Source organism: Orycteropus afer, unplaced genomic scaffold, assembly GCF_000298275.1.
Source record: "Orycteropus afer afer isolate SDZICR_OR568_19922 unplaced genomic scaffold, OryAfe1.0 scaffold00006, whole genome shotgun sequence".
Lineage (NCBI taxonomy): Eukaryota > Metazoa > Chordata > Mammalia > Tubulidentata > Orycteropodidae > Orycteropus > Orycteropus afer.
In genome coordinates, this window is record NW_006921593.1 from 10,035,380 (window position 1) to 10,150,119 (window position 114,740).

General features: G+C 48.5%; 1 protein-coding gene across 1 annotated transcript; it reads right to left on the reverse strand.

Annotated features, from left to right (window-relative positions):
• Nucleotides 1–12,974: 12,974 nt before the first annotated feature.
• Nucleotides 12,975–77,182, reverse strand: LOC103197055 (myosin-16). Its single transcript, XM_007940903.1, has 42 exons — nt 76,973–77,182; nt 72,799–72,942; nt 69,567–69,723; nt 67,793–67,820; nt 67,378–67,474; nt 65,910–66,002; nt 64,343–64,406; nt 63,184–63,282; nt 61,140–61,243; nt 59,422–59,560; nt 58,339–58,607; nt 58,015–58,185; nt 56,241–56,420; nt 54,463–54,589; nt 52,801–52,859; nt 51,811–51,898; nt 51,312–51,429; nt 50,388–50,508; nt 47,305–47,441; nt 45,749–45,830; nt 43,452–43,625; nt 41,499–41,726; nt 40,551–40,655; nt 37,801–37,887; nt 37,437–37,582; nt 35,594–35,684; nt 34,980–35,036; nt 34,163–34,249; nt 33,669–33,914; nt 31,778–31,895; nt 29,346–29,473; nt 28,838–29,034; nt 27,448–27,580; nt 25,562–25,778; nt 24,912–25,048; nt 24,715–24,818; nt 20,894–21,086; nt 19,820–20,023; nt 18,362–18,487; nt 16,789–16,959; nt 15,600–15,800; nt 12,975–13,175 (listed from the first exon to the last, which is right to left on the reverse strand). The coding sequence occupies exons 1-42, from the start codon at nt 77,180–77,182 to the stop codon at nt 12,975–12,977; spliced, it is 5,838 nt and encodes a 1,945-aa protein (XP_007939094.1).
• Between the last annotated feature and the right edge of the window lie 37,558 nt (nt 77,183–114,740).

Here is a 114,740-nt window from a genome sequence, read left to right on the forward strand (position 1 = left end):
TTTTTTTTTTCCAATTCCTTCAGTGCAGCTTCAATGTCTAACTTCAGTATCATTGGTTCTTGATCATATGTCACCTCCTGAAATGGATGAACATCAACCAATTCTTTTTGGTACAGTGACTCTGTGTATTCCTTCCATCTTCTTTTGATGTTTCCTGCTTCGTTCAATGTATTGCCCATAGAATCTTTCAATATTGCAACTCGAGGCTTGATTCTTTTCCCTCAGTTCTTCCAGCTTGAGAAATGCTGAGTGTGTTCTTCCCCTTGGTTTTCTAACTCCAGGTCTTTGCACATTTCATTATATAATTGACTTTGTCTTCTTAAGCTGCTCTTTGAAATCTTCTGTTCAGGTCTTTTATCTTGTCATTTCTTCCATTTGTTTTAGCTACTCTTCATTCAGAGTCTCTTCTGGCATCCATTTTGGTCTTTTCTTCCTTTCCTATTTTTTTAATGACTTAATTGCTTTCTTCATGGATATTCTTGATGTCATCTCACAATTCCTCTGGTTTCAGTCATTGGTGTTCAATGCATCAAATCCATTCTTTAGATGGTCTGTGAATTCAGGAGGGATATTTATCAAGGTCATATTTGGCTCTTGTGGACTTCTTTCAATTATCTTCAGCTTCAACTTGAACTTGTATATGAGCAATTGATGGTTTGTTCCACAATTAGCTCCTGGCCTTGTTCTGGCTGAAGATACTGAGCTTCTCCATTGCCTCTTGCCGCAGATGTAGTAAATCTGATTCCTGTGTACTCCATATAGTGAAGTCCAAGTGTATAGCTGCTATTTATGTTGTTGAGAAAAGGTATTTGCAATGAATAATTCATTGGTCCTGCAAAATTCTGTCATATGATCTCCAGTGTTATTTCTATCACCAAGGTCAAATTTTCCAATCACCAGTGATAATCAGCACATCTTGATTGCATGTTCAGTCAATTTCAGACTGCAGAAGTTGGTAAATATCTTCAATTTCCTCATCTTTGGGTTTGGCAGTTGGTGTGTAAATTTGAATAGTACTAGTATTAACTGGCTTTCCTTGTAGGCGTATGGATATCATCCTATCACTGACAACATTGTACTTCAGGATAGATCTTGATACATTCTTTGTGATGATGAATGCCATGCCATTCTTCTTCAGTTTGTCATTCCTGACATATTAAAGCATATGATAGTCTGATTCAAAATGGCCAAAACTGGTCCATTTCAGCTCACTAATGCCTAGGATATCAATGTGTTCTATTTAATTTTTGACACCTTCCAATTTTCCTAGATTCATACTTCACACATTCCATGTTATGATTATCAATGGATGTTTGCAGCTGTTTCTTCTCATATTGAGTCATGCCACATCAGCAAACAGAGGTCCCGATAGCTCTACTCTATCCACATCATTAAGGTCTGCTCTACTCTGAGGAGGCAGCTCTTTCCCAGTCATATTTTGAGTGCCTTCCAACCTGAGGGCCTCATCTTCTGGCACTGTATCTGACAATGTTTCAGGGGTATTCATAAAGTTTTCCAGTAATATATCAGCGTTTCACTGCTATTCATAAAGTTTTCACTGGCCATTTTTTTTGCAAAGTGGATGGCCTCTTTCTTCTTCTTAGTCTGTCTTAGTCTGGAAGCTCCAGTGAAACCTGTCTACCATGGGTAACGCTGTTGGCGTTTGAAACACCGGTGGCATAGCCTCCAGCCTCACAGCAACATGTAGGCCACCATAGTATGACAAACTGACAGACAAGTTCATTTCCCTTCAGCATCATAGCAACATGTGATCCAGCACTGACAGATGGTAGTGGCTTCATGTGAGGTGCCCTGGAAGGGAACCCAACCTGAGCCTCCCACGTGGAAGTCGAAAATTCTACCACTGAACCATCAATACCTGTCTCAGCCCTCAGATCAGCCATTTCTCCAAGGAGTTCTGGTTCCTTTCATTAGAGAATGGTGTTAGAATTCTGGGTACCAAGAGTATCTTTTTTAAATTACATTTTCTAACTATTTTTTACCGGGTTTGGAGAGATGCAATCGATTGATTTTTGAATTGCTAAACCTATTTATTAATGTTAACACTAGACCTGCATTTCCTTTGGATTTCCATGTACATAGTCTTACCACTTGTAAATGATTGTTTCATTGATTTGTTTCCAATCCTTGCATTTTGCTTATTTATTTTTTTGCCTTGTTGCACTGACTAGGACCTTCAGTATGATGCTGAGTAGAAATGGTGATGCAGATGTCTTTGTCTTGTTTCCAGTGTCAAAGGTGAAACTCAGCATTTCATCATTAAAGACAATGGTAGGTGTGTTTTACTATGTCTTTTATCATATTGAAGAGGCGTGTTTGTTTGCTAACTTAAAAAAAAAGTCATGAATGGTTGTAAAATTTTCTCAAGCACATTTTATGCGTAAATTCAGATGGTTATTTGATTTTTCTTCTTTATTCTGTTAATGTGTCAGATCATATGGACTGATTTTCAAATGTTTAATCAGCCTTGCATCCCATTCCTGGGATAAGCAATGTGGTCATGATATAAAACGCAGCAGCATCTGGTTTGCTAATATTTTGATTAGGATCATTACATTTATGTTCAAAGTTTTGTTGGGCTACTTCTCTCTTTCTCAGTGTTGAGTTCTAGTTTGAAGGTTATAAAATGAGTTTTTCTAGTCTTGTGAAGAGTTTATCTAAGACTGATGTTACTTTCTTTCTTAAATGCTTGGTGAAGACACCTGGGCCTAGCTTTCATTCTGAGAAAGTTCTAATTGCGCGTTCGATTTGTTGAGTTATGAGACCATTTAGATCTTCTGTTTTCTTCTTGTGTTGGCTTTCATTAATTACATTTTTCTTGGGATGTGTCTATTATATTTACATTTTCAAATGTGTTGACATACATTTGTTTAAATAGATTGTCTTTTCAAGATTTGCAGGGTCTGTAGGATGTTTCATTTTCCATTCCAAGCATTGGTTCTTTGCTTCTTCTCTTTTTTCTTATTGATGATTCTCATCAGATGCTTGTCAGTTCTGGTACTCATTTCTGTGAATTAGTTTGCAGCTTTGTGATCTTCTCTATAGAATATTTATTTTCTATTTCATTAATTTCTAATCTTATTTCATTTCTTCTCCTTTTTGGGTTTAATTTGCTATTTCTGATGTTATTTGATTTCATCTCCTTTTGGGCTTACTTCCCCCCCCCCATCTTCTTGATATGGCCCCTCACTTTATGCATTTCCAGCCTTTTTTCCTTTTGTAATATATGTGTTTAGACAATTACCTTCTAAGTACTGGTTTAGCTGTATCTCGTTTTTGTTTTTCAATGTTCTAAAAAATATTGATACTACAAAATTTGCCAATTCAACGTTTTTGCATGCACAGTTCAGTGACCCCATTTACATTCATCACGTTGTGCAGCCATCACCCATATCCATGGCCAAGTTTCCATCAGCAGAAACAGGCACTCAGTGCTTCCTAAACAATGACTCTCCTCCCCCTCCCTTCCTACTCTTGTTGTTGTTATGTGCCATCGAGTCGGCCCCGACTCATAGCAACCCCTCCTTGGGTTTCCGAGGCAGTATCACTACGGAAGTAGGATTGCCCAACCTTCCTTCCTACTCTTAGTAGCCACTAATCAACTTTGGTCTCTATGCATTTGCCTATCATAGATATTGCATAGAAGTGGGACCATGCAATATTTGTCCTTTTGTGATTGACTTATTTCACTCAGCATGTTTTCAAGGTTCACCTATATTGTGGCCTGTATCAGGACTTCATTTCTCTTGTGGCTCAGTAGTATTCCATTGTATGGATATGCCACATTTTTCAGTCTGTTTGCCTGTTGATGGACATTTAGGTTGTTTCCACCTCTGGCTATTGTGAATAATGCTGCAGTGGGTATTGGTGGACATGTATCTGTTTGCATTACTGTTGTCAAGTCTTTGGGGGATATACCTGCGAGTGGAATTGCTGAGTGTATGGTGGTCCTGTATTCAACTTTTTGAGGAACTATAACAATGTTTTTCACAGTGGCTGTATCATTTTACAGGGAGCTCTGGTTGTGTAGTGCCTAAGGAATTTTGACTACTAACCAGAAGGCTGGAGGTTCAAATCCACCAGCCACTCCTTGGAAGGAGCATTGGGCAATCTACTTCTTTAGTGATACCACCTTAGAAACTCAAAGAGGGGTCGCTATGAGTCAGATCTGACTCAACAGCAGTGAGTTTTGTTTTTTTTTGGTATCATTTTACATTCCTGCCAGCAATGGATAAAGGTTCCAATTTCCCCACATCCTTGTCAACATTTGTTGTTTTATTTATTTTTTTAATCTTAGCACCCTGGTGGGGGTGAAGTGGTATCTCATAGTCTCAAGTTTTGATATACAATATTTTTATGATATTTCAGTTAAAAATATTTACTAATTTCCACGCTGCGTATGTGATTTTGATGGATTGGTTATTTATTGAGTGTATTTCTTAATTTTTAAGTATGGGAGGTTTAAGTTATATTTTTATTACTGACTTTTAACGTAAGTGCATAATTTCTAGTTAATTACTGATATGTTTTTGTTTGTTTATTCTTGCTTAGTAAGTAATAACTTACTAAAAATGTGTTAATATCTCCCAAATGGCTTATCTGTTGCTCTTCTAATTCTGTCATTTTTTTTTCTTTTGAGGCTACATTATAAATATAAAATAATGGCCCTATTGGACTGAGTAGAACTGCCCCATAAGGTTTCCAAGGTTGTGCATCTTTACGGAAGCAGATTGCCATGTCTTTCTCCTGTGGAGCAGCTGGTGGGCTTGAACCATCATCCTTTTGGTTAGCAGCTGAGTTCTTAATTACTGTATCATGTGGGGTCCTTATATTACCTGTAGAAACCAAAACTAAACCCACTGCCATCAAGTAGATTCTGACTCATAGCATCCCTATAGGACAGAGTAGGACTGCTGTGTAGGGTTTGTAAGGCTGTAAATCTTTACAGAAGTAGACTGCCTCATCTTTCTCCTGCAGAACACCTAATGGGTTCAAACCTCTGACCTGGTTAGCAGCCAAGTGCTTTAACCACTGCACCACCAGAGTGCCTATATTATCTATATACCAAACTAAACCAAACTCACTGCCATAGAGTCAATTCTGACTCATAGCGACCCCCATTGGGTTTCCGAGGCAGTAAATCTTTACCGAAGTAGATTGCCCCGCCTTCCTTCCACATATTGTCTGTATAGGCTATCTTATTCTAGGTTATAGAGTTGTTATGTCTTCTGATGAACTGAACATTTTATTTTTGAACACTGTGAAGTATTTATTTCTAATAGTGCTTTTTGCCCCAATACCTATTTCTCTGATATTAGTACAGCCATACCAACTTTCTTTTACGTGATGTTTGCCCCGTATATATTTTTCTCTCCTTTTACTTCCAACTTTTCTGTGACCTTATGTTTTTATATGTGTTGCTCATAAACATATGGTTGCATTTTATTTTATAGTATGTTTGTCTTTCAATCGGAATATTCAGACTACTTACATTTAAGGTCATTCCTGATGAGTTTAACTCTGCCATCTCACTATCTGCTTACTGTTTGTTCTGCCTGTTCTATGTTTCTTTTCCTCCCCTTTGGACTGATTATTTCATATGATTTCATTTTCAAGGTCTAATTCAGAGGGGTACTGGAGCCAGCTTGCAGTGGCTTGGTGGAGTTGATGGTGCTTGTCACTTCCCAACTCCATGTTCAGTGGCCTTACATTGGTAGCTTGAAATTGGCCATGGTGGCAGCATTCACACCACAGGAAGCAGCAGGACTTCAAACTGATTTAACTAGTTTGAAGTGAAACTGGGATGGATCGGAATTTGCAAAATATGGGTGCCTGGAACGATAATTGGAATGGGAGAAATTATGGGTCAAAGCCCTAAAATGGGAGACTCAGAATAGGTGTGGTGTGCTCTTTCAGGAGCCTGATGAAGGAGATTGGATTATTGCCAGGACTTTTGAGAGTGACACATGTTCAAAGAGGTGTGTTTTGCTGCCATATTTGAGCCAGGCACCTTTGTTTCTGACTCTGTCATGCAAGACATTTGGCTGCTATCCAAACTCACTACTGCTGAGTCAATTCGACCCATAGTGACCCCTCCTTGGGTTTCCGAGGCGGTGTCTCTACAGAAGTAGATTGCCCCCAGTCTTCCTTCTGAGGAGTGGCTGGTGGGTTTGAACTGCCAGCCTTCTGGTTAGCAGTCAAATGCCTTAGGCACTCTGCCACCAGAGTTCCCTTGGTTGTTATACAACACACATATGCCCTTGTTTTCTAAAGGGGAGATTAAGTTTCTAGCAGGGTGTTGAGTCTTAATTTTGCCCCTTCTGGTGTTTTTCCAGGCACCCACATTTTGCAAATTCCAGTCTATCTGGCTGTACTTTGTCAGCCATGACTGAACTGGGAAGAAACGGTTTGAAGCCCTGGAAAGCAGGAGAGGTACAAACCAGGGCTTTATCTCCCAGAGAGCGGGTTGTTAAACATTTACTAGCACACTGATGATTCTTCTCTCTTTCTGGATAATATCAAGGTCTCAGAATACCATAAGAAGCCCAGGTGGCATGATGGTTGGGCAGTTTGAACCCACCTAGCGGCTCCACAGGAACAAGACCTGGTGATCTGCTTTCACAAAGATTGTTGTTGTTGTTATGTGCTGTCGAGTCGGACCTGACTCATAGCGATTACTGCCTGGAAAATTGTATGGGGCAGTGCTGCTCTGCCACATGGGGTTGGTATGAGTTGAAATCAACTCGACAGCACCCAATAACAACACAGTACCTTACCTCCATTCTTCTACCAAGTTACAGGCTATCCTCTTTTCAAACAATTTATTGTGGTGAAAATATACATATGAAAATATTTGCCGACACAACAATCCCTGTCATGTATTTTATGAATATTGCCTGTCTCGCGTTTTCTGGACGTACTGTGGGAGCCTCATGTTGTTTTAACTGGTTTTCATCTAGTTGTCTTGTCTGCTCATGTGTTTAACACTGTTGGGTCTGACATTTTTTTTTTTTCAATTGTATTCCAGGAATAACTTGAGAGCTAAGATGATGTTATCTTTGCCCAGATGCCTAAGGCTGTTGGCGAACTGGGATCACCTGCATCTGATTTTGGGCTTTGAGATTTTCTGGGCCATCCAGATGACTCAACAGTTGGCTCTCGTCCTTAGGAAGTTCAGCTTCTAATTCACTCTTACTCCTAAGATGTAACACTTTGGGGCCACAGCCTAAAGCACAGGGAGGTACCAGGGCCCCCATCCTTGGAGGGTCCTGGACTCGAACTGTCGTCTCCATGGTCCTGAGGGGCTATCAGAAGTACTGCTCAGGGTCTTAGCCACCTGTTCTGGAACCAGCAAATAGATAGCCCTTGGGGAAAAGAAATACCAGATGACTTTCTCTTTTCTCTTGGATATTGGCCTCGTAATTACTTACTATTGTTAGCTTTCTCTTTAAGTAGATGTTTCATGCATCTGTTGCGTTTCCTACAAGGACCCAGGCTTGGTTCATGTGTGGACGAAAGGAGGAATATAATCAATGGTGCAAAATTTAGTAGCTTTGAAAACTAGCTCAAGACATTTAGCAAAACCTTGTACATAGTCTTTGGTCCATTTCTTCTACAGAATGTGGTCTCAGTGCCCTGGTTTTGATCATTATGGATACTAATTGCAGTAATATTGTTATTTTGCAAGATCATGTGTACTTTAGGGTTCTTCAAACCATTCTGAAATTACATGTCCTTAGGCAAAAAGCTGGACAATGAATAAAGAAGACTGGAGAAGAATTGAATTACAGTGTTGGTGAATAATATTGAATATACCACGGAGTTCCAGGAGAATGAACAAATCTGTCTTGAAAGAAGTGTAGCTGGAATGCTCCTTAGAAGCAAGGATGGCAAAACTTTGTCTCTCATATTTGGTCATGTTATCAGGACGGACCGGTCCCTGGAGAAAGACATCACGTCTGATAAAGTAGAGGCTCAGTGAAAAGAGGAAGCCCCTCAACAGTATGGGTTGACACAGTGGCTGCAACAATGAGCTCAAATGTAGCAACGATTGTGAGGATGGTACAGCACCAGGCAGTGTTTCATTCTGTTGCGCATGGGGTTGCATAAGTCAGAACTGACTCAACGGTACCGAACAACAGCAACAGGCGAAGAGAGCGTGTGTGGCTGAGTGAAGTCCAATTTCATGTTAAGTGCTGTGTCAGAAACCTCGCCTCATCTCATGCTACAAGGAATTTCTAACTCTGCCATTCACTGAGTGCTCCAGGGCAAGTCATTGGGCCAATCTGCATCTGGAAGGAAGGGCTGCTCTGAAATTCTCCAAGTGTGCGAGATCACAGGCGGGGTGGACTGTCCTCCAGGAAAATGAGGAGCGCTTCCAGCCTGATGCAGTGCCCCCCCTTCTTCAGAGAGGCTTGCTGCTGTCATCTGCTAGACTGACAGGCCCAGCCAAGCTCCCTGGGGAGGACTGAGTGTTGAAGTCCCACGGAATGCCCGGAGAAGCTTGGCAAGTTCTAATTGTCATGCACAGTAGGCTCTGTGCCAAGTTGTCTTGTTTAAACCTCACATCCCTACGAGGCAGATGCTGTTAGGATTCCTCATTTAATAGTTGAGGAAACAGAACGTTGGATAGGTTACGTTGCCCTGCTGGGAAAGTGGAGGCCATATCTGTCTGGTTTCAGACTGCAGTGATTAGACTTGCTTTCTGTAATCACAGAAGAGAAGGCTGGAGCAAAATGAGGCAGACGTGTCCTGGTTCAGTATTAGATGGCGTGTTTTGACTGTGAACATCAGTCAAATCTGAAATGGGCTGCCTTGTTCAGGTAGTAAGGTTCTCAACAGAGTGCCTGGGTGGCACAAATGTTAACCTGTTAACGTGCTCCTCTATGAACTGAAAGGTTGATGGTTTGAGTGTGCCCAGAGGTGCCGTGGAAGCAAGTCCTGGTGATCTACTTCTGAGAAATCAGCCATTGAAAACCCTGGGAACCCAGTTCTAATCTGACACAAATGGTATTGCCATGGGTTGGAATCCACTAGATGGTAACTGTGTTTTTTTTTGTTTAAGATTCTCTTCCCTGGAAGGGTTTGAGTAGATGTTGGATTACCATCTGTTCCATGATGGTTATGGAGAGGAATCCCAAACTGGCTGACACTTGGACTATATATCCTCTAAATGTGCTGTCCAGCCCCCAAATTCTAATATAATTCAAAGATTCTGATTTGGTGTCGCCAGGAAATTCATGTACACACACACACACACAGAGCAGTTGGAGACCCTGACACCAGGGGGCAGTGTCTCCACATTTGGTCTAGCTGCACGGAAGAACAAAACAGGTTTCCCTTACCTATTGGTCTAAGGCACTTGACTGCTCACCAGAAGGCTGGCGGTTCAAACCCACCAGCCACTCCTTGGAAGGAAGGTTGGGCAATCCTACTTCTGTAATGATACTGCCTCGGAAACCCAAGGAGGGGTCGCTATGAGTCGGGGCCGACTCGACGGCAAACAACAACAACAACAACAACTGGTTGGAGAGTGCCAAGGTTAAAACCATCCCAGGGATGATGGAGGCCCTGTGATAAGATGGAGAAGTATCTATATCTACCAAAGAGATATTAGTATCCACCACACCCCAAATAATGGACCCTTCTTGGTTTCTGTTTGCCAGTGGGTTGGAGAAGAGTCAACTTGCTGAAAGGGAAAGGTAAGTCATGCCATTTCCAGAGAGCTAGGAAAGGGTGTGCTCTGAGGGCTACAGTGACCTGGGCAAGAAGCCCCTGCTCACTGCACTGTCCCCACCCACCAAGATGCTCCTAAAACCAGGAAAATGAGGAGAGGAACAGGACTGGGGAGAGTTAGAAGGTGGAAATGGAGACACTGTCACACACAGGGTCTGAAGGGAGGGCTGAAGGACCCAGGAATGTTCAGCCTGGAGGAGAGGAACTGTGGAGGAGGTCACGTGAACTGTCTTCCATTAAGGTAGTTCTCCTGGGCCCTGGGTATCAAAACCGGGGCCAGCAAGTCAACACCACCAGGGGGCAGCTCTGAGCTTGCTTTATGGAAGAACTTCCTGTGAAAGCCAGGAAGGACCACTTTGGGAGGTAGAACATTCTGCATCATTCATTGGCTCTCTCTAGGAGCTAAACTCTCTCTGTTCAGCAGTGAACAGAACAACAAATCTGCCTGCCTTCGCAGAGCAGATGTGCTCATGTCTGAGCATCCTGGGAGATGCTGAGGCAGACCATGTTGGGCCACGTAAGACATTAGCCTGCTGAGACAGGGCCTAGCATCCCTTCTGACCTGAGAGTCTATGATTCCGTACCTCTTTCTCAGCTCTAAGAAAGAGGGTGTCTTCACTTCTCTGGTAGACCCTGTTATGGACTGAATGGTGGGTGTCCACCAAAAGATATGTTGAATACCTGTGAATGCGGATCTTTGAAGATGTTATCAATTACATTATCATGAGGCCCTATAGGAGTGGGCTGGGTCCTAATCCCACCTGAGTGGTATCCTTATAAAGAAGAGACACAGGGAGACATAGGGAGGAAATGACCATATGAAGAAGCATCTACAAAGCAAAGAATGATGCAGCTACAAACTGAAGAATGCCAAGAGGCGTCTGGGGTTACCAGAAGCCAGGAGAGCCCTAGAGCTGCCAACACCCTGAATTTGGACTCCCAGCTCCAGACTGCAAAAAATAGCTTTCTGTATTTTGTTATGTCAGCCTGAGGAAACTAATACTGACTCTTTCAAAAGTTGGAAAGAACCTCACCAATACTGCATAGTTCCCCTAGTTTCTGATAGAAACATGTACTGTGATTTAGGATGTAGGGACACAAAGAAAGTCTGATATAATTATGAAAATTGCCTTTGGATTTGGAAGTCTCAGAAAAATAAAATTCTGCAGTTAAAAAACAAACTCAATTTGCGAGCAAGTCTATTTTTCATGTTATTTTTATTTTCTTTCCATGGGGACAAGACATTAAATAGTGCACATGAGGAATTCTTTCTAGAGAACAGCCAGGTCCCACAGACATCACATATTCCGTCCTTGACATGAATATGTAAGAGCTCAGCTAAAACAGACCCATTGCTACTGCCATCCAAACGCATGCACAGCTCGACACCACCTCAATGGCTGGGCAGTTATACCCCAAGATTCATCTTCCCCTATAGCAATCTTCCTTCCTCGTGCCTGTCTCTTTCTGTCTCGCACTCTCCTTGGCGTAGTGAACATTCTCACGATAGACCTGGTTTTCCGTTTTCCTGTTTCCTTCCTCTCAATGGGCTGCTGTTGAGGTCTATGGCACCTTGGGGGGAGAGTCAGATAGAAGCGAGAGAAAAAAGTAAATGCATGTGGGCAAGAGCTGAGATTTTTTTTTTTAATTAAAAAAATTATATTGTGGTGAAAATATACACAACAAAATGCACGCCAGTGTGACAATTCCTACATGTATGATCCGGTGACATTGATTACATTCTTCAGGTTGTGGCACCATTCAAGAACTGAGATTTCTGACACCTTTGCCCCCTTCTTTCTGCAAAGGCAGCTCCCTCCTGAGTCTGAACAGACTTCTGTCCTCATAATGAACACCTTTAAGTCATACCTGGTTCACTCTGCATGAGGTTGTGAGGGTCCTGAAACTCCTTGTTTGGGGTTGACACGTCTGAGTAGGCTGACTCGACACTAGTTGTCCAGGAGGCCAAAGTGTAACCTGATGACGCAGTGCTCGCCATGAGCCCGCCTATGTCATCTCATGAGGAACAAAGACACTTGCCTTGCTATGGGGATGTGAGCCTCTTCCCAAGAAAAACTAGAGCTCATCACACCCGTAGATTAAAAAAAATAAATAACAAGATTTCTTTATGGAGATTTGTGGAATTCTTGCACCCAGTAGACAGCCTTACCTTTACACAGCCTCACCCCCTGCTGACCCCGCTCACCCCTTCTCCCTCTCTGTCTAGCTGTCCTGCCTCACCTGGAGCCCCTGTGCTCCAATCATGCTGAACCCTGTGCACATCCCACCTCTGCGCTTTGCATGTGTCTGGAATTCCCTTCTGTCCTTCTCTGCCTGGTGAGGGATCTGCTTTATTCATTCTTCACAATTTCCAATCTATAGGAAACTCGCACTTTGGTAAAATATACCAGTGATGCACTTGGATGGTAGCTGCCATCATTATTACCAGTTAGAAAAGAAATGCAACCAAAATGTTCCTTAGCAGCTAGGATGACGCAACTTCAGCTTGCTGACTTTGATCGTATCATCAGGAAGGACCAGTCGCTAGAGGAGCACATCGTGTTTGGTAATACAGAAGGTCAGCAGAATCAAGGGGATCCCTCAGGGGAATGGAGCGTCACAGGAACTATAACAATGGGTCAGATCCACCAATGATCGGGAGGGCGGAGCAGGACCCAGCAGCGTTTTGTTCTGTTATAAAGTCGCCCTGAGTCAGAGCAGGCTTGAGAGCAGCCAACAACAACAATGGTAGAAACGTAAAGTCGACTACTGTTAATGGAATCCTCAATGAATAATGAGGTTGTGGGGGATATGAAAGATGCACGCACACACTGTCTATGGGCTTTTCCATGTCCCTGTAATTCCTCAATGGAAAAATGCATGCACTAAGCACCTGTCTGCCAGGCCTAGTGTTGGGGTATAGGGCAGTCTAGAAGTATCAGGCATGGAACCTGCCTTAAGAGAGCTCTCAATCAGATGGGAGAACATCACGTCCCCCAGCACCTGTGATGCGGATGAACAGCATCACGCCTGAGAGCTGTGAGAATCCACAGAGGGCGTGTGGCAGCTGAGCAGACAAGGGAAGCTTCGGGGTTCCCACTGCAGGAGATCAGGGCGGCGAAGCGGGAAGGAGCAAGGCAGGTGTAGGGAAGGTGAGCTTGGAGTGTGGGCGAAGTGAGTGGAGTCCACCTACCAGCTGTGGTGGGGGACACGCGGCCTCACTCCTCAGAAAGTGTTTTGGAGGAGCCTGTCTTGGACACCTGGATGATCTCCACAGAGGTGATGCCTTTGCTGGCCACGCGGTGTCTGGTGCGCAGCTTGTTCAGGGCGGTCTCCGCCATGCCGGCCCGCTCCTCGGCGTCATCCAGCTCGTGCACCGTCTTCCTGTATCGAGCCAGGGTCTGGTTGGCCTGCTCCTCCTGCGAGAAGGGTGTGGTGGAAAATGGGCGAAACCTGGTTGGCTATTTTTAAGGTCACACATGAATGTATGAAGAGTCCAACATGGCTTGTTACAAAACACAAGCAGTTGGAGAAACCATGTCCAGGGAGGAGAGGGAAGTATGTGGCAACACTGTGTACTTTCTGTGCGTTTTTCTGTAAACTCAGACTGCTCTAAACAAAACAAGAGCCGTGACATGAAAAGATGTACACACACCCATGTTCATCGCAGCACTATTCACAACAACAAAAAGATGGAAACCCCCTAAATGCCCATCAATGGAGGAATGGGTCAACAAACTATGGTACATACACATAACGGATTGCTGTGCAACGTTAAAGAACAGTGATGAATCTGCAAAACATCTCATAACACAGATGAACTTAGAGCCCATTCTCCTGAGTGAGGTTAGTCAATCAAAAAGACAAATATTGGATGAGACCACTATTATAAAAAGTCAAGAAAAGGGTTTCACAAAAAAAAAGACATTTTTCGATGGTTTTCAGGGGTGGGTGGGGAAGGGAGGGTAAAGCACTTAAAAAAAAGAAAAAGAAACAAAAAGCTGTTCTCAAAGGAAGTCTATATTAAAAAAAAATTAAACACACAAACACAGAAGTCCTGGGGAAGCATCTCCCTGCGCCCTGGGAACAGCTGCTGTCGACACCTTGAGCTGATTCTTTGTGGCCGTGACATCCATGTTTCTAAGTAAAAGACCTCTCTGTTGCTGCACCTGGGCCATGTGGTTTTGAGCATTATCTGTTGGTGCCCCACCATGGAAGATTAAGATTTGGGGCCCCCTGACACCCACCACCCAATTCGCATCCTCTCAATTTACCATCGATGTTCATTATTCACGGATTTCATACTTACAAATTCGTTTATTCACTATAATTGATCTGCAATCCCAAAAGCAATATTTGCCATGCTTTCGCATCATTCATAGGCATGGTGAAAAATGTGTCTCTGGCTGCGTGTTCCCAGCTGAGGTTGGACAAGGTGATGCTCTGCCTTCTTGTATCATCAGTTCACACGGAAAACAAGTATCCATTTCATAATCTATTTAAAATAGTGTCTGTTTTTCACAGTTTTGTGCTTTTTGTGATTTTGATTTTAAGATGATCCCCAAGTATACTGCTAAAGTGCTGTGTACTGTTCCTAAGTCCAAGAAAGCTGTGATGTGCCTTACGGAGAAAATATGTGTGTTAAATACGCTTTTTATAGGCATGAGTACTGTTGGCCATGAGTTTGGTATTAATGAATCAACCGTAGGTATTAAATAAGGTTTCATTAAATAGACACACATGTAGAAATGTGACCAGAGGCTTGCAGGAACCTACTTTGTGTTTCTTGTAGGAGCAGTGGTTTAGTATTTGCTAATTCAATGTTTGTGGCGACTTTATAGAACATAAGTACTAGGAATCATGAGAATCAACTGTAGTTGGAGTGTAATTTTGGTTAGAGCAATATTTACTGCAAGCCTGGCCTTCAGTGACCTTTTGGGAAGGGTGTTGGGTGCTTGAGTGGCCTGTGGATTTAGTGTAGTGGTTCCAGAACCAGCAGCAAATGATGGCAGAGTCAACTATCAAAGTCCTGGGGGGTAGGTGGACCTGAGGGTGTAGGGTTGAGACTTGAAACTGCCCTTTACTAACAATCTGACTTTGACTTTGACATCTACTTCCATAACCTAGCAGTACCCCACTCTGTGGAATGGATTAGTAATATCAACCTTCCTGCCCCAGAGTTGGGAAGGTCAAACAAGTGAAGACCCTTGATAAAGGCACAGCCAGGAAGGAGAGACTGTCCCTGTCATGGGTCATGAAAGTCGGTGAAACAGGACAGAGGCCACAGAGACCTCCTCTGGAGGTTGGATCATACCCTGCAGTCGTGACTTCAGTTAGCGTGGGCGATCTCAGGGGAGAGTTTGGTTTTTCACATGTTCTTATCTCCAGTGTGGAATGTCTGGCCTACCTCCCATACTCATGCCGTTGTTGTTGTTGTTACGTGCCGTTGAGTCAGACCCCACTCATAGCGACCCCTCTTTGGGTTTCTAAGGCAGTATCACTACTGAAGTAGATTGCCCAACCTTCTTTCTGAGGAGTGACTGGTGGGTTTGAACCGCCAGCCCTCTGGTTAGCAGTCAAGTGCCTTAGCCACTACACCACCAGAGCTCCTCCATACTCATGCAGCACGGGCAAAGTGCCATGGACACCACTCTCACAGGAGTCACATATTGGCCAATGCTTGATTTCCTCCCCTACAGTTAATCCTATAGGGTCGCTGTGAGTCTAAATGGATTCGATGGCAGTGGGTTGGGTTTTGGTTTAGTTAATCCTAATCACGTTGCACATCCTGGCCTGGGAAGCAAACAGAAGAGGGAAAGAAGGGGCTGGCGGCAAGCACCCACCGCCTCTTCGATCTGCCGCTTGTAGACTTTGAGCTTATTCTGCAGCTTTTCCACCAGCTCCTGCATGCGCTGGTTGGTCTTGTGGTCCTCCTCCGTCTGGAAGACCAGCTCCTTGAGGCGGCGCTCATTCTTGCGCAGCGTCTTGACCGTCTCCATGTGCTGTTTCTGCTCCCCGTCCAGCTCTGTCTCTAATTCCTTGATCTGAGGGTGGGAGAGGGAAACATAGCTCATGGTTTTGAATTTGCAAGCACAGGGGCTTGGATGAGGGTGTATGGCCACAGTGTCTGCCTCCTACCCAGGAGTGAGTGAGCCCTGGATGGGCTCTGTCTTTAACAGGCCTACTTCGGTTGTCAGATAGTCAGTCATTTGCCCCTGAGTCTTAAGCTTCCACCTCTGGGAAATGAGGAGAGGCAGCAGGTTGGACTGGGTGACAGAACCTTCTGGAAACTTCCTGCTCTGACATTCTATGATGTAATGACTAAGGCTTATTTTCCTTAAGTGAATAATAACACAGAGGAAAGGAGCTCTGGTAGCATAGTGCCTAAGGCATTTGACTGCTAACCAGAAGGTTGGTGGTTCAAAACCCACCAGCCACTCCTCGGAATGAAGATGGGGCAATCTACTTCTGTAGTGATACTGCCTCGGAAACCCAAAGAGGGGTAGCTAGGAGTCAGGTCTGACTTGATGGCACATAACAATAACAACAACAGCAACACAGAGGAATAATATTAGCTACAGAGACATATGTACTGAATGATAGAGGCCACTGCTCTGCTTTGGACATCCTGGGGAGAAAGGTGACAGGGTGAGAAAGAGCAGGAGAGACCTTAGGATAAATAAAGTAGAGCTGTTTTTTAATTTCTTTTTATTTCCTGCCATCTATATAAACCAAGGAGCTCTGGTGGCATAGTGCCTAAGGCATCTGACTGCTAACCAGAAGGCTGGCGGTTCAAACCCACCACCCTCTCTTGGAAGGAAGATTGGGCAATCTACTTCCGTAGAGATACCACCTCGGAAACCCAAGGAGGGGGTCACCATGAGTTGGATCTGTCTCTATGGCAGTGAGTTTTATGTAACCCAAGCCCTCATCAAACTCAGGGCATTTTTTTTTTTTTTTTTTTGGTGAAACCACACAGCCCCAGCCTGCCCTCCATTTCTCTTCCACAGCTTAGCTCAGCTCTGCCCTCACCCTGGCCTCCAGCTTCATGATTGTACGCTTCCCTCCTTTCAGAGCCAGCTGCTCGGCCTCCTCCATCTTGGCCTGCAAGTCTTTGATGTTGGCCTCATAGTTCTTCTTGATTTTCTCCAGGTGCATGCAGTGGTCCTGCTCTTGGCGGAGTTCCTCTGCCATGCGGGCGGCCTGGGGGAGGAAGGGGCATGAGTTGCAGTTGGGTACTTGTTAACGTTGATTTGTGTCTCCCCCAGAAAGATATGCTTAGGTCCTAACCCTGGTACCTGTGAAAATGATCCTATTTGGAACAGGATCTTCACAGATGTAGTTACTTAATAGAGGGTTACAGGGGAGTAGGTGGGCCCTAATCCAATATGAATGGTGTCTTTATAAGAAGAGGAGTGGACAGAGAGAGACAGCACACAGGGGAAGGTGACTATGTAAAGACAGAGGCAGAGGCTGGAGTGATGCTGCTACAAGCCAAGGAACGCCTGGGGCCACCGGGAGCTGGAAGAGACATGGAAGGATCCTCCCCTAGAGCCGTTGGCAGGAGCATAGCCCTGCTAGCACACTGAATTCCAGCTGCTAGCCTCCAGAACTGTGAGGGAATAAGTTGCTGTTGTTTTATGTACATAGGTTGTGGTACCTTGTTACTGTCACCCTAGCAAACTAATACAGAAACTAATAATAATCCAGGCTTGTGATACCTTACAGGGAGGAGGGACCTGGTCTCCCCAGTTTCTGGGAAACCACGTTGTTCATGAGAGACCCCTCAGCTGACATTGCTGGGGTCTGATGGAGGTGGCCATGCTGTTATTCTGTGTCCCTCACAGTGAAAGAGGAGGGGGCTCATGCACTTACAACCTGGCTTCCCAATGCCATGGCCTCCCACCAGCCTGTCCCACTCAAGCCAAGCCCTTTGTTGACATCTCCATGAGGGACGCAACACAGAGTGTGGGAAAAACCCAGGATCTGGAGTTGAAGGATCTAGATCCGCATCTAGCACCTGTGTGACCTTCGGTGAGTCGTTTATTCCCTCTGAACCCCATGATTCTTCCATTCTTTCAACAAATGTTCATGGAGAGGCTACTGTGTACCAAGTACGGGTCTACGTTCTTGGGACGTAGCACTGAATAAGTGTGACAGTGTTCCCATCCAATCAAATAGAAGGAACTGGAAATAAAAATCATATTCCCTCATTTTCAAAGTGGGGATAAATAGTGTCTACCATCCAAGGCTGATGTGACAATTCAAAGGGATGTTGGAGCCTTTGGGCCTGCTTTCCAGCCTCTTTTCACTAACCTCTCCCCTATAGGCTGGTTTAATTCATACTTGCCAAAAAGCTGCCTAGACAGGCTCACATGGATGGCTCCTTTGATCTGTCCCGTGGCCTCATGCCCTTAGCTCTTCCTTGATCCTGTAGAACTTGAATCATTCCCTACTTGCTTGTGTTTGACAGGGTACCACTATTCCAAATGACTTATTACTGGAGGGGGTGGCAGTCCCTGTCTTGGATGGCCTGGTCCTTGGCAGGCATCCTGACCCAGCATGCCAGGTCCCTCGCCCCTACAGCAGCAAAGTCCAAACTTACGTCTGTCATGGCTTTCTTGGCCCTCTCATCAGCCGAGCGGAACTCACTGATGAGCTCCTCATGCTCGTTGGAGATGCGTTGGACGTCAGACTCCAGCTTGCGCTTGACCACAAGGAGGCTCTGGTTCTGGAGAAGGAAACAAAGGGACCTCTGTGAGCCAGAAGTCTTCCAGGAAGGAAAATGACCACCATCTCCCAGACATGCTTCCCAGACTCCACCCCCCCCCAATGGGAAATGGCCCTAGACCCTCTGCTTGGGGTGAGGGTCTCGCGCCTGCATTCCTCTCTGGGTTTTAGAGCAGAGCTTGGACCATGAGTGGCCCAGGAATATCACTCAGGCCTGGGGTGGGTGGCCGCTGTGGAACAATCCAGAATTCAGAGCTGGGAAAACCCGGGCTCAATCTCTGACACGTCTACCTGCTCAGATTAATCCCTTACTCTGCTGGCTTTGGTCTTCTTATCCATAATGTGGGGTTGTAATCCCTGTATCTCTCATGCATATTTTTTCTTTTGGTGAATTCACATAAGTTGATAAGCAAGAAAGGGTTTGGGAAACCAGGCTGGTGAAGGACTGCACTGGAAATAGTAAGAAATCCTTGTGTCATCTCTGCCAGCAGACATGAGTCCCAGACTGTGGCCATGGATAAGCTTCCCACTCTCAGGGCCACACTTTTTCATTTGTAAAACCAGTGTCAGACTATGGAATGTTCCAGTTCCCTTCCAGTTCTAAAGTTCTATCATTGGCTATGCTGGGCTTCAAAGTGGTTGTCAAAATTGGCTACACCATCAGAATCTCCTGTGGAGCTTGTGAAAATTCCGATGTCTGGGCCCTTACCATAACCCCACTGGATGGGACTCCCTAGGGGAGGGCCTGGGACTCTGTTAAAGAATCTGTAGGGGAACAGCATTTCAAACTCTCATGGAATCTAGACTTTCTGGAGCCAGGGAGGCTGGATGGACCCCCTGAAATCATGTTTAGGCCTTAAACCAAAAATACCCCCTGAAGTTATCTTAACATCAAATAATAGATTAGCTTAACTAGTCAAGAATGTCTCCCTTGAGCACTGTGCTTTTTTAAGAACTGTCTACATGGGACCAAATTGATGATAGCAACTTGAAAGATGAGACGGGAACCTTTAGGGGGCAGTGAGGTTATATGAACGGGGAAGGAACAACTCGGAAGGAAGATGAGAAAGGTTGCCAACGTGAACAATGTAATCAGTAGCACTGAGTTGTACATGTAGAAACAGTTGAGTTGGTGTAAGTTTTGCTGTGCATATTCTCAATGACAACAACAACAACAACAACTAAAAATCCTCTGCAGGTGAGTCCTGAGGACTTGTCAGGTGCGGAGGGGGCACTGCCTGCCACTGAGTTTTGAAGGGGACCATCCTGGCCTCTCCCCAGCCCCCTCAGGTGGGAGCCCACGTGTCACCTGCCGAGGTTCCCGCCGTCCTACCTGGATGTTGACCTCGTTGTGCCGCTCAGTGAGCTCCACCACCTCCTGCTCCAGCAGCTTGCGGGAGCGTTCGCTGCCCTCCAGGGCCGAGCGCACCTCCTCCAGCTCCGTCTGCAGCAGGCTCAGGCGCCGCTCCTGCAGGTTGTACTGCTCCCTCAGCTCCTCGTGCTGCCGGGCGTCCTCGGCCATCTGGACCTGCAGGTCCTGGGGGCAGGGAGGCAGGAGGGCCCAGCTGAGCAGGTCGCCCAGGGGCTGGCCAGGCCTGAGGGAGCGCTGAGCATGGTAGGCCAGGCTCTGCAGGGAGCTGGGAGGAAGAGTTCATGGACTGGCTGGGGCTTGGCTAGGCCAGGGCCCGGCAGTCCAGAGGACTTGGCCAATGGGCAGGCAGCGCGAGACCAAAGCTTTCGTGATGGTGGAATGCCTGACGTTTCCAGAAGGGCCTTCTCAAGGAGTGACCTCCGACAGTCACTCACTGCCTCCTTCCCCTGCCCTCTTCTTTCTCTGTAACACTTAGCACCAATTTTAATACTACAGTTTTGGCTATTTGTTGCTTATTGTCTAGCTGCAGGGATGTTTGTCTGTTTTGTCCACTCTAGCACCAGTGTCTGGGCAGGGCGGGCCATCCACAACCATGTGCCAAATGCCTGAATCTCACTATGCTTTACAGACAGTGCAACGACATGGGGCACAAAGCAGACATCACCTCTTCTTGTGTTTATTTCTTGGGGTGTGTGGTGGCTACATGGGTGTTTGCTCTGTCCTCTGTTTTGTATGTCCGAAATAGTTTAAAAGAAATTTAAAAATGGCTTTCAAAAATCAAGACAGGTCCAGCTGTCTGTTTGCCTTCTTTCTTCCTTCTTTCCAGGAGTCCAGGACAAGCACTTTGGGGACTAGGCACCCTCATTTCTACACTACCCAGATTTCCTGCTCCGTGGAACTCTGAGCCATCTCCTCCTATCACTCTCTCATTCCCTCACTCCTGTTGAAGACGTGTCTGAAAGCAGGTCCCTTGACACCTGTAGGCTCAGGGATGGCTGGCTCTGCGGTTCATCCCTCTTGCTCCCAGGTGGCTACCTTGATTTGCTGCTGCAGCCTTTTCAGGGTCTTCACCAGCTCGCTGTTGTTCTTGTTGGCGTGGTCCAGCTGGATCTCCATCTCATTCAGATCTGTCTCCATCTTCTTCTTGAGCCGTAGTGCCTCTGCCCGGCCCTTGGCCTCGGCCTCTAGGCTGGCCTGCAAGGACTCGATTGCCCGCTGGTGGTTTTTCCTACAAGTCAGAGCAGAGAAGACTGTGGCACCCCAGACCAGCTGTTCAGTCTGTGCTGAACTCATCTAGATTAGAGGCCTTGGGGGATCAGTGTGGGTCCTGTCACCATGTTATGAAATTAAACCCTTAACTGGGGTCAGTGGGGCACATCATGCTTTGGAGAAAGGAAGGAAAGGTCATATTTATTGAATATTTATTTACCATGTGTCTTTTGTGATCGCAATTCACGTAACATGCAAAACAGCCCTGCAAGAACACTGAGGCTCCAGATGCTAAAACATGGGCCATAGGTCACCCATGTAGCCCACATTGGAGACAGGATTTAAACTCAGTGATGTAGGCCCCTGTTTTTTCCACTGTCCAATGTGGGCTTTGTTCATACAACCCAGGTTTGTTTCTCTTTTCAAAACAATGGGAGATATTCAATATATAATAATTATGTTGTAGTCAATATAATAAATATTTCCATAAAAGCCTCATATGAGCTATATTAACCTCATTCTATAGAATGGGACCAGAAGAGGTAATTGAGGTGTTCAGTAAATGCTTGTTGAATTGAGGCATGAATTGTTTTGCACGGTGAAGATTTTGTCCTTCCGGAAATTCTCAGCTCTAAACTCAAAATCATAAAAAGACCAGGCTTACTGTCTGACAGAGACTGGTGGGATCCCTGAGACTTTGGCCTAGTCACCCTTCAGACCTGGAATTGAACTCACTTCTGTGGCTTAACTTGCAGCCAAACAATAGACAAGTGAGGTGAATAATTACACCAGGTAGGTACACTCCCTAGAAAAATCAACCACAGGAGATCAATCGGAAGGGCAGTATTTACAGAGAGATTGCTCAGAGGGCAGGAATGCATAGGAAGGACACGGGAAAAAGTAACCACAGGCAGGAAATGGGAAGAGAGATGTCGGATTGAGGAGACTGCAATCATGTCATGAAACAAAATGTGTATGAATTGTTGAATGGAAAATGAATTAGCTCTGCAAACTGTCACCTGAATCACAAGAAAACAAAAAAGAAAAAGAACTCCCCAGCCCTAACTGTGTGCACCTCAGCTCAACCTGAGTGCCCTCCACATGCAGGGATGGTGCCTGGTTTGCAGTACCCTGCAATGGATTAAATCCCCAGATGTGGGAGAAGATACCATGGCATTTTCATAGGTAGATGGAATTATGATTCACCGTGGTGGAAAAAAGAAATACAAGCAAAAACCGCAAAAAGTTTTTGAAAGAAATTAAAGATCTTAATAAATGGAAAGATTTCTCGTATTCATGAATTGGAAGGCTTAATATTTGCTAAGATGGCACTGCTCCCCAAATTGATCTACAAATTATACACATTCCCTACCCAAATCCCCTCTGGCTTCATTGCAGACATTGGCAAGTTGATCCTAAAATTCATACGGAAATACAAGGGACCCTAACAACCTTTAAAAAGATAAAATCAGAGGACTGCCGCTTCCTCCCTTCCCAGTATCAAAGCTTACAACAAAGCTACAGTCATTAAGTTGGTGTGAACTGGCATAAGGAGAGAATGCAGAACAAGGAGGTGGAGTTGAGCACCCACAAATAACACTCACAGTTATGGTCAATTGATAAACATTGTGACCTTGGATTGGGCAATGGTTTCTTAGATGTGACAGCTAAAGCACAAACAACTAAAGGAAAACAGGTTAAGTTGGACTTCTTCAACGATGAAAACCTTTGTGCTTCAAAACACCGTAAAGGCAGTAGAGAGACAGCCCACAGAATGGGAGGCAATGTTGTCAACTCATTTATCTGATAAGGGTCTAGTATCCAGAATACATACAGAACTCTTACAACTCAACAAAAAGACAAACAATCCAATTTTTAAAAAAACAGGTGAAGGACTTGAATAGATACTTCTCCAAAGAAGATATGCATGTGGCCAATAAAAGATGCTTGGCATCACTAGCTGTCAGGGATAGCTGTTACTGAAAAGGCAGATAATAAGTATCAGATTGTTGTTGTTGTTATTTGCCGTCGAGTCGGCCCCAACTCATAGCGACCCCTCCTTGGGTTTCTGAGGCAGTATCACTACGGAAGTAGGATTGCCCAACCTTCCTTCCGAGGAGTGGCTGGTGGGTTTGAACCGCCAGCCTTCTGGTTAGCAGTCAAGTGCCTTAGGCACTATGCTACCAGAGTATCAGATAGGAGGTGGAAAAAGTGGAGCTGGAGAAACTGGAACCCTCATATGCCCTGGTGAGAATACAATGGTGCAACCACTTTGAAAGACAATCTGGAAGTTTCTCAAAAGTGAGACATAGAGTTACCATATGACCCAGAAATTCTACTCCTAGGTATCGATCCAATGGAAATGAAAACACATGTTCACACAAGAACTTGTATACGCATGCACGTAGCAGTGTTATTCATAACAGCCCCAAAGTGGAAACAACCCAAATGTACATCAGCTGACGAATGGCTAAACAAAATGTGCCATACAACAGAATATTATTCAGCTGTAAAAAGGAATGAAATACTGACACATGCTACAATGTGGATGAACCTTGAAAACATGATGCTGAGTAAAAGAAGCCATTCCCAAAAGACCGTGTGTTGTGTGATTCTATTTCTATGAAATGTCCAGTATAGGCGAATCCATGAGACAGAAAGGAGATTAGTGGTTGCCTAGGGCTGGGGTGATGGAAGGGATAGGAAGAGCCTGCTTTTGGGGTGATGCCACTGTTCTAACACTCCTTGTGGTGATGGTGGCATATACTTAAAACTATTGAACTGTCCCCTTAAAATACATGCATTGCATGGTATGTGATTTATATCTCAATAAAGCTGTTACAAAAATAAGACAAAACACCCTCCCCCTAGCCACATACTGATATAGCTAGAAATTTAGGGTGAGGGCCAGGGTTAGCCCTTGATGTGAGTCATTGGACTTCCCCTCCCAGTGGTTCTGCCTACAGCCCTCTTAAAGGAGGGTTTGTGGGGACGTTATAAAATCAAGAAGTGACAGGATTCCAGGAAGGTCCTTTGCTGCCAGTAGGCAGGTTAGGCAGGACGCCAGTGTGGACAGTTCCAAATGTGTCGGTCTGCTCAGAATCACAATAAATCCTATTTCTGTAAACTAAAACCTAGCAGGAGTTTGAAATTTTCTTGAAAGCTGAAAAGCAGCAGCATTGGTCAAATCCAGCACCGCTTAGCACTGCAAAAATCAGTTCTGTCCCGTGAAGTGTGGAGATGTTTTCTAAGTGGTTGTTAACGTCAGTGGTAATATCTCCACATGACTTTTCAGGCTACAGCATGCTTTCCTGTCTACAATCTCATTTAATCTTTACCATGTTCTGTAGAGGACATGAGGAAACTGTCATCTTTCCCATCTGTTGGATGGGATCATTGTACCTATGTCATGGGGTTTTGTGACTATTCAGTGAAATACTAAAATTCAGTGTTTGTAAACCATAGACTGCCTCATCAGTGTAAGGTGCTGTCATTGTTCCCATTCACAGAAGAGGACACCGAGCTTTGGAGACGGTCACCTAAATTGCCCAAGGTCACATGACTAGTAAGTGGCAGACAACCGGGTTTCCTGACTCCACTCCACCATGTTGCCTAAAAGTCAGCCCTTATCCCATCAGTACCCATACCTCGTAGCCTCAAATTCCTCTTCTTTCTCATGGATTCTCCGGTCGATGTCAGCTTTCACTTGAGCCAGTTCCAGCTGAATTCTAATCACTTTACTCTCTTCAACCTGCCAGGTACATAAGCATCAGTCTTTCTGGCCAAGGAGGTCCATGGTTCCTGGTCAAGGGTCCAGCCCCCAAGACAATGAGCGGGTGGTTACCTCCAGGGAAGACTCAGCTTCCTCCAGGGCCACCTGGAGCTCTTCCTTCTCAATCTCCAGTTTTTTCTTCAGCTTCTGCAGTTCATGCACACTCCGTCCTCCCTCACCCAGCTGATCTATTAGGTCCTTTATCTCCTCTGAGGAAGGAGTGTTCTGGTTAATAAGGCCCACAAGGACTACCACCTTTCCAGAGTCATGGCTTATGGCCCAAACGTGCCTCAGTAGGGGTCTGACCCTCCAGCCTTGTATCAAAGAGGAAGCAATTTACTTTAAACCATAGACTCAGGGACTTTCAGGGTGTGGACACTGGAGAACACTGGATTCAAGCTCCTCTTTTTATAGAGGAGGGGTTACTCCCTAGAGAAGAGGGAGCAAGCACCCAGTGGCTTTGGGGCCAGTGTCTAGGACTCTCCTTTTCCAGAGAGTCCAGGGGCTCAAACCACCTCCATAAGAACATCATTGGGGAACACGTGGAGCCTGATCTCCTGTGTTGCTCACCTGGAAGGACCCCCCAGGCACCGCAGGCTCTTGGAGCCAGTATAAATCTCAGGCTACAACCATGGTGTCTGAGCAATGCAAGTGTTTTGCTTTGTCCATGTGTCCATGGCCAAACTCAACCTCTACACGAGGCCTCCTGCCCACAGCCTCACCTTGCAGGGTCTTGTTCTCCTTCTTCACCGACTCCAGGTGCTCCAGGGACTCCTCGTAGGCAGTCTTGATCTTGAAGCTCTCGGTCATGTACATGCGACACTCCTTCTGCGAGTTGTCCAGCTCCACCTGCAGCTCCTCGCACTTCTGCTGCCACTCGGCCAGCATCTTGTCAAAGACCCGCTGCTTCTTGTCCAGAGCGGCTGCTGCAGCATTGGCCTGGGGCGAGGTGGAGAGGGTCTCCAGGGTCTGCTTTCCTGTCCCCCCCACCTCCCTCACCTCCCTCTCCCACAGGCTTCCTTCCTCCCTCCCACTGTGGCCTAACTCCAGTGGTTTTACGTATACACCGCCATCACCACAAGCAGTGTTAGAACACTGGCATCACCCCCAAAAGCAGGCTCTTTCTAGTCCTTCTATCGCCCCAGCCCTAGACTACCACTAATCTACTTTCTGTCTCTATGGATTTGCCTATTCTGGTCTAATTCCTGGGCATTGGGATGTAATTCTAAAACTCCTACATGATGTGTGACTTCAGGCAGAAGCCACCTAGTCTTCCTGGGCTGGAATTTTCTCTGGTGTAAAGTGAGGGGTCTGGGCCACAGTGGCCTTCTCAGATTTCTGACATTTGGCCTCGCTCCCCACAACTGATTTCTCTATAATGTGATGACGCATTCCTGTGCCCTGCAGAGGTGGGTCTGGCTGTTATTTTTCCTGTGGATCAAAGCTGATTGCTCTTAGGCTTTGTCTTCTCGCAGACCTTTCATCTCGTTCGTGACTCCCCAGCAAGTATTTGCTGTCACGAAATATTAGATCTTGTCGTTTTTTTGCTTAATTTCCTCACTTGAGGGGAAAACTTTGTGGGTTTGAGAACTTTTTTTCCCCCTCAAGTCTCTCACGTGGATTTCACTTCCTGCCTATGTGGCCCCTGGATGTGACTGTGCTCTGCGAATAGGCTGCAGTCTTGTCCTTCCCCACTGACATAAAGAAGTGGCCTCTTGGGACCAAGATTGGGGATTGGGTGCCAGTGGAAATCTTATTTAGTTCTATTAAAAACAACGACAACAACAACAACAAAAACAGTCGCCTCGACTCTGACTCACGGTGACCCATGTGTGTCATAGGAGAACTTTGCTCCATGGGGTTTTCGTGGCTGCTTTTTCAGAAGTGGACGGCCAGATCTTTCCTCTGAGGTGACTCTGGGTGGGCTTGAACGCCAGCCTTTTGGTTTAGCAGCTGAATATGTTAACCATTTGCACTACCCAGGGACTCCTCTTTAGTTCGACTAAACCCAAAAAACCAAACCTACGGCCACTGAGTCAGTTTCGACTACTAGCGACCCTATAGGACAGAGTAGAACTGCTCCCATAGGGTCTCCAAGGCTGTACATCTTCATGGAAGCAGATAGTCTCATCTTTCTCCCACAGAGCAGCTAGTGGGTTTGAACCACAGACCTTTTGGTTAGCAGACAAATGCCTTAACCACTGAACAACCAGAGCGCCTTTTTTAGTTCTGATAGAGCCTGGCAAATCAGTCTGAACCAGTGAAGGAAACAGCAATATTCGGCCATACAAAACAGAGCATGGTTTGTGTAAGAGAAGGGGCAACAGGAAAGATAACATTGCATGACATCCTGGACCAAATCTTATCTTCATCGTGGATCTACTGAATAGTGGCTTGTTGATTTTTAAGATCTCTGAAGAGTTTAAAGACACATGTTCAAACAGGAGCCCGTGTCTAGTGGGGTTGTGAATACAAATCCTGTGCTCAGCCATCATGGACCACCTGTTTCTTCCTGATCACTCCAGATGTGTGACACCCTCTCCCTCAGGTGCACTGGGCACCCTCCACCCCTTTACAGAAGCATCCTCTGGGCTTGTGGATCTCCGACCTTCTCCAAGTCGATGGTGAGGTCCTCGACTTCAGCCTGGAGTCTCTGCTTATTTTTCTCCAGGGAGGCAGCCCGGGCCTGGGCGGCTTCAGCTGTCTCTTCCGCCTCCTGGAGCCTGGCGGCCAGCTTCCTCCTGAAGAAGGGATCCAGAGGGCAGTTAAGGACACACAGGCACCTGGGGTCATTGCCTCCCCACTGCTGAGCATGAGCACTGGCTGAAGCACGCCGTGTGCATGGTGTGGAAAAGATTCAGACACAATGGAGTGTTCAGAGAAAAGCTAGCACAGTCCATTCATTCATTCATTTCATGGGTATAGTTGTTCCTTCTTTGTGCCCAGTGCTGTTCTAGGAAGTGTATAAAACAGACTAAAAGCCCTGCCCTCATGAAACGTGTGTTCTAGCTGGGAGACACATAATGTATAACACAGAGACCATCAGACGGGGGTAAGTGCTGAAAAGAAAATTAAAGCAGGGAAGGGGACAGAGTCCAGGGTGGGAAGGAGTGATGGCAACTTCAAAGGAAGGCTCAGGGAAGGCTGGCTGAGAAGGGGACAGCGAGCAAAAGCCCAAGGTGGGGGAGGTGAGAGCCCTGGAGGTATCTGGGGAAGCGTCCAGGCGAGGGACTGAGACGTAGGTTTCATGAGAATGGGTTCAGCTGATGAGGAAGAGCCTTCGGGGGGACCCAGCAGCTCCAGCAGCCCTCAGTTGAAGAGTGAGAGGGCCGGGGTGGAAGTTACAGGAAGGAGATTTAGGCTCAAGAGTCGGGGCAGCTGGAAGGCACTGTGCTTGTTGCTATGTCACTGGAATGTCCAGTGCACAGAAGGGACAGGTAAGCAGGCTGGGCCAAAGGGGCTCACACACAGAGCCTTCCTGGATGTGGGGGCCACGGGCATCCAAGCCAGCCGCTTGTGCCAGAGTGGCTAGAAGCCACGTTCGCATGTGCTTGGCCTCATTTCCTCAGCCCCCTGGAGCAGGATGTCCTGTCGCAGATGTGGAGGAAAGCTCGAGGACTTGGGTGTTTACACAGAGCTGATGAGCCGGCAGAGCCAGACCCTGCCGCTGAGCATGGTCAGTGTCCCCCTGGCATCGCCCCAGACCCACTGAACGGCCCCCCGCTTTGCAGCAAGGCCTGCAGATGCTTCTTAAGCCCATCACAGGCAAGAGGCCCTGCCTGGGGGTGGAGGTCACCAGCTCCTGACCCCTTGAAGGGAACTCAGGCACATCTAGGTAGGTAACAATGGGAGCAGAGGGCTGGCTGGTGTGTCAGGGGGTATTCTGATGAGTGGGACACTTCCTCATCCTAAGAAGGTCCTGTGGACTTGCTTCTCCTGGCCTGGGATGCCTGGACCTGCCTGCCCGCCCGGCCCCCCCAGCAGCAGGTGGCGCTCACTTGGTCTCCTCCAGCTCCTCGGTCCTCTGGATGGCGTCAGTCTCGTATTTGGTCCTCCAGGTGGTCACCTCCGTGTTGAGCTTGGACACGAGGCGCTGCAGCTCTGACTTCCCGCCCTGCTCCTCCTCCAGCTGCTCCTTCAGCAGGTCCAGGTCGTGCTTGGTGTTGGCCAGGCTCACCACTGCAGTGCTGCGAGACTGTGGGGACGAGCCTGTCAGAGCCCCAGAGGCTCGGCCCGGCCCCCAGCGCCATCGCTCAGAAGACCTAACATTGAACCAACAGCGACCGCAAGTAAAGGGGAGAAGACGACACCTAGTGCCATCTAAACCACTGGGGTTTTATTTTCCGTGTCTTCTTCTGGCATCTTCTTTAGTCTCGCACATGGCATCCTTTGGTTTGGTAGTTAGGGTTTTACTTGCTATTTTATCGGATGGTTTTCACGGTCCTTCTTCATCTTATAACATTTTTTATGGAGGTAGCTTGGCCTCCCCCCCCCACACACACACACCTTCGACTCTTCATCCAGCTGCCTCTTGTAATCGTCCACTTGCGACGTCAGAGATGTCTTTATCCGCAGGATCTGGTTGAGGCGGCTCTGGGATTCTTCATATTCACGATGCACTTCGTTGTTTTCAGCTGGGTTGGAAGGGAATAGGAAGAAATATCAGAAGAACTGGCTCCCCAGCCAGAACTCAGTCCCCCAGGGTGTTGCTCCCAAAGGACTTAGTCAGTATGGCGGCTTGGCCAACTGAGATGGCCTGCTGGGAAGCACCACAGTGAGCCACCAAACTGGCCGCTCAAACTAAGTGATCCCACGAGGGGAGCAGGCACGAGGTCGCCGACATCCAGGTGACCTGCATGCGGTCAGAGACCCAGATAGTGATCACTCCCCCACCCAGCCCCTGCCCTAACCATCAGGAGATTCAGCAAAGGAGTTTGGAGCAATCAGTGGGGCCCAGAGTGTTCTCTTCGTAGACTCTAACAGTTGTGGAACCTCCACTCAGGTCCTTTGTGAAATCTTTGCCAGAGGCCAGGAAGAGGCTCAGGAGCCAAAGTGGAGGCAAAAGTTTCCAATTCTATTCTGTAAGCCATTAGTTCTGTGGTCCTGGGCAAGTCACTTCATCTCACTGGGCCTCAATTTTCTTATGCATCAAATGGGGGTATTGATCTTTTAAATATATACAGAATATGTTTTATTGGGTTACCATCGATAGGCTGTGAAATTCAGAGATCTTCATTGCACACTGGTATTATTTTGGGCAAATGCATAAACTTGTTCAACCCACACCTCCATCAGGACAGACAGCATTTCTGTATGGGGGTATTGATTTTTAAAAGTGTTCAAAGTGTAGAAAATAAGGCAAAAGGATGCCTGCTAGTTCATCATCTCAGAGCCCAATCGAACAGGCCCATCTAAAACAAAAACAAAAACAAAAACCCTAAATCTACTGCTATCGAGTTGATTTTCACTCACAGTAACTTCCAGTGGGTTCCCAAGGCTGTCAGTTTTTATGGAAGTAGATTGCCTTGTCTTGCTCCTGTGGAGCAGCTGGTGAGTTTAAACTGACCTTCTAGCTAGCAACCAAACGTCCTACCCACTTTGCCATCAGAGCTCCCTAACAGGCCCATCTAAGGTCTTCACTCCAATTCCTTTAATTCTCTAAGGGAATGCAGCTTTGTTTGACTGGGGCCTAGCCTCCATGAAGGTAGATGTTAGCTTGTATATTGATAAGCTGCAAATTATTTTTGTCCTAGTGATGGATTTCTTCTGATAAGAAAACAAAACAAAACAAAACAAAACCCAAAAATCCAGAAGAGCCAGAAGTTACAGTGTTATGGTCCTCTAGGACTTTAACTGGCTTTGCATCTCATTGAGCAGTTTAGCGTTCATTCCCTGACTGTAAATCTCTGGCCCTTAAAAAGCTCTTTGGAAAAAAAAAAAAAGAGGAACTAGGTTTCCTGGTCTGATAGAGCCTGGTGGAACCACTGAGACTACGGCCCCTAGTTGCCCTTCAGGTCTGGAATTGAACCCACTCCTTTGGCTTCCAGCCAAACAAAAGACAGGCATACGAGCTGGACGTTTACATTGGGTAGATACACTCCTTGGAGAGATCAATCACAGGAGAATAGAAGGGCTGTGTATGCACAGGGAGACAGCTCAGAGGGCAGGAGTGCATGGAGGGAAGGACACGGGGAAGAGGTAACTATCGGAAGGAAGTGGGAGGGGGAGCTGTTGCAGTGTGGAAATTGCAGTCAATGTCATGAGACAAAGTGTATGTGAGCTGCTGTATGGAAAGTGAATTCGCTGTGTAAACTTTCACCCAAATCAAAATTTAAAAAAAAAAAAAAAAAGCTCTTTTAAGGCAGCCTTACTAATTCTCTGGTTCTCTTACTAATGAGTTAAATCCATCTTTGACATGTGTTCACTTCATGTTAGTATGTGAGTCACCTTTTAAAAGGGTTGAAAATTGTATTTTTCCTGCACGGATGACCCTCCTGCTGACGTCACCGGGCGGTTGAGACGTGATATGAGCATGTTTGGATGGTGTTTCCTGCTTTACAGCGTGAAGACAGAGCTTCCAATACCCAGCCAGTTGTAACCAGTTGCCATCAAGTGGATTCCGACTCATGGCAGGCCCTGTGCGTCAGAGCAGAACTGCTCTCTGCAGAGTTTTTGGGCGTCCATCACGAGGCCTTTCTGCTGAGGTGCTCGGGGTGGACTCGAACTCCCAGCCTTTTGGTTAGCAGCTGAGCACACTAACCATTTGCACTGCCCAGGGACTCCTGGAATCCTCAGGGGGCGAGTTCAGTCTCATCACAAGGAGATGCATGCTCCAGGGTGGCGACCCAGGTATTTTCGTTCAGACTCCTTGTAGGAACCTGACTCATTTCTACGTACTCTTCCTCAAGGGGCTGCAATGGGAGGGGGCGTGAGCGCACCTTGGAGGCGGGTCCTGATAGCGTTGATCTCCGCTTGGTTTCTTTCCAGCTCAGCTACCTTGGCATTGGCTTCCGACAAGCTATCTTCCAGCTTACGGACGTGGGCCTCGGCGTTCACCTGCTCGGGAGGAATGAACCCAGGGTGGGGACAAGCCCTCAGGATCCCCACGGGGATTGGCGCCATGCCCCATTCAGGCATGGCCCCCGGCTGCCATGTCTAGTCCTTCTAGAATGCAAAGCCGAACTGTCCCTGTTTCCGTCAAATGTCTCACTGATCATCATCATGAACCCAGCCCTTCACCCTCTGGCTCATCAGCCTTTGTTGCCTCTCCAGACCCCTGTGGGCCACACCCAGTAAGAACACACAATTCAGGAGGAAATACTGACATTAGTGCAGAGGTCTGCAGAAGTAAGAAGAGGCCTCCAGAGGGTCTGAAGTTTGGGAACACTGTGGTTGGCTAGAATGAGGACCCCTGGGGCATGGAGCCCCCTGCCCAGAGTCACACAGGGCTTTTCATGCGACAGGTGCTCACACATGCATGTTGAACCGTCTACTTGACTTTCTTTGTTGTGTGTGATGCTTACTTTTATATGTCAGCTTGGCTGGGCTGCGGGAGCCCATTCTTTGATCAGATCCGACTCTAGGGGAGCTGGGAAGGTATTCTGTAGATGTGACTAACCTTTACAGTCAACTAAGCCAAGGTGGTTATTCTTGATAATGTGTATGGGCCTCATCCATTCAGTTGAATGTCTTAGGAGCAAACACACGTTTCCTGGAGAGAAGGAACTCTGCCCTAAGATGGCAGCATAGACATCCTACTGGAGTTTCTAGCCTGCCATTGACTTGATTCTGACTCACAGCAACCCTTTAGGACAGAATAGAACTGCCCCATAGGATTTCCAAGGTGGTAAATCTTTACGGAAACAGATTGCCTCATTTTTCTCTCATGTAGCAGCTGGTGGGTTTGAACCGTAAACCTTCTGATTAGTAGCCAAATGCTTACACCACTGCACATGAGAGCTCGTGTGTGTGTGTGTGTATGTGTATGTGTATATAAAACTGAAACCAAACCTATTACCATTGAGTCGATTCTGACTCATAGCGACCCCTGTCGGGTTTCTAAGGCTGTAAATCTTTATGGAAGTAGATTGCCTCATCTTCCTCCCAAAAAGTGGCTGGTGGGTTTGAACCACCAGCTTTCTGGTTAGCAGTCAAATACCTTACGCACTGTGCCAGCAGAGCTCCTTAAGGTATACATACATACATATTGTTGTTGTTGTTGTTATGTGCCGTCGAGTCGGCCCCGACTCATAGCGACCCCTCCTTGGGTTTCCGAGGCAGTATCACTACGGAAGTAGGATTGCCCAACCTTCCTTCCGAGGAGTGGCTGGTGGGTTTGAACTGCCAGCCATCTGGTTAGCAGGCAAGTGTCTTAGCCACTATGGTACCAGAGCTCCCTACATACATATATATATATGTGTGTGTATATATATATATATATATATATATATGTGTGTGTATATATTATGTATATGTTTACCCTATTGGTTATGTTTCTCTGGAGAACTCTAATACACGTTTTCTTTAATTGTGGCAATTTACGTGCTTGTCATCTCTCTTACCCCTAGAGGACATGTCATGATGATGTAATAACAGTCATAATCACTAAGTTATTGAACTTTTCTTATGTGCCAAGGGCTGTTCTAGCTCCCATAGTGCTGTGAAGTAGGGGTCTTATTATCCCCGTTTGACAAATGAGGAAACTGAGGCACAGTTAGGTTTTGTAACTCGGCCACATTTACACAAGCAGCGGGCAGGGTCTGTGATGGATTCATCCCGGCCCCCTTGAGAAAATCCAGAACAGGTCTGGGGGCAGGGCAGCTCCCTCACCTTGGACTTCTGCATGTTCTCCATGCTGGCGTTGAGGTCGTCAATCTCTGCTTTCATGACCTGCTTGTCCTTCTCCAGCTTGGACTTGACCCGCTGTAGGTTCTCCACGTGCTCCGTCAGCTCGGCCACGGTGTCTGTGTGCTTCTTGCGCAGGGTGGAGGCCGTCGCCTCGCTCTGCAAGGCCGCCTCCTCCAGCTCACGCCGCAGCTTCAGCAGCTCAGCCTCCCGCTTGCGGTTCTGCTCAATCTGGGTGGGGCGGGACCAAATGGCCTTAGCGGCTGGGTGCCCCTGGGTCACCCCTGTGTCCATCAACCCCACTGAGCCCAGAACAAAGCGGACCCACTTAGCTCCTCACAGGCCTGGTCTCTCTTCCTCAATGTCTCCTCAAGTTTGCCCCAGGAAACTTCAGCAAGAAGGAACTGGGCTTTATCTCCTGCTCAAGTGGGACATCCCCTTGAAGGCAGGCCTGGGTCCCTGCCCCCCCAGAGGCGTACCTGAGCAGACGTGGCTCCACCAGCCTCCTCCAGCCTGTCGCTGAGGTCCTCGAGGTCGCGGGACAGGTCGCTGCGTTGTTTCTCCACCTGGGGCACGTTTGGGAGAGAAAGTCGTACAATTAAACCACCCATAACCCCTTTGTCTTAGCCATTCCTGCCTTGTGTCTGTGAGGTGGGGTGTGTGCCTGTGCTGGGTGGCCCTGCCACCCCGCCCGCTCAGTGAAGGACGCTGTCCTTCCTTCTCCCTGCACTGGGTGGTGTTAATACCCTAAGCATCCTAAGCCCACTTTGGCTGACTCTGGAACCCCATATCTCAGTAACGCATGTCCACCTGCCCCACTGTAAACTGTCTTCCTCCAGCTTTGGCCCCATCCCTCCCTGGGCTCCCCGCCCTAAGCGCCTTCCTCTGCTTGCTCTCCTAACACAGGCTCGCTCTTCTGCCCCCTGTACCTGTGCAGGTAGGGGCTGTTTATGCCCTTTGCTAGGAGTCTCCTCCCCCATGTCAGGCTCCCCCATGTTGAACTCAGTCTCCAAGTTCCCATTTGGACGCTGCCCTTCTGCCCAGCCCAGGAGGAACTAGCTCTTGTCTCCCAGCTGGCACCACAGGTAGGCAGCATCGCTGTGTCTTGTGTCTGAATTAACACATACATGCTACACAGTGCTCAGCACATAGTAGGTACTCAAGAAACAACTAGACCCTCTCCTGAGGAAGCCTGTCCTTCTCTGGTGGTTTCCTGAGTGGAAGTTTCTGCTTCTGGTTGGATTTTCACTGCCCTGGTTGCTTTGACCTGAGAAGAGGTAAAGGCATTTCTGGTACCTTGGCTCTCATCGCCCTCTCGGCCTCTAGTTCTTCCTCCAGCTCCTCGATGCGGGCCTAGCAGACACACAAGCACACAGACACCATGGTCATCATCTCTTCTGGGTGAAGGTAGGAAGTCACCCAGTGAGCCTCTTAGGATGGAGAGGAGAGAAGGGAGTGTGTGTGGCCACTGTCACAAGCAGAGAGAAGTGGCACAGAGTGCGTGTGCAGAGGTCCAGAGGCAGGAAGGAGCCTGGCATATGTGAGACCCAGCAAGGGGCCAGGGTGGCTGGATAGAATGGTGGGGGGAAAGGAGGTGACAAGGTCAGGGGCTGGATTGTGGAGGACCTCATGGCCATGGTGGGACTTGGGATTTGGCTCTGCTGACATGCAAAAAGGGGTCAAAAAACAAAGCAAACCCAAACCCATTGCTGTGGAGTCAATTCCGACTCAGTGTCCCTGTAGGAGAGAGTGGAGGTGCCCCACAGGGCTTTCTTGGCTGTAACTTTATGGAAGCAGATCACTATGTCTCTCTCCTGCAGAGCAGCTGGTGGGTTCCTTCAAAGCCGACCTTTAACCACTTTAAGCTCTTTAACCATGGCAACACCAGGGCTTCTCACTCCAAGACACACCTGGTGCTCCTTTAGTTTCCGATGCAGGGTGGAGTTGAGAGACTGCTCATCCTCATACTTAGAGTTGACAGAGTTGATTTCCATATCTCGCCTGCAAGAGAAGGTTTGGTCTCCTGAACACACCTCCAGCAAGCTGGAGAGTGCACCTGGCTGCCGCTGAGGGCGTCGGGAACCTGCCGAGGCCCACTCCTCGTGCCCCCTCCGACCCCACCCTTCTGGGGCAACAGGTAGCGGAGAGTCAGACCCTGGAATCTGTGCTGCAGGCGTCCCACCCTTTCATTCATTCATCCACACACTTGTTCTTGGCCACCTACTACGTGCAGACATGGTTTCGGGCTCCAGGGACACATCAGAGAACAAACTGGACAGAAATCACCACATCAGAGCAGCTCATATTCTAGCAGCTTTAGAATCATATTGATGCTTTGATGTTTTGGGAGAAATTTTCCCAAAATAACTTTTCACAGAGGGCTCTGTCCCTGCTGTTGTGCGAGCTCCGGGACCAGAGGCCATTCGTGGGGGCTGAGATGCCAGGAAGCAAGTGGGTGGGCAGAATCACAGTGGGCCACAGGAGAGATGAGCCGAAATACGGATTCCGCTGCACACACCCCACCTAGCAGTCTGCGGTGTTTTAAAACTGCCTTAGTAAAGCCGACTTCACAGTTATCCTCCCTGCTACGCGCCTGCCTCCTGTGAGGTTCAGGTTGTCACCCGGACCACAGCGGAACCTCCCCTCTGTCCACCTGCCTCCACTTTCGCTCCACTCCATCTCTCCCCCACATTGTTGCCAAAGTGATCCATGTCTTAAAATTGTGATAAGATGTATATAGCACACAATTTGCCATTTCAACCATTTGAAGTGTACAATTCAGGGGCATCAGTTATACTCACGGTTGTACAGCAGTCACAACTGTGTTTCCACCATGCTTTCATCACCTGCACGCTGTACCCGCCAGTCAACAACTCCCTGGGGCCTTCTCTCCCGGCCCCTGCTAACCTCTGACTTACTTCCTGTTTCTGTGCCCGTCACCTCTTCCAGATATTTTGTGTAAGTGGGGTCACGCAGTACTTGTCCTTTGACTCATTTCCCTCAGCGTAATGTTGCCAAGGCTCATCTGTGTTGAAGCGTGTATTGGGACGTCATTCCTTTTGGGGGCTGACTAACATCCCGTTGTACAGACAGACCACGTTTTGTTTCTCCACTCAACAGACGATGGACGTCATTTTCACCTCTTGGCCCTTGTGTGTAGGGCTGAATGAATATCAGTGCACAGCTATCTATCTGAGTTCCTACTTTTAAGTCTTTTGGGGGTTATACCTAGGAATTGCTGGGGCCAGAATGATATTGACAAACATCCCCTCAATTGCTCATTATCTTTGGGATCTCGGTTCATATGTTTCTGTGAGGCCTCCTCACTCCTGGGGCAGATGCATTGCTTAGTCCTCAGGGCTCCTAGGGCATCTCTCTGGGTCTGCATGACATGGCATGAAGCCAGGCGCTCCCTGTATCCCTGTGCCGGTCACGGGGCCAGGGCACATCAGGTGCTTGGGCCACACTTTACTGTGTGTGGAGCACTCAACACACATCCTTAAGCAGCCAGGGAACGCCACCAGTTGCCATTGAGTCTGTTCTGGCTGCTGGTGACGCCATGTGTGTCAGAGTAGAACTGCTCCACAGGGTTTCCAATGGCTGATATTTTTGGAAATAGACCTCCAGGCCTTTCTTCTGGGGCACCCTGGGTGGACTCAGACCTCCAACCTTTTGGCTCGTAGCCGATCACGTTGACCGTGTGCACCACCCAGGCACTCCCTAGGAAGCAAAATGCAGGACCCGCAGACATACTTTTTCACCACCTCCTCCAGATCCAGCTTGGACCGCTCCATCTCGTTGAGGTTATCAATGGTCATCTTCAAGTCGCTCTCGGCTTTCCGGCGTGCCTTCTCCACCTCCGCCCGGATCTTCTTTTCTTGCTCCCAGTTGTCTTCCAGCTGTGGGGACAAGAAAGGCAAGAGGGGCTGGCAGAGGAGTACATGAGGTCCGCGGCAGTACGGGGCTGGACAGAGCCTGGCTCCCTGGCCGTGGCTCCCAGAAAGCCTCCTGCCCTGGGGCATGTGTCAGTCCAGTGCCCAAAGCTGGTGTGAGGACTGAGCCCAGGGGTCCACCTGGCCGCCGAGCTGTGGAAGCGGCTCCAGCACCTGGGCCTCACCTCGTGGATCTGGGTGCTAAGCTTGCTGTTACTCTTGGTCAGGTGATTCACCTTGTCTTCTTCAGCCTGCAAGTCGTCCAGGGTTTTCTGGAAGGAAAGATACATATGTGTAGCCCATGGGGCATTGCAGTTGAACAGACCTGGCTCTCTGCTGGCCCCAGGACTGTGGGAGTAGGTGACCCAGCTACAGTGCACCTGTTCGCCTTGGGGGCTTGGCAAGGCCAGGCAGACCCATGCAGGTGGACCCTTAGGAGGTCCTCATCAGAGGGGCTGGTTCCCCATGGAGCCCATAGAAAATCTGTGGATGCTGCTGGTTTGTCACAGCGATGGGGTTCCACTGGCACCAAGTGTGTGGGCCCAGGAATGTTCGATGTCCCCTGTGGCTCTGGACAGTCGACACCATGAAGGATTATAATTCCACAACCCACCTGAGGGAAATCTCCCCCCTCTCCCCTCAGGTGCTCCTGGGAGTAGAACAACCATTTGAAACCTCTGGACCTAGAACCCAGCACCACTTTACATGCAGCTGCACACGTTGCACTTCTTTAGCATTCACTAAATATTTAAAGAATGATCTACCATGAAAACTGAGAGAAGATTTCTGTTGTCACTCCACACACCACCGAGAGTTGTCCTGTTTTGCAAAATCGCAGCAGCCCCACCTGGCTGTCTGAGTCTCCACCTCTCCCACAGGCACCTCCTGCATCTATGTCCTCAGAGCTCCCTGCTTACCATGTCTCCTACACCCTGACAGCCACATGACTTAGTCTATTTCTCCTTTATATCCAAGGGCATTAGTTTTTTTTTTGTTTTTTTTTTGAGTTACATATTAGTCATATTGTTTACAACTTTTATTTCAGGACGGTGAGAGGGCAGTCCAGAATATGTGTTAACGAGAGGGGCTTTTGTATGATGGAGCCCCTGGGTGGTGCACACGGTTAGCGCAGCTGGTAACTGAAAGGTTGGAGGTTGGAGTCCACTTAGAGGCACCACAGAAGAAAGGCCTGGGGACCTACTTCCAAAAACCCAGCCATTGAAGTCGCTGTGGAGCACAGGTCCATGTGGAGCACGAGACACATTGGGTCGCCGTGAGTCAGAACTGACTCCATAGCAACTGTTTTTATGGAGGGGTGGGTGATCTGATAGGATTGAGATCACAATCGAGGGAGATCATTCCAAAGGCAGCAGAGAGGAGTTTGGGGGACCTGCTGTAGATTCAAGGTGGCAGCAAACATAGGGATAAGGGACCACCGGCTGGCTCTGGGGTTCTACCTGCAGTTTGTACCTCAGGTCCCCGAGCTAAGCTCTGCTCCCTGCCCCCATCAGCACTCATGGCCAGCTGGAGCTTGCTGTGCAGCAGCCTGAACTCATAACGGCAGTCCTCAGAAAGTGTGTGTGGGGTCTCCGCATGGCCTCAGGAACCTGTAGCCTGTTCTTGTGATGCATCAGGGTCTCTAGGGCTTTTGAGCTCACAAGACACAACCATGCACTCACCTTGCTCCTTGCTTAGCACCCTGCACCCTTCCTCCCAGTTTCCCTGGCACCAGTGGCATCACTAGGGGATACAGGGGTGCGGACCATTCCAGGTGACAGTCAGAGGGGGTGGCACCAAAGTGACTGTCTATAAAATTTTGGTACAGTATCTCAGCAGAAATTTATTATTTTTAGTTATAACAACAAAAACGTATTCTGTAAGCCAGCTTACATGTGTCAATATACCTACAAAGCTAAACCAAACCCATTGCCATTGAGTCTATTCTGACTCATAGCGACCCTATAGGACAGAGCAGACCTGCCCCATAAGGTTTCCCAGGCTGTCAGTCTTTACAAAAGCAGACTACCACCTCCTTCTCCCATGGGGCAGCTGGTGGATTTGAATCGCTGACCCTTTGTTTAGCAAAAACATTGAGCATTTCACCCACTGCACCACCAGGGCTAAAACTTGATGCTGCTTTACTTTTTGAATCTTCTCGTGTGCTCTGGTCAGAGCTGTCATGATTACCCAATTACAGTGATGCTTCGAATCACGTGGTCTCATCTGCACGCACTGTTAGCATGCACTGTTTTCGTATCTGCCAATGTTTTTATATTTGCCAATTTTGTCAAATTTTCTGGTGTTTTAGCTACAGTATTATGGTAGTTAGTATTTGTGGACCTAGATCAATACATTTTTTGAGAATGAAGTAGAAATTAAAGGAAAAGGAAAATAATAATAAAAAAAGCTTCTGCTCAATTACTAATAATGTTGTAATTCAATGTAGAAAGATTTTACAAAACAATTTTATTGTTAGTATTTATATAATCTAAGATATATTACACTTAAGCAATTTACAACTATAGTTATCATATATTATTCTATGATTAAAATTGATAATAAACATTACTAAAGATTCTGGTACAGAAGGAAGTCTATGGGGGGTGGGAGGTGGGATGACACCAACCCTAATGACACCACTGCCTGGGACCACCCTGCTTCATGCTGTCAGTGTAATTATTAGCCACTTACCTTCCACTCTCAAAACTGTCCTACTTTGGGAACTAATCACGTGGTCACCCTGCTTATCACAAATCTGTAATAAAGGCAGCGAGATGGGACCACACCGTCTTCACTGACCAGGCCACTGAGATTTAGGGAGATTCCCTGACTGCTCTGAAGCCCCCAGCTGAGAAGCAGCAAAGCTGGGGTTTGAACCGGCAAGGTGGCCTGTTGTAAGCTCCACCCCAGCCCCGGGCAGGGCCAGCAGCTCTACCTGGTGCAGCTCCTCCAGAGCCCGCTTCTCCTTCTGCAGCTTGGCGATGGAGTCTTCACGGAGCGAGAGGTCACCTGTCAGGGTGCGTACCCTGTGGTCCAGGGCCTGGAAATCGGGGTGGAGGAGAGACAGGGGTGTTGACAGCTAGAAACAGCCTCCGTGGGGAGGAGACGAGGCCAGGCCCCTGCTCTGTGAGAGGATCCTCACAGTCCAGAGTCTCCTGGGGGAGATCCTAGCCCCCAGCATTCACCCCAGACCAACGGAGTCAGGTCTTGAGGGAAAAGTGGAGACATGAGAACTACCAGTTCCGGCCTGTGCTACTCAAAGCCTGGTCCTCAGACCAGCAGCAGCATTGCCCAGACACTCGGTCCACCCAGAACTGCGGATCTGAACCTGCACCTTATCAAGAGCAGGCATTTGTGTGCACCGCAAGGCTGGAGAAATCACCTTGGCCTATGTAGAGTGAGCCAGGGCTGCCCCCAGGGGGCGCTCACAGGGCTTTGGGGAAGGGAGACAGGTAGACGTGGTGCTGAAGGGAAGAACATCCTGTGAGCGACCTCAGAGAGGCCGAGTGGACACAGGCTGGCCCAGACAGCACAGCTGGTGGGGGGAAATCCCAGACGTGTCCGGCCACGTCCATGCATCCAGATGCCCACATGGGACCAGCTTTCTGTTTCTGTACTCAGCTCTGCCCCACAGAACTCTCTGCAGCTGCCCTGCACTTCTCTGGAAGTGTCCTCTGCCTGTGCTGTCCAGCCCGGCATGTGTGGCTACTGAGCCCTTGTGGCATGGCCAGCGTGAGGAGGAACTGCCTTTTAAGTTGCATTGAAGTAATTTACATGGAGAGAGGCACGGTGGCTGCTGTATGGACACCAGGGACAGGTGGAGGATGTCTGTAGGGTAGCAGCTGAAGGTGCCCTGGGCCCAGAGGAGTGTGGCAGGCCTCACCTGCTTCTCCTTCTCGGTCTTAGCCAGCGTGGTCTCAAGCCCCTCCAGGTCACGCTTCAGGTCACTGAGCTCCCCCTCCATCTTGCGTTTGGCGGCGCTCAGCGCGGCCGATGTGCCCTCCTCCTCCTCCAGCCGCTCCCGCATGTCGGCGATCTGGCTCTCCAGCTCCATCTTGGTCTTCATCATCTGGGTCAGACGCTCCTCTGCGTCCATCAGGTTCTCTTGCTCCTGTTGAAGAAAGAGCCACAGTCAGAGGCAGGCGTAGTGAAATCCTTGCTCCTGCAAGGGACCCAAAGTCATCAAGGTGGCAGATAAGCCTTGGCCCTACAGGCCCTGAACAAACATGTCCAGGGGACTGGGCTCTCCCTGAGCTCCTTTGCGATTGTGTGACCCACCACAGTGTAGGACAGCCTCCCTGCTTGGAGCTGGTCCCTGCACCTGCAGCACCCGGAGCATCACCTGGGAGCTGGCTAGGATGCAGGACCTTGGGCTCCACCCCCATCATCTCACTAGCCCTTAGGCAGCCGGATGCACGTGAGGGTTTCGGAAGTGGGGTGTCCAGGAGAATTCGAGGATGCCGAGGCAGGGCACCATGGTCAGTTAGGCTCTGCCACCCCACCTGCTGGCCGTGGATGAGCCCTCTCAGTGGAGGGTGGAATACCTGCCCCAGTGACACCTCACATGCTGTAGTCAAGGAACCATTTAACATCCATGGTTCCTCCTTATGGTAACCTGCACAGCAAGCAAGGCAGGTGTGGCTGTCAGCTCTCCTTCAGAGAAGAAGGGACCAAAACTCAGAAGGGGTGTGTTGAGAGTCGCAGGACTGTAAGTGGCAGAGGAGGGACAGGTGGGCCTTGCAGCTCTGATCTGACACTCTCTCTGGAGAGGGTCTACTGAGGTCTCCCCAAAATGCAGTCGGTGGTATAAAAAAAGCACTGGCTGCAGAGTCAAAAGACTGGACCAGTGGCGTGACTTTTGGGTGAGTGGCATAACTTTACTGAAAAGCAGTTATTTGTCTGCAAAATGAATGAGATGATCATTGTGAGGCGTAAAAGGGATGGGACACGTGGAGGAGGCGTGCGTTGGAAGATACAGTACTCTTCCTATCGTTGCCTGGCTCAGCTTGTCTTCCCTCATATAAAACCTGGGGGGTTTGAGCAACGTCTCAGAGGTGTGGGGAGACTGCAGACAAGTGATGTTAGAGGCAGTTCTGAGGCAGACAGAAGGCGAGGTGAGAGCTGGACACCCTTGCCACACTCAGGAGGTGGCCATACGCAGTAGAAAGGACTGACGGGGGATTCAAACTCCTTCCAGTTGGGGGTTTTCAGCTGGTGGGATGGTGACCTTAACCAAGTCTCTAAATGCCTGCGAGCGAGTTTTTTCTCTGTATGATACATGTGAAAATCATGGAGCGGTTGTGAGGGTCAAATCAGAGAAGCATCAGGAAAGCCCCAGAAGGATCATAGTGGTGAGCTCAAGTTTTCTTATCTGAGTGCAAGAGTAGGGGGCGAGGGGCATTGCTGAACGCCCCTGAGGCACCCTTCATGACCCGTTTCCCGTATTCTTTCCCCCTGGGTTCCCACTTGGCAGGCAAGGAAAAGGGAGGCTCAGAGCGGAGGCATTTGTAGAGGGGATCTGGCTCCAGGGGGCGCTCTTGCCACCACAGCACGTTGCCTCATTCCTTGACAGTCCCTGCAGGCAGGGCCTGTATCTGCAAGTGCCCAACTGGCTGCTGTGGGCAAATAAGAATTCAGCGGGGACTTTCTGTTACTTGGGTCAAGGGTGATGTTGCAATGAAGGGAAAGAGGAGGCTGGGGAATTTCCAGACGGGATTTTCAGAGCTTCCCTCTTCCACCCTCCCTCCTTCTCTGGCCCTGACTCCCAACCACCCAGGGGTGCTGGGCAGCTGGCAGTGCCCCCAGCCTCCCACCCTGCCCCAGGGGACCCCCATACCGCCTGCAGCTGGATGGTGAGGTCATTCTTCTCCTGGCTGAGCGTGGCTGTTCTCTCCTCTAGCTCCTTGACCTTGTTAATCATCTCCTGCGTCTTGGCCATGGCGTTCCTCAGCTCCTCCTCCTTGGCCTTCATCTCTTCCTCTTGCCGAGCCACATTCAGAAGCGGCTTGACCTGGGTGACAAGAACAGCATGGAGGGGTTAGGAGGGGGCCTTTCTTTCTCAGAAGCCAGGGGATGGAGCGTGAGCTCTGTCTCAAGCTCTGCAGCTGTGACTTCACAGTCCCTGCCTGGTGGAGAGCAGCTCTTGCTGCCACTGGGAGGTTGGGATCCCTCCACACAGATGGCGGCAGACTGAGCTCATTTCTGAAGAGCATCCCCACCCACTGCCGTTGAGTGGGTTCTGTCTCATAGCAGCCCTTACAGAACACAAGGGAGCTGCCATGGTATTTTCAGTCGCTTCATATGCATGTGAAAGCTGGACAGTGAGTAAGGAAGACCACAGAAGAGTGGATGCTTTTGAGTTGTGGTGTTGGCGAAGAACATGGAAAGTACCAAGGACTGCCACAAGAACTAACAAATCTGTCCTGGAGGCAGTGCAGCCAGAATGCTCCTTGGAAGCAAGAATGGCCAGACTTTGTCTGACCTATTTTGGTCATGCTCTCAGAAGGGACCATTCCCTGGAGAAGGATATCATGCTTGGTAAAGTGGGGGGTCAACAAAAAAGGGAAAGGCCCTCAAGTAGATGGATTGACACAGTGGGTGCAATGATGGGCTCAGGTATAGTGAGGATTGTGAGGCTGGCACAGGACAGGGCAGTGTTTTGTTCTGTTGCTCATAGGGTTCCCATGAGTCGGAACTGACTCGATGGCACCTAACAACAACAACATACAGTTTCCAAAGGCTGTACATCTTTACAGAAGCAGACTGCCTCTTCTTCTGCAGAGTGGCTAGTGGGGGTTCAAAATGCTGGCCATTTTTAGTTAGCAGCTGAATGCTTTGACTACTGCACCACCAGAACTCCTAGGCCCTTCTTACTTAGGACCAGTTCTTAGGATGCCCTTGGAGCCTGAGAGACATGTGGCTAGGTATCCTCAGCATCTAGGTGTAGCTGAGGCTAACATCTACTCCATGCAGTGTGTACACACCAGGAGCCCTGGCTGACTTCTCTGGTTTTGTTTTCCCTCTCATCCTTACTGGTCCCTCCCCTCCTTCTTTTCCATTTCATCTCCTTTCCTCTCCTCTTTCTCTCTTTTTCCATCTTCTCTGTGACATAAAGTCCCAGCTCTCAACTTAGCCTTCCATGGTGAGGTCCTGCCCTCTGCCCTGGCTCAATAGCTACTTCCTGCCTCTGGCCTTGGCTCCTGCTGCCCCATCTATACAGGGCTGGGCCTTCTTTGGCCCCTGCTGGGAGCAGTGGCCCCTGCTCTGAACTTTCAACATCTGTCTGGACCACTGAATATATCTGGCATCTTTCACCTGTCTCCGAGTGCCTGGGCTATCAGGTCCCATTGTCTGTATTTCTTTGCTCCACTAAGACTGCAGTCTCCTACAAGATTTACCTTCTGCCCTTCTGTGTCCTTCCAGCAGAGGAGGCAAGAGAGGCTGTCTGTGAATATTTCCTGAATCACTGGATTCATTTCCTGGAAGGATTCTGCTGGGTGAGTTTGAACTGCCATCGTTTAGGTATTGCAAGCCATCTGTGCCACCTAGGAGCCTTGGCCAGGGCCCAGTCCCTCGTAATCATGGTCCCCAGAGTGAGTTGCCAGGACCCAAGCCTGATCTGACCTGTATATAGTAAGCGGCTCCTAGACTCCTGCATGGTAATGTGGCACCAGGGGCGTCCACAGCCCCGCCACCGGCTGACTCACACTGACCTCACTACTGTCTCAGAAGAACCTGGAAAATGAGAGGCTGGGCCCATGACTTCTTGAGGCCCCTTCAGCCCAATGACTAATGGGAGGAGTTGCAATGCCTCAACCGTGCCCAGGTGCAAGGGGCCTGATAATCAAGTCCACATTTTTTGGGGAAGGGGGAGCTCTCTTCATCCTGAGTAGATTTAATTTGAGGGATGACATGGAATGTGGGGAAGGCATATCTTGATTTGTCTTTGGGAGGAATTAGCCTGTCTGGGTGGAGGACATACTCCTGCATCTTATCTCCAAGGTGTCTTCATTTTCAGGCTATTCCTGTGGCATGCTGGGACCTCCCACCCCAATGAGTCCCTCCACTCAGAAGCAAGGAGCCCGGGCTCCCAGGCAGCAGCCAGCCTGGCTGGCCCGGCCCCTCAGCCCTCACCTTGTTGTAGAGCTTCCACCAGCCCCAGAAACGCAGCTGCAGGAACTTGCGCACATTCCGCTGGATGAGTTTCAGGCTCAGTCTGCAAAAAGAACCCAGGATTGCACGGGTTAAAGTGAAGATGTCAAGTCAGCAATTCTGCTCCTAGGTGTAAACCCAAAAGGTTTGAAAGGAGCCACTCAGACAGACACGTGTACACCAGGATTCATTGCAGCACTGTCCACAGTAACCACCTTGTTGTTGTTGTGTGCCGTTGAGTTGGCCCCGACTCATAGTGACCCCTCCTTGGGTTGCCGAGGCATTATCACTGCGGAAGTAGATTGCCCAACCTTCCTTCCAAGGAGGTGGACACAATCTAAATGCTCATCAGCAGAGGAACGGAGGAAGAAAAAGTAGTCTGTCCACGTAATGGAATATTACTCAGCTGTGAAGAAGAATGAAGTCCTGATACACACTACAACTCGGATGAGCTCTGAAAACATCATGCAGAGTGAAATAACTCAGATATGCAGGACAAATATTGTATGATCCCACTTGAATGAAATATCTTGACTAGGCAAATGCATAGAGACACAGATTTCTTGGTGGCTGACAGGGCCTGTGGGGAGGAGGGGATAGGAGTTATTGCTTAAGGGGTACTGAGTTTCTGTTTGGGGTGATGGTTGGACAACATGGCGAATGATACTCCCAGCCTCCCAAAACTTCTGCCCATGGCCAGCTGGATGGTCCAAGTTATTTTTTAATTTCCATTCTAGGAAAATGGCTGGATTCTAAGGGTAGGTATTTGGAGAGAGAATTCCTAGGTCCTAATCACCAGAATCCCTGGTGGTGTAAACAGTTAAGTGCTCGGCTGCTAATTAGGAGGTTGGTGGTTCGAATCTATCAGTGGGAGAAAGATGTGGTGATCTGCTTCTGTGAAATTATAGCCCATAAAACCTTATGGGGCAGTTCCACTCTGTCACACTGGGTTGCTATGAGTTGGTATTGACTCAACAGAACACAACAACAGCAACAACAACAGTCCTGTCTCCTGCATGAACCTGGCCCAGTCCTTCAACCCCTCTGACCTCCATTTCCTCATCTGTAAAATGTGGGTATCAGTCCTGCCATGCCCCTTCATAGCATCATTCTAACAGTTAAGTAACAGAAAGGCTATGAAAGCAAGTTGTGGACTGAAAAGTTCCCTCCTTTCCTGTAAAGAGAAGGGATTAATGTTAGTTGGTCCCCACACAGTGTTCTGTGGGCTAGCAAAGACGTTGACAGCCACCTCTCATTCCACCACACTAAGTAGCTAATGGAGCTGACCGCTCTGTGTGTGTGTGTGTGTGTGTGTGAGGGTGTGTGTGTGTGGGGGTGCCCAGTCATCCTGGGTGGGGTGTATGTGGCTTTGGTGGCCCTTCCCTGTCGGTGTCAGTGAGGCTACCTTCTCTGGAGCTGACCACTGTGTGTGTGTGTGTGTGTCTGTGTGTGAGGGTGTGTGTGTGTGGGGTGCCCAGTCATCCTGGTGGGATGTGTGTGGCTTTGGTGGTCCTTCCCTGTTGTGTTAGTGAAGCTACCTTCTCTCCAGCATCTTCTTGAATTCAATCCTCATGAGGAAGCCTCGGAGCCGGCATTGCAGCATCGTCATGATCTTGGCCAGACGCTCGTCCCGCATGTCCTCAAGCTTGGCCAGGATGCCTGCTCGGAAGAATACCTGGGGGAAGAGACACCCAGCTAAGGAAGCCCAGCTTGCCCTTCAGGGGTGCTCTGTGTGGTGTGGTGGGTGTGTGTGTGTTAAATCTAAGAACCAGAGGGTCAGAAGGGTTCTTAGAAGTTAAAAGCCCCATCTGCTGTGGCTGCGTGGGGCCCTCAGGAACAGCTGTCCTCATCTGGGTGCCTCCAGCAGCAGGCCTCATAGCCAGCTTCAGTTCTGTTTCCTCTTGTCTGGGCCCATCTTGGACCCTCTTGGCTCTGCACTGACTAGCCAGGTCATATCCTAGGGCCTCAGCTTCTCATCTGTGAAATGGGCTGCTCATCCCTCGCTCACGGGGTTGCTTAGTGATTAGATGAGATAATGGGTGGGAAAGCAGGCCTGTAAATGGCAGAGCTCTGAGTGCCGTGGTCAGTGCTCACAATCCTCACTGCTGTGGGAAATGCTAGCAGCCCGGCTGGCGAGGGCTGGACTCATAGGGAGTGTGTGGGGGCTGCCTAATTCAAACTGAGCAGTGTCCTTATAAAAGAGGGAAGGGGACAGAGGGAAAGGGATAGAAGAGGGAAACAGAAGATGCACGTGATGACGGAAGCAGAGATGGGAGTGATGTTGAGCTGCAAGCCAAGGGATGCCCAGGGCCACCCGAAGCCTGGAGAGACAAGGACGGTTGTCCCCTGGAGCCTTCAGAGAGAACCCAGTCCTGCCAGTAGCCTGGTTCAAACTCCCAGCCTCCAGAACAGCAAGGCAATGAACTCTCCTCTGATAAACCATCCAAGTCCCTGGGTGGCACAAGTGGATAAGCATGTGGCTACTAGCTGAAGGCTGGCAGTTCAAATCCACCCAGAGGCACCTGGGAAGAAAAGACTTGTGATCTGTTTCCAAAAAACCCAGCCACTGCAAACCATGTGGGGCACAGTTCTACTGCAACACACGTAGGGGTCACCTCGATCAGAACCAGCTCAACAGCGGTGGGTTTGCAAACCACCTGCTTCAGGCATTTGGTTACGGGAGTCCTAGGAAACGGATACAGGGATGCTTTCATAAGATGTTTCTTGATGTCTCAAAATGCATTGGGGTTAGTTTGGTCTTTGAGAAGCCTGAGGGGAGGCTAGTAACAGGACCACAGGAGCCAGCACCAGGGGTGGGCAGAACCAGCCCGTGCTCTGTCCAGCCCTTACATCCAGAGTCTACCTGGCCCTGCAGAAGCAGAGCTGTCCTAGTATCCAGGGCTGTCACCTAGACCTGAGCTGCCCACCTTGAGCAACAGCAGGGTGCAGTTTGTCTGCCCTGGGTGACGGCTGTGTCAGATACACAGCCCATGGTCACCCTTTCCCATTCTGTGAAATTAGGCCCAGTGCCTCTATTCCCTCTCTGGGGTCCCTTAAGTTTCCCATATGTCAAATGTGGAGTGGGGAAAGGAGAGCCCCGCTGGTCTCCAAGGTTCTTTCCAGCTCAGTTATTCCACGATGAGATGGAACCTGAGGTGTCTCCATAAGTCAGTTTAGCCACAGGCAACACATCCTAATTGTGGAGGAGGCCAAAGTGAACCATTTCAGCAGAATCTAGAGTAGCGTCCCAGTTCTGAAAACCTGGAGAGGAACCAAGCAAGCGCCAGGGAGCCGGGGCCTCCTGGTCATTATAGTATCCCCAGAGCCTAGAACCCTGTCTGGCATGCAGTAGGTGCTCAGTAAGCATTTGCTGAGTGAGAAGGTCTGTTGGGCGCACACACCCTGAAGGCTTTCTTATGCATCACCCTGCAATAGGCCATGAAAATGGTGCACCTGCCTGGCTCACACACGAGACCCGTAGAGGTAAGAGCTTGCTCAAGCTTACACAGAGGCAGAGCCAGTGACCCTCCTGTGCCCCTCGGCTGTTAGACTGTGGTGCAATTGTAGATGGACACCTGCACCACTGGCCTCACCAGCCCTCACCACCCCAACAGGATGACGGGGCCAGGAAACCGGAGAGGAGCAGAAAGCAGCCAGGTCTTGTGAGTCAGGGTCAGGAAGTTCCCCTGGGTGAGTCAGCCCTGACTCACCAGCCAGCTGCGTGGCTGGGCTGGGATTATGGCAGCTTCACCCCATAGGCCCCTCCCACATACCTACTTCCATGCTGGGTCAAATCCTGGACCTTGATTCCAGCTGGCTCTTTTTATTCTGAGAAATTTGGGATTCATATAGTACTAAGGTGCAGCGGCGGTCTGGTGGCAGAATTCTTGCCTTCCACACAGGACACCTGCCAGTGCACCTCAGGTCCAGCCACCACCTGTCTCTCGGTGGAGGCTTGTGTGTTTTTATGATGCTCAACAGGTTTCTGCATGACTTCCAGATTTAAAAGGACTAGGAAGACAGGCCTGGTGATCTACTTCTGAAAACTAGCCAGGGAAAGCTCTATTCATCGCAGTGGTCCGATTCACAGCAAGCATGGGGATGGTGCAAGACCAGGCAGGGTTTTGTGCTGTTGTTCATGGGGTCACCATGATTTGGAGCTGACTCATTGGCAGCTAACAAGAACAATGTTGTTGTTGTGTGCCATCAAGTCGGCCCCCACTCATAGCGACCCCTCCTTGGGTTTCCGAGGCAGTATCACTACGGAAGTAGGATTGCCCAACCTTCCTTCCGAGGAGTGGCTGGTGGGTTTGAACCACCAGCCTTCTGGTTAGCAGTCAAGTGCCTTAGGCACTATGCTACCAGAGCTGCTAACAAGAATAATAGGACTAAGAAATAGTCTACTATTTGTTGAGTACAACTCTGTTCTAAGCTGGGTTCTCACACAGGTTGCTACTGATCACCCAAATCCCATGTAGTTGACATTATTGGCTCACATTTTTCAGAGGAAGAAGCCAAGGCTCACAGCATTTGAGAGACTTGACCAAGGCTGGCATCTGGTCAGTGGCCAAGTTGAGTGGCTTTTGGGTGTAAGGAGGGAGCACCCACTGGAAGACCCTACCTTGGTGTGTCCAATTTTGTATTCATTCACGTCGAGGTCGATGGACCCAAGCAGGAGCTCTGAGGCCTTCTTGTTGTCCACGAAGCCCTGAGGAATCACATTGGGGTTCAGCACTTGGTACCTGGTGGGAGAAAGATGGCTGACAGTCATCATCACAGCCAAGCCAGCAGCATTTGAAGCTCATTCACACCATGAGATGGCCTTCAAGATAGGTGTTAGAGTTGTTGTACAGATGCTTCAGGTTGGTGGGATGGGACTGACAGGAGGCTTTGGGGCAAGGGCTACAGGTTGGGAGTGAAAGTTGGTATCACTGGGGAATCATCGAGAGAGTGTTCCTAGAAATGAAAACACCACAATCCTTTCCTTCCTGATAGAACTTGGGAAGAATCATGGTCTAAGCATAGGAGAGCTGCTTCCTTTCCTGACAAAGCACCCCCCCTTTGTGATCTTGGACAAGTCCTTTCTTTGTTAGGGAATTCAGAGGGCTTTGGTTTTATGAATTCTAAGGTCCTAGCAAGTAGTCAGTCACCTACTTTGGTCACGTTGTCAGAAAGAACCAGTCCCTGGAGAAGAGAATGCTTGGTAAAGTGGAGGGTCAGCGAAAAAGACCCTCTAGATGGATTGGCACATTGGCTGCAGCTATGGGCTCAGGTATACCAGGTATTGTGAGTCTGGCACAGGACCAGGCAGTGTTTCATTCTGTCATACATAGGGTCACTATGAGTCAGAGCCAACTTGATGGCACCTGACAACAGTACAACAGCAAGTAGAGGAGACAATCCCTATGGTGGGGGTATTAATTTGGGCAAGAAGTAGACCCCGAGACAAGGATCTGAGTGCAAGTAGTTTACTTGGGAGATGACAGAGTGGGGAAGTCAGTAAAAGGTATGCTATTAGGCCACTAGTCAGGAAGATACCACTCACCTCTGTTTGAACTCTGGGTACTGCAGCCTGTTGGGGAAGCCCTTCCTGCAAATACGGATGCCCTCCAAGACACCATTGCAAGCCAGCTGGTGCATGATCAGGTGGGCATCCACCACACCTGCCAAAAGTGGGGGCCAGGGTATAGCGTCACTACCCTGGGGTGGGACAGGTCACCCCTGGCTACTCAAGGAGGCTGAACTGCCCATCCATGTCATCCACTCTAGTCTCCTCCCATTGCTGTCCAGTGGAGTCCCAGGTCTCCCACAATTCAGCCAAAACCTAAGGGCTCTTCTGAGTGTGACTTCTGGCTGGGATGATTTGCCTTTGCTTCACAAAGCAGCTAGAGTCATATTTCTGGATGATCCATTGTTGGGGATCCTCTCAGTGCCCCATTTTGCCCCCATCAGCCCTGGCACTTAGAAGTGCACTTAATCTGGAATGAACACAAACTTTGCAGACCCTGAGGATTTCCAGTGGGAGACCTGTCCCTATGGTGTACCTGATTGCTTGAACTCATTGGGGACAATACAGCGGACGAAGTGGGGGGCAGTGCTATGGAGGGTGGTCATCAACTTGTTCAGCTGCTCCTGGGGGTGGAGGAGAAGGAGACAGAAAGAGTGAGTGGAGCTCAGCATTGGCATCGTTGGTCACCCACACTCAGGAGAGGACATTGATTTAAAATTTCATTAATTAAATTTAACTTAAAATTTGGTTTTTTGGTTATAGAAGACCACTTTCCAAGGGCTCAATAGCCACACATGGCTGGCTAGTGGCGCCATATTGAATGGCACAAAGTAGAACATTATTATAGAAAGTCTTATTGGACAGCGCTGCTCTCGAAGCCCAGTGACTTGCCCAAAGTGACATGGATTTTAAGAAGAGGGGCTCAGGGCTGGCTCAGTGTAGAATTTCATTAAGGGAAGGAACCACAGTGCTATATAGACAAATCCTGCTCATTGTTGAACTCTCTCATGGATGGTCCATCCTCCTCTATTTGGGTGCCACCAGCTCAGTGGGCCCACTCTGCTTTAGAATAGCCTATCCCTTGGAAAATACTGAAATCACTCTTTTTGTAACATCTCCCCATTGGCTGCACTTCTTCACAACATATGTCCAGTGATGCCCAGATTTGTGGGAGTTTTGACAAGTCCCCAAGACCTGCCAGCCAATTCTGGGACACAAGATTTTAAACATTAGTATCTTGATTGGCTGTGCTGGACAAATTCCTTCACCCTCTGCAGTTCACTCTGAAAAACAGTGTGGTCGGATGGGACCATCTCTAAGAGTCCATCTCTAAGGGTGTTTCTTGCCCTACAGCCCTGTGGTTCTATGGCCTCTTCAGAAGAAAACAGATTAAAGAGACAATCCCAGGCAGAGGAATGGAATCATTCTGCCCTTGGCCATGAGATGACAGCCAGGCCAGTAGACCATCGAAAGCCAAGATTGGGAGCACTGGACCCCAGGTGGTCTCTGGAACACCCCGACTCACCCTGTAGAAGTTGGAGACCGTCATAAAGGAGGACCCTCTCTTCTGCTTCTTACCTCCAGCTGAGAAAGAGAGACAAGGGCAGGGCCGGCAGCCCAGTGAGCACTCTTGGCCATAGGTCTTGCCCTCTCTTGTTCTAAAGAGACTTTTCTTGGAACTAGATGAGGTGGGACCCTCACATAAGAAAAATTAGATATGACCAGGGAAAGGGCAAGTGGGTTGACTGTGGTGTATTGTCAAAAGGGGTGCTTAGCTCCCTGGAGAGTATGAGCCTTTTGTGGGTTAGCCTGGCACAGGACTCTGCCTCAGTAGCAAGCTGCTTCCGTCGTGTGGGGAGGAGGAAGAGCCGAGGTGCAGCTGGAGAAGATGTGTGTTGGTGGTGAAGATGGCTCTGAGCCCACGGAGACTGACAGTGGTGCAAATGGTGAAGGTGCTTGGCTGCTAACTGAAAGGTTGGTGGTTTGAGTGCATCCAGGGGCACCTGGGAAGAAGGTCCTGGTGACCTACTTCCCAAAAATCAGCCCCTGAAACCTGTGGAGCACAGTTCTGTTCTGACACACGTGGGGTCTCCGTGAGTTGGAATCGCTCCAGTGGTCGCTGGTGTGCTGGTGATACCTGCTGAATTGCACCCCTGCTGGCAGGCATCCACACAGAGCAGTCCCCTCTGGGCCAGCTGACCTCCCCTGGGTGGGAGGCACGGCTGGGCTTGGCATTTGCCTCAGACGTAGAACCAGAGCAGAAAACAAGCACCAGGCATTTTGGTGTTCGTTTTTCTAAAGCTGAATTGCTCCAGCCAGAGATGCTAAGGAGCCAGGGACCAGTTCAGCTGGTGGACGCTCCCAGGATGCATCTACATTTGTCTGTGGCTTATCTCCATGGCTTACCTCAAGCCACTTGTCACTCATCCATTCATTCAAGAAGCCTTTGTTCAGTCTGCTGAAAGGCCAGTCATCCACCTACTCCAACAACCATACATTTACTTCTTTATGGAACGCCTAGAGTTCTTGTTGGGGACTACTTTGCAAGTTAGCTTATTTGCTTTTGGATCTAGGCACAGTATGTATGAGTATATGCACATACCAAAAAGAACAAAGCCCACTGCCATGGAGTTGATTCTGACTTATAGCAACTCCATTGGGTTTTCAAGGCTATAAATCTTTACAGAAGTAGATTGCCTCATCTTCTTCCCACAGAGCAGCTGGTAGGTTTGAACTGCAGAGCTTCTGGTTAGCAGCCAAATACCTTACCCACCACAGCTCCTTGAAAATATATGGAAGGTTGGGCAATCTACTTCTGTAGTGATACTGCCTCGGAAACCCAAGGAGGGGTCGCTATGAGTCGGGCCGACTTGATGGCACATAACAACAACAACAAACACATCAAATATACTATAGTTCTCCTGCCAAGCTGGATGCTTCTGGAGGGTAGGGACCACAGCTATAGTTTTTCCCTAACTCTTGGAATCTCAATAGTCACCGATGTTTGTAGAATTTGAGTGAAAGATGAGTTGAACTTTGAGGTTTAAGCTTTGGGGAAGTGGTCTTCAGAGAGCAAAGCTAGCAAAGTCCTCTCCACTCTTAGGGGTAAAATAGTTTTGTTTCTTTCCATTCTGGCCCTAAGGAGACTCGGCAGAAGGAGCCTGGACACAACGAGTGTCAGGAATACCTGGAGCCTCCTCTTCTTTGAAGAGGACGCCCAGGAGCCCCATGGTCGATTTCTGGAACAATCCCACCACAGTTTCATTCAGGGGGTCTTTGTTCTTCTCCAGCCAGCCTGTGATGTTGTATCCCACCTGGAGAGGGCAAACACGAAGGTGTGAATTTCAGGACCCAGTTCCCCCTTTCGATCCCCACAGCTAGCACTCCCTACAGCTCTACCTGCTCTGGGCTCCTACGATCAACCTGAGCCCCACCTCCTGGGGCTTCAGTTTTTGACAACTTTCCTGGTGTCCTATGGTATTTCTGAACCCCACTTTCTGTTGGCAGGCTGCCTGGAGGCTGCTCCTTGCTTTCCCGGGCATTTTCAGTTGGCCTGTCTGGGACATCCTATCTCTGAGCTTTGTCCATAAACCAAGTTACTCTCTCCTGAGCTGTGACCTGTCTTAACTTCTTGGATGTCTTGTTTCGCTGGCCACACTGAACCTCCCTGACCCCTGGATCTTCTTCTATGCACGTATGCTGATCTTCCAGGCACTGCGCTTGTTGTCAGTGCCTGGATCATGGCCAGTGGACTCCTGGGCTACATGAAAACTCCTTTAAGGGGCATCCTTCTCTCCTTGAGAAGCCCCTCTCACACCATCGCCTGGTGGAAGGGAGGCTCCACTCATCCAGAACTGGATTCCCCTCATGTCCAAGTAACTGGATACCCCTAAGTCCCATTTCCCATTTTGTCACATGGCCTCAGCTGGAAGCAGAAGAAAGAAGGGACCTTTTGGACCCTCTGTCTGGGCATAAAGACCAAAGGCAGGTAGATGGGATGCCAGGACCTTTGAGCTTCCTGTCTCTATGCAGGAAATAGACACTCCCTGGGCCTTATTTTAGAGCTTTGTTGGAAACACAGGTCCCACTTGATCTTGTATATTCCATAGCTATAAATACGGAGGTCGTCTAATTTCAGTGTAGGGAGTGGAGAGGTGGGAGGAACTGCAGCTAGGCCCTTGAGCTTGTCATTCACTCAAGGTATCAGCAAAATCCATTGTGTGAGTAATTGGTATGTTATGGTTGACGATATCATCAGATCTTGACCCTGATACCCAATGCAACAGCCACTTTCCTGACAGCTCTGTCCTCAAGCTGTAGCTTCCTGCAGCTAAACCCACAGACAACTCCATAAATCCGGGGGTAACAGAGGCAATGGTGTTTATGCTACTATTGAAATCCTAAGGAAACCACACTCGTTCTTATCAGCTGACTGAACAAATGTCACCTTCCTGATTAATTGTTCTAATAGAACCCGAGTCCTAGTTGCACTCAATTCCCCTCTTCCCCAAGGTCTAAGTTTGTCATGAGTGAAAAAGCCACTCCATAGATGTCACCTTGTTGGTTTGGCAGCCATGAGCTGTCAGAGGGACGAGTCATTCCATTGGGGAATAATTAATGGGCCCTTGGAAGTCTTTTTTCCTTTATGCAAATATAGTCACTTCTGGCCAAGCCTGGGGTTCAGCTGTCAAACCAGGGGAGAGTGGAGTGGTCCTGAGGGGGCCAGGTGTGACAGCACTCCCCAACAGGCGTCCTTGGGTGGAGTGCTTTGGAATTCTTGGATGGAGGCTCAATGAGGAAGTATGAGCCGGAGTTTGTTTTGGTCGGTGCTACCCTGCTGTATCATAGCTGCCACAGTGCTAACTACAAGCGAGAAGCTTCTAGAAGGGCGTGTTATGATGAGCTTCGACTGCGGAAATGGGTGGACGTCAGCCAGTGGCCGCAGAGGGCGCCAAGCGTACTTACAGTGCCTGCATAGTGGACGAGCTCAAAGTGGGCCTCAGGACCCTTTCCCTTGCCCCCTTTGGGCTTGAGGAAGTTGCTGGATTTGCCCAGGTGGTTGTCGTACAGGGCTGCCTTGAACGTGGCGTCCGTGGCCTTGGGGAAGACACACTGCTCCTCCAAAATGGAGAAGATGCCCATGGGCTAGCAGGAGGGGAAGAGAAGAGGGGAGGGTGTCACAGGAGGCAGCAGGACCCCAAAGAGACCATGCCAGTGTGGGGGTGGGTGCAGGGGTGCAGTGCACAGCCACGGGGCTAGCCCAGACTTTTGGGAATGGCACCTGCTCTCTGTGGCCTTTTCTGCTGGGAATGCTATGGCCACCTAGACTTGGAACAGGATAGAATTCATCAAGTCCCATAGGCCCCCTCTGTCCTCAAAGGGAAGACTGAGGCCTAAGGGGTTCCAATAGCTTGCCTAATGCTAATCCCTCCTAAAGAGTGGCTGTGGACAAACTCAGCTCTCGGCACAACAGTGACATCATGACATCCGTCCTCTCTGCTTTTCATTCTCTTATGGGCTCCTTCTCATTCCCCCTGACATCCTGGCTCCCCAAGGGCCACGCTGTCCCAGGCCTCTCCTCGGACCAAAATCGGGAGCTTGTGAGGGTCTGGCTTTCACAGAAGCCACTGGAAGAGGGCACTGCTTCCCCACTAAGCTCAGTAAGGAGATTTCAGGCTCTGGAAGCCAATGGGGAGGTGTGTGGTGGTGGGGGCAGTCTGTGCGCACGGCCTGGTTTGGGACACCCCTTTCCTGGGGAGGGGAGCTCAGCTACCTGGCAGGGAAGGCCCTTGGCTGCCTGGGTGACTGATTCTTCTCTGTGACTGGCCCAAGCGTGTGTCTCAAAGATAAGATACATTTTTTCTTTTATTTTTTAACTTTTCATCTTGAGTTAATTTCAGGTTTGCAAAAATGTTGCAACAATAGTACAAAGAATTGCCACATACCCTCCCAGGGAATGTTAGTGCCTATCATAGCTGCCTGTAGTGGTTAAGACTACTAACCAAAAGGTCAATGGTTTGAACCCACCAGCCACTCCTCAGGAGAAAGATGAGGCAGTTTGCTTCCATAAAGATTTACAGCCTTGGAAACCCTATGGGGCAATTCCACTCTGTCCTAAAAAGGGTCACTATGAGTCAAAATCAACTTGACAGCAGTGGGTTTAGTTTAGTTTTTTCGGTCATAGCCACCTTACGATAATAAAAGCCAGGAAGTTAACATGGATACAACTCTACCAACAGATGCCATTCACACTTTCTCAGCTATCGCATTAATGCCGTCTTTCTGCATTTAATCAGAAGATAATGTATTCTTGAACTAGGCCATCGGCTGAAACATTCCGCCTGGTATGATTATAAGCAAAACAGATGACCTGGGTTAGAGCCTGGGTCTGTCACTCACAGACTGTGTGTCCTGGACAAGTGGCTTCCCTTCTCTGTGCCTCAATGTTCTCATCTGTGAAATGAGTATGATAGAAGTACTCCCCCCACCAAGACACTGCTCAGTAAGGGAGGTTGTGATGGTCCAAGGAGTTAAAGTAGACAAGCTCAGAGAACAGTGAGTGGCTGTTACAGTGGGTATCGTACCTCATTTACGCAGGGGGAGTTAGAGGCAAGACCAAAGGAGCCATCAGCCACGTTGCTGACTGTCCCTCCCACAGCCCCCAGTGAAATCCCCCCTTAGGTGTGCCCAGGTCAGGGCCCCACAGCACTCCAAGCTGCTCCTTTGAGAAGCCGGTTACCTTTTCCAGGAGGTCGATGCAAGCTTGGAGGTCAAGGCCAAAGTCAATGAAGACCCATTCGATGCCCTCCCTCTTGTACTCCTCCTGCTCCAGCACGAACATGTGGTGATTGAAGAACTGCTGCAGCTTCTCATTGGTGAAGTTGATGCACAGTTGCTCGAAGCTGTTGAACTGTGGGGGGAGGGCAGAAAGGGGCGAATCAGCCAGACCAACTGAGACTGCCTGCCACAGCGCTAAGGGGAGAGCCAAGACACCCATGAAAAGCAGCTTGCAGACGGAGGATGGTCATCCCAAAGCAGAAACCAAACACGAGACCAGGCACACCTCAAAGATCTCAAAGCCGGCAATGTCCAGCACCCCGATGAAGAACTGCCTCTGCATCTTGGTGTCCAAGGTCTTGTTAATCCTGACCACCAGCCACTTGAACATCTTGTCGTAGACGGCCTTGCCCAGAGCCCCGATGGAGTTGTTGCACTGCTCCATGTTCTGGCCCTTCTGCACAAACTCATTGCCTACTTTGACCCGGGGCCTGGTGATGCCCTTCTGGAGCTCCCCGGAATTGAGACCCATGAGATGGGCGACTTTGTCGGCCACTGAGTAGAGGTGGAAAAAGCAGAGGTGTGACAGAAAGATGGCGGCAGGCCCAGGAAAACCCACCACCATCAACTGTGGCTGAGGAACGGTGAGGAGGGGATTGGCCTATGAGAAAACAGAGGTCTGAGGTGGTTGCTACACTTGCTCAAAGTCAAGTGGCAGAACAGGTTATAGAGACTGTTATGGATTGAATTATGCCCCCCCTGAAAGATATGTCGCAGTCCTGACCCCTGAACCTGTGAACGTGACCTGGTTTGGAATAGAGTTTTTCTTTTGTTATGAGTTAAGTCAGAGGAGGTTGTACCGGACTGGGATGAGCCCTGATCCTAGTCCCTTCTGCACTGTGTTTTAGAAAAGAGGAGACTGACACAGACAGTCACAGATAAGGGAAGACAGCATGGGAGTGCCATTTACAAGCCAAGGAATGCCAAGAAACGCTCAGGGCTACAGAAGCTGAGAGAGACAAGGAAGGACCTCTGCCTAGAGTGGACAGAGAGGGCACAGCCCTGCCAGCGCCTTGAATTTGGACTCCCAGGCTCCAGAACTGTGAGACAGTGAATTTCTGTTCTGTAAAGCCACCCACGAATGGGTCTTCATTGACTTTGGCCTTGGTCAGAAACCAGGATCATGCCTTTGATCTCTATCACACCTCTCAGAGACCAGTGATGTCTGGACTGCCAAGGGGCATCCTGGGTTTGCAGCCTCTGTTAAGCCTGAGAACACCTGGCTCATCTCCACCAAGTCCTTGAAACCCCAGAGAATGGGGAAGCCCTGCCCCTGGCTGCCTCATCTCTGACCAGCCAAGACACCTACCCTCGGTGGTGTCCACTTCCGCTTGCTCCTCTCGGGGCTTCTGCTTGAACTTCATGTTCCCAAAGTGCATGATGCCCCCGGTCAGCTTATAGACACCCAGCTTCTCCTCAGCGCTGAAGCCCAGCACATCAAATGCAACCTGGAGGCAAAAACCAATGAGGAACTCTTGGCTTCTTACCCCACATGGCGGAGGCTTCAGTGGTCATGCTGGGGCAAAGTGTGAGCTCTGGAAGTCAGACACAGCCTGAACTTGGGTAGGCCTGTTTTCCTCCAAAGAGTCCAGCCCAGATGCTTGGCAAAATACCCCTTTTATCTATTTCACCTTTCTGCAAAAGGGGCATAAGTGGTTGTGAGGATTAAATCAAAATGAGGTGCAAAACTGTGAGTCCAGTGCTTGACACACAGGCTTGTTGTTGTTATTGTTGTTATGTGCCATGGAGTTGGACCCTACTCATAGCAACCCCTCCTTGGGTTTCTGAGGCCATATCACTATGGAAGTAGATTGCCCCATCTTCCTTCTGAGGAGTGGCTGGTGGATTTGAACTGCCAGCCTTCTGGTTAGCAGTCAAGTACCTTAGCCACTATGCTACCAGAGCTCCCTGGCAGTGTTCAGTAAATGTGAAGTCTGTTGTTATGGAGTCCCCGGGTGGTGCAAACGTTAACACGCTCGGCTGCTCGCCAAAAGGTTGACGGTTTGAGTCCACCTAGGGGTGCCTCAGAAGGAAGGCCTGGCAACCTGCTTCTGAACAACCAGCCATGGAAACTCTATGGAGTGCAGCTCTACTCACACATCGGGCCGCCAGGAGTGGGGCTGGCTCATTGGCAGTTGGTTTAGTGTTATTATCACCACCACCACCACTACTGTCGTTACAGGTATCCCCCGCTTTTTGAAAGCTTGCTTTATGACACTTTGCTCTTTGGAAAGACCTGCATCAGTGCCTGTTTTCTCTAACCAAAAGAAATCCAAAGAGGATTTTCACTAGCGTTCACTAGCATTTGGCCCGAACCTTTAAAGAGGTAGCGCTCATCATGAGCCGTGAATGGCCTTGCCCAAGCTCCTTCCCTCTGGAACTACACTGAGGATCAAGCCGCTGTGGCTTTGAACTGTGTCCGTGAACATTGGATGTTAATGTTATTTTAGGCTGTATGTGTTATTGGTACGTTTGGTAGGTTATTTTTCGGGTCTGGGAATGTTCAAACCTTTTTCCCCTATAAATGAATGGTCATTGTTTCTTCACTTGATGCTATTTCAGCTTATGAAAGGCTTCATAGCAATGCTATACTTTTGGATAGAGGGGACAACCTGTGTTGAAGCTTCATGAGAAGTAATGGGGGAGGGGAAGACACAGATCGGTCAGGACTTGAGTGTGTGGTCAAAGAGGAGAAAGGGCTTAGATCGGAGGGCCTACAACAATCCTCACAGGAGTCAGGGGTGCTCCATGCACTAAGAGAAGGAGACGGAGTTTGCAGGGGGTCCTGAGGAGATGAGAAGGTCACTTGTCGCTGAGGTGGGAGGAAGAAAAATGGTGTGGAGTCGATGACGCAGTAAGAGAATCCCTGCTTGCTATGATGCTTGGGATAAACGCCAACTCCAGGCCCAAAAATCTCCGAGGAAAGAACCAGGATGCTGCCTGACACTCTGAGGGGCCTCCAAAGCTGGGGGCCGTGTGCAGGGCCCCAGCACTTCTGTCCTGGCCACCCCTGCCCCTGCCACTTACATCTGTGATTTGCAGCTCCTCTCCATCATCCATGTTGTCCACCACGGTGACACCTTGGCTCACCCAGTGGTACTGCTTGGGGTTGGGGACCAGCAGCAGACTCTCTGCAGAGAGAAGGAGAGCAGCTTATCCGCTGGGTGACAGGCCTGTTGTTCTCTTTCCCCGTTATTAGCATCTGTAATGCCTCTCCTGTGCCAGCCATGACTGTGGGCACCATGGGTGTTACAGGGGCAGATGAGGCATCGGATCACCCAGAGTCATGGCAGGACTTGGATACCCAAGGAGCAGTAGAGGGCCAAGAAAGTGATAGGAACTCAGTCATGCCCTCTGTCAGTACCTGGCACCTAGTAGGCACCCAGTAGGTTTTTTGGAATAAATGAACTCTTGTCTCCCACAAAGAGCAGGTCACAATCGAAGGCAGAAGGAAACACAGTGACTGCAAGGGACAATGCCATTGCTTGCATTTGATCCACGTGGGAGTGTGTCACTTTCACAAAGACGTATACTCACTCTGATTGTTCTTGAAATGTGCGCCTCTGTTGGGCTGTCTTTTTTTTTTTTTTCTATTTTGAAAGAGACATGAGCACAAGGAATATTTTTCCTTTCATTTCATCTCTTGTGCGTCAGAAGACAGACCTGGTAATCTGTTCTGTTTCCAAAGGTCACAGTCTTGGAAACCCTATGGGACAGTTCTACTCTGCACACATGGGGTCACCAGGAGTCAGAACTGACTCACTGACAACTAACAGCAACGATAAATAGAGGAAAACCACAGGGCAAGAAGGAAGATAAATGGTGGTGGCCACTCGGCTGGAGCATTAGGGAGGCAATAGGGCCTGGCAGGGAGTGTGGTGAACAGGAGAGCTTGTGCTCCATCCAGAGGGGCTGCCGCCTCTTAGCTGCCCTGATTAATGCCATACGGTGAGGGGCAGAGCACACTCAGAGCTACCAGACCTGCTATTCCAGCAGAAGCCAGAAAGCTAGATTCTTATATGAAGTTCCCCAATTTCAAAATGTCACCCAGAAATTAAAAAGCACACTGTGTTTAACACAAAAGAAAGCCCACCAGGGCTGGGAGATGGCAAACAGTGGAAGTTGGATTCTTCATCCCTTTCTCCATCTTAAGGAGCTCTAGTGATGCAGTGGTTAAGGCATTCGGGTACTAACCAAAGGGTCAGTGGTTCGAACCCACCAGCCGCTCCACAGGAAAAAAATGAGGCGGTCTGCTTCCGTAAAGACTGACAGCCTTGGAAACCCTGAGTGACAGTTCTACTTTGCGCTTTAGGGTCACTGTGAGTCTGAATCGAAACCCACAAACAGAAGGGGGTGGTGGTTTTCTCCATCTTATTCTCTGAACAGGTCTGCCGTGGACAGGTGAGTATGTTGGGTCCTGCACGGGTCACCCAGCTGAGTGGCTGTGTGTACTCCCTGAGCTGTACCCTCCAGGTGGCCTCTGTGTACACAGAGGGGAGCCTGTTGTTACTTCACAGGCAAGAACTATAACCCTGGGGGTGCAAATGGTTAAGCGCCCAGCTGCTGACTTAAAGGTTGGTGGTTCAAGCCCACCCAGTGGCTCTGTGGGAGAAAGACCTTGTGATCTGCTTTTGTAGAGATTGCAGCCAAGAAACCGTGTGGGGCAGTTCTGCTGAGTCACATGGGTTTGCTGTGAGTCTAAACCAGCCCCACAGCACCTCTCGCAGGCCTAACCATGGTTGTAGGTAGACCCCACTGCCGCCGTCTGAGCATTGGGCCCAGGGGCCACAGATCCGTGCAAACCCCACGTGCCAGGTCCATGTCTCTGCCACGAACCACAGACATGTCCCGTCCCGTCCCAAAGTCCCATCTGTAAAATGACCACCAAGTGGTGTTCAGCCTCTTAAGACTGTTGTGATGATGAGATGTACTGAGAACTTAGACCTCCCCGTGACCCATTTACGTGGCTCCGGGGGTCCCATGAGACCCTTAGGAAAGGGGTACTCTTTCGTCACTGACAAGCGAGGAAAAGCGAGGGCAAGGGCAGGCAGACAAACATAAAGATGGTTACCAACAAGTTCTGGCTTCTTGTTAGAGAGAATCTGGTAGAAAATGTGGTAGCTTCTCTCGGCTGCTTGCTGGGAGATGACCCGAGACTTCTCTAAGAGGTCTGAGAAGGACGAAGTAGAGACTCGTAAGCGCAGACCCATCCTACCAGGAGCACGGGGGTCTGTGGAGAGCAGGGCCCGCTCTCCAGAAATCCCCGAGCAATGAGCAGGCGTAGGCCCCATCCTTCCAGGTCCTCCTGACACACAGCCTCAGAGGGGAGTCCCGGCACAGGCCGGCCTCCTGGGCAGCCCGCAGGCCATGCTCCGAGGGTCCTGCTTAATGCCCTGCTGGTGCCATTTTGACATTTTTAATGTTTTTTAAAAAAATTTTTTACTGTGATTTGAGTGAAAGTTTACAGAGCAAATTCGCTTCTTGCCCAGCAGTTCATACACATTCTGTTTCATGACATTGTCTGCAATTTCCCACCATATAACAGCTCTCTTTCTACTTCCTCCCTGCAGTTACCTCCTCCCTGTGTCCTTGCCTCCTATGCATTCCTACCCCCTGAACTATCTCCCTGTGCAAACACTGCCCTTCTGGGCTCCTACAATTGATCGATTGATCATTCTAAGGGGTGTGTCTACCTGGTGTAAATGTTCACCCCATATGCCTGTCTGTGGTTTGGCTGGATGCCACAGGAGTGAGTTCAGTTCCAGACTGAAGGGTAACCAGGGGCTATAGTCTTGGGGGTCTCACCAGGCTTCCTTTTTTTTTTCCTTTTCTATGATTTGGGGTTTTATTCCACTCCATTCTCCCACTCTATCCAGAATCTCCTGCACTGAGCCCTGCCGAGGCTGAAAGGGGTAGCTGGGCACCACTCCTGCACTGAGCCCTGCCGAGGCTGACGGCTAGCTGGGCACCACGCCTGCACTGAGCCCTGCCAAGGCTGATGGGTAGCTGGGCACCATTGAGCTCTTCTGGTCTCAGGGTCATAGGGGCTGATGTCCCCATGGGCCACTAGTCCCTTGGACTAATTGCTTCCATGCATCTTTGGTTTTCCTCATTCTGACATTCTTAATGCTTTTTAAACAAAGGGCTCTGCGTTTTCATTTTGCGTGGGGCCCCGCAAATGATGTCGCTGGCCCTGTGCATAACACCCCTCCCAAAGGGGCCTGACTTACAGCTCTCGATGTCAGCTCCAGCCAGTTTACCCGTTGTTCCAAAGTGGATTCGGATGAACTTGCCCTGGGCAGGGAGGAGAGGGGAGGCTTGGTTGTGGCTTGCTCACTGGCAGCCCCTCCCTCTGTGATTCTAAGAAAGCTGTGAGGCATAGACCTGGGCCACGTGTGGCTGTGGCTGTTGTTATTTGCCATCGAGTCGGACCCGACACATAGCGACCCCTCCTTGGGTTTCCGAGGCAGTATCACTACGGAAGTAGATTGCCCAGCCTTCCTTCCGAGGAATGGCTGGAACTGTGGATTTCCGTATAGATGGGCAGAGTAGGGATGGACAAGCCTCAGAACTGCATCTGGGGTCCGTGCAGCAGCCTGCAGGCTTGGGGCATTGGTGGGGGGATGGGGCGCTCAGCAGGAGGCTAGGACCCTTTGGAATTCTGCTTGGTGACTAGGCATTGTGAGAATCTTAACCGGCCAGGTTGTGGGGAGGAGACCACCCTACGGTCTCCTTAGAAAGAGATATTTCATTCCTCTCTCTCACTTTTGGGAGAACCACAAATAAATTCTCCTGGAAATAAGAATCTCAGTGCAGTGGTTAAGCACTCAGCTGCTAACCAAAAGGTTGGTGGTTCGAACCTCCCAGATGCTCAGCAGGAGAAAAGACCTAGCATTGCAGCCTAGGAAACCCTCTGGGGCAGTTCTACTTTGTCCTCTACGGGCACTATGAGTTGGAATTGGCTCCACGGCAGTGAATTTGGTTTGGGCTTTGCTTCTTCCGTGAAGATTGGCAGCCTTGGGAACCCTGTGGGGCAGTTCCACTCTGTCCTTTAGGGGCGCTGTGAGTCAGAATCACCTTAACACAGTGCGACAGCATGTCTCCGTCTGGAGTCCCTGGTTGGTGTGTCTGGTTAATGTGCTTAGCTATGAACCAAGAGGTTGGCAGTTTGAGTCACCTAGTGGTGCCTCAAAATCTAGTTCTGAAAACCCTATGGACAGTAGTTCTGCCCTGACACACATGGGGTCGACACCACAGAAACTGGCTTTTATGTCTCTATAGGCTGGTCCTATTCCTTATCCTCCTTGCCTCCCCCTGTCCCCCTCCCAGCTCTGTTTCCTAGGCTCCCATGTCACCTGACTGGGCTCAGCCAATGGAATGGCCAGTAGGAGACTGGGGACTTGGGAGGCAAAGGCCAGAGTACATCTCTTTCTGGGGTGGCATCTGGTCTGTGCTGGCGTCCCTCTGTGACTACAGCTCTCAGCGGGCAGTAAGCACGTCTTTGTCCCTGCAGCCTGGGGGTGGCCACAGCTTCTTGTTGCAAATCTCTGGCCATCGTGGGCCACCATCTCCTGGGACATCTCAGCCACTCCATTCCTCACGTTACCAGGTCTCTGCACCAGAGCCCCTCAGTGTAAACACTGATGTGGGTGCTGTTTGCTGACTAGACTCTGGCTGATGATCTTTAGAGATCTCTGGGGAGGAGACGCCAGGCCTTAACTCAACCTGTGTTTACATCAGTCTCAGTCTCCATCCTGCCATGTGGGGGTGAGGCTGGCAGCCGCGGTTCACACTTACGAAGCGAGAGGAGTTGTTGTTCCTGGTAGTCTTCGCGTTCCCGAAGGCCTCCAGCACGGGGTTCGCCTGGATGATTTGATCCTCCAGGGACCCCTGGTCCAGAAAGAAACAGCAGGTGGGGTGGCTGGTCAGCCATGTCCCCTCAGCCCCTGGGCTTATGCTCCAGGAACCTAGCAGGGGAAGGACCTTGGGGAGGACGGAGAGTCAGGCCTAGAGGGGCCTCAGGAAGACGGCCATTGCCTGCAATAACTGTCCCTCTGCAGTTCCTGCCATCAGGAGGGGTGCTGGGGACACTAACAGACCCTCAATTTTGATTTATTATTATTATTAACTAAGAGAATGATGAAGGTGTTCTGGTGACACAGTGGTTAAAGCATTTGGCTGCTAAGCAAAAGGTTGGCAGTTCAAACCCACCAGCTACTCTGTGGGACAAAGATGAGGCAGTATGCTTTCTGTAAAGATTTACAGCATCTGAAACCCTGTGGGACAGTTCTAAAGGGTCACTCTGAGTCAGAATCGACTCAATGGCAGTGAGTTTTGAAGAGAATGGTTGGGTCAAGATATATGAATATCAGTTTCTTTTTTTTTTTTAATTTAATTTTATTGCAATAATATATATATGTAACATTAAAACCAAAGACCCACTGCCGTCAAATCAATTCGGACTCATAGAGACCCCCGTTGGGTTTCCAAGGTGGTAAATCTTTAAAGAAGTCGATTGCCCCATCTTCCTTCCGTGGAGTAGCTGGTGGGTTTGAATTGCCCACCTTCTGGTTAGCAGTTACATGCTGTAGGCACTGCACCACCAGAGCTCCTTATATATAACACTAGGGGAAAGAAAGCTGGGGGAGAGGGGCGAATTTATATAACATGAAGGGTGAATTAACCGATGCCATTGAATTGTGTGTATAGAAATTGCTGACTTGGCTGAATGCTTTGCTGTACATATTTTCACCACATACACACACCCACACAAATATGTATAAAACATACCATTTGGCACTTTAATCACTTCCAAGTGTACAGTTCAATGACATGAATTATGTTCTACCACATCATGTAACCATCCCAGAGTATTTCAGCTCCCCGAGCACTTTGCTGTAGGCTGAGACCCCAAGCTCTTTCCTGGGCCTCCTCGGTCTTTCTCTGAAGTTTTCCTTTTCTCTGGTCCCTTTTATGGCTGTAGGGGGCCCTGGCTCATTCTTGTTGCCCCCGGGGCTGCTGAGGCCTAGGAAGCAGATTCCGGAGGCACCCCCTCTCCCTTTCCCATCTCTGCTCAGTGGGTGGCCTTCTCCCTGTGTGACCTAACTCCGGTCATGGCCTCAGTTTCACCATCTGTAAAATGGCCCTAACTCACAGAGCAGCTGTGAGAATCAAGTGAGCTCTGCTGGGGGAGCTTGGAGACAGGAGCGGGCTGGGGGAAGGGAGTGGGGGGCTGCGGACCCCAAGCCCACCCAGCCAGCTGTACCTTCCCGTCCGAGGACTGTTTTCCAGTTCCCCCAATGTTGGCGAAATACTGAATGACCTTCTTCGTGTTCTCAGTCTTGCCAGCCCCAGATTCTCCGCTGCAGGCACCAACCAGGATCAGACGTCAGCCGGAAGAGGGGGATTGGCCGCAGAGAATGAAGCAAGAGAAAAACACAGGCTGAACATGGCCGTGTTCTGGCCCCCAGCCTGGACAGCTGGCAGGTGGGAGGACTTGGGGACACGGAGGGCCACCCCCACCCGTTAGCAGGTGCAGACTTACTGGTCCTGCTAAGACCGCTGGCCACCTGCAGTGTTCCCCACAAAGTACCACCAATTAATTATAAGAAGGAGTAATTACACATAAGACGCAGCCCTAATTATATGTGTATAGACTCAGAGGCAGAAGAGACACTTACGTGATTAGCATGGACTGATTTTCACGATCTGTTGGGAGGGAAACAGCGATAGGAAGAGGTAATTAGGAAACATTTAGAAACCAGGCCTTTGACAACACCCCAGCCAAACAGCACTCCCCCATCCCGCCCACCACCATGCTCTGAGGCTAAAACCCAGCATCTTGGGAGACCAGTGGCCATGTGCCCATCACTAGAGTACGCCCCTGCCAAGGGCCAAGAGTTTAGCAGCTACTCCTCATCTACCAGCCTGGCCTCTTAGCCATAAAACTACCTGCCATAAACATCATAAAGAGAAATAACAGTGAAAATCACATGACCCAGCAATTCCACTCCTGGGACTGTACCCAAAAGACTTGAACACAGAGATAAACAGATACGTGTACACCAGTGTTCATTGCAGCACTATTGACAACAGCCAAAAGGTGGAAACTTCCAAGTGTCCATCAATGGATGAATACATAAGCAAAATGTGAGGCTCATACATATATAGTCACATCGGTTCCAGGACCCCATGGACACCCAAATCTGCATATACTCAAGTTCCTTGTATTAAAAGGCCTTGTGTTTGCATGTAACCCATTCTCATCTTTGAGTACACTTTAAATCACCTCTGGATTACTTATAATAATACTTAATACAACATAAATGCTATGTCGATAGTACTTTACTCTCACTTTTAGCCTTTGAAGAATTGCTTTGACCCCTTAATTTCTTTTTTTTCCCCCCTGAATATTTTTGATCTGTGATTGGTTGAATCTAAGGATATAGAACCCACAGATACAGAGGGCACACACACATATACACATACTCCTCACTTACCAACTGTCTTGTTAGCTGACATTTTGCATTTATTACAATAGTAAAACTATCTATCACCTAAGTGTTTTGCACATTGATGACTTAGGTCTGGCAGCAATGAATGCAGGTTACAATGAAGTTCAAGTTCAGGGTAACACTGGCTGTGATGGTCAAGGTTCTGTGTCAGTTTGCCTGGGCCATGATTCTCAGTGGTTTGGCAGTTAAGTAATGATGTAATTTGGCAGTTATGTAAACGATGCCGTCATCCTCCATGTTGTGATCTGATGTAGTTGTCCTATTTTCAGGTAACACTGATTTTCACATAACAATCTGGTCTTTGGAACCTAACCATGTCAATAAGTGACTTGTGGGTGCATAGACCTATGTGAGTATTAAGAGAAATAAAGTTCTGATGCATATTATGACATGAAGGAACCTTGAAAGTATTATGCTAGGGGAAATAAGCCAGGCCCCAAAGGACAAAAGTTGTATGATTCCATGCATATAAAATATCTGGAAGAAGCAAATGCCTGGAGACAGAAAGCAGATTAGAGGTTACCAGGGCTGGGGAGAGGGGGCAATGGAGTTACTGCTTACTGGGTATAGAGGCTCTATATAAAAATAAAGATCATGTAATGAGGCCTCTCTCCATATACCAGAATAGTACATGTAATGGCTGAGAGTGTTGATTTGAGTTCTGGGCCAGTTACTGAGCTCTACATTCCGTGTGTTTGTGAAGTTTAAATGAAATAGGACATGAAGTGGGACTGGTACTTGGCAAGCGTTCCGTACATTTTTCAAACACTGTTGCCTTGTATTAATATTACCTGTTGCTGCTGCTCAACGTCCAGCAAAGAACTTCAGCTGATGGGTCAAGGTCAGGACTAGGATTGGGTAGTGTGCGTTTGGAGATAAAACGGCAAAGGAATTCATGCCATCAGCTGTGCCCGTCCCAGTGAACCCGTGCCCCACGTACCCATGAGCATGTCATGGTAGGCGTTGTCAGAGATGGAGAAGAGGTGGGGTGGCATTTCTGTGCGCTTCTTCCCCTTGTACATGTTGGCCACGCGGGCCCCGTAGATGGGCAGCCACCTGTAGGGGTTGACCGTCACACAGAACAAGCCCGAGTAGGTCTGGTGGGAAAGAAGGGAGATGATTAGCTGGCCATTTCTCTTGGTGCCTTTTTCCCCATTTTCATCTCCCCAGCCTCTTTTGGGCCTCGGTGTGTTATCACTGGCTAGAGGTCATGGCCAGTCTGGAAAAGATACTGTGGTCTCTTCTCTAGGGGCAAAGTCAGTGTCTACCACCAGCCATTCCTCGGAAGGAAGGCTGGACAATCTACTTCCATAGTGATACTGCCTTGGAAACCCAAGGAGGGGTCGCTGTGAGTCGGGTCCAACTCCATGGCACATAACAACAACAACTCATTAAGCATGGTGAGCCTTCTCCTTAATATCTATGTGTTTCTTTTTCTTCTGGTCTGACTATTTGAGTAGGTAATCCAGTCACTACATGGACAAACACACAGTCAAAAATCCTCTCATCTACCCAGGCCCCACCTCCACTCCCCTTCTACAGGTGCCCGAGGGGGTTAGTTGTTTGTGCACCCTTTCCTGTTTATGATGCAAACAGACTCAGGGACACAGTCCTATCTCCCACCTCTTTTTAAAACAAAAAAGTGGTATTCTATAGTACTGTTCCAGAGCTGGTTTTCCCACTTCATTTATCTGTGACATTTTTCCATAAGCATCACAGAGAGATTTCTTTCTTTTTTTTTTTTTTTAAATAACAAAAACCAACAGACTTTATTTCCATTTGTACATGTAAGGAAATTCTGTTATATGTAGTAAGGTCACCAGGAGTTGATACTAAATCCGTGGTTTTCTTTCTCTAGAAAACCTTGTGACTGGTTATGGCCAATGGGCTGCAAGCAGAAGAAACATCAACACTGCCAGACTTGAGTATTTAATTGCTCTGATCTTTCCCAGCCATCATGAAAGCACATCTCCACATGGATCCTCCATCAGCCTTAGTCTTTGAGTGACTGTTTTTTTTTTTTTTTTTTTAAACCACCCTCCCTTATTTTAAAAATTGTGTTTTGGGTGCCAGTTTACAGAGCAGAATTTGTTATACATTCAACAATTTGTGTGCATTTTGTTTCACTCCCTGATTACCATCCCCAGTCCTAACACAGAGAGATTTCTATGGTGTTTCAACAGTAGCAGGTCCTCCACTGGACGGACAGACCACAGATCCCTACTGGTGGGGAGCTAATTTTGATGAACTGTTAAAAAGAGATAGCAGCTTCTTTTTCCTTTCCAAGGCACATTTGTTTAAAAACAAAACTAAAACCCTATTTAAAAAATGAGGTAGGAAAATAAATTATCGGAAGGAAGAGAACATGTGAGGACAGGAAATGGCCAATTCAGTGGGCCCCAAACTTTCCTCTCTTCCTGCTGGTCCCTCACGTTGACCTTTGAGCACTGCCCATTCCCCGCAGTGTGCCTCTTCCCAATTCAACTCTAAAACTTTCCTTTTTGGACCAGGAGTAAACGACCCCCAGCTTTGCCTTAGCATAGCTGCAATATATTGAGTTTTCAAAAGGAAGTAATGGAAAACAAAGGAAACCAAAGTCTCAGAGAAGAAAGGAGTCGACAAAACTAATAGCCTACATTGCTGCACTTTCATCTACCCTGAGACCAGAAGAACTAGATGGTGCCTGGCTACCACTGTTGACCACTCTGATCAGGGCTACAATACATGGACCTTGATAGAATGGGAGAAAAACGTGAAACAGAACTCAAATTCTTTAATAAAAGTCCAGAGTTTTTAAGAATTTGATAGATTCCCTGAGACTATCACCCTGAGATACTCTTTTTTTTTTTTTTTCAAACAAACAAACAAAAAAAAGGTCTCACATATTTATTAGTTAAACTCTTAATGCAGAAGCATGAAAACTTCTGGCTTCTCCAGAAATTTCCCAATACAAATTCAATTGATCAGATCATGGGAAAATTTCTAACTTGATATGGTAGAATGCTAGTGGACTTGATATGGTAGAATGCTAGTGGATTTGAGATGGTGGAATGCTAATGAACTTGATATGGTGGAATGCTAGTGAACTTGGTGTGGTAGAATGCTAGTGAACTTGACATGGCAATTAAAGAGAATGTTGACTCATGGTGAAAAATGTAACTAAAGTCACTGAAGAATTTGTCAGTTGGGAACCTAGTTTGCTGTGTAAACTTTCACTGAAAACATAATAAAATATTATTTTAAAATAATAATAATAAATAGAAAGCAAACCTAGGAAAGAGAAGCAAAGATGAAGAGAATCTGCTTAAAGATTTGGTAGTCTGTCACACAGTGTCCCACCCTGAGACACCCACTCCTTCTCCTCAGCCCTATCTCAGAGTAGGAAAGAGGGGGTCAGGTGGTAGACTGGAAGCCAGTTTGGTCCCTGCTTTGTCAAACTGAAAAGGAGAACACACACACACACACACACACACACGTGCCCTCCCTTGCAGGAGAGACAGAGGGGAGTATTTGGGGCTACGCGGAGCAGTCCCCACCTGCCAGAGTTATTCAAGCAGCTATTCAAGAGGTTTGTGAATTTAAGAGGTAACTTCCTGCCCTGGCTCCTTAAGCTACCCTCCACAGAGTCTGGCAATCCCTTCCCAGGCCAAACAGACAAACAGAAATGGAACTCTTGATGGGCACAGCCTGTGTCCTTCCCAAGTCCCTCAGGTGGCGTTTAAATCCCACTTCTTCATGTTGGGCTCCGGCTCTTTGAGGACCCTGCCTAGGACAGTGCTCAATGTTTGTTGAGTGGATGGATGGGTGAGTGGATGGACGGACAGATGGGTGGGTGGATGGATGGATGGATGGATGGGTAGGGAGGGACTTTAAGGCCATATGAAGTTACTAGGGGGAAAAATGATGTTTTGATTGGAGAGTTTGGGAGAGGTTTGGGGGAAAACTACTGTGACAGACTCAGCAAAAGATCTTTCAGCTGCCCATGGAGACGGTGTCACCACTGAGATGTTGAAGGCTTTGGGTGGAAATTCTAACTTATCAAAAACTTGGCCCCTGAGTCCTTGTCTGAATCATAATTTCTATCATGAGCTGTGGGAGGGTGACTAGCTCCCCCCACACTGGGACAGGGGCAGAAGGCCTTTGTCCCCCTCCCATCCCCAGTGGGCACTCACATAGATCCTCATGTTGGTGTAGCGTTGGCGTAGATTGTCCAGCACGCTGGCCTCATTCAAGAAGGTCATGTCCGCCATGTCACTGACCTGGTAGAATTTGGGTGGATTCATCTGTTGGGTATCATCCTTCTTCACAGTGACTGTCTGGAGGGTCGACACACAGCAGCATGTCGTTAGGGATGGGAATTAGGCAGAAGTGCTGCACAGACAGGGCGGGGCCTGGCACAGAGCACCACACCCTCTCTGGCATCCTGCAAGGAGCGTTGGAGCAGGAGATGAGTGTCTGGTGGGCCTAACTCCTGGTCCAGCCATGTCCACTGTGCAACTTGGGGGAGGGACTTCTACAGCCACTCAAGCCTTAACTATCTCCCTTTAGAAGCAGGGATTCCAATACCCTCTCAGGTTGACTACTGGGAGAATGACATGATCTTAAGTATGATCATGTGAAAATGCCTTGTGACCTATTAAGGGCCTCTACCTTATGAAGCCCCCTAGGCCCATGCTGCTCTCCTAGCCAGGTCCATTCTGGGAGCTGGTAGGAGCTTGCTCTTCCATCCCAGGGTCACTTCAGAGGTGGTTTCAAAAGAGCAGTGAACTTTTCCATATATATATATATATATATATATATTTTTAAAGATGTTCTGTTCCCACCAAACCACCCAGAAGGATAAAATCAAAAGCTAACAAGGCGTCAAGAAATAAAGCAAAGCCAAAGCAAGACAGCAGTGAGTGCTTTGCAGCCGACGCGTTAGACTGAAAGGAGCCACTTGCCATCAGGTGGATCCTGACTCACGGTGCCCCCAGGTGGGTCGGAGGAGAACTGCCCCACAGGGTTTCCAAGGCTGTGGTCTCTCAGGAGCAGGACACCAGACCTTTCTTCCAAGGCCCCTCTGGGTAGGTGTCCAAACCGCCAATCTTTCAAGGAGTCATCAAACACTTAAAATCTTTGGCACCACCCGGGGACTAGAATGAAAACTGTCCTGTGTTAAGGGTCAGGAAAGGAGCCCTGGTGGCACAGTGGTTAAGCACTCAGCTGCTAACTGAAAGTTTGGCAGTTTGAACCCACCCAACAACTCTGTGGGAGAAAAGACCTGCCAATCTGCTTCTATAAAGATCACAACCTAGGAAACCTGATAGGGCAGTTCTACACCATCACCCGGGGTTGCTATGAGTTGGAATTGACTCCACAGCACCCAACAACAAGGTCAGGAGGTCCTGAGCGAGGCGTGGTGAATCCCTTCCCCTTTCTGCACCCTACTTTCTTCTGTGAATAAAAACGAGTGCCAGCTCTTAAGTGCCAGCCTCTGGGACCAAAACGTAAGACATGGGATCCAGAAAACAAATGTCTGTGAGCTGCCGGCAGCCTTCGGGGCTCCAGCACATGCTGAGATTGCTGGCGCTTTAAATAATTGATGAGGACAATAAGCAAATTGACATCTTGATAGTTCTGGGAAATCCACACAGTCATGGCCACCACACCCTTAGTAAATCAGGGTGCTCGGTATTCAGACATCCTGTGTGGTCACCTCCAGGTCTCTGGGCCTCACCCACATGCGAACACTTCTCTTTGGGCTCCATACAGGAATGGAGGCCTTGGTCTTTATCTTAGGAGCCAAGTGAATCAGCTCCACACACTCAGTCTTTTCCATCCCAGACCTGGCTTACTGCCTCGTCCATTGTGGATGCTCAAAGAATCTATGCACTTTCCTTAAGTGTGCATTTAAGCTGAAGCCTCTGGGGCTCCCTCCCATTGGCCGCCATTCCTTGCAAGCCTGCAGTGCTCTGCTCTCCTAGGAAGTTTTATTTCTCCTGAGAACGAAGCTTGACTTTCATGTTCCAATGTACCAGAAACAGCCTCATCGCTGTCCTACCTTCCCCCAGGAGGCAGGCGGGAAGCAAAGCTGTGCTGTGAGTTCTGATCCTCTTAGGAGTGACATGAACCAAGGACTGACCTCACACTCATGCTTCATCGCCCACCAGAGAGGCATGGCACGGGCGTTTGAGTCAGAGACAGCTAGGTTTGAGTCCAAGTTCATCGTCTGCTGTCTTTGTGACCATGGGCAAGTTAACCTAAAGCCTCCTTGAGCCTTATTTTTCATCCTCTGCCAGATAGGGTCAATAAATCCTACTCCATAAGGTTTCAGAAGGCTTTTACAGAACATCAGGGCTTTGCTGCTGTGGGGTCGGCCCCTGACTCATGGTGACCCCATGCCCAGCAGAACAAAATGCTCCCTGGTTCTGTGCCATCCCCACGACAAGTTGTGGATCAGTTCGTGGTGCTCCCTACAGTTTTCTTTGGCTGCTTTTTGGAAATAGATCACCAGGCCTTTCTTCCTTGTCTCTGTTAGTCTGGAAGCTCTGTAGAAGCCTGTTTGGCATCATAGCAACACACAGGCCTGCACTGACAGACGGCTGGTGGCTGCACATGAGGGACATTGACTGGGGATTGAACCCCAGACTCCCACATGGAAGGCGAGTATTCTATCACTGAACCACCAGTGCCCAGGGCACGGATTTAGTACAATTTTTTTTTTGAAGCCGTATTACTAAGCTTCTGTTTTCTGTGGGTTAGCACTTTGGCCTGGGCTCAGCAGGGTGGTTCTTCTAGACTCAGCTGGGTTCACCCATGTGCCTGCAGTCAGTTAGCAGTGAGCTAAGTGGCTCCCTTCTGAGTTTGCTGGCTGTCAGCTGGGCCTTGGGGAGGACTGTGCTCGCTCTCATGCTCAAGCGGGCTTCCACGGAGTAGCTGGGCAGCATTCCAAGAGCAAGGGCAGAGATTGTTAGGTCTCTGGAGACCTAGACTCACTACTGGCACGTTATTGTGTCTGCTACTAGTGTTTGCCAAAGCAAGCCACAAAGCCGACTTAAAATCGACAATGGGGGAAGAGGGGTGGGGATGGGCTTCATCTCTTGATGGCAGGAGGCACAAAGTCATATTGCAAGGGTCACTGATGCATGAAAGGATGCTGGTTCATGGTCATGTTTGCCATCTACCACACTCCCTAAGAAACCCCTTCCCTCTGCTCTCAGGTCTGTTTCTGTACATCAAACCAAAATCATGCTTCACAAGCCATCCTCTCAAGTCACACCTGGTGGCCGGACCCAGCACAGATCAGCAGAGAGAGTGGTGTGTGGGTAAACCAGCTCTCTGGGAACTAAGCCCCAATTTGTAGCATTTGCCAATTTCCACAGTGTAAAGACGGTTCTCATTATTCATGGCTTATGCGTCCACTCATTTGCTAAAATGACTCATGGAACTTTTCACATGCACTTATGGACATGTACATGCACAGAGTGGCAAAAAAAAAAATAAATAAATAATAAAAAATTCCCAGCTGAAGTTGAACAAGGCTGGGTTGGTATTAGCTACGTCAGTGTTTGTGAAGAGTTTATGGAACATAATCAAAAGAGCCCCAAACCAGAGTCTGACTCATGGTGACTCCATGTGCATCAGAACTGTGCTCTGTAGGGTTTCCAATGGCTGTGACCTTTTAGTGGCAGATAGGCCTTTCTTCTCAGGTGCTCCAGGTGGATTTAGGTTAATAGCAGAGCACCTAATGATTTGTGCCAACCAGGGACACAGTGACTGAATAACGAGAATAAAATGCTTCCATACAGCTGATATCAAGCGACCAAAGGCTTAACAACTGCCTGCAAAGCCCCTGAGTGTTCCATGTAGGACCCTGGCAACGCAGGACAAGCCAGCTCTTGTACCCCACTGCCACTCAGGGAGCCACCATCTGTCACTCATGCAGGTGAGGAACTTGCCTAGGTGGACCAGGGTGTTCCAGGCCCTGCCTCACAGTCCTCATGCCATCATGAGTGAGACAGCTGATGGGCAGAATGCTGACCCTCAGTCTGAGAAACGAGACTCCGTGTGAGAGCTGTTTGGGGCTTTAAAGATAGGGAACACACGTGTACTGTTGTGGAGTTTACAAAGTGCACCATGTGCCCTTCCTCATTGCATCTCTACTGGGATGGAGCCAGAGCTCAGAGAAGGGAAGCTTCTTGCTGGAGTGTATTTGAGTCTGGACATGAACCCGCATGCGTGACTCACTTGGAGGCATCTGCTCTGTTGGCCAACCTGCCTCTTGAGCAGAAGCATGTCCAATCAAGGCTGAGTGCCTGCCACTCCCAAGGCTTGGTTTCATCCTGGAGATCAGCCCCCACTTACCTGGTTGGTGACTGTCTTCACAGTGACTTGGTCGCCCTGTTCGGACTGGATCTCCCCGGCGATGAAGCCCTCCTTCTCGTCTTTGACCCAGCAAGACCTCTTGATGTCATAGGGCTTGCTCATGGCTTCAATCTTCTCCTTGTCAGAAGGAGTCAGGAAGGGCATTGGGTCCACATCATCTGAACACTCCCCTTTGTACCCACCAGGCATTGTGGCTTGTCTGAAGGCACAGCAGGAACGAACTGAGGACAGGAACCAGGACTTCCCTTGGTGCTGTAGAGGGAAGCAAAGGCAGGCTGCTGAGGTTGGGGACAGGCTGGAGCAATTTCCTGAGGGAGATGCGTTGCTTCTGTCATGTGACTTTCGATGTCTTGGAGCTTTTAAGTCTTAATAACCAAGGTTAAGAAATAAGCTAATAACGCCTCCCAGTCGTGTCTCCTGTGTCTGTCATCTCATACATTCCTTACACTAAGGCTGTGAGGTAGGGATCAGGATGCCCATTCAGTGGAGGAGAAGACTAGGGCCATGAGAGAGTACAAGTAAGGTTTTTTAAACTAGGATTTGTGAAACTGGCCAGGAAAACTATTACCTCTTGATTTTTTACTTTCTTTCATGTATGAACCAAACCAAACTCCAAACTCACTGCCATTGAGTCTATTCCAACCCACAGCGACCCCCATTGGGTTTCTGAGGTGGTAAATCTTTATGGAAGTAGATTGCCCAGTCTTTCTTCTGCAGAGTGGCTGGTGGGTTCGCCAACCTGCTGGTTAGCAGTCAAATGCCTTAGGCACTGCGCCACAAGGAAGTGACAAATCATATAATACCAGCAGTTCCTGTAGCTTGTCCCCAACAGAAATTGCAGCTCTCCTATCATTTTAGGATGGTCGCAGACATCTCAAAGCATTATACCCTCATCTCAACTTTGAAAGTATGGTCCCTCACTTAGATCTTGTTATTTAAATATATTAATTAAGAAGTACACATATTAGTACTATATCACAATTTAATAAATTTGATAATTGTATTTCAAGACCATTGGTTCCCTTTGCAACTATCAGCATTTCGTTTTATATCTTTAAAAATGCTAATCTGGAAAAAAAAATGCTAATCTTAGCAGGAGTCCATAGCTTTACCTGATGATCTCCTTGAAATGATTACCTCTCCCAAAGCAAGGCAAGTATGGAATCACGCCTGGACTTTGCTTCCATACTCAGTTTCACCAAACCACTGGGAAGGCATGGGGCTAGAACCTCAAGGGGCTGAAGAGAGGTCAGGAGCCTCCCCATTTGTCTTGGGAGATACCTGTGTAGGAAGGCTTGGGAAACCAAAGGTGCTGCTCTCAAGGTCAAGAGTACAGCCTCCATCTTTTTAAGTGAGTCATCTGTGGGTCAAGGGTCTCCTGCCTATGTCCCTGGCCCACTACCCTCAGAGGTCTCTCCAGCATCTGCTGCCAAGGCCCCTTGCAGTTTTGAAAGAGGCTGAACTAGGGCAGGCAAGTGGTGGAGGCACAGCCTCACCTTCCTCGTCAAGCTGCCCTCTCCCTTTAGGGTCTGGCATAGAGAGTTCTAGTTAGAGCCCATCGCGTAGGAAACATGAGTCAGAGGGGAGGGCGGGGCCTGGGCCTCCTTGGGCCATGGACCCCTTTGGCAGTCTTGTGATGCCTGTCTCATTGGAAAAGGAAAAAAAAAAAAAAACTATTTTAAATTTAGGTAACAAAACACATGGATTTCCAGGGAAACCGGTGCTATTAAAGTATAATTATCAGAATATTAGACACACGGGCTATGGTAATATACAGACTTCTTCCCTAACACCTTCAGTAACAGCCCGGCAGCAGGTCTAATCACTACTATGGTTTTGAAGCAAGAATGAGAACTAACAGTATTTTGAGATGTTGGCAGCGGTTGCAAGGTGCTGTGAAGATACCGGGTGTTCCATTGCTGACATAATCATATGGCAGGTACTGCTGAATACTGTGATTTGTTCCCGGCGTTAAGAATGGGAGGAGCTGATACATTTCAGTCAAAGGTAGTGACAATCACGATTAGGTTGGTTCCCAGTCAAGGAAACCAGTTAACCCAGTTGCCCTGGAGTCAGCTCAGACTCATGGTGCCCCCACAGGTGTCAGAGCAGAACCGTGAGCCACAGAGTCTCCAATGGCTGGTTTCTCAGAAGTAGATGGTCAGGCCTTTCAAATGGCTAATGCTCTTGGCTGCTAACTGAAAGGTTGGAGGTTCAAATTCACCCACAGTGCCGAGGATAAAAGGCCTGGTAATCTCCTACCATTGACAACCCTGTGGGGCACAGCTCTACACACACTGGATCGCCGTGAGTTAGAATCAACTCCATGGCACCTGGTTATTTCCAGGTGAAGGACACCTGCCTAATCCCTCCTGCGTCCCATTATCGAGGAGCACTGGGCTGAGAGTCCTGGTTTCCTCTGCATCTTCCCAGGGCGTCCAGGAGACAAGGATCTCACTCAGCTTTCCCTTGGGCAGCTCAGTCACCTCACCGGACCTCCTCCTCCTCTTTCTGGAAGCTACGGATTATTCTAAAGGCTTCCTTTTACCATTATTACCCCTGACGGCTCAATTGCATTATCTTTTTGCTGCCTCATTTTTCTGGTTCTGCTGTAACACAGATGGAAGTCACCAGGGAGATGAGACCAAAATTCACTGAAAAGGAAACACAGGTATCTGCATGGTCATAGCAAAATGCATCAGGCTTGTCATTGAAGCAGCTGCTCACGTCTGAGGGCTGGGTCCCTTTTTATTTGCTTTAATGGGGAGGCAGAGGCAAGATTTTCTCCTTTGTTTATTCCAATTAGGCTTGTGTATTATTATTTTTGTTTAATGGGGCTTCTTTGTGAACCACAAGCTAATGGGTCCTCGGTGGTATCCTGGTTTGGTGTCCCAGGACATAGACCCCTAGGACCAGGTGCTGCCCACAAGGGTCATGCAAGCCTCTCAGTGGCCAGCAGCATCCTGCTCGTTGGTGACCCCACCTTCCAGGACCCCCAGCATCCAAACCACTCTTGTCTTCCCTAACAACAGCACTTCCAGGCATCTGTGATAACCAAGACCCATTTTAATAAAAAAACATCATGAGCCGTAAAAGATACAGACAATTCCGAGCATGGAATGCACAGGGTGAAAGGCTGTCAGGGGGAAGCGGGCTGCTCAGGGTGATAGACAGTGGGAGCCCCTACCATTCAACAGTGCAGTGGAGTGAGGGGGATCTGGGTTTGAATCCTCACTGCTCCTGTCTCATAATGGAATGCCGAGTGAGGCCTGGCGGCTCTCTGGACCTGTCTCCCCACCTATAAGCTGGACATGAACTTGGGGGATTGGATGGGATGCTACCTGTGTATCTGGGGCAGGCAGGTACTCAAGAGACGCTTGCCCTGGTTTCCCTCACTAATTTCTCCTTATAACGTCCGCTTTCCTCAGCGGGTGCTTCCACGTCTCCTCTGTGGCAAGGTCCACTGCCCCCACCGCTCCCTCTGCACACTCCCTCCCCGTCTCCCACCTCCCCCAGCATCCCCTGTGGTACCTACCTGAGACCACCCTGCGAGAGACTGGGTGTCCCCCAAGCCTGGCCATTCCCTTTTATATCTGCCTACCAGGTCTGAGACAGCAAAATCTTTAAAAAGAAGAGAGTGCCTCAGGGCTCCAGGGGCCCAGCTGGCCTCGCCTTCCAGGGCTACCTGGACGCTAGGGGTCCCCCGGGGGGGATCAGTGACTGCCTGGTTCCTGGGACATTCCACTTCCTCCCCTTGCCCTTGTGGGGCAACTGATGACCTCAGCCTGGGGGTTCAAGCTGTGGGCAGAAATAGAACAGCTGGCAAATGAATGAGTTTTCTTCTTAAAGCTACCATTGTACTCATGGGGGGTGGAGCTGGCTGTCAAGGAGGAAGACTTGAGGTGACTCATCCAAAGCCATCGTACAAATGAGCCCAAATAACCAATCAGTTGATGGCTTTGCTTCCTTCCACGTGCTCAGGCTGAAAGGGTCAGGGCTAGGTCTGGGGTCAGCCTGGACTTCTCTCATCCGATCATGGCCATGGGCCTCTCCAGGCCACCATGGCCTGCAGAAGCCACGTGGCATCGTGACATTGTGGTATGGCAGCTGGCAACAGCAACAACAGCAGCTATCTGCGTTTGTGCTTCTTTGACCCCAAAGAACTTCTGTTTGGTACATGCATCTACGTCCCATTCCCACTGGAGCCTACAGCAATCCTTTTAGAAATGTGTTACTGTGTTCTGATGGCCAGAATCCAGCACCAAAGAATTGTATTCATAAGCAATCATGACACCCTCCCTGTCCCTAGTACCTGCTTGGCCCAAGGATCAACCTCACTTCTACCAAAAGCACTGGGTCTCAGCTTCCCCGCAGGTAAATGTGCTTTTGGCCGAGAGGGCCTCCAAGCATGGCTGTGGTCAGAAGCTCAGTGCTTGGGAAGTCCAGGGCTCTGGCGGCCACAGCAAAGGCATTCCCGCCCGCCTCAGTGCAGCGGTTCTGCGGGCAGATCTTTGTAAACAGATCAAAGTGGAGCTGCTCTGGGCTTTATCCACAATAGTCAAGAGGTGGAAAGAACTGTGCTAGGGAAAACAGACCCCAGATTCAAACATACCCTCTAGAGAACCTTTTATTAGGCCTTGAACAAAGACAAAACAAAGAGTCATCCCCAATGAGGGAAACTGTCAGCATGTGGCCAGTACAGAAGCTGGTGGATTCCACTGGCTCATAGCCACGGTTTTCATTATAAACCAAACTCACTGCCATCAAGCCGATTCCAACTCATAGCAACCCCCTTTGGCTTTCCGAGGCGGTAAATCTTTACAGAAGTAGATTGCCCCATCTCCCTTCCGCGGAGTGGCTGTGGTTTTCATTATATGTGATAGAAGACAAAGGAAGTCATCCTCAGATCATGATTGGTGGCAGGGCAGTCCATCACTGTCGTAGGTGGGACTACAGAAGCAGGGAAAGGACCATGGTTGAGATATGAACACAATTGAAGGTTCAACAGCTTATTGGTTCTGGGGCTTTGACTACCTGGCTTTGTGGTTTGGGAGGGTCTGACTCATGACCATGTGGCCGTGAGTCATAGTTGCCAGGACCCCAACATTTAACTTAGATAACACATGGCTATTTTCAGTAAATCATAAAGGACACACCCAGGCAGTTTCCTTAGTTCTTTGTGTGAGCATCATACTAAATAATCTACTTTTGACCACACTCTTCCTGAGGGCAAACTTCCCTCCCTGGGTTTGTCCTGGCCTTGTCTAAGCATATCCACGTTGCTGGTTTAATGGTCAGAAGGAACTCTAATGGTGTCCGAACTACATAAGACTCAAAGTGGAGTCAGGGCTCCCACTGTAGACCGCAGCCTTCCACAAACCAAGTGCTTTAGAGTTTACGCTCTACGGCACAACCTATGTCCATGAACAGGTGGATGGATACACCCAACGTGTTCATCCACACAGTGGAATATTACTCATCCATAAAAAGAAAGGAAGTTATGATCCATGCTGCCGCATGGATGAACCTTGAAAACATAATGCTGACTGAAGTAAGCCAACACAAAGGGACAAATGTTGCGCAACTCAGTTATGTGAGATATCTAGGACAGGCAAATGCATGCAGACCAAAGTGAATGCGTGGTGGCTGGGGGCTGAGGGAGAGGGGAGTGGGGAGTTATTTTTTAAAAAGGAAGAAAAAAATTCTGCAAAGAAAAAATAATAAGTGAAGACACAAACAATTTGGATTAAAAAGTTCAATTGAATCGTAACTAACTCACTGCCATAGAGTTGTTTCCAACTCATAACGACCTCTCCTTAGGTTTCCGAGGCTCTATCTCTACAGAAATAGATTGTCCAGTCTTCCTTCTGAGGAGTGGCTGGTGGGTTTGAACCACCAGCCTTCTGGTTAGCAGTCAGATGCCTTAGGCACTATGCCACCAGAGCTCCTAATTGAATCAGAATATTTTACACGGTTGGAGACTCCACATCCTATTCAAACATACATGGAACATCCATGAAAGTTAATCACACACTGGAGAAAAAGGGGTGATGAGCTATGACTTCCTTTTAGCAGATGAGGAATCAGAGGCTGAGAGGGTGAAGCAATGTGTCCAGAGGCATCCAGTGAGTCAGCATCTTGATTTTCATTCTAGCCCTTATCACGTTCTAACAATGCATTAGACATGGATGCCATTATTTTTTGGTCTTTTCCTCCCTGGAATGTCCCTGAGGCCTTGGAGGACAGTGGCCACATACCCGGGGGGGCTGCCAGTGGGAGGCCCCCTACAGCCTACAGGGCTAGAGCACAACCTCAGGATCCCTCCACTCAGAGCCTGGGCCCGTTGGGTCCTTCCAGGTGGTCCCCGGAGGATGGCCACGCTCTACTTGGGGGCAGGAGACATTGAGAAGGAGCTGGACCCTGCCTGCCATGCATAAATCTGGGAGGGGCTATTCACACTAGACACTGTGTAGTTTAATGGAGAGGGATAGGAGAAACCCACAGGAATGATGAGGCCACCACAGCCCTGGCGGTGGCTGTAGGAGAAGCCATGGCCCTCAGGGGAATAAGCAACAGTGGTATCAGTAGGAGAGTGTGGGGGAGGGGTGGCACAAACTGCACCAGGTGACACTGTCAGAGGGGGTGACACCAAAATGACTGTACATGAAATATTTGTGCAGTGTTTCAGCAGAAATCTGATATATATATATATATTAATAAAAATAACTCTGTAGTTAGTTGTAACAATAAAAACGTTCTTTGTAAGCTCAGCTTCCATACATCAGTATACCTACAAGATTAAAACTCTGTGCTAATTTACTTTTGAACCTTCTAATGAAGTTGGCTCAAAGTTGTCATTATTTACAGTGACGCTTGGAATCACAAGGCGTTGTCTGCGTGCACTCTGTCATTGTTGCCACTCGCTCATGTTCCCATAGTTGCTGATGTTGTCAGATTATCTGGTATTTTAGGTACAGTATTGTGGTAAGTAGTATTAGTGAACCTATATCAAGTGATCTTTTATTTTCTGAGAATGGAGTAGTAATTAAAGGGAAAAAAAAAGAACAAACCAAATCTATTGCCATCGGGTCAATTCTGACTCATGACGACCCCATTGGGTTTCCAAGGCTGTAAATCTCTGCAGAAGTAGATTGCCTCATCTTCCTCCTGTTACTGGGGTCCCTGTGACCCAGAGAAGGAGTCCTTGCCTTCTGCTGACATAGAATTGACCAGGAGAGGTAAATGGCCACATGAACAAAATTTATTAAAGAGATAGAAGACAGGAGGGGTTCTTGCCTATGCTAGCCTCCAGTCTGTCTCCAAACAAAGGATCTCCTAGGGTTTTTAAAGGGTTTCAGGCAGCATCACCTTTGTTCACAGAATAGGCTGGGATTTCTGGGGAAAAGGTGGGGTTATGAAAATCAGGTGTGGACGTACCAAGCAGCCGACGTGGATTGCACCATAAAGGCTGTCAGAACAAAGATGGAACCCGTTGCGAAGGCCGCTATGCTGTTGCCATGACTCATTCTGGGATGCTGCATGTGTGTGGTGTCTCTGGACCCTGGTTCGAGTCCCGGAAAGGGATTCCTGTTCTTGACTGCCTCCTGGTGGAAGGTCACTTGTGGGTCAAATTGAATTTTACTGCGTGCTCTGCACCTGGTGAGATACTTGAAGGACAACTAAGAGGTTTATCAGCATTTTACAATGGTCATACTTTTTGGGATCTTTTGAAATGTAATTTCTTATCTTGCCTAAGGGCTTAGCTCACCAGCCAGCGGCAAGAATTATGTGGTGGTCTGCATATAGGCTTAAATTCCAAGGGTATTGAGTCAGGGGCTTGTTTAACCCGGTTAGCCCAATTTCCATCCTGTCTCACTCCCACAGAGCAGCAGGTGGGTTCTGAGACAGGTATGGCTGGCTGAACCAGCAGCCTCTGACTCAGTATTCTTGGAATAGTTCTGTCTCAGACCACTACACTACTGCTGGACAGAGAACTGCTTGTGATTAACAAGCCAGACGCTTTCCAGGACTCGAACCAGGGTCCAGAGACATCACACATGCGCAACATCCCAGACTAAGAAGTCATGGCAACATCATAGCAGACATTGCAATGGGCTCCATCTTTGTCCTGACAGCCTTTGTGGTGGAATCCACCTTGGCCACGTCGTGCGTGCACATCTGATTTTCATAACGCCACCTTTTCCCCCTGTAAACCCTCACGCATTTTAGGAATAAAGATGATGCCTTATTCCTGCCTAAAACCCTTTATAAACCCTAGGAAATCCTGTTTGGTGAGAGACTGCAGGCTGGCGTAGGCAAGAGCCCCTTCCCTCTCCTCTCTCTTTAATAAACTTCTTTAGTTGTGTGCACATTTTGTCTCTCCTGATCAATTCTTTGTCAGTAGAAGGCAAGGACCCCTGCTCAAGGTCCCAGGGACCCTGGGAACAATTTGAACCACCGACCTTCTGGTTAGCAGCCAAATGCCCTACCCACAATGCCATCAGAGCTCCTTAATTAAAGGAAATGTTCTTGTTGTGTGCCGTCTAGTCGGACCTGACTCATAGCAACCCCTCCTTGGGTTTCCGAGGCAGTATCACTACGGAAGTAGATTGCCCCATCTTCCTTCCAAGGAGTGGCTGGTGGGTTTGAACCACCAGCCTTCTGGTTAGCAGTCAAGTGCCTTAGGCACCACGCTACCAGAGCTCCCGAATAAAAGGAAAAGAAGGAGAAAAATAAAAAAAGACTTCTGCTCAGTTAGTAATAATGTTGTAATTTAATGTAGAAAGATTTTAGAAAACAATTTTATTGTAAGTATTCAGATAATCTAAGAAATATTACATTTAAGCAGTTTACAACTGTATTAAATTTGATAATAAACATTACTAAGGATTCTGGGTGGTTTGGTGTGAGAGGAGGCCCATGCGTGGGGTGACACCATTCGTTACCTCATGGGGTAACATCAACCCTGGTGACTGATGCCACTGCTGAGTGTCTACTGTCCAAGTGGACACAGCAAGCCAGGGGCACAATCACCTCTCCCCCCTTGCTCTCCCATCTCCTAGGGTCAAACCACCTGGAATCCAGAGGGAGGGATCTGGCATGCATCTGAACCAGAGGGGTAGTGAAGGGTGGGACGCAGGACGTCCAGCACCCGACTCAGGGAGGCAAGAGCTGCCCCTTGCTCTCTTGTGGTTTGAGTTTCTCACAGGGGGTTTTGATAGCATTCCAGAAAGTTCTGTTCCAATGAGTGTGCCTGGTCTGCGGAAGGCCTAGGGCTTCTGCTGTCAGAGGCTCTCAAAGTCACTGTCAGAGGCCAGCTACCTCCCACAGAGCCCTGGGACACTATGGTGAAGCCATTGGCTGCTAACTGAAAGGTTGCTGGTTCAAACCCATCCAGTAGCTCCTCGGGAAAAACACCTGGTGATCTGTTCCTGTAATTTTTTTTTTTTTTTTTAAACAAACCAAACTCACTGCCATTGAGTCGATTTCAGCTCATCATGACCCCGTCTGGGATTCTGAGGCAGTAAATCTTTACAGAAGTAGCTTGCACCATCTTCCTTCTGAGGAGTGGCTGGTAGGTTTGAACCACCAACCTTCTGGTTAGCAGTCGAATGCCTTAGGCACTATGCCACCGGCGCTCCTTCTGTAATGTTTACAGGCCAGGAAACCCTATGGGGAAGTTCTACTCTGTCACATAGAGTCGATATTTGCCTCAGTGGCACACAGCAGCAATAATACTCCCTCTAGGACTCCCTGGGTTATGCAAACGGTCAATGTGCTCAGCTGGTAACTGACAGGTTGGAGGTTCAAGTCCACCAGAGACATGTGGGAGAAAAACTTGCTGATCTATTTCTAAAATACTACGCCTTGCCAACCCTGTGGAGCTCAGTTCTACTCTGAGACACCTGGGTTAGTCATGAGTCAGAATTGACTCCCCAGTAACTGGTTTTCCTATATAGAAACAAGTGCTTGATTCTCCTGGGAGGGAAACCTTCTGGAGTCACCGGCTGGTGTCAGCACAAGAAACGCACAGGGCTTCCATGTCCACTAGCTCCTTTGGAGCCTTCCAGCAACCTGGGCAGGTGGGCTGGGCAGGTGGACTTAGCAGTTGAGAAAACAGAGTCTCAGAGGGGCAGGGCACCGTGTGCAGACCCACAGTGAGTCAGCGTCAGTGACTTGGCACTGTCCTCGTCACTCCTGCAATGGCTTAGGTGTTGGTCACTACTTCCTGGCTCTTTCTCTCTCCAGAATGTAAGATTTGGCCTGGTCTCTACTGGGAGACAGTAGAACGCAGTGGTCAAGGGTTTGGACTCTGAAGCCTGATTCACTGGGTTTGAACTCCAGCAGTGCCCCTTCCTCTCTCTGTGGTTGCTCTGGGCCTCCATTTTCTTAACTGTGGAATGGGGATAACAGTAATCCTTACCAAATAGGGTTGTTGGGAAAGTTCGCAGTTCATGGATGTAAAATGACTGGGTGCGTGTTGTTGTTAGGCATTGGCGAATCGATTTTTGGCTCACAATAACCTGGTGTGACAGAGTAGAACTGCTCCACAGGGTTTTTTAAGCTGTAATCTTCACAGGAAGGAGCCCTGGTTGTGCAGTGGTTCAGTGCTCAGCTGCTAACCGAAACGTTAGTAGTTTGAATCCACCAGCTGCTCCACAGGAGAAAGATGTGGCAGTCTGCGTCTGTCAAGATTACAGTCTTAGAAACCCTCTGAGGCAGTGTGCCTGTCAAATGGACTTGCTATGAGTTGAAATCCACCAGAAGGCACTCAGAAATAATAACAGACACTTTCTCTGCTTTGGAGGAGTTTGCGTGGTTCCCTCCTGCCTTTGGATTGAGAGAGGCAGAATGTGGCGCTGAGAAGCTAAGGAAGCTGAGGGGGCATTCCTGTGCTCTCTGTCCCTTCTGCCAGACCGAGGACCCCTTACTCAGTGCCTGCAGAGGGGACCTGCATACCATGCCCAGAACCTAGGATGGAACTGAGACAATGCTTATTGAAGGAAATTGAACCCTTGTCTGGCTCCAGAGCCAGGAAGCTGAAGTTAGAGATGTCCTAGGCCATGGACCGGGGGTATAAGCTGCTCCTGGAATGGTCCTGTTTCTATGAGACAAAACTCCAGCTGTCCCTGAAGTCTTCCCCTAGGCCATGAGAGCCCCCACAGGTTGACAGTCAACACTCACTTGTCCGTCCCATGCATTGAGCACCCACATGTACTCAGTGCTCGGTTCTACTCGCTGTCGACCCCTATGATGGGCGTTAGGGCATGAGGGGTGCGATCTTCTTTCCTTGCCTAAAATGGGAAGTCGTATCTTTATCCAACTGGATGCTAAGTGTTATCTTGTAGAGCCTTTTTAGACCCCAAAACAACAACAAAAAAACCCCCCACAAACTCAAACTGCCATTGAATCAATTCTGACCCATTGTGACCCCCATTGGGTTTCCAAGGCTATAAATCTTTACTCATCTTTTTTCTTCTGCAGAGCAGCTAGTGGATTTGAACCATCGACCTTTTGGTTAGCAGCCAAATGCCTTAACCACTATGCCACCACAACTCCTCTTGGACCCTCGGGTATTTCCCAAATGGAAAGAGATCCACAGTTTGGTTCTGGCCTTGGGTGAGTCACTTAGCCTCCATGACCCTCCACTATGAGATGAGAATAACAACAAGCAGTAACCTCACTGAATTGGTGACATAATCAAATGGGATTGTGGGCTTGCAAATGCTTTTTAATTTTAAGTTCTCTGAGGACTAATGACTTTGAGGATCTTTTCATGTGCTTATTTGCCACCCATATAGCTTCTTTGTTGAAGTGTCTGTTGAAATCTTGGACCCATGTTTTATCATCGGGTAATTGGTTTTCTTATTAGTGAGTTTTGAAAGTTCTCTCTGTATTCCAGTTCCGAGGCCTTGGTCGGGTGTGTGTTTTGTGTAATCTCCTCGTCTGGGGCTTCTCTTGGCAATGCTTTTTAAGCTTTAACACATGCTACCTCCATAAGGGTCCCCTGTAATGACTCAGAACAGAGATCCCAAGAAATTCCAGCCCCACCTATTTCTGTGGATCTTCCCTGGAGCTGGCTGGCAACTCCCCCACTGAGCAGGGGCTGATGAAGTCGCTCAGGGGCTGGGTGTGGAGGGAGGCGACAGAGCCGGGATCTGTCTGTCTGGGGTGGTGTCTGCAGGGTCAAGTCCTCGCCGGCTGCCTGCCCCTCCCACCACAGGACATCCCGGCCCTGCATTCCACAGGGTTGAGATGTGCAGGTTATTGCTGGGCTGCTGGCATGGGGACAGCTGGGCCCACGCCTTCAGGGGGTTCAGGCTCTGGAAGTTCCTGATCTGGAGAAGGCAGGCTGAGAGGAGCCCCCAGAGTGGGCCCAGCAGGCGCTGCCCAGGCTCTGTGGGAGCTACTCCCTGGCAGACCTCTTCAGAAGCCCATCAGAGTCCTCCTCCCTCTCTCCTTCCCTCGCCCTTCCTCTGTGCTCCTCACTCCTCAGTTCTTTCCCATTCCTTTCTACTTCCTTCCTTCTCCCTCCCTTCCTCCCTTCCTCCTCTCTTTATTCTCCCCTCCCTTCCTCCCTTCCTCCTCTTCCCTCCATTCTCCCTTCTCCCTCCCTTCCTCCTCTCTTTCCTCCATTCTCCCCTCCCTTCCTCCTCTCTTTCCTCCATTCTCTCCTCCCTTCTTCCTCTTTCCTCCATTCTCCCCTCCCTTCCTCCTCTCTTTCCTCCATTCTCCCCTCTTCCTCTCTTTCTTCTGCTCTCCTTCCCTCTTTCTCCTCCTCTTCCTTTTTTCCCTTCTTCCTTCCCTCCCTCTCTTCACCCCCCCATTATTCATCAAGCCCCTACTGTGTGCCAGGCCCTATCCTGTACACTGAGGACTCAGCAGAGAACAAAACAGATGAAGATCCTGCCCTCAGGAACAGGAAGATGAACAGTAAACACAACTGCTAGTATGTCGGATGGTGATGCCTGCTGTGGGGAACAGGGGAGCAGAGAAGGGGACGGGAGGGGCTTGGGTCCTCTGTGCTAACAGAACATACCACAAGTGGGTGGTTGAACAAACATGGACTTATTTTCTTACCGTTTGGGAGGCTAGAAGTGTGAGTTCAGAGCGCCAGCTCTAAGGGCTAGGTGAAGGCCCCTTGACCTTGGGCTTTAACTCTGCCTCTTGCTCCTGGCCCACTGGAGCTGGAGGCGTCTCTTCACTCAGACAGCTGCTGGCTGCTGAGGCTGTCAGACCCAAGGTCGACAAGTGAAATGGCACAGTCCAAAGATTATCGAGCAACCCAGCAAGCCACTAGTTCAAGTCCAGAAACAGTCCCAAAATCGGCAGACAACATGGCAGGCCACTCACTGATGACTCAGCCAGCTGCAGGATCCATGTGTACCAAGGAGCTCAAAGACCTTTCTCAGAGTTGCTTCTTACAGACTGGAAGCAGACCACATCCCTAAGATAGCTACTCAGTTGCTCACAGCAGATTCCACCATGGAGTTCATTACCAGTCTCATCACGGGGAATCACTACATCCAGCTGCCCAGTCACTTAAAACCAGGCCCAGCCAAGTTGACACATAACCTTAACTACCACAGGAGGGTTGGGGGATGTGACTTTAAACTTGGCTCTCTGAGAAGGTAACATTTGAGCGGAGACCTAAGCGGAACCAGGGAGGGAGACACAAAAGTAAGATGATCTTAGCAAAAAGACAGTAGGTACAAAAGCCCTGAGGCTGGGTATGCCCGGGTGATGGAGGAACAGAGTGGCTGGTGCGAGGGGACAAGGGGAATGGAGGCTGGGCAGATGCTGGAGTTAATGGGGGTTCTGAATGAGGAGGACCTCATAGGCTGTGGTAGTCTGGAATCTTCCTTGGAGTAGGGTGAGGGCTTTGAATGACTCCTCTTCACCTTCGGTGTTGGCTCTGTGACTCCTGTGATGCCATCTTGATAAGGAAGTTCGTCCCAGACTGGGGCACAGAAAGCCTGCCTTAGTTAGCTAGTGCTGCTTGCTGTAATAGAAATGGGTAGCTTTACAAAGTAGAAATGTATGTATCTTCTCACGGTTCAGAAGGCTAAACATCCGAATCCGGCTCTCAGCCTCATTGATTCCTTCCTTGTTGGTAGCCCCGGGCATTACTTGGTTCCTTGGCTTCTAGTCAGTCCCCACATGTGTCTGCCATCCCCAGTTTCTGCATCTCTGTGTCTAACTGCTCTTTTTAGAACTCAGAAGTGATTAGACTTAGAACCCACCCTGCTTTGGTACAAGCTAATCAACATAACAGAGATGACATCCACAGGAATAGGGGTTAGGATTCCAGTGCATATTTTGGGGAGACACAATTAAATCTACAACAAAGCCCATGTCTTGGACCTGAGCCCTTTTATCTCAAGGCCCTCCCAACCTCAGCAGACAGTTCTTGTGGGTTCTGACACCAGGATGCAAGCAAGCTAGAGCCCAGGGCTCCTTGGTGCTTAGAAAAACACCCTAGAGACCCCGATCATTGCTGAGAGCAGAGGTCCTCCAACTGGGGTGTGTAAACAGTGCATTAGGACCTATGGGGAAAAGTGTTAAAAATGGAGATTCCCACCCTAGAATCCTTGCCCAATCAGACTGTGTGGGGGTGGGCCCCAGGAATCTGCATTTTAACAATCTTCCAGTGATCCTAAAGTTTGGGCACCAAAATAGTGGGTGATTGGAAGGTGCCTGATGAGCCACAAGGCTGCCGGTAGAGTGATCACGTCACCTTTGCTTTTCATCCATGTCGTGTGTAGGTTCTGGAGATCATGTGTCTGGCATAGAGTTGGTGTGCAATACATGGCAGCTAATGTTATTATTATTATAAAAATCATATACACAGGGGGAACCATTACGTGGCGGTACTGAGTTTGCTGCTGGTGGAATAATTTGGAAGAGGTTAGTGGAGATGCTTACACAACGCGGTGAACATATCCACGTCACTGAAATTGTCACAATTGTCAAATTGGCAAAAGTATTATTATCTATATTTGTACTAAAGTAAATTAAGAAAGAATAGGAGATTAAATATGTAAAAATACATTACAACCATACTGAAATATTAACTCAAATTGATTTTGACTCACAGCGACCCTATAAGACAGAGTAGACCTGCCCTCTATGTTTTCCAAAGCTGTAAACTAAGGTAGCAGACTGTTGTATCTTTCTCCCATAATGCTCCTAGTGGGTTCAAACTACTAATCTTTCGGTTAGCAGCCGATCACTTAACCACTGCACCTCTAGAGCACCTTAATGAAATATCACACAACCATTAATATACGTATTATTGACACCTCAAAAATCATATATACCTACAATGAAACATTACTCAGCCAGAAAAAGGAATGAGGTACTGATTTATGCTACAACTTGGATGACCCTTGCAAATGTGCTGAGTAAAAGAAAACCAAACCTACTGCCATCCAGTCATTCTGACTCATAGCGACCCCGCAGGACACAATAGAACTGCCTCACAGGGTTTCCAAAGTTGTAAATCTTTACAGAAGCAGATGGCCTCATCTTTCTCCTATGGAGCAGCTGGTGGGTTTGACCAAATGGTTTAACCAGTACACCACCAGAGCTCCTTCAAGTGAAGAAGCCAGACTCAAAAGGCCACATCCTGTATGACTGCTTTTATATGAAATACCCAGAACAGGTAAACCCACAGAGACAGAAAGTGGATCGGAGGCTACTAGGGGCATGAGCGGGAGCTCTGGTAGCATAGTGGCTACGGCACTTGACTGCTAACCAGAAGGCTGGTGGTTCAAATCCACCAGCCACTCCTCGGAAGGAAGATGGGGCAATCTACTTCCGTAGTGATACTGCCTCGGAAACCCAAGGAGGGGTCGCTATGAGTCGGGTCCGACTCCACAGCAAACAACAACAACAACAACAGGGGCATGGGCAATGAGGAGTGATTGAACGGGTACAGAGGTCTGTCTGGGGTGATGGTTTTGGAAATGGGTAGCAGTGGTGGTGTTCGTCAATACTGTGAATATCATTAATGCCATGAAATTGTACAATTAAAATGGTTAAAATACCAAGTTTATGATATATTTGTTTTACCACAATAAAAGTTTAAAAGTAAAATGGAAATTTACTTAAATTTAAATAAAGAATAAAAAATGATTATGGCTGGGAAAAAAAAATCTTCCTTGCCTGCTGGTCTCCTCCCATGGAGCCATGGCCCATCTGTCCATCTTGAGGCACTTGGGTTATGATGGGAAAATACTGTTTCTAGAAGGTGAACAACTGGTTCAGACCCAGCCCCACTGCGGAGCAGGCAGGAGCAAACTTGAGAACGGTGGGTTGCTGCGTCAATACCACCATCCGTGCCCCTGGGGACCCTGCCTGGGGTCAGGCAGCTAGCTCTGTGCAGAAGCAGCCCTCTCTGACTTCCCTAGATGGGAGATGACGGTAGAAGAGATGGTTCTACAGGAAGCTGCTCTTGGGATGGTCAAACAGATCAAACACTGGAAGAATGAAAAGCTAGAAACAGCCTAAGCGCCCATCAGTAGCCTTCGATGACACGGGTTTCTGCAGTGGCTGCAAGAATGGGGTCAAACATTGTGAGGGTGATGCAGAACCGGGTCGTGATTTGTTCTGTGGTACACAGGGTCGCTATGAGTCAGAAGCGACTTGATGCCACTGAATGACAACAGCCAACCTGAAACCAGTTGCCATCCAGGCGACTCCGACTCCTGGCGACCCCATGTGTGCAGAGTAGGATAGTGCTCCACAGGGTTTCCAAGGCTGTGACTTTTTGGAAAAAAATCAACAGGTCTTTCTTCCGACGTGCCTCTGGGTGAAATTGAACTTCCAACCTTTGAGTGGTTGTTAGGTGACATTGAATCAATTAAGAGTCACAGAGACCTTACGGACAACAGAACAAAACACTGCTCCGTCCTGCGCCCTCCTCCCAATCCTTGCTGTACTTGAGCCCATCGTTGCAACGACTGTGTCAGTCCATCTCCTTGAGGGTCTTCCCCTGGGTCTCTGACCCTCCACTTTACCAACCATTATATTCTTCTCCAGGGACTGCTCCCTTCTAACAACGTGACCGAAGTAGGTGAGACAAAGTCTGGCCATTCTCACTTTTAAGGAGCATTCTGGCTGCACTCCGTCCAGGACAGATCTGTTCATTCTTTTGGCAATCCATGGTATTTTCAGTATTCTTCGCCAACAACCCAATTCAAAGACATCAACTCTTTTTCAGTCTTCCTTAGTCATTGTCCAGCTTTCACGTGTCTATGAGGCGATTGAAAATGACATGGCTTGGGTTAGGCCCAGTTAGTAGTTAACCTTTCATTTAGTAATCCAGTATTTATGCCACCCAGGACACTCCATTAATAGGGGGTTAGTTAAATTTATTAGTAGTATGGTTGTTACTGTTGTTTTTAACTGTTCTTGGAGCTCCAATGCATCACCATCTTATGCGTAACAAACAGAATGTTGCCTGCTGCGGCACCATCTTCATAATCATTGGTAGGTGTAAGTCCACTGCGGTGCCATCGTGTCCATCCCTCTCACTGAGGGTTGCCCTCTCCTCCGTTGGCCCTTGACGTTACTGAGCGTGATGTCCTTCTCCAGTGATTGGTGCCTCGTGATAATGTGTCCAAAGTAAGCAAGTCAAAATTTTGGACAAATTTCTGTGATCCATGAGGTTCTCATTGGCTGATTTTCAGAAGTAGATCACCAGCCCTTTGTTTCTAGTCTGTCCTAGTCTGGTGACTCCACTGAAACCTGTCCATGAAGGGTGAACCCGATGTTATCTGAAATACCAGTGGCATAGCCTCCAGCATCAGAGCAACGCACAAGCCACCACAGTACAACACACCCATGGACCAGGGTGGTTTTTTAGCAGAACGGCCGTGGAATATTTTTACGTATATATGTATGTATGTATATAATTTTGGTGAAGATGCTGTTGTTGTTGTTGTTATGTGCCGTCGAGTCAAACCCGACTCATAGCGACCCCTCCTTGGGTTTCCGAGGCAGTATCACTACGGAAGTAGGATTGCCCAACCTTCCTTCCGAGGAGTGGCTGGTGGGTTTGAACCGCCAGCCGTCTGGTTAGCAGGCAAGTGTCTTAGCCACTATGCTACCAAAGTGGTGAAGATAGACACAGAAAAAAGGTATTGATTGAACAGTTTCCACACACACAATCCAGTGACATTAGTCACATTTTTCATGTTGTGTCACCTTTCTCGACACACTTTTCCAAACTGTTTCACCACATCAACACACACTCACTTGCCCCCTAAGCTTCTCATGGAAACTTTTGAGTCGCTATTGTCAAATTGATCTCATACAGATAATTCTTTACAAGAACACAATGCTCAAGATGGATATTCTTTTCTAATTAAGCTAAACTACGACTTGGTTTAAAGATGTCTTCAGGGGACAGTTTCAGTTTTAAGGTTTAAAGATTTCCTCAGGGCAACAGTTCCTGAGGCTCATTCAGCCCCAATAGCTCCAGGATGTCTGGACTGATGGAAGAGTTTTTAATTGACCTTGTAAATTCACGTTTGTTGGCATAGACAATGTCCATAGGCTTTTTGTACAGTTGCATCTGCATGGACAGATGCACAGAGAGTTGTCTGAAAGAGGCTTCGCCAGGTGATCACACCCAGTAGCTCTGGGTGATAGGATTTCAGGTGAGATTTTTTTCTTACCTGAAAAAATTGTTGCCTGATTTTTTTTTTTTTTTCCCTCAATAAGCAGGACTCTTTTAATAACCTGGAATTATAATTTAGGGAAAAAAAGGAAACAAATGCCCATCAAATGTGTCTCAAAGGTTCCTTTCATTTTTATATTTTGTTTGTTTATACTGTGGCAAAAATACTCTGTAATGAAACATTTGCCATGTCAAAATTTTTTTACATATATAGTTCAGTGACAGTAATTATATTCATTATGGTGTGCAACCATCCCCACTCTTCACTTCCAGATTTTTCCATTGCCCTTAACAGAAACTCAGTGCTCCCTTAGCAATGACTCCCACCCCTGGTGACCACTAATAAACTTCAGTCTCTATGCCTAGTCTAGATATTTTACATAACTGGGATCCTACAATATCTGTCCTTTTATGATTAGCTTATTTCACTAATCTTTTCCGGTTTTGGACCCTGGGTGGTGGGTGGAGGGTCCTTCCTGGCATGCTCTGGAATCTGCATTCCCAGCTGTTGTTTGCTCCTGTGGAGAGGAGGAAGGGGATCTGTGCCCTCCCAGGAGGGCTGAGGGATGGCATGCTGGCAGATGGGGTAGAGTTCACTGTGTGCTCCTTCAAGACCAAACATGGACACAGAGCCTGGACCCAGAAATAGCCCCTTGCCCCAGAGACCCTTGGAATCCTGCAAGGTCATCTCAGGGAGGGCAGAGCCTGAGCAGGCCACTGCCAGAAACTTCTTCACAGGCTCTGGAATGGAAGATGGGGCCAAGGACAGCCTCCTCTGAGCACTGGGCTGTGGAATTAGGACAAAGATGAACCTGGGGCAAGGAGTTCTCCAAAGTCAGTCCCGCTTGAAGATTCTGATTCTAAGCCAACTGGAGATTTCCTAATTACTCTTGAGTCACATGAAGTCCTAGAAATATGGTGGCCAAGGTGGCTGTAGACAGATTTTTCCAGGTATACATCTGCATGTCTCTACTTTTTTTCATACTATATTTAGACTTATATCTCAATCTGATTGTATTTGGCACAAAAGTACCAAGTTTATTTTATAATCTTATAAATATCTTGAAGATCTTTCCAACTTTTCATCTCTCCCAGCATCATTCCTCATAATCAAGAAATACTTATTTTTCCAATGGAGAGAGTCGGTTAACTTTCTACATAGCTCCCAAGGTCAAATGAAACCTGGGTCTGAATCAGTTGGATTGAAGCCTCAGCTCAGCCAGGTAACCTCTCCTTTATTCACCCACCCATCCATCCATCTATCCATCCATCCACCACATGTTTGTGGCACTCTTCTTGGGGCCAGAACCTGGACTGGAGTGAAAATTGGCCTTATTCTCCTCAACTGCACTTTGGGGGACACTTGTCTCCTGAAGAGTTGTTACAGGCAGTTGTTGTTGTTATGTGCCATCGAGTCATACCCAACTCATAGTGACCCCTCTTGGGTTTCTGAGGCAGTATCACTATGGAAGGAGATTGTCCCATCTTCCTTCCAAGGAGGGGCTGGTGGGTTTGAACCGCCAACCTTCTGGTTAGCAGTCAAGTGCCTTAGGCATTACACTATCAGAGCTCCATCACAGGCAGTAGGAACATTATTTTGAGCACATGTAGTGTCTTTGGACACCTGCTGCACAGGAGAGTTTGTCAAAACCAAGTGGAGTACAGTAGTACATGGGAGGTTGGGGAGGTAACTAATTGCTTCGAGTCAATTCCAACTCATGGTGACCCCGTGTGGGCCAGGGTAGAACTGTGCTCCGTAGGGTGTCCAGTGACCTCTCTTCTGAAGCATCTCTGTGTGGACTTGAATCTCCAACCTTTGCTCCACCCATGGTCTACATACACGGGGAAGGGCATCATAAGCAGTAATGCCCTGGACCAGTTTGGCCCAGAGAATAGGGAGCAATGTAGTACAGAAACTAGGACCATAGCTCTATCCTCAGACCTCAGCTCTGCTACTCTTTAGCCATGTTCTGGGGCACATCACTGAACCTCCTTGGGCCTCAGTTACCCCATCTGGGACATGGGCATGATTGCCACTCATCTGACACACAAGGTTTCAGTGAGAAAATCCGTTTGGCTCTTACACTCAGTTCTCAGCGTCAGCCCTCTTGATATTAGGGGAGACCTTGGTCCCCAGTCTTCTGGATGCCCCCTTTGCCTCTCACTGCAGTGCTGGGGTAGGGGACCAGGAGCCAGGACACCTTCATCTTATTCAAGGTGAGAAGCCTCGGAGAAGGCAGGGATGTCAGTGGCCTGTGTTTATATCATGGTGCTCTGTGGAGCCAGTCTGGGCAAGAAAATCAGTTCTCCCTTGGTCTTCCACCTTCCCTGTCTCATTTGTTCTCCACAGGAGGATGAGGATGGAAATCTGGCCCTGTCACCATCACCCCAACCTGGGAAGGCATTCCTCAAGCAGGAACAAGAGGGCTTTGTAGGAGGACCATCATGGATTGAATTGTGTCCCTAGAAATATGTATCAACTTGACTTGGCATGATTCTCAGTGATTTGGCAGTTATGGGGTGATATAATCATCCCCCATGATGTGATCTGATGTGATCAGCCAATCAGTTGTAAGGGGATTAGGGTGGGATGTAACACCCTTACTCAGGTCACAGCCCTGATCCAATGTAATGACGTTTCCCTAGGATGTGTCCTGTATCACTTGCTGTCTTATAAGAGATCAAAGGAGAGAGAAGCAAGCAAAGAGAGAGGGACCCACTAACACCAAGAAAGAAGAGCTGGGAGGGAGCATGTCCTTTGGACCCAGGTTCCACAGGCTGGTGCCTGGATAAGTAGGCAAGGAAGCAGCAGAAAGCATGAAGAATGCAACTGTTGAAGCAAGGAGAAACTACGGAGGCAGCACAGAGAGTGGTGGGGGGGAGGGAGCAGGAAGGGTGTGATTGAAGGATGAATGGAAAGCTCATTGGCTGGACAAGCAGAGAAGGGAATCTTAGGCAGAGGGGTAGGTGTGAGCAGAGGCACCGTGTGTATGATTGAACATGACCAGCTTGATGTCACAACACCAGGTGTCCAGATCAGAGTTCTAGGGTTCTAGGGATGTGGCTTAGCTCCTGCAGTCAGTGAGTTACTGACTATGGACCTTCTAGCCATCATCCTCCATTTTGTGATGGATTGAAGCTCCTATATGCCTGTGGTGCAGAAGAACTGATGTGTTTGAATTGTGGTGTTGGTGAAGAATATGGAGTGGACCATGGACTTCCAGAAGAACAAACAAATCTATTTTGGAAGAAGTACAGGCAGAATGCTTCTTAGAAGAGAGAATGGCCAGACTTTGTCTCTTATACTTTGGTCATGTTGTTAGAACGGACCAGTCCCCGGAGAAGGATACCATGCTTACTAAAAGCAGAGTGTCAACAAAAAAGGAGAAGACTCAGTGAAAAGGATTGAAAAAATGGCTGCAATGATGGGCTCAAGCATAGCAAAGATTGTGAGGATGGCACAGAATGGAGCAACGTTTCATTCTATTGTATGTAGGGTTGCTGTGAGTTGGAACCGACTAGATGGCACCTAACAACAACAAAAATGCCTGTGGTTGTGGTCCCATATTGGAATGAGCTGTCATGTGAATGAGGCAGGATTAGGGTGGGATGTATCCTGAGTCACCACCTTACTAGAGGGTGTGACTCAAGCCGCCATCTTTAGTTTCTTTGAGGGTATGGCCTGCATGCAATATACATGAATGATTCAGCCAAGTTCATGTTCTTGCTCTGGATCCTGCATCTGGCTCATCATCATCTTGCCCCTGGTTCCTGGGACTTGAGGCAGCAGCCAGTCGTTTGACCTGCCAATTGGGGTTCATCATCCCCTGCAATCATGTGAGTGAGAATTCTCCTGACTGACTCCTGACCCACGATTTGGGACTTGCCAGCCTCCACCACCATGGGAGCCATTTCCTTGGCAGCTCGTGAGTTCTGTGAGACATTGCAGTGAAATACAGAACCCTATGACAGGAGCTCAGGCATGGCAAGGATTGTGGGGTTGGCATAGGACCAGGCAGTGTTTCGTTCTGTTGAGCCGACTCGATGGCACCTAACAACAACACCAAGAAGACAGGAGCAAGAGTACTGAGGGGAGGAGAAGTTAATGTCAGACAGAGATGATGGAGTGGAACGGCAGTTTGGAGAAGCTGACATCTGGGACATCTTTAACCTCCTCCTTATAGGCACTAGCCTTGTGCTGATCCTTCTATAAGAAATTATTCAAGGAGCTCCTTATTGGGGAGCATGGGCAGTCACTTCCCCTCCCTGAGCTCCACCTCCTGATCTGGGATGCTAGTAATACTTGTCTTGCCAGGTTGTTGCCCAGGTGGAGGGAGAATACTAGACAGAAAGCCCCTCATATGATTATTAGCAGAGACTGTTAGTTGGCTCTGATTCATGGTGACCCCATCTTCTCGATCATTCCTATGCTGTGTCCACTGTTGCACCCACTGTGCAATTAGATTGCCTTCCAACCCAAGGGCTCATCTTCCAGTTTTATGCTGGACAATGTTCTGCTGTGGTCCATAGGATTGTCATTGGCTAATGTTTGGAAGTAGATCACCACGGCTTCTTCTTAGTCCATCTTAGTCTGGAAACTCCACTGAAACCTATTTACCATGGGTCACCCTGCTGGGATTTGAAATACCAGTGGCATAGCCTCCAGCAGCACAGCAACACACAAGCCACCACACGAAGACACATTGACAGATGAGTGGATGGTAGAGCAGAGACTGAGTGCCCAAGAAATGCCAGCTGTGAGCTCTAGGGTCCTCAGGGCAGGCACCACTTCAGGGCCCTCCTGCATGTCCACAGAGGTGAGCACTGGGTCAACACCCAGGACCTGCTTCCGCATGGAGCCTTGCCCACCCACCACTCAGCCCATGTGGCCAGATGCCAAACAGTGTCCCCCTCAGAGATAGGTTGAAGTCCTAACCCCGGCATCTGTGAACATGACCTTGTTTGGAAATAGGTCTAAGAAGATGTCACCAGTTCAATTAACATGAGGTCCCCTTAGAATGGAGTGAGTCCTACTGCAACCCAAGTGGTATCCTTCTAAAAGACATACAGACGTGGACATGTTAAGGGCTGCCATGTGATGTGAAGGTGCAGGACAAGCCAGCAAACACCCAGGGCCACCAAAAGCTGAGAGAGATGGGAATGCTTCCTCCCCTGAAGGCTTCAGAGAGACATGGCCCTGCAGACCCCCTGATTTTGTGCTCCCAGCCTCCAGGACTGTGAAACCATACATTTCTCTTCTTATAAGCCACCCGCTTTGTAGTATTTTGTTATAACAGCCCCAGGAAACTGAGAGATGGTGCCAGGAGAAAACCTGGTGTGACCGAGACTCCAGGTGTCACTTGCGCTTCTGCTGCTCAGAGGCCCCCAAACCAAACCCACTGCCATCGAATCATTCCCGACTAATAGCGCCCCTGGAGGGCAGAATAGAACTAACTGCCCCATTTTTTTATGGACGCAAACGGACTCATCTTTTTCCTGCAGAGTGGCTGGTGGATTCTAACCACCACCTTTTTGGTTAGCAGCCAAATGCTTTAACCACCATCCCACCGGAGCTCCTCAATGAGGAGTAAATTCTGTAGCCTACCAGACCCCCAGAGAAGAAAAGGCTTAGGACAAGCAGGTAGATGAGCCGAATTAGTAGCAATAGTGCAGGCCAGGTCCATAAAGCCGTGTTTAGGAAATTACTACTGGAATGTGGGACCTGGCTTCTGATTTTACTGGAGGGCCCCAGGCCTGATAAATAACCACCCTTTGGTTTCCTTTTGCTAACTTCTTCTTCTCCCTTCTGTTTCTTCTCTTTTCATAGCATTCCCTATCTTCCCCATCACCTCCTTCTGGACCAAATAGCATCTACCAAGAATCTAAACTTAGTTCCTTAAGGGTCAGCATCTTGTGACATTTAACTCCCTCCAGACCCCAGGACCTCTGTGCAGGAGTCTGCACGTTCTTTCTCCCTCTCTGAGTGTGTCTTGGCCAAACCTGTTGACAGCTGCATTTGTCAGGAGCCAGTGGATTCCCAGAGGCTGACCTCAAGCCCAAGACCTCCTCTGAATCCCCAAGGAACTGTGACATCAGCTTTCCAACTCGGGTGCTGCCTCTTTCTTAAAATCTTTTTTTTATTAATGGTAATAAACAATCCCAAGCCCATGGCCACCGAGTCAATTCTGACTCATGGTGACCTCCTGTGCTGCAGAACAGACCCACAGGGTTGTCTTGGCTGTCATCTTTATGGGAGTAGGTCACCAGCCCTTTCTTCCACAGTGCCCCTGCATGGGTTTGAACAGCTATCTATAGGTTAGCAGCTGAGAGCAAGGAATTTGTGTCAAATAAATAGGTATGTATATATTAATTGCCAGCAATGGACTGAGGTGGGGGTTGTGGGGAGTGGTTGGCAGGGGATGCAGGCAACAGGGGGGTGCATTGACTGAAGAGAATTTGAACTAACCCTAGGACCAGGTAGAAGCTCCTCTGCTCTTTATGCCCGCCCCGCTCTGGTGATTATAATCAAGGTCAACGATAAATGCTTTCCCTGCTGGGAGGACTTCAAGGTCAATGATAAATACTTTCCCTGCTGGGAGGACTGCTCCCCCCACACTTCTTGGGAGCCACCGTAAATAACATAAATACCAATACCAGCGTTAACGATACTACCAAAACATGAAAAATTTGGTTTTATTTTAAAGGAAGACATCAGGCATGACCCCAGAGCTGGGCAGTAGAGCCTCAAGAGGACGATGGGGCCCCACATGTCTTGCTCTTCCTCAGCGGGTGGCATTGGGCAGATCACCTCAATGTCTGCAGCCTCAGTTTTTCTCTCTGTGAAATGGGACTGAGAATTCCTACCGTATCAGAAGTGCCTGCCAGGCAAAGAAGCCCACCCAGGCTATTTAACCGGGAGAATGTCATATAAGAATGTGTTGGGAAGAGCCCCCAGACCAGTGGGCAAGCGGCCCCCAGTGGTTACTGGGAACAGAGGTTGGGACTGCCGGGCAGACAATCTCAGAGGAAGGTGGGCTGATGGTGTGATGGAGGAAGGACATGGGGCAGGGGTGGATGACGTCAGGGTCCTATCCTGGGGGACAGTGCAGCTCTTACAGGGTTTAGGAGTTGGGGAGGCACCAGGAGCCCCATCACAGGGCTCTGCTTTCACCCAAAGTGAGCCCTCTGGGCAGTTACTGTGGGCACTGTGTGATGAGATGATTGATTCAAAGGATGCAGCTTGGGGCGTGGCTTGAGAAGGGCAGCGGACTCTGCCCTTTGTCCCTCTGGTGCTTCCCAAGTGATGAGAGGACTGCAGTGGATCCTCCAATGCCTGTGAGACTGTGAGGGGCAGTGGGGGGAGCTGGTGTTTGGAGGTGAATTGTGTCCCTCCAACAGATATGTTGAAGTCCTAACCCCTGTACCTGTGCACATGACCTTGTTTGCAAATAGGGTCTTTGCAGATCTTATTAATTCGGTTGTCATGAGGTCATACTGGGGGAGAGTGGATCTGGTCTGAATGTTGTCCTTATAAAAGAGGAGAAGAGATGCAGACAGACTGACAGAGGGATGATGGTCACGTGATGACAGAGGTAGGGACGGGAGTGATGCCTCCACACGCCCAGGAAGGCCAAGGATGGCCAGGAGCCACTGGACGCTGGAAGAGGCCAGGAAGGATCCTCCCCTAGGGCATTTGGAGAGAACATGGCCCTGCCAACAGCCTGAACTTGGACTTCTAGCCTCTAGCACTCTGTGACAATGAATTCCTGTTCATAGAAGCCACCCACTTGGTAGTCCTTTATTACAGCAGCCCTAGGAAACTAAGACATTGTCCAACCCTGAAATTCATACTTGACGCATTGCAGTGAAGGGCTGGTGCCCGCCTCACCCACCTCGAGTCCCAGGCTTTCTCCTCCCCCAGGCCCTCTCACTACCAAAGGGTCGTCCTCTCTCTCCCTGCCCGGCACCGGCCACCATCCGCTCTCTCCCTGAAGATTCCAACCAGCTCCTGCCTGCTCCAGCACCACTAGGAAACAGTCCCCCATTCGCCTCCCCAAGGCTACGTGGAATGTTCTGAAAGGAAATACAAACACCGGTGGCTGGTTTTGCTAGGTCTGATCACGGTGTCATGGTTTCCGCTTTTACAGCCCTCACCTTTAGAGATTCATTCTGAAGTACCTGTGAGTGAAATGAGATTCATTCTGAAGTATCTGTGGGTGAAATGAAGAGCTATCTGAGATTTCCTTTAAAACACACCAACAAAATCAATAAACACAAAATCAAAATGGAGGGGTGGGAGAAGATAGGAGCGGCTGTGTTGGGAATTGTGTGGAAGGGATCGTTGAGAACGTGTGGGTTAGGTTCTTGAGGGTTGCTTTATATTGTCCTCTGCCCTTTTGTGTGTTTGGGATTTCCATAATAAAGTGAAAAACAATGCACACCTGAAAGACTTGCGAAGGTGTGCCCACATAAGAACCTGCACGCGAGTGTTGGCAGCAGCTTTACTCATCATTGCCCAAAACGAAGCACCCAAGATGTCCTTCAATAACAACAAAAAACCCAACCAACCCGCTGCTGTCAAGTTGACTCCAATTCACACAGACACAACAGGACAGGGCCCAACTGTCCATAGGGTTTCTAAGGTTGTAATCTTTACAGGAGCAGTTTGCCAGGTCTTTTCTTCCACAGATGGCTGGTGGGTTAGAACCAGTGACCTTTGGGTTTGCAGCCGATCACTTAACCATGGCGCTACCAGGGCTTCTTATGTCCTTCAGTGTTGTTGTTGTTGGTAGGTGCTGTCAAGTTGGCTCTGACTCACTGCGACCCTATACACAACAGAACGAAACACTGCCCAGTCGTGTATCATCCTCACAATCCTTGCTATACCTGAACCCATCATTGCAGCCACTGTGTCAGTCCGTCTATTTGAGGGCCTTCCCCTTTTTCATTGACCCTCCACTTTACCAAGCATGATATCCTTCTCCAGGGAATGGTCCCTCCTGACAATAGGGCCAAAGTAGGTGAGACGAATTCTGGTCATTCTCACTTCCAAGGAGCACTCCGGCTGCACTTGTTCCAGGACAGATTGGTTTGTTCTTCTGGCAGTCTGGTATATTTTTAGTATTCTTCGCCAATACCACAACTCAACAGCATCAACTTTTCTTTGGTCCTCCTTATTCATTGTCCAGCAATATGCATATACATATGAAGTGATTGAAAAGACCATACCAAAAAAAATAAAAAAACAAAAACCAAACTGACTGCTGTCGAGTCGGTTCCGACTCATAGCAACCCCTCCTTGGGTTTCTGAGGCGGTATCTCTACAGAAGTAGATTGCCCCATCTTCCTTCCAAAGAGTGGCCGGTGGGTTTGAACCCACAGCCTTCTGGTTAGCAATCAAATGCCTTAGGTGCTATGCTACCAGAGCACCATAGTTGAATGAAAAACCAACTGTGGTCCATGCATACAATGGAATATTCAGCGATCAAAAGATTGTGCTATCAAACCAGGAAAAAAACCATGGAACCTTCAACATTCTGCAAGAGGCAGAACTATGAGGCAAATAATCAGGGGCCCTAGGGGCTCAAGGGGAAGGAGAGGGGTGAAGAGATGGATCAAGGGCATTTTTAGGTGTGAAACTATTCTGTGTGATACGGTAATGGCAGACACAGGACATTGCACTTGTCAAAGCCCATAGACCTGTACAACACAGAGTGTGATCCCCAGTGTAAATTATGGACTATAGTTAATAATTTTGTGTCAATTTGGGTTCTTTAGTTGTAACAGATGTACCACACAAATGCAAGGTGTTAACAGAGAAACTGTAGGGAGAGGGGGTAGAAGGGACACGGGGCAGCTCTCTGTACTAACCACTCACATTTTTTGTAAACCTAAAACTGCTACAAAATATAAACTCTAATAAAAAAAATAAAACAAAAGCAAGATGTACTGTTGGTATTGTGTGCTTTTGAGTCGATTTCGATTTCAACTGGAGACCCTAAGTAACAGAGCACACCTGCCCCATGGGGTTTTCTACACTGTGGTCATTAAGGGAGCAGACCCTCAACTAGGTCTTTCTCCAGCAGAGCTGCTGGGTGGGTTCCAACAGCCAATCTTCAGTTAGTGGAGTGTTTAACTGTCGCACCCCTAAACCTATTGCCGTAGAGTTAATTCCTACTCAAGGTGACCCTATAGGACAGAATAGAACTACCTCATGGGGTTTCCAGGGCTGTAATCTTTACAGAAGCCAACTGCCTCATCTTTCTCCGATGGAGCAGCTGGAGGGTTCCAACCACCACCATTTCAGCTAACAGCTGAGCACTGTAACCTAGGGCTCTTGCTGGGATGTATATATTAACAACAACAACAAAACTAGAAGCATGTTACAACCCTGCAGAAAGCCTCAGTGGTGCCCTGCTGCTCACAGGACAAAGCCCAGACTCTTCGGGGGGTGGGGGCAAAGCAAGCTCAGGGGAGAGACCACCCACCCGGCCAGCAGAGGATTTCAGCACTGACATGTTTCCGAATTCCTGACTGGTGATGATAAAAAGCAAACGGACTTCTAGTCAGTGTTATTGTTGACTTAAATCTCTAACGACAGTGCAAACCCCTCCCCATTACCTGTGCTGGGTAGGCCACTCCCACCAGCCCCTCCCCATGCACCAGGCCATTCTTGACCTGTCACTGACCCTGCTGTCCCTCCAGAGACCTAATGACCTCTTCGTTCCCATCAGAGTCATTGCCTTTTGTCCTAGGCTGTTCCGCCTGCCTGGAGCCCCTTTGTCACAGTTCTTCATCAGCTAGCTCCTGATTTTCCTGAGGACTTAGCTCAGTCATCACCTCCTCCAGGAAGCCCTCCTTGACTGCTCCTGCCTCCTGCTGCTCTAGCTTCTGTCCTGCTTGCACTTGGCCCAGAGGGTCCGTCTCTGCTCCTGGCCTGGGAGGGTGGGGACTGGGTCATCTCCTTCACTGTCTCATTGCCAGGGCCTGCCACACAGTAGGCACTCAATAAACACTTGTTGAATTAAACCATGCAACTTTGTTCCTATGTTCATTTCAGTGTGGCACAGGACTTATCTCACCATCACCCAATCTCCGTGCCTGCCCGGGGGGCAAAGTTTTATGAACTGTTCAAGGACAACTTTCAGCCCAAGATGGCAATTTGAGGACTACTCACTCTAGCCCGCTCCCAGAATGCAAACTCTTCCCGAAAGGGTGATGTCTCAGGACCTTTTAACAGGGCACCTGACAGCCGTAAACGGCAGTACCTGCAGAAGCAAAGATGCACAGAGCCTCCGATCCCTCATTGCCAAGGGGAGTCACCTGTGAGACCCAGGCCTCACCGCAGACCAATTAAGTCAGCATCTTGGTGCAGGGCCCAGGCAATAGTGTTTGCCACACTCCCCAGGTGATTCCAGTGAGCACCCTCCCAGGCTAAGAACCATTGACTTAGGTCCAGAATCAGCCCGTGGGGCAGAACCCGATTCTTTGAAACACCTGTCACCAACTGAAGACATTTAAGGCTGACCAGGGGGCTGGAGCCCCGTGACTCCTTGCAAGGTGAGTGTGGGGTACTGTGTCCTCTCTGAGCCCCACATATGGGTCTCATCTGGACATTTCACTCTTGTTCTGAGAGCCTTGGGGTGGCAGCTGTGGTCCTGCTCTCTAAACAGGGGTGGCTTGCAGGGTCTTGCCCACAGCCGAGCTGTGGCCCAGAACGACCGTTCTGAGCCTGCTGCTTCTCTTTGCTGAGATTAATCTCAATGTTCAGAAACTTCAGGGGACTTGGCTTGTTCCAGGACAGGTGAGAGGGGTTGGCAGTGGTCAGAGCTCACTGCTCTGCTGGGCCCACCACGCACTAGAGGAGGGCTGGAGCAGTCCCAACTCGCACAGGAGGCTGTCCATCTTGTGTGCCCTGTGTCTGTGCTCTGGTCCCCTGGGGGAACTGTCCTGCCCCGTTCCACCTCCTCCCGAGGAGCCAGCCCAGGCCTGGGAGGCAGGATCAGCCTGGGTCTCGGGCTTCTGCCTCCTTTCTTGCTTGGTGCTGCCAGCCCTTGGGCTGTGGTCTCCCCGTGTCCAGTGTGGAGTGTGGAGCTGACGGTCAGTCTCATGCATGCTGGTAAAGCCTTTGTTGTTGTTCATTGCCCTGAGTCAGCTCTGCCTCCTGGCAACCTCATGTGCAACAAAGCGAAAGGAAACGTTGCCCGGTCCTGTGCCGTCTTTGTAATTGGCATGGCTGAGTCCACTGCTGTGGGTGTTGTGCCAGTTGGTCTCACAGAGGCTGCCTTCTTCGATCCTGGTGCGCTACTTAACCAATGGCGTCCTTTTTATTGGGTACGTGAAGCCTTACCTGAAGCGAGGGAATGCTGAGGTGCAGCCCTGTCCCTCTGGGCTTCCATGCCGCCGCAGAGGGACAGCCTGTCTCCCCCGACAGAGGCGGGCGGTGGGCCTGCTTGGGGCCGTGCATACCATGAGGCGGAGACAAGGTTGGATCCCATAGGGTCTACTTCCTGGAGAAAAAGCCTTATTCATTCCAACCCAGTGTATTGCTTTGCTTTTTTTAAAAATGCCATTTTGTTTAAAGAAGTGGCAATTACTGATGTCAGCCTGAGCATACTGACATCAAAAGATGTCCAAGTACAGATTTAAGTGGAAAAACATGTTGCAACACAGTGTGTATCACAATTCCCTTCTGTAATTAGCGCGTGGGTGTGTGTGCAGAGGGGCTTGGGCCACACAAAGGGTGGTGTGAGTGTCTAAAGGTTAACCTGGAGGAGGAGTGGGGGAGTTCAAAACAAAACCAAAAATTACTTGCCATCCAGTCAGTTCCAACTCCTGGTGACCCCCGTGTGTGGCAGAGTGGAACTGCAGTCCACAAGGTTTCCTTTTCTTTTTTTAAATCTTTATTGTAATTTGGGTGAAAGTTTACAGAGCAAATTCATTTTCCATACAGCAGTTCATACACATTTTGTCTCGTGACATTGACTGCAGTTTCCTACAATGTAACAGCTCTCTTTCCACTTCCTCCCTGTAGTTACCTCTTCCCTGTGTCCTTTCCTGTGCATTCCTGCCCCACCCCAGCTGTCTCCCTGTGCGAATACTGCCCTTCTGTGCTCCCATGATTGGTCACTCTGAGGAGTGTATCTACCTGATATAAATGTTCACCTCGTATACTTGTCTGTTGTTTGGTTGGAAGCCATAGGAGTGAGTTCAGTTCCAGACCTGAAGGGTAACTAGGGGCCATCGTCTAGGCGGTCTGACCAGGCCCTATCAGACCAGTAAACCTGGTCTTTTATTTATTTATGATTTTGAGTTTTGTTCAACATTGTTCCCCCACTCTATCCAGGATCTCCTGCACTCATCCCTTTCCAAGTGTTTGATGGTGATAGCCGTGCACCATCTAGCTGTTCTGGTCTCATGGTCATAGAGGCTGAGGTTTGCATGGTCCACTAGTCCCTTGGACTAACTGTTTCCATGCATTTTTTGTTTTATTCATTCTTCTTTGCTCCAGACGAGGAGACACCCATTGTTGCATCTAGATGGCCACTTGCAAGCTTTTAAGACCCTAGTCACTACTCACCAAAGTGGGATGTGGAACAATGTTTGTGTGTAGTATGTTATACCAGCTGAGCTTGATGTCCCCCATGACCATGGTCCCGAGCCCACAGATCCAACTCCTCACTCCATCAGGGTGGCTGATTGCCAAAGAAGTTATAATAACTTTACCCCATTAGTTCTATCTGTATGGAGATTCTTCCGGCACATACAAATAAATATGTAGAAATATTGTCTGCCAACTTTATATATGGTCATGGGTAAGGAGCTCTGGTAGCATAGTGCCTAAGGCTAACCAGAAGCCTGGTTATTCAAACCTACCAGCCACTCCTCGGAAGGGAGGTTGGGCCTTCTACTTCTGTAGTGATATTGCCTCAGAAACCCAAGGAGGGGTCGCTATGAGTGGGGCCTGACTTGACGGCACATAACAACAACGTTGTTCCCTTTTGCCTAGACATACCTGATTATTCAGCCTATCTACTCACCTGTTTACCTGTACATTAATACTTGTCATCACTGATAATGCAGTCTTGTATATGTAAAAGTGATTATATTTGTTGTCTGTACTTATTGTGTACCTCTCTGTGTGTTCATTTTCCTTAGTGTTACTGGGCTGCACAGGGTTTTCAATGCTTGATTTTTTGGAAGCAGATTACCGGGCCTTTCTTCTGAGGCGTCTCTGTGTAGACTCGAACTTCCAACCTTCCAATTATCAGTTGAGTGTATTACCCATGTGCACCACCCTCAAGGACTCCTGTTGCGAGTTGGCCCTCAGTGTATTCCTGAAGCTCTTGAAGTATTTAAGCCGTGAGTGTGGGTTACTTTAAAATCAGAATACAGAAGCCAACTGTCGAACAATGACACTTGTCTTAATTTAAAACAGTTCTCAATTCATGCTAGGGAAGTATAGAAAAAACCAGAAGTGGCCTGGAAGGCCCCATCCAGAGAAAATGACTCAATCTCATTCACAAGACTTAGAAGTCCCCAGAGTCCTCTCACCCAACAGGAATGAAGGGAAAAAGCAGTTTGGGGGTCTGGGTGACCATGAGTCTGGCCAGGTCTCTTGGCTGGGCTTCTGAGGAGCCCGGGAAAGCCACCTGACAACCCACAGCAGGTGTCCTGTGGCATGTGGCCTGATGCGTCTGTGGTTTGCCCCGGTGGAGGGAAGGGGGCTTTCTTATCAATGTGTCTTGGTTCCCTATTGCTGCCCTAATAGAAACACTACAAATGGGTGGTTTTGAGAACAGATCATTGTTTTCTGACAGATCTGGAGATCTGCTAAAAGTCCTAATCAGAGTCTCAGCTGTGTCATTTCCTTCTATGGGGCCTGTCCTAGTTACTGGCATCTGCTGGCCGTCCTTGGCGTTCCTTGGCTTGTAGGTGGTTGTGTCATCCACCTGCATGTCTGTCTCTTCTGCTCTTTCAACTCGTAAGTGATTAGGTTTAAGATCCACCCTCCTCTGGCATGACCTCATTAACATAACAAAAAAATAAAGCGAGGTTACCGGTACAAAGACCAGGATGCCAGCACAGGTTTGGGAGAACACAAGTCGACCTATAGTTGGTTGTCTTCAACCATCTGGTCCCCAGAATGAGTAGGAACAGGGACAGCTGCCAGCCCTTTGAAGTGGATTCTAGCTGGGAAGGGAGCTCGGACCTGGGGCCCTCCTCTACCCCAGCCGCTTTGCAGCAGGAAACCCCTCGCTTGTGGGCCCAGGACGAGCAGCGCTGCCTCTAAGCTGGTGTGTTACTGAGGACTCTGAGGGCAAGATCCGGGCAGCGAGGCCTGGACTGGTCCGTTCTGCGTCCCCTTCACTGATGAAGATGTCCAAACCAACCCAGGGTGGAAGTGTGCTCCACAGGGTTGTCGGAGGCTGTGGGCTTTCAGAAACAGATCACCAAGCCTTTCTTCAGCAGCACCTCAGGGGGGTTCAAACTGCCCACTTTTTGGTTAGTAGTTGAGCCCGTAACCATTTGTTCTATCAGGGACTCCTGGCGCCACATTAGGCTTGCTGGTGAGTCATGGCCACCCAAGCTTCCTGGGACCTGCCGCAACCAGCTCAGTCCTAGGAGTGGATGTATTTGGAAGGAGATAATTTTTTTCGAGGGGTGGACACAGAAGTAGGAAGATGAATTTTTAGTGGTTTTTTTTTTTTTTTTTTTGAGGGGGAGGAGTTGTCTTTTGTGCCGATTGGTTTATTAAGTGATTATATAAATGATTCTATTTGTGAGACAAGACTTCCATTTGAGAATGTTTTCACTTGGGAGGAGAATATGTACTTGAACCTCAAAAATAAAATTATTCAGGGGCCAGGGGTTTTGTTTTTGGAGCTGCTGCTTAGGAAGGGTTGACATGGTCTCTTATACACAGGGTCACCCTCAGACTTTGATGAGGATAAACGTCCATGATGGTGGAGATGGCCTTGTTGGGACAGCAGGTAGAGAGCTCTGCCCAGACCTCCAGCAGTCGGCAGCAGAACTAGGACCCGGAAGCCAGCCGACTATAAACTCAGGGCCACATTCAGGGACCTTAGAGTCAAACTGAGCTAGGTTGGAGTCCTGGCTCTGATGCTTGCAGGTAATGGCACTTGGGGAAATCACTTTGTCTGAGATGATTTCCCCACCTGCGAAATGGGATGTTGGCGACCTTAGTATGAGCCTTGCTCCCTTGAATCCTGGGTGCCCAGCAGTTTCAGGTACACAATCAGAAACTTTTGGCCATTGCACACAGCATCACTGACTGCACCACGATACCAGCTACCCAGACCTGAAATTCTGTCGTCTTCTAAAAGTGAAACATAAAATTAACGTTACTGTTTTTGTTGCTGCCTCATGCTTTCAAATCGATTCCAACTGCTGGCGGCCAAACCCAGAAATTCTGCTCTTACATATGTATACTACAGGGAATTGAAAGCAGGGTCTTAAACAGATACTTATACACCAGTGTTCACTACAACACTCTTCACAATAGCCAAAAGGTGGAAACAACCCAAAAGTCTAACAACAGATGAATGGACACATACAATGTGGTCCATCCATACAATGGAATGTTACTCAGCCAGAAGGAAAATTAAGTTCTGATACATGCTACGACATGGAAGAAGCTTCGAAACATGATGGTGTGTGTGAAAGAAGCCAGGCATAAACGGGTAAATACATGATTCTACTCTCATGACGTATCTAGAACAGGCAAATCCATACAGCCAGAAAGTAGATGGGAGGTGGTCAGAGCCTGGGACGGGGTGGGGGGTGCGGAAAAGGGAGAAAATGGGGAGTTACTGCTCAGTGGGTACAAAGTTTCTGTTTGGGATGATGAGATAGTTTTGGAAGTGGCTAATGGTGATGATTGCACAATATTATGAATATGATATCTCTGAATTATACACTTAAAAAGGGTAGAAATGGTAACTTATACAATATATATTTTTTACCATGATAATTTTTCTTTTTAGAGGAAATTACTTTGATCCTTTTCAGGGTTCGTTGTAGCTCTGCTGGTCTCCTTTGGGCCAGGCAATTTGTATCATACATTATCAGGTCTTTCTGGGCCAGGGTGGGGGATGCCGTATTTCTCAATTCCTGGAAATCTAGGCAACAGCTTCTTACTTAATCTCAAATCTCTTGATTCTGCCTGCTGATCCTCTTACGCTGGTTCTTTGGGCACCTGGAAGACTATTTCTGAGATGGTGTTCTAATAATTATTCAAAATTATTTACTTTATGGGCAAAAAGAGCAACCCCTTTCTTCCTTATGGGACAAAATTCGGAATGACTCAAAAGTGAGTGAAAGGATAGTGTATTGTTATGTTCTGGCTTCTGGTACTGAAGCTGTCCTGCCATGGACTTCTCTCCCTTCCAGGTGCCCTGGGTTCAAATGTGTTGCTGGGAGTAAGGCTGCCTCCAGCCTGGGCTTTTTTTCTTTTTAATTTTATTGTGCATTGGGTGCAGGTTTACAGAGCAAAATGTGTTTTACATTCAACAGTTCATGTACATTTGATTTCATGCTGCGATTACCATCCCTGACCACAACAAACTCTCCTCCCCTCCCATCCCTGTGACTACCCTCTCCTTGTGCCCTTCTTAACTATGTACTCCTGTCTGTCCAGCTTTTCCTCTATGTGAATGCTGCCTCTCTGGTGCCCCGATTGCTCTAAGGGGTGCAGCTCCGTAGAGTTGGTGGGGATGTCGCCCTGGGGTGGGTGTTCTGCACGTAGGTCTTTCTACTGTTGGGCTGAGAGCCAATCCTTGGGATTGAGTCCAGTCCTAGGTCCAAAGGGTATCCTGGGGCCATAGTCCTGGAGGTTACACCAGACTCTATCCATCCAGTAAGTCTGGTAAGTTTTGTGTTTTTGAATTTTGTTCCACATTTTTCCTCCCACTCTATCCAGGATCTCCAGTTTTGATCCCTTCCTGAGTGGTTGGCATTGGTAGCCGGGCACCATCTAGTTCTTCTGGTCTCAGGATCCATTGTATCCTTGGACTAATTATTTCCAGATGCCTTTGATTTTCTTCACTCTTCTTTGCTTCAGATGAGAGGAGACCAATAGTTGCATCTTAGAATCTTAGATGGCCACTTGAAAGCTTTTAAGACCCCAGTCGCTACTCACCTTGTGGGAGTACTGTGTTGTGCCAGTGGAGCTTGCTGTCCCCCAAGACTGTGGTCCTGAGTCTGCAGGCCCAGTGATTCTCCCAAGGTATTCGGCTGTCTCTGAGCGGTTACTCCAATTCTGTCTTCCGTTGCTTCTGTAATGAGTGTGGCTAGTTATGTATCATTAGTATCTATGTAAGATTATCTTCAGTTAAATCTATCCTTGGTCTAGGGTACATTCCTGTTTGCCGACCCCCACCTGATCTTCTCAGTTGCCTATGCATTTATCTGTAGCCTGGTGTTTGGTGTTAGTGGTAATGCAGTATTGTGGATATACTAGTTTTTGCCTCTGTTGTCCATATATTATGTGTATATTTCAGTGTCCTTCTTTTCCCCAGTGTCGTCATGCTGGTCACAGACTCTTTCCATACTGCCTATTGGCCTTCTTTATTTTGTTTTCTTTTTATATAATGTATCCTGAGCCATTCCATATATTTGGAAATAGGTGGATGTTCATTACACGCTTATAAAAATTGTTATTCCCTGTTGCCTTGTGGAAAGTTCACCTCAGCCCGATTTGAATAACCTCTGAGGGCCAACTCCCTCTGCCGTCTTATCACCACCACCCTCCTTCAACAAATATTTGAGTACCTACTCTATGCTGTGCACTGTGAAGGGACTAAGGAATCGTACCTAAGACACACATAGACCCATTGTCATTGGGAGTAGGGGGAGGAAGATGAAACAAACAAGAAATTAGTGAGTAGTGGTCAAAACTGTAAAGAGAATGGACTGATTGAGGAAAATGTTTAGATTCTTAGACAACCTGTTGCCATCAACTTGTCTAATCCACGGTGACCCCATGGTGTCAGGTTAGAACTGTGTTCCACAGGGTTTTCGGTGGCTTTTTTTTTTTTTTTA

What these genes read in the sequence shown, in the direction of transcription:
- LOC103197055 (XM_007940903.1), bottom strand. Translation starts at nt 77,182, where the DNA reads ATGCCTGGTGGGTACAAAGGGGAGTGTTCAGATGATGTGGACCCAATG. An exon ending in TGGAGCTGACATCGAGAGCT is followed by an intron (nt 63,283 to 64,342) that starts GTAAGTCAGGCC and finishes CGTCCTTCTCAG; the next exon opens with ACCTCTTAGAGAAGTCTCGG. An exon ending in TATCAGGACCCGCCTCCAAG is followed by an intron (nt 29,474 to 31,777) that starts GTGCGCTCACGC and finishes CTTCCAACCCAG; the next exon opens with CTGAAAACAACGAAGTGCAT.